General features: G+C 40.3%; 7 protein-coding genes across 8 annotated transcripts in view; 2 read left to right on the top strand and 5 right to left on the bottom strand.

Moving 5' to 3' along the window:
* Positions 1 to 5,141, top strand: part of NIM1K (NIM1 serine/threonine protein kinase) — a gene marked incomplete at both ends in the record, with an annotated part of 8,143 nt that extends 3,002 nt beyond the window's left edge. The window contains 2 exons of the mRNA XM_079548553.1: positions 2,127 to 2,395; positions 4,392 to 5,141. Coding sequence (XP_079404679.1) covers positions 2,127 to 2,395; positions 4,392 to 5,141 — 1,019 coding nt within the window. The remainder of the gene's footprint in view (positions 1 to 2,126; positions 2,396 to 4,391) is intronic.
* A 3,299-nt stretch (positions 5,142 to 8,440) lies between these two features.
* Positions 8,441 to 14,534, bottom strand: HMGCS1 (3-hydroxy-3-methylglutaryl-CoA synthase 1; the record flags this gene model as incomplete). Its single annotated transcript, XM_079548927.1, has 10 exons — positions 14,497 to 14,534; positions 12,967 to 13,424; positions 12,493 to 12,618; positions 11,819 to 11,983; positions 10,997 to 11,165; positions 10,702 to 10,872; positions 9,912 to 10,018; positions 9,456 to 9,581; positions 8,970 to 9,133; positions 8,441 to 8,533 (listed from the first exon to the last, which is right to left on the bottom strand). Exons 1-10 carry the CDS (start codon positions 14,511 to 14,513, stop codon positions 8,441 to 8,443), a joined length of 1,596 nt encoding a protein of 531 aa, XP_079405053.1. The 5' UTR covers positions 14,514 to 14,534.
* A 7,058-nt stretch (positions 14,535 to 21,592) lies between these two features.
* CCL28 (C-C motif chemokine ligand 28) lies at positions 21,593 to 31,901 on the bottom strand (the record flags this gene model as incomplete). Its single annotated transcript, XM_079548308.1, has 3 exons — positions 21,593 to 21,749; positions 22,505 to 22,631; positions 31,838 to 31,901. The coding sequence occupies 3 exons, from the start codon at positions 31,899 to 31,901 to the stop codon at positions 21,593 to 21,595; spliced, it is 348 nt and encodes a 115-aa protein (XP_079404434.1).
* Positions 31,902 to 48,034: 16,133 nt separating this feature from the next.
* Positions 48,035 to 55,435, bottom strand: TMEM267 (transmembrane protein 267; the record flags this gene model as incomplete). Its single annotated transcript, XM_079548455.1, has 2 exons — positions 48,035 to 48,370; positions 55,112 to 55,435. The coding sequence occupies 2 exons, from the start codon at positions 55,433 to 55,435 to the stop codon at positions 48,035 to 48,037; spliced, it is 660 nt and encodes a 219-aa protein (XP_079404581.1).
* Positions 55,436 to 59,940: 4,505 nt separating this feature from the next.
* LOC306956877 (uncharacterized protein C5orf34 homolog) lies at positions 59,941 to 72,215 on the bottom strand (the record flags this gene model as incomplete). The annotated part of the gene is made up of 12 exons (XM_079548210.1): positions 59,941 to 60,125; positions 60,834 to 60,874; positions 61,675 to 61,767; positions 62,529 to 62,617; positions 63,605 to 63,775; positions 64,067 to 64,136; positions 64,341 to 64,432; positions 66,019 to 66,142; positions 67,385 to 67,486; positions 68,439 to 69,082; positions 71,684 to 71,773; positions 72,021 to 72,215. The coding sequence occupies 12 exons, from the start codon at positions 72,213 to 72,215 to the stop codon at positions 59,941 to 59,943; spliced, it is 1,896 nt and encodes a 631-aa protein (XP_079404336.1).
* Positions 72,216 to 77,826: 5,611 nt separating this feature from the next.
* Positions 77,827 to 96,270, bottom strand: PAIP1 (poly(A) binding protein interacting protein 1; the record flags this gene model as incomplete). Of its 2 annotated transcripts, XM_079548436.1 has the most annotated exons (11): positions 77,827 to 77,920; positions 82,074 to 82,167; positions 82,793 to 82,847; positions 82,975 to 83,092; positions 84,149 to 84,255; positions 85,623 to 85,748; positions 87,006 to 87,117; positions 88,924 to 89,036; positions 91,570 to 91,758; positions 94,775 to 94,950; positions 96,027 to 96,270. In XM_079548436.1, the coding sequence occupies 11 exons, from the start codon at positions 96,250 to 96,252 to the stop codon at positions 77,827 to 77,829; spliced, it is 1,410 nt and encodes a 469-aa protein (XP_079404562.1). The 2 variants fall into 2 exon arrangements, with proteins under 2 accessions (XP_079404562.1, XP_079404561.1); XM_079548435.1 differs by lacking the exon at positions 96,027 to 96,270 and having other exon boundaries at positions 94,790 to 94,885.
* A 3,522-nt stretch (positions 96,271 to 99,792) lies between these two features.
* NNT (nicotinamide nucleotide transhydrogenase) lies at positions 99,793 to 141,807 on the top strand (the record flags this gene model as incomplete). The annotated part of the gene is made up of 21 exons (XM_079548689.1): positions 99,793 to 99,979; positions 106,698 to 106,927; positions 108,779 to 108,996; positions 109,374 to 109,461; positions 110,148 to 110,236; positions 114,130 to 114,317; positions 114,881 to 115,014; positions 116,644 to 116,835; positions 117,991 to 118,144; positions 119,035 to 119,196; positions 120,035 to 120,145; positions 120,534 to 120,679; positions 121,363 to 121,558; positions 123,164 to 123,397; positions 125,294 to 125,454; positions 125,878 to 126,057; positions 131,325 to 131,484; positions 132,278 to 132,359; positions 140,444 to 140,562; positions 140,745 to 140,860; positions 141,658 to 141,807. The coding sequence occupies exons 1-21, from the start codon at positions 99,829 to 99,831 to the stop codon at positions 141,805 to 141,807; spliced, it is 3,261 nt and encodes a 1,086-aa protein (XP_079404815.1). The 5' UTR covers positions 99,793 to 99,828.
* Positions 141,808 to 144,179: the final 2,372 nt, after the last annotated feature.

Below are 144,179 nucleotides of genomic sequence, written 5' to 3'. Positions count from 1 at the left end.
TTGTTGTTTTGCTTGTTTGAAGTCCAAATGCTCCCAACTTTTATCAATCAAGACGTAACAGTGCAATTACATAGCTAAGATTGCGAGAATTGTTTTCTCTGTGGCATCTAAACATCTAGCTGTGCAAATCTCCCCCAAGCTAGCACTCTTTATTCTTGGTTCAGGGGGTCAATGTACTACCAACGTGACAAGGGTTTTACAGTCTTTCACCTCTAGGTCAGCAGTCAGAGCTCTGCCAGGATCTGCCACGTGCTTTTTTTGCCACGTTCCCATTAAACAGCTCGTTCCCTTCTGATTCACCATGCCAGGTGTCTGTACTGTGCAGTAGGTGCAATCATTCCTAACAGCCTCAGTAGGCAGCAAAAAGCAGGGAAGTCTGCTCTCTCCTCATTTCAGACTTTGTCTGAAAGCAGAAGCATGGAAGGGATAAGTCAGCAGCTCTCAGAATCTCACTTCCCCAGAGTATCTGCTGCACTGTAGTAGGGGAATCAACTCATGCATTTATATTACTAAGAAATGTAAATATACCAAACATGGAGTTTTCGTCATCCGTACAGACATAAATGCATATACATCAATAACACTTCAGGAGTACTGAAACACAAAATTTGAGGAAAATAACTTTATAATAGTGTAAATGGAAGCACCTTGAAAGTTTTTCTACCAAATGTAAAATCATAATGGCCTTGTCATGCTTCCTTTAAAGTAACAGCTTTTATTTTTAGTAATTTAACTTTGTCTGCTAGAACATGAAGTTTTTCTTAGAAATAAAATGTTAAGAATGATGAATTGCTAGGACATCTGTGGAATTTTTTTTTTTTTTTCCCCCCAAGAATAAACAGTTGTTTTAACTGCCATGTTCCAGTTTAATTTTGCTGTCTTAGTAAGTTATACAAAGACACTGTAAGCCTATTTTAACCAGACTAATCCCTCCAATACCAGCTGTATTCAAGACAAATGCCATGACCTACCAGTTTTCATACAGAACCATAAGAACAATTCTCAATGAGCTTTTTGAGCTACCCTGTTGATACGGTGAAGCTATATATGTATACCAGCATTTCAAGGCCCTTAGCTTGAAATTATGCTACAGAAGCAAGCAGAACTTAACCACAGCTTTGCATTACCAGGACCGTATAAGACTGATTAGTTGTTTTACATGATCCCTGCAACTTATTCTATGTCGCTGTTTTATTTCCTTCCTTGGTATAAAATCTGTGGTGTGAATTCACCGCCCACTGTGGTGCAGATGTAAAATTGTACTTTTCCTGTATTCCGTGCAGTACCAAGAGCCACTCATGCATGAACACGTTGGAAAAACTGGCACAGCTATCCTGAGAAAGACAAACCTCTGCAACACTGATTTTGGTAACTGAGAATTTGTGGGGATATGGGATAAGCCATTAGGCAACATTTCTGTAAGTCACATACATGTAAACACATCTGCTATAAGCTTGCAGGGTTATTTTCAAAGTCCTTACACTACCTCCGTGTTAGTCCACCTGCTCTGGAATAAACTGCCTATATTCAAGCCTCCATTAGTCTGTAAGCACCAGGCTGTTGCGTGCAACTAATTCACAGCACTGAGCTAACAACAAAGGCACAGACTTCCTTTAAGAAACCTGAGCACACAGTCAGGTTGAAAAGTGGGAAAGGTCTGCAGCTCAGGCTTAGGGGCCTTGCAGGAACAGTCTTATCCTCAGAATGGAGCACAGCCTCCAGATTTTGTAATGCTGAGACTCTCATTTGCCCATTTCCTTCTCAACAACAGAGAGCAGGAACACTAGCTTCCACTCAGACAGCCAGATTTCTGTTTTGAAAGCTATAATGCCCAAGTTAGATACCTAACATAGATAATTGTTGCCATCAGATGTATACTGACATGCTTGACAGCCTGGGAACATGTTACATGATTTGATTAGTACTTGTAATACTCTGCCAGCCCTTAGCTGTATCAGCAGCAAGGAGGATGCTGGAGACAGTAGGGTGTGAAAGATGACAAGGCTTAGTAGGCTTCTCTAGCTTATCTTATATTCATCATTGCAGTTACGTAACCATGCGTTATACAGAAATAGTATTACTGTTTGTACTTACTGAATTAACATGGAAAAGTATTTTCTTTTCAGAGAAAGTAGCTATTAAGATTTTGGACAAGACAAAATTAGACCAGAAGACTCAACGTTTGCTATCTCGTGAAATATCAAGCATGGAAAAACTCCACCACCCAAATATCATCAGGCTGTATGAAGTGGTGGAGACACTCTCAAAACTGCACCTGGTAATGGAGTATGCAGGAGGAGGGGAACTCTTCACTAAAATCACTACAGAAGGAAAGCTAATAGAAACAGAATGCAAAATAATCTTCTCCCAGATTGTTTCTGCTGTGAAGCACATGGTAAGTTGCTCTTCCATGGGCATGTTTCTCCTCACTGCTTCAGCTGATTTTGAGGATGTATTTTGTTTTTCCAATTAGTAAGTTTACTGTTATCAGGATTTCAGGCACATATCTTTGAACAGTGAAACCAGCTTGAGAAATATCATCTTAAAGACACCTAAGAGTGCTTTCGCATCCATCTCAACTTACTGCCTCTCTGTTGACATGTTTGGGGAGGAGACTGAATTGAGAGCATGTGGTGAATGGAACCATCCATTCAGTAACAGTGTTCCTCCTGACTACTTGTTTTTGTATGGATCCGATAGTAAAGCTTCATTTCATCCCTCAGCTGTTTCAAAAGAGCATCACTCACTTTTCTGCTAGAAGAAAGCAGTCCCAAGAAGAGGCGTGTTGTGTATTGCAGACATCCAGCTCACTTACTAACAAATGTGGGAGACTAATACTTAAGACAGTTAATTCCTGTTCCTTCTTAGGTGATGTCAACACTTAGCAAGTCACTTCCTCTTTTCTAGTCCTCATAACTGCAACTAGACTTAGAATGATGCAATTCATAGAACCCAAAGCATTCTATAAAGGCAGAAATGAGTAATTAACCACTTCCAGTACAACCTCCTCTGAGTCTCGCTTAGTAACCACAGCTGCTTACAACTACATTACAAAACCCATGAGAAATCTGCTCTGCGTTTGACTTAACACTAGTTAAAGTTGGCCCAGAGTGCCCTCCGGTGGCTCATACTCTCCCGCCGTGTAACGGGCTCCAGTTCCAACAGGCAGGAAGATGCAAGCAAGTGTATTTCCAGGTCAGACATCTAGAAATGCATTGCAAACAACGTGTATGAAAAACATGTTAATGTATTTTGACAGAACAATCAGATGTCTATAAATGAATTAGCTTCAACATCTTTTCCACAGGACAAGTATTCAGGATCTACTGGATCTTAAAGATCATGTACATTTCTTAACATTAAAACCAGACCTCCAATCTCACCAGCCTCTTTACTCATACACTCAGTCTCCTGCAAAAATATTTTATTTTTGCCAATCTATTAAAAATCGGGCCACTTATATCCCATCTCACTGTTGTCAGCCCTCATGAGGACTAAAGATCCTTGCTTGTTATTGATGACAGGGTTTCTCTAGTGTCTCCATGTGCATCCTCTTACTTACAAGGGTAACAGCAGAGATGCTCAAACTCTTTCACTCTTCCTAGTCATTTCAAAGATGAAATTAAACCCTTACTTAATCAGTATAGTTAAATGTCTACTCAGCAGAGCACATCAGTACCTTCATTTCTGAGGTTAAAAAAAAAGGTACATGTTGCAGCATTTCACTTCAGATTTCTAAAAGTAGAAGACAATACTGAACGTCCTGCAAAGACATAAAATATCACCAGGCACAGCTTTGTGCACACCTCTTCTCTTGCCAATACTAGATATTAGGATATGGATCACAAACTAGGACAGTTGCTACAGTTCTCTTATCTGGTACCACATTCACTTAATGTTATCAATGAACTAGAAGATTTCAGTTCATAAGTCTGCATGTTCAGAACAAATGCAAAAATGGCTTTACATACTTAAAAAAATATTTCTGTTACATCGGTACAGAAATGTAGTCATTTCAAAAACTAGTGCTCTGAATCCTGAAAAAATACAAAATACTTAGCACGGGAAGGTACACAGTCATGTAGGATTATCCATAATGCCATCGCATCTGCTTAACACAAATACTAATTCCTAACTAATATTAATAAATACTAACAAGATGTTGCTATCCTTCAAAACATACATGTATATGTATATGCATTTCCGCTCCCCCTTGGTCATTTTCTTACCAGTAGAGAATTAAAAGGGACTTGTAACCTTCGGTTTCATAGCAAAGCTTATTTCTTTGTTTGAGATAAATAATTCCCTTTCCTAGGTATAATTAATCAATAAAAGATAAAGAGTAGTCACTTAAGTACTTGCTAATACCCAGTGTTCTTCCTCTTCTATAGCATGAGAATAATATCATTCATCGGGACTTGAAAGCAGAAAATGTTTTCTACAGCAGTAACACCTGCGTTAAGGTGGGAGACTTTGGATTCAGCACAATCAGTAAAAGAGATGAAACTTTAAACACTTTCTGTGGGTCTCCTCCTTATGCTGCCCCTGAACTCTTCCGAGATGAAAACTATGTTGGCGTTTATGTAGATATCTGGGCACTAGGAATATTGTTATACTTCATGATTACGGGGATCATGCCGTTTCGGGCAGATACGGTGGCCAAACTGAAGAAGTGCATTCTTGAAGGGACGTACAGCTTGCCTCCCTGCCTCTCGGAAGCTTGCCAGAAATTGATAAAAGGAGTCCTTCAGCCAGTACCAACAGAACGATATTCTGTCAAACTTATTATGAACAGTGAGTGGATGCAGGGGATACAGTACCCAAAACCTTTACAGCCTTTTAAACTGGATCCTAAGTATTTATCAGAGATCAACACACTCAAAGAGGAGGAAATAGAAGTGAAAAACACTCTGAAAGATCTGGGAATCACAGAAGAACACATTCAAAATAACCGGGGAAGAGATGCACGCAGCTCAATAACAGGTGTCTACAGAATTGTTTTACACAAAGTACAAAGGAAAAGGGCCCTTGAATGTGTCCCTATAATGTCCCATCCAGATCCCAAGGAACAAGACATAAAGAAAGGAATCAGCTCTCGTAACAGTGTAAAGCACACATCCAAGCTGTGTTCTATTTTGTAAACCACACTGCAAGCTTTATACTCAGCACACTTAACAAAGGGTTTTATTCACTTTTCACAGGTTTTGGTGTTGCATTTTTTCTAATTTTTAAATAAACCAAATTGCCTCATTTCCTTTGTATTTTTCAGCTCACATTTGAAGTGCTCAAATGCAGAGCCCTAATGTACTTGTTTGTCTCTTGCTCCAGAAACATGGTACAACTAGTGCAATAACTCAAGTAAAACAGAAAGAAATTATCAGTGGAAGTGATCTTTTAATAAAGATCAAATGGCATTGCATGTAACACACTTCGGAGATCTCTCAGTACAGCCACATAATGGTTAACTTCTTGACAAGTTTTACCTTAGCTTGACACAACTATACCACTGCAAACAGGACAGTTTTTGCAAAGAACTAAGTTCAAACAAAAAACTGACTGCAAATTCTTAAAAGCATCCTAAGCAAATTAAACTTGCTAAATTAAAAACAAAAACAACTCTAATTACATTTTAATTAAAGAAAGAACAGCGCTGCTGTTGACTACGGTTCTTGATTTGTCACAGTCCAAAGGCAAATTCAGATATGCTACTGTAGCCCTGCATGTATGGTTGCAGTTTTTAGTGCCTAAATGGCTGGGTTACAAACCATTAATCTCCTGACATCTTCCACAATTTGTATGATTCTCACAGTCTCTAAATGCTTGGATAAGAGCTGCACTCCAATAAAGAGACAGATGTAAGCATACTCTTAAACTCTGAAATTCTTGCTTTAGCAGTAGATAGCTGTAAGTAAATTGAGGGTTGCCAACACCAAAATCTAGTTACAAGCTGTATCAGCCTTCTGTCATACTATTTGGGCAAGAAGGCTAGTAGCAAAACTGATTTTTTATATTCTTGACCACTAGAAGTTAAAAGTTGGATACCGTGACAATTCCAATTTTTCTGAGTGTCACCAAGATGTTGCCATGTCCCACTCCATCTGTCAGGTAATTTATACTTCAATCAACCAGCCCAAATGCAGTAATGGGAAAGTGCAGTAGCTTTCCTCTGAACAGGCACAACTGAAATGCCTACGCTAAGGCAAAGTCTGAATGATTTTAGTTAAGCTAAGTACATTACTGAAAGGTTTAGAGATACATCTAGTGCTCTCAAATATAAAAGCAGAATGCCTTGTCTATTACAGGGACTGATGTTTCGTTGACCTTAATAAGAGTGAGTAATGTCAATAAGCAACAGGCTGACTTTGAAAAACCACTTGTGGGAAACGAGGTTCAACTAGACTCAGCTATGCAGAAAAGCAGGAACCAATCCCCTTTCACAGTTTTTGTGAGAAGGAGATAAAACAATACTACCTTTCAAAATACAGTAATGAGATTAATTTTATTTCATAGGCTGTTAATTTCTCCACTATAAACAGATGCCACCTGAAAACACTTATCTTGAAACAAAGCCTTGAAGTAATGATTTTCCACAAGCCTCAGCAACTCTTTCTTTCCATTTTTTTGTAATGAAATATTAAAGAGAATGATCCAGGAGATCCACAAAGACTGTGAACCCAGAACTTCAAGTTTTCATAAGGCCAGTTTCCTCTTTCTTGCCTGTTAAAGAAAAATTGCATCCTGAAAACCCAACAAGTCAGCACTACTCCAGCACGTTTCAAATATCTCAAACTTTATTTTAATAATGGATCTGCCTCACAGTGAGGTCCCTGTGGTTAACTTTTTGTGCCAGTAGCAGCTCAGTTCTTGGCTTGTCCACTGCCAGCAATGGACTTTTGTTCCATGGCATTTTTATTTTCTGGTGCCAGGACAAGTTTCATGAGGGCAAACTAAATCAAAATACTTGCAAACACTATTTTCATGCATCATTGCTCCATCACTTTCAGCAGAACAAACAGATTATTATCCATCGAATTATAAACATCAATTTTATCAAGGCTTGACTGTACAAATACAGCAAGTTACCAAACCCTAGTAAGTGACAGATATTACAAACACACTGTTACACAACAAAAGATTGTGATTTAAACAGATGAATATTTTTTGCTACTTTATGAGACGCGTAGCTCTGTAGAATTAGCAAAGAAATAAAGTTTAACAAAACTTCATTCTATACATTAGCTCAATTAAATATATATTACAAGCTTACAAGGCTCATGTCATAGTTTATTTCTAATCTGGGCTTTAAAAAGCTACCAGAATATAATCCCCATAAGTAATATGTATCTACTACTTGCAAGACGGATAGCTTCTAGCGTGCGTGTTCAGAAAAAAAAGAAAGAAAAGACACCACTTCTACGACATCCCCAATGGAGAGAAGAACTTCAAAGTACAATGCCAAATTCAAAGTTAGAAACTGTCTCTTAGAAATGTATTATACAAAGAATAGCAAGAGGTCAGAGTTCCAAGTTTGGGTCATCCAAACCGATCTTTTTTTCAGATTACCAATTAAAGCAACTCTAATGATATCTAGGAGCTTTATTTTAAAAGTCTGCTTCCTTAAATGTTTCTGTTACAGTTTAATAATCCTGAAAAAGTGCCGTATCAGTCAGTTCAAGAATTTCTTATGAAGAACAACTGTTTGTCTCCCTTGTAATTCCTCTTTCCCTGCAGGCTTCTATGATTTATAATGCAGGCATAGAACACACAAAATGGATGGTAGGTGGAATTACGAAGTAACTAATGTAGTCAGTTACAGAGTTTCTTAAGGGCGAAACTATCAGCCTTGTGTTCTTGAACCAGTCATTCTGATGGAGGGAAAGCATTTTTTTTCCAGTAATGTTATTTGGTTCTATACCTTTTCCAAAGCAACAGTGTGAGGAGAGGTAGACTGGGATAAGAAAGGGAAGGTAATAAAGGGAAAGAGAAGTGCAGTATTCAGAAGACTGACTAGTTACTGTCAAGGCACTGAGAACCCTAACATTAAAAGCTCAGACTTTTGCAAGTACAAGAAGAAGTTAACAGTGGAGGTTTCAAGTCATTTGACATGGGAAAAGCAAGCAGAAGATTCATTCTTTTCTATGTACAAAGACCTTGTAATAGACTACTACTACTCAGCAATTAAAAAATTCAGACACGTTAAGGAATCCACAAAGCCCCTAGCAAGTTGCTCTATCCCCAGTATATTAATGATTTTAGTGTTCTGAAAATACTATAAATATCAGCACGCAGTATTACGACAAATCCTTTCAAGGAGTTTAAACAGCTTTTTCATGCTCCAATTAAGTACTACTGTATAGTGAAACTCCAGTACTACTGTAATCTTTCCACTCTTTCATCCTACCCTCACACCTTTTTCCATTTCCCACCTCACAGAGGTATCTTAATGCTCCCCATTGGAAATGGCAACAGTAACGCCTTCAGATTCTGTTGTTGCAGGGATTCTTGGCACTTTCTTAGCAGGGCTTGGGATGTGCTAAGAGGAAGGGAAAAAAAGCATTAAATACAGGTTTCTAGTTCACATACATTCACACTTCATGGCTAGTCCAACTTCCGAAAAACATTCATGCTATGCTGGATGGCTTGGTCTTAAGTCATTCAAATCGGTCATGGCTCATGCAAATGAACGTGTCAAAAGAGTCTGTTTCTTCTTGTTTCGTTCTTGTGTGGTTTCATTCATTCATGTTAGGATGAAATGTGCTTTTTAAAATCCCATGCTTGATTTTTTTTTTTTTTTTTTTTTTTTTTTTTTTTTTTTTTACATTTCTGGTTTCTATGTTACATATTTTAACAAAGCATTTGAAAGAACTTTTAAAACCCCTTCCTCTTTTAACACATGTACACATGCTGTGACAAACATACAAACCGTTCAACCATTTATATCAAACTTTAAAAGAGCGCTCAGTGTTCACCTCATGAACAATGCCTGGGTGGACAACTTCAACTCCTGCCTCCAGGGGTCCATCAACCATAACTGGGCGCCGCGCGTATGTTCTTCTGTGTTTCTCATCCACACGCACAAGATACCATGTTCCCTCAAAGAGATCTTCTACTGAACACTGTGGAATATAGTTGGCTGTAAACAAAGAAAAAAAAGGCCAATGATGTACTGTCAGCTGGTTCCTGTTGAGCGTTTTATGCAACAGCAGCCATCAGATGCTGCAGTTTCAAGTAAAAAAAAAGCAGGAAAACCAAGTCTGCATTTTCACTGCAGTCACATGTCACATCAGGCCAATAAATACAAACTACTAAAAATATCTTTACAAGATATACAGGTGTAGGAAAAGTTGGATGTCTACTTCATTCTACACCCAAAACATTTAGTGACAGCCAGGCAAATTTTGTAGTAAGTATTTTGCTGTAGGATTAGTAATGTTTTATATTTACAACGTTCTTACCCAGGTGATGTGTCTCCTGTCTAATCTTCATGTTTTCAGCAAAGACATCAGGTGCAATGCATTTTCTTGAGTCAAGTCTTGCTTTAAGATCAGAAAGGCTGGCAGTAATTTTGTCCAGTGCAGAACCTACAACATAAAATTATAATGTAGGGTAGCACCAGTGCTAAGCACAGCACATCAGCACTGCATGACTGTTCAGGACATTTTCCATTATAGAAGCTGAACTTCTAGTTAGTTACAAATATTCCTAACAGCTTGAGCAAAACTCTTGTAGCATCTGAAAATGCAATCTATTTGCCTAAGGAGATACTTTAAAGGTGATCCTGCTCTAGGGAATACTTTATATGACTGTAATTAAGCACTGTTCAACAGGTTTACTTAAGCTGATGGGTAATACAACAAAGCAAACAAAGGTAAGCTATGCAAAGGAGTTAATTTCCATCTCCTTTTACTCACCAGGAGTGGCATCCTGTGTAACTCTGATGGAATACAGTGTAGCAGCAAAACCAGAGCCATAGGAGAACACACTAATTCTTTGTCCTGCAAGATGCTCTGGAGAGTATCTGTAAATCAAACAGTTGGTTAAAGTGAGAGTAAGGCCAAGGTGCAAGTTTTAAAATAACCAGAAAGTGCAGCTGACTTAGAAAAAGCTGCCAGCAGATTGTATCTGCTACAATAACAATTCAGGGTCTTACACGAAAGAGGATTTCAACACCATGATTTTCAAATCTGCCTAAGCAAAAAAGATCAAAGAAATGCTCTGCATATGATTATCTACAAAGCAGACGATTTTTGCAAGTGACAAATACCCTAAAAGGAACATTCACACCTTGGAATGCAAAGTAACAAAAAGAGAAAAGAGGATACAAGACTACTGGTTTAGAAAATAATGCTGCATGCAAACTAAGTTTTCAACATTTAAAAACAACAAAAAGCCGTAACATGGTACTGGGTTGTTTGGAGCAGTGTAGGAAGAAAGGCTAGTAGAAGGTATGGCACATTAAAATTTGAGATCCAGCTTTGAAAAGCAGTAAGCAGTGCTTTTGATCAGCTTCTGACACAGAAATTTTGATTATACTTGTCACTTGAACTAATTGTGTTTGTAGAATAATTTTGTAACAGTTTTTCTAATTAAGGCAACCTGATATGTAAACATTTGCTACATGTACTTTTACAGAGGGTTTTCCAAAAGAAAAATGCTTACATACAGAAAGTTATGACTTTGATTTTACAATTTTATGCTTACTGGGCTAGAAGAGAAGCAAGGCAACCGTAGACTGAAGGCGTGTACATGTTTCCATTCTGATTGGACACAAGTAAGGAAGCTTTGGTTTTCTGATTGAAGAGCTCTGCACTAGCTTTCATAAAAGCTTTTTCCACATCCCTGTCAAAATATGTATCTTCAAGCTTTACATCCCTATTTGGGAGGGGAAAAAAAAAAAAAAAAAACTATTATTAAAACAAACAACAGGAAGGAAAAACATCTCTGATGTTTACCAAGTTAATACCATCTGAATAAAGAAGACAGCAGCCATTCTCACCTGAAAGCTTCCAGACCACTGAAAACACCATTTGCTGTTTCTGCATTCTGGTCACTGAGAAAGTCATTCAGCAATAGCCTTGCCACAGACTTCTGTACCAGTTTACAGTAGGGAGAATGAAAGATCATGAATCCAAAGTCATTCAAGGTGAAACGTCTGTCTGTCCCCTCTGGAAGTGGCAGGAAACTTGTGTTAGAAATTATTTTTTGTATTCATCTATTAAAATAAAATAGTTGGATGGCATGATCCAGACATCTCTATGTCAACACACAAAATGCAAAAGTCTAACTCCTGCTGGCAGGTTCATTTAAAATGCTGCCAAAACTTCTGTTTAAAATTCTAATTCTTATAGATCTCATGCACCAACTAACATTTGCCCTGTTAGAAGAAAAAGCTATATGCTTTACAAAACTCAGAACTTCCACCAAGTATTTTGAAAGTAAGAAATACTCTGCTTCATCTATCTAATCCCAAACCTATGCTGCTTAGTATGGGTGAAGCAACTACGAAACACATTTGAATAAAAACAAAAAATATAATTACTTAATATTTATATATTAGCATCAGAAATGTTAAGAGGGCTGGGTAAAATAACATGCTCTTAAGCAAGTATTACAACAACAAAAGCCTGCAGAGACTATCTTTATTGCCTACTAAGCCCTCAAACATATCAGAACAGAAATAACAATTTCTTAAGGATGAAAAGCATGCATTCCAACCACTGCAGAACACACAAACAGGGGACTATACTAGTCAGACAGAATGCTAAGACTCGAAGACATTATCTACATAACTACAGTAACATCTTAAGAGGAGACTTACCTTTTTGCCACTGGGCATGGATCTTGTTGCGATAAACACTATAGCAGCGATCTAATGCACTGAGGTAGCACTGTATAGACAGTTTGCCATCAACTACAGGATATTCAGAGACCATATCTGGTTTATAGAAGTCATAAGCATGCTGCATGTGGGTTCCACGTAATCCTGACGGAGAGAATTTAACAAAGCCAGAAGTTACTTCATTAACCTTTGAGTCAGCTTGAATACATACTTTAACAAACATGGAAAGCAAGTAATATCTGGCCCTAAATAAATAGGTTTTCTTAGGACTTCAGGCCCTTCTAGGTAATATTTCAGAAACAGATTTCAGTTACCTGGTACTCAAGCACAGTACAATTGAGCATAACAAAAAGGTAACAAATAATTTCTTTTTGAAAATAGGGTGCTCTGTTACTCAGCTCTAGCCCATTCTTTGTCAATTTTAATCAGAGAATCTCCAAATTAAAAAACGGACAGAAGCACCTTTAATAGGTTCTTGCTGCTTCTTACATTAGGACTTGGCCAAGTGAGCAAAACCAAGAGACAAATGCGATTTCTGATGTTAATGGAGGTTAATCCAACTTCAAACACCCCAGGAAAAAAAAAAAAATGGACAAGCTTTAGAATGAACCTGTTATCTGGTGGAAAAGTGTTTATTTTCTCACAGGACTAACCTCTCTCAAAAATTAGAGGAGCATTTGGACCAACTAGCATAGCAACAGCACCAGCTCCACCTGTTGGCCTGGCATTTCCAGTGGCATACACGGCAATGTCTCCAGCAACAACAAGTGCATAGCGTCCTGTAAAAACACAGAAATAACAAAGACAAATAGCCATGAATCCATATTTTAACATCCAACAGTGATTTTTCAGCCTTTGGTTACAGAGGGTAAGACTCCAGGATTAAGGGTCACTTGAATCCCTTCCTCCCTTTCACTTTATTGGCAGGAAAAGTGAAGGAAAACTTAGAGGAAAAGATGATTATCTAGTGATTATCCATGTTGTTATCTCTTGTACATAATTAACTAGTGGCAAACATCCAGAACATTTAAGACTCTGATAGTTTGCCCTCCGGGTTTTATATGGTTAAGCAGACTAGTCAATGGTAGAGAATGATGCAACTCCTAAAGAAAATACCCTGAACTTACCATCCCAAGAACTGGACTCAATCCAATTAATAGCATTAAAAAGAGCAGCAGTGCCTCCATAGCACGCATTGGTTGTGTCAATTCCTTCTACATCTGTATTACCAGATTCTTCAAACAGCTGCATCAGGACAGTCTTCACCGATTTTGATTTATCAATTATTGTCTCCGTTCCAACTTCCAGTCTCCCAATGCAGTCGTAGGATAGGCTGTTCCTCTCCATAAGTTTCTGAACCACAGTCAAACAGAGGGAATTGATATCCTCTCGGTCAGAGCAGAAGCCCATCTTTGACTGGCCTAACCCAATGGTGTATTTGCCTGCATCCACACCGTCATACTTCTCCAGCTCTGTCTGGTCAACATACTGAGAGGGAAAATAGATTTCCAGTGCAACAATACCCACATCTTTGGGCCAGCAGGATTCAGTGTTGACTGGAAGAGACCCGGGCATCGTGGCAGATCTATAAGCAAAGAACAAACAAACAGCTCATTTACACACATACATCATCACCAACATATTTTATATGCTCCATCGTTCTGCAGGTTTACAGAAAAGATAAAGTTTCAGGGTAAAGTTTCAGGTATTCTGCAAATTTGTTTGCCAAAGGCAAACCTCAGAGATTCTTGGTCTGAATATACCGTAAATGTCATTATAAATTGTATAACATTTTATGTTAATAAGTTTGTTGTTTTTTTTTATTATTATTATTATTATTTTTATTTCAGCACCAGAGCTTGATGTACTTTGCCACTGCCATTTCATGGAGCGAAATACATGATGAAAGCATTTCAGAAACATCAGTCTACACACATGCTATTCTATTCCTGTACACAGCTCTCAGTTTTACACAAAAAAGCTACGCTGATTTTTTATTATTTATTATTTTTAAACGTTGCTGACCGAGAACGAGCACACGCAGGAGAGGTGAGCCTTGGAACGGGACAGAACGGTTCCGAACTGCCTTTATTTTCATGCAGAGCGATCCGTTTCGCTCACGCGCCAGGCAGCCGGGTTTTGCTTTTGCTTTCCCCAGCGCCGCTCGGCAGTCGGGGGGGCGCCGCAGCCACTGGGCCTGAGCGGCGCTGACCCGCGCAGCGCCGGGCTCCGCCACGTCCCCGTAACGCAAGAGACGAGCGCGGCGAGCACGGCGTCCCAGGAAGCTCACCGCGCTCCTTCCAGCGCCGTGCTCAGCCCGTACCGGAACGTGGCCCCTCCACCCAGAAACTACCGCACAAGACGCGCGCCGCAACCGCCGCAGGGAAAGCACCGAAGGCGCGCTCCCGCCCGCAGGCAGTGCAGTGGGGACGCGCCGCCCGGAGCCGTTCGCAGCCCGTCCGTCCGGACGCGGCGTCCTCAAGGTTACCGGGACCCGGGCGCGGGCAGAGGCCGCCGCCGGGCGGAGGGAGCCGCGCCCGCCCGCTCCGCTCTTCCCGCGTTCGGGCCGGGCCGGGCCGGGCCGTGCCCTGCCGCGCCGCGCCCCGCTCCCCCCAAGCCGAGCGCTCCCCGCGGAGCCGCGCAGCCCCGGTACCTACACGCTGCGGAAGCCCATGGCCGGCTGCCAGCGCGGGCGCATGCGCGGCTCCCGCCAGCCGGAGATGTGCGCACGCGCGGAGCTCCGACCGCGCGCCCCCTCCGATGCGCCGGGAGCGCGCCACGCGGGCACGGCGCGGCACCTGGGAGCCGGACCGAGGGCGGGGCCGCCCTCGGCTTTCAGCCGCCTTTTCGGGAGCCCTCCGAACGAGAGCTGCTCTGGAGGAGCAGAGCAGATATACGCTGCGTGCTGCGGCCGGAGCTGCGAGGGCGGTGTAACCCCACCCCGTGAGCGGAGCTCACGCGGAGCCTGGGGATGCTCGGTGGCCGCCCAGGACCGCTCGCTGCACGGAGCCTTCGGAAGGTTGGATTTATCGGGCTTGAACGTAGCCGGAGAGCCGAATGACTGCTGTCTCCATTGCCTGCTTTCAGCACATCTGCGCAGGCAGTGGTGAGGAGCCGCGAACAAACCGACACCGCAGACACGAGGTCTGTGCCGCCTGAGTGAGGCCGGACTGAGCTGCGTACCCAGAGCCAGCAGGAGCCTGTGTGCTTCCGTGCTCCCTTTCAGCTAGATGGGACCTTCTCAGATCGTTCCGTCCAGCTGCCTGACCAGCTCGGGGCTCACCCCAGGTAACAGCACGCCACTGAGCACTGCCCAAACGCCTCTTGAGCTTGCCCTTTGCAGACACTGGAGACAAGCAGCAGCATTTAATCCCGTATAGTTTCTGCAGTTCTCTCATCCAAAGGCTTTTTACAGAAGAAAAAAAAGAGGCAAGTGGTGCTGTGTCCTCACAGCAGCTCACCAAACACACCCGACAGAGCAACAGCCAGGGCTACCGGCTGTACCGCAGTGTGAACGCCTGGCTTTGTACGCTCACTCTGGGAAGAAAAGGCGTTCTCAGTCTAAGACGAACAAGGAGTAATGAGGCTGGTTGTGGTTTGTTTCGCATCCCATCACGATTACATAGGGAGCGAGCAGCACGAAAAGCTATAACTTTCTGCTGGGGTACCCAGATACAGAAACGCATCTTCCCACTGCAGTTAGTGGTTTTCGTTGTCTTTATTAGTAGTTTTTTTTTTCCCCTATAATTTAGCGTTAGCATTTCCTGACAGCTTTTTAAAAGGCAGGAAACGCTCGGCTGAAAGTTATAAAACCCAAAAGCAAGCCTGCTCCCCATCAGCCCCGTACCTGGCAGCCCTATCCTCTCCTCACCCCCCCGCCCCGGGCTCTGCCCCAGACGCGCCGCAGCCGGCGTAGAGCGCCCGCCCCAGCTACGCTGACCCCAGCCCGGCCCCGCTGAGGGACCGCCGCGCTGCCCAGCGGTTCTCACCTGCACAAGGCGATGGCTTCGGCTCCGCTATCGCTGGGCGCGCTCGCACAGACACACACAAGAGGACAAGCAGACACGGGCAGCCGGCACGCGGCGCCTTTAAACCGCCCCGCCGCCCGGGCTCCCGCCCACGACCTGAGCGGCTGCTCCTCCGACCAATCACGGCTGCCGACGCATAGGTCCCGCCCTCCGGCCGCCAGGCGGCCGCAAGAGAAGGCGGGGGGAATGGTGTGAGAAAGTGACGCGGCGTGGCCAGAGAGCAGCGCGCCAATGAGAACGCGGCAGAGGCAGCGGGCGCTCAATGGGAGCCGAGCGCAGCGCGCGGATAGCCAATGAGAGCGCGCTGCCGACCGCGGGTGAGAGTAGGACGTCTGCCGGTCCCCGGCGAGGCGAGGAGCCTGTTGCCTGGCAACGGGGCGAGGCCCGCCGGGCCCGGCGAGAGCGGCTCGCCCGCTCGTGTCGCGTCGTGTCACGCTTGTCGCGTGTGTCACTTGTGTCACCTGGGCCTGGCCCCGTGAGGCGGGAGCCGCAGAAAGGCCGCGAAGCTGGGTCTGGGGGCGGCCCCGGGCCGGCACGCCGCACCCCGGTTCCGGAGCGTGGAGAGTGCCGAGCCGCCCCTGAGGCTGCGGTCGCAGCCGGCCGGTGCGCGGGGCCGCGCGGGGGTTTCATTGCTGCCCCTCGCTGCGCAAGTCCCCGCAGGCCTCCTCCCTGCCGGCTCTGCGAGTACGAGTGTTGCAAATGGGAAATGGCTCGATAAAAGTCGCATACCGGTTTTAAGACCTGGACACGCTGGTTGTAAAACACCGAGGGAGTACACTCCCTTGGCAGCTGGTGATTGCTGCAACGAGCAGAAGGCAGTACCTGGCTCTCCTGACACGTCGCATCACCCGGCCCAGTGATTTCTGCCATCACACGGGCAGGTGGAAACTGTGTGAAAGCACGGGGAAAGATCTCATGGAGAGCCTTAGCGCCTGTCTTGTTTCTTTGGGTCTTGTAACTGTTCTGTAATCATCATGTAGAAACAGATTTGTCACAAATCTTCACAGTGCGAGAATTGAGAAATACTACTGAGAAACTGAGTTTTGTTTGCACTTCTTACTCTGCAGTTTTCTGACAAACTTGCGTCAGTTGGTGTACAATCCAGTACCATCTGCAAACCTGAAAGAACATGGTGACAAAATGCAAACTTGATGGGCCATGATGTAATTATGTCGTATGAACACACTGTACTTTCCATGCCCATAGACCAAACAGAAGTAGTGTCAGAAAGTTCAATGTTTCCTTGTTCAAAATGGGTTGCTAATGCCAGCCTATCATGTACCTCAGCGGCAGAATGTTTCCTCGCATGGTTCTTTGGAGCCATGGAGCAAGACATAGTGTTGAATTGGCAAGATTGTACGTCAGGACTGCAAGCACACCCGGGGGCTTTGCAAACCTTCCCCACCACCTTAGTTTAGCTGTCTGTGCAAGGCCAGCTCCAACAGCTCATACCCTTGTAAGGGACTGCCAAGAGAAGAGGTATGTGGCAGGAAGCTGTGAGAAGCCTTCTCACTCACCTTTCCCGTTCATTCCAGAGCTGCTACATCCCTTACTGCTTCTGAGCCCATGGCTTGACTTCTGAGCTGGCCCTTAAACCCATCCCACCACAGCAGACTCATCTGGAAATCTGGACTCCTGGCTGACCCACCTGCTGCCACTGGCTCTGCCCCGCTCTTCTGTTTGGGTGCTATGATAGTGTGCCTTTGCCAGCAAGGCCAGTGCCCCACTCTCCTTGTCACACTCAGCTCCTGGCCCTTCTGCCCTTTAAGGGCAGCCTTTCTGCACTGCTTCCTGACAGCTTAACTGTGCTTGCCTGCAAGCTTGTTGTTGCTTGGGTTTTTTTTTAGTTATCATTTTTTATTTGATAAAATTGTTGATAAATTGTTTTTGTGTGTTGTCAACAACATATGCAGATGTAAATAGCAATCTCGTGAATTTTATTAAATCTATACATATCTAATCAAGAAAAAGTGCCAAAATGACTACGTAGTTTGTTTAGATAATCCGTATTACTGCCTTCTTTTCCATGATGCAGGATTATGAATGACTTTCCACCATCTTTTGTATTTACTTTCCATGTTGTAGAAGACAGAATGACGTAGACATGCACAACATCATTACTATTGATCTAAAAGAATGTATTTGCAGCAAAAATAAAAAGATCAGCTACCTGAAGCCAACAGAATTATAACCATCTTCTCCTACTGTGACTGTAGAAAAGCACATTTCAAGATTACACCTTACAAACAATAAGAGAAAGCCAGTTGCTGGATTTTCAGAATTTTAAAACAGAATCTGTAGATGTAATTCAGTCCTACTTTTAAAAATAATTTTAAAAACATTAAATTTAGGGACCATGTTTAATCTATACTGGTAAAAGCAATGTATTTGTCTCCTAAGGATGTTTCTGGATCAAAGTGCAGATTTAAATTTACATCAAGTTCAGATGACCTCCTCTTGCAGACTGGTTTGATGACTAACTTAGTAGCTTTTGGCAGCATTTAATAGCCTAAGGTTTATTACTACTTCTAATTTAATCAGTACGATTTCTTCTATAATTGTTGTCAATAGTATTATTCTTTTTCTTCAGCTTTACGAGGCTTCAGATCTGATTATCCTATCATTGGGTGTATGTATGGTAATTCTTATAAAACACTGCTATTATCTCTGCGAGAAAGGATCTGCTCTATTATCGCAGTGGAATTGGCTACAGTCATTTTATATGAATTTCTCAAAGAGATTGCAGTAAGAATAGTAAAGTTGGTGGAACTTGTTCTAGATCTCTTAGGTAATTAATTATACTCATCTACCAATTTATTCTCCAGACATGTGATTGCCACCGTTTTCACCCCTGCTGGTGAGAACGCAAGTCATTCTCCTTTTATGACCGAAGAAACAGTGATATTTTCAATAGAGACTGTAATAGAGACTGCTTTTGGTATGTTCGGAGTAACACGCCAGAATGAATGCTGCACATTGTCATAGTAGCCACAGAATGGGAAACCTAACAAACGAGGAGTCATTTAGTAAAGATGCTATTACCAAAGAAACCTACAATGACTCAGAAGAACCATGTAGCAGCAACATGCAAGGATGTTGGCAGGGAGAGGACAAACGCTTCCTTTTCCTCCCATTCATCATTCGAGTGTATTTTGACAGGAGTTTGGAGTTGAGTCTCTCTTACCATTTTTCACTTATGCAGAAGTAGGACCTCCCAAGGAAGGAAGCATGTGTGTTCTCTGATGATTCTCCTCCTGGTTTTAAGTCAGTGTATCAAATTTAGGGTTCTGGTTTTGTCTCAAAAGCTGTCTCCCAACAACTTCTTTACTTCTGTTACTTCTGGAAATTCTTAGGCAGTCATTCCTGTGGTAGCTTTTTTTCTTAAGCTTCCTAGAGAGACAGCCTATTATGTTAGTTTAATTACTTAAAATAAATGAACAGCCAGATACTAAGGATGTTTCTTAAAACTTGGAATTTCCAAGAATTTTAAATGAATCATAAGCCCATTTTGAATGGAATTCAATGGAAACCAGACTTCTAAGTCACTAAAATATTCAGTGCATTCAGAAGCAACTGGCTGCATCTTTGGGTACCTAAATTAATTGAAAAGATAGCTTAAACTAGCATTTTTTGGGAAGACAAAGTCATGTGTTGTAGTGACATGTTCTGCAAAACACAACGTTGAGATGACTTTACTGGAAAAAAAAAAATTGATTTTATTTTGTTGCCAAGTACAAAATAGCAAAGGTCAAAAATAACACTCAAGTACAAAGGGTGTGACATCTCCTAACTGAAGGTTTGCTAGCTGGATGGTTCTTTGTCATATTTGTGTGTCAGGGTTCAGGAATAAACCTACTCTACCAGAGAGTGGATCTTTAAAGTGTTGCCTTGATATTTTATATACCAATGTTATGGAAAGCTTTTTACATTGAATGATTTGTAGAAATTATTCCTAATTTCAGTTTCCAAAAGAATGCAAAGGAACCCAGCCAAAATACACTTGTCAGCTTGGAGATGACTTCTACCTTCTCGTAATCTCTCTATTTGATCTAAAGTATCCATAAGAGCCTTATATGAGATAATGAACACTCCATAGAACTGAAAGATATAAACAAAACTATCAAAGTCTGTCTTTTAAAGTAGCTTGATAAAGGCAAGAATTGTAATTGCATTTAAGTTGCATATCTCTCTGGGTCTTAAAATATCTGTGGCACTGCAGCAATTTCAGTTATCAAAAACTACAGAACTACAGTTATTCCCAATTTGCTGTTTTTCTGAATATGCTGAATATCTATGATAGAACAGTCACGGAAATTAGAGTACAGACAGTACTTTAGTCCATACTTAGGTAAAGCCCACATGCACTAAAACCTCTGGTTGTGTTGATGGAAAGAATATGAGGAGCTGAGACATCGTCATCAGCCCTCCTGGAAATCTGTTACTCAAGAGAGAAGAATGAAGGTAAAATTTGGAATCATTAGAGCACAAGGAAGAAAAGAAATTGACAAAACAGTGTAATATGTTTGCAGCAATTTAGTATTCATGACAGTCTGCTGACCTGGCCCCATTAGGTTTGGATTCTAATACACATGTGCTGTGTACATATGACATGCACTTAGAGCAGCATCAGGATAGAAATGAAATGGCTAAATCAAGCATCATTTCAGTTTGTATCATCCAGGCCACCCCATCGTGCAGCACAAGGCAGTGGGGACGAAGAACTCCTGTGTATGATCAGAATGTTCTCCTACTCCTGGCAGCAGGGTGGAGCTGTGCCAGTACACAGTATTCCCCAGAAACTGAAAGAAGAGTTGCCTCATCTCTGTTAGGACACTGTTGGCTCATCAGAAATTATAATTATGCTTCTTGTTTTCTTCTATCTGTTTTGGAAAGAGTTCCTTTCATCAGATATGTATCTGTGGACATATGCTATTCATTCTCTAGTAACCTTGATATAGATGTTCATCTTTACTTTATTTAGAGGATTTACAGATTGTTCTATCTTCTGTCATTTGCCAAGCATTCTCCCATGTTTGCAGTATGAAGTTAGACATAAAATGAAAAAAACCAAATACTAGAGATAACTCTGAGGAACTAATTTATCAAATGCAGTAAAGAAGAGGGAATGAAATGAACAAAAGCAATAGGGATTATCTTTACTGCATTGCTTTGGATAGTGTTTCCAGTGATAACAATGCTGAGAGCAGGAAGTGTTTGGAATAGGCAAAGAATGTGTAGGCCATCATAGAGTGGTATCTGGAAAGGTATCTGTAAGACTAGTTAAGAAAAAAAATCATAGTTAACAACTGAAAGAGTAGAAAAAAAAGAGGCAACAGCACAAAGGTATTGCAGAAAAAGAAAGATGCCAGTAGGAACAAAAAAGGAGCTTAGATGAATGGAGCACTGAGAAGGAATATTGGCACGTCAAGTAAAAATCAAGGGAGGTAGCAATGAGAACAGAGTTGGAGAGGGGAGGATTTAAGTGCATCCATAGATTTGGAGGGACAGCAGAGCACTTGCTACAAGACACTTTCAGGAACACCATTTTGCTGTTTTGTTTGTAGGTGGCCCAACATTATTCTTGTTTACAGGTGATGGTTTGTCTAGCACATAGATATTTGAAAGGTCATTTTAATGGTGTAATCATTCATCCTTGATGCAGTCTGGTAACTTTGTTCACAGTTCTGTATGCCACAGGTACCTTCATTATGGGGCTTGCTTCTTGTTACTGTTTATTCTCTTCTTTTTTCAATGTTTTGGTTCTTCTCTGTTTTCTTCCATGATGTCTTTTTCTGGGGATCTTGTGTTTATTCTTCTTCATCCATTTTTTAAGTCTTTTAATCCGTGGGCTTACACAGAACTTTCTGCCTTCTATATGGAGGCTGACAGAGCAAAAATCAGTTAGAGGAAAAGCGTAAACAAAACAAAACAACAAAAATCTATTATATTTATCATTCAAATATAAAATCATCATCAAAATGCTTAATCTTATCATCACTTTGGTTCTGTCTGGTGTCAGATACAGTAAATGTTGGTATCTAAGGTTTTCATAATTATAGTATCTTTCAAAATCTGAAAAAAGAATGTTCCCATTTCAGTGGCTCTGAAGAGAACCACAGTGCAAACCAGTACATTTTCATTGCCAAAAAATAAGTAGAAGACTTTACTATTACTACTGTGATGATTATCCAGCAAATGTAAATGTCTAGAAATAAATATGTCCGGGATGTGTTTCAAATTTATCATTTTTGCATAAACACTGTGATACTGTACTAGCAAAAAAAAAAAGTAAATTAATTATAAACAGCTTATGTGTAAATCTGAGGTAATTAATATAATCAAGAATTGGAAAAATAAAATGGAGAATGAAAATACATAGTTCTTTTTCAGTTCTATAAGTAAAGCAAGTGTCAAAGTTATCACAGACTGAATAGTAATATTATTGTTGAAATGGAAATTGAATGTTAGCAGTCTTGAATTCAAATAGCACAAGGGAGGGCAAATCTTAAACCACTCACAATCTTGTTTTTCATTAAATTTTTGCTATCCATCAAAGATTCTACTGGTTTTGATGATGTCTAATAGCTTTAACTTCATAGTACCCCTTTCACAGTGAAGCACACAAAGCAACTCTTACATAACAGCATGTAGGTGGCACAGGCCATCATGTTTCTGGACTTCAAATCTCTCCACTCTTCGGAGAATTCCTTTAGGAATTTCTTCTGAGATTTTCGTGCAACAGTTGAAGGCCTCAGGAAATAAAGCTAGAAAGTAATAACAAAGTTAGAAATTGCATAGATATGAAGGGACAACTCATATCTGGACTGTATCACAGAATAGTTGAAGTTGTAAGGGATCTCTTGAGGTCATCTAGCCCAACTTCCCTGCTCAAGCAGCAACAACTAAGGCAAATTGCCCAGGACTGTACCCAGTTGTTTTGAGTATCTCCACAGGTAGGAGACTCCACAGTTTCTCTGAAAACCTGTTCCAGTCTTTGACTGTCCTCACAGTAATAAAATGATTTATTTTGTTCAGATTGAATTTCATGTGTTTTAATTTGTAACCATCGCCTCTTGTTTTGACTTGGAAAAACTTGGCTCCTTTGCCTTCTTTCCCTCTCGTCAGGCATTCATGCACACTGCTGAGATCCTCCTTACAGAAGTACTTTCCTGGAAGACTTTTTCCATCCCTTTCCGAGGGACTGAGGTGACTTTGACCAGCCTGTAATTCCCTGGATCATCATTCTTGACCTTCTTGAAGAAAGGAAAGATATTTTCTCTCTTTCAGTGTTCAAGAACTTCTCCTAGTCATTATGACTGTTCAAAGACAATTGACAGTGTCCTTGCACTGCTATGAGCCAACTCCCTCAGCACTCACCAGTGACGCACCCTGTCAGTCCACAAGGCCTCACGTCCGTTTGTTTTAAGTGGGCTCTCTATCCTGATACTCCTCCACTGAGGATAACTCTTCAGTACTCCTGTGTTTCCCTCTGGTTGCAGAAGCCTGGATTTCTGAAGGCCAGTTTGATCATAAAAAATGAGGAAAAGAAGGTACTGGGTATCTTGGTCTTTTCCATGTCATTTAACATCTATAGCCCTGCCCTCGTTCAGTAGTAGGCCCATGTTTTCCTTTATCTTCATTTTGCTATTTAAGTACTTTTGAATTCTTTCTTGTTGCATGTTATAACCCTTGTTAGAGTTAGACCCAGGCCAGCACTGGTCTTTGGTCCCTATTCCTGCATGATTCTCTTCTCCTTCCTCATCATTTGCCCCTGATTCCTCCCCTTGTACACATCCTTTTTATACCTGTGCTCCTTTACACTGTGCTCATCCTTATAGGCCTCTGCTTGGCTTTTGGTTTATTGGGATGGACCTTCTTTCAGCCTGGAGGGGGTGATTCTTGAATATCAATCAGCTCACCTCAACCACTTTTCTCTCTCAGATCATGTTCTGTGGGATTCTTTCAAGCAGGTCTCTGTAGAAGAGGATATCTCATCTCCTGAAATCTAGGAGTATCGTTCTTCTTGTCTCCTCCTCTCCTCCTAGTATTCTGAACCTTACCATCTCATATCAGTGCAGTCTGCCTCCAGTTTTTCTGTCTTTGGTGAGTTCTTTTTTTTTTGTAAATACCTGGTATAGCTGAGTTCCTTAGAAATTGTCATCAATGCACTCAGATTACACTGATTTCTTATAGGTTGCTTGAGCACCTCTGTCTTATCTTTCCGGCAGGTATCAGGAATGGTTAAAGACCTCCATCTAGAAAAGGGCCTGTGAACCTGAGGCTTTTTCCAGTTGTTTGAAGAAGACCTCATCTACTTCTTGCTGACTGGGAGGTCTACAACAGGTATTCATTACAGTGTAACCCATGTTGGCCTCCCACTAATCCAAAGCATAAGCTCTCTGTTGGCTTATCATCTATTCTTAGACAGAGCTCTGCGCATTCCTCCTGCTCTCTCACAGGAAGAGCAACTCCTCCTCCCTACTTTCTGGGAATGGAAGATCACTGGCACATGAAGTTTTCGGGAATGTAGCTTAAAAGCTCTGCCTTGTAAAGTGGAATCATCCCCATTATCTTATGTCTTAGAAATTATTAATGCTGTTACTGGTTTTTTGTTTATTTCTCCACCCCTTCAGCCCCTCCAGGACTTGTGGGTTCATGACTAAATGCGTCTCTGCTAGAGAGTGATTTGCAGTTTTCCTGCTTTATAAATACCAGTGTAAAAAAAATAATTTCCAAGTCACATCCATAACTCGAGAATCTTTGGTGACAAGTAGTAATGTTTTGGTGTTTGATTTTTTTTTCTGCACTAGGGATTTGTCTAGGTTGTGATAGTCTTGTGATCAAACCCATGCTTCAAGGTGAGCACAAGGACTTCTCTGTCCCAGTCAACAAATCAACAGTGTGGGTGCAGTGGGGAGTTGGAATTTTTTTTTCTTGGCCTGTAAATCATGCTGTTCTTAAGTAACCATTTACCACTGGAGTGCAAGAGTGATGGAGCAAGGCAAGAATAAGCAGGAAAATATATTTTGAGTTGTTCCTGTAAGCAGGAGATTAAAAATCTCCTCAAAACATTTCTTGTAATAAAGAAGATTGTATGCACTTGTTCTTATAGAACTCTGGATGAGAGCTGGGATAACAGAAGATGCCAGCAGAGGCGCAACACTGGGCTGGAGCAGCTGGCAGTGTAGCAGGAGTCACCAAAGACCAGCCATGCTATGTGCCACAGCTTTCAGGAGGTTTTGTACCCGGTGTGGTAGATGACAGCCCAGGGAGTCACAGAGGAGAGTGAAGCAGTTGCCTTTTCAGCAACCTGCAGAGAAGGACTGTACATAATCATGTGGTATAGAAGAATGAATTAAATTTTGTGTTACCTCTATTATTTCCCTGATGTCCCTTTCTCTTCTTGCTTTAATAGCACACTGTGTGTCTAGCCAGTTAATTTGTATTTGCAGATGGAAATTCAGTTCACTGAACACCACCACATTTAAATTTTTTGTGGGTGATTGAGGTGTGAACATTTGTTGTTGCCAGTGCTTGCAAAAGGATTATAGGAAAAAAGCTCAGGAAAGGATAATTGTATCCTGAACACTCTCTGAGCTCTACTCCTCTGCTTCTGTGGGGTCTGGCAAATTGAGTCCCTCGGCAAGGCCAGCACTGACAGCTGCTTACAGTGTGTGGGGCACTACGGAAGGTCTGAGGGTGAGCCAGCTATCTCCTGGCCTCATGTTCAGCTGTTTTCTCTGCTTCATGGCCATCATCTCTTGTCCACATTTGTATACTTTGTGTACTTAGAAGTATCACTTGTTTTGTTCCACAGATCGGGACTGTATTGCACTGGCCTTTGCACACTGTGTAACTGAAAATTAAGAAATTATTTTTATATTAATTTAAATCTATATTAATTTTATTATATTAATTTTATATCTATGTAAACTTGTATGAAAAAAATTAAAGCAAAGTTCTTGATGTCTTCAGATGAGCTTGTGAATATCTCCCTGTCCATGACATCACCCTTTTACAAGACACTTGAAAACTGCAGAAAGGTGTTTGTATTGCATCTTTAACAATCACTTATGTAACCAGAGTAGCAATTTCAGAATGAACTCAATTACCCGATGCTCAGTCAATCTTTGAACTGGAGCATTAAATCCCTCCAACTAATGCAACTATGCAAAAAAAACCTGTACCTTTAAATGTGAAAGCACACAACAGACTGCATGTGAAGCTGATGAATACATCACCAGGAAGCAGAATGAAATTGTATTGTAAAATATGAATGAGGGAGTGCTTATGTCCACCTCTCACAGAGGCTACAAACATGTCAGTTAACTTTCTGTGGAGGTATGTGCTTAGGATTTGTATGGGTGCTTGCCTTGAGAAATTCCAGTTTGCACTAACTTGTTTCTTTGACTGAAAAATAAGATTTAATTTTAAATAAAATATTATACATTTATTGTTGTTGTTCTGTGGATGATCTGCAGTTACAATATGCCAAATAGACACTAAGTATCCATCTCTGAATTGCAGATAAATACACATTATCAGAGCTTTTCCATCAGACATGTAAACGTCATCTGCAATCTCGTGCTGGCAGAGACACGATGACTTCGAAAATGAGTCATTCTGAATCAGGGTACGTTTACCTTCTGCTAAACAGGAAGAACGCTCAGGGCAGCGGCTCAGGGAATTCCCCGGCACCCGAGAAGCAGGGACATCCTCTCCCGCAGTGCTGGCTGCACTACAGCTCCGCTGCCTGGTCCATTATTACTGTAACTGTGCTATGAGCCTGTAAGTGGGTGGGAACGAGGTGATAATAAATAAAGCTAATGAATTCAGCCCAACACAATACCAGAAATATGTGTGGGCATTAGCAATTAGATCAGGCTTGTTAGCTGGTCTTCACAGTGGTTAGAAGCAAAGAACTGCAGTTTTCCACCTGGAAGCTGGCCTGGCCTTTTATTTGCCCTTCCAACTCCATAGAGATTTTTCCCAGTGCTGCCCATTTCACTTGTCTCTATGCCTAGGCAACACAATCAGAAATCCACAGCTGCTTACCAGAACTGTATAGACCTGCTATCTGGTATAGAGCCTTCTTACTCAGACATCTAAAGGAGCTTTCTGTGTTGCTGGATGGCAAGACCAAGATCAGTGATGAATCTTGAGACAGGTCCGTGCAGGGATCGCTCTGCTGCTATTCAGCAGCTTTGGTGTTTGTTCCTCAGCAACACTCACCAGGAAAAAAAATTATTGCTTTTAAAATATTTTGTTTCCTATTTTCAGCAGCATCTCAATCCTTTGATCTTGCAGAAATGTCCACTGGAGCGAGTTAAGCACCACAACTGAGGGCAAGCACAAGTAACTGGAAAAAACACCTTCGCTCACCCCAGTTTCTCTCTTAAAGATGCCTAGGTATGATGTCCTTTTCAGATGGGTATCCTGTCACTGTGCCTTATGGCATACATTATCACTCATCTTTACATTATACTGGATTTATTTAATATGCTGTGTATAGCTTTTCCAATTTCAGATGAAGTGGAAAAAAAGGAAAGCTTTGCCTTTCGAGTGAAAATAAAGTGTTTAGCACCTTTGAATAGAGGGAAAAAAAACCACCTTGATTTTTCCTTAAAATAAAAAAGAAAATAAGAGAGAAAATGTCTGAAATTCTGAATTACTTTGAAAAAGTCCTTGCTTTTCAGAGAATGCAGCATGAAAACTTAATTTCAGCTTTCCACAGTGGTCTGTTTTCTTTCAAACCTATCAGACTTGGTAGCACTATAGTCACTTTCTTAAGGCTGAAAGGATCAAAAGCAGTTGGCAACTACAGATGACTGCTTTCACCTGCTCTTTTAGAGAAGTGTTTCTCCTAAATGGAAGAGATCCTCAAAGTCTGTGATATTCAGTGGGTTTTAACTGAATTGCTGTTGATTGCTAGAGAATGAACCACAGAGAATATGATGGTGGCTTTGATGGAACAAGGCCTTCGTTTTATCTGTCTTTACTCTTCTGTTCATCAGAATCAAGTCTTTGCTGAAGCTTCCTTCCTTCCTTCCTTTCTTCTGTCCCTCCTTCCCTCCCATTTATGGAAGATGCCTGATGAAAAGCCCTCTTACTAATCCTGTAGGGGTAGCAAATGGTTATTCTGCTGACCCCTGGCTGTAGCTTTTTTAGGCAAATAGATTAATATTTCAATGTGTGTAGACACTGTGAAGGAGAAACATAGCAGTCATTGTCTCAAATAGACTTGTCCTGCAGAACACAGCAGAACATGTATTTGCCATATATTTTAGCTGAGGGGAATCAGCTGGAGAAAAAAAAAAGAGAGGAAATCAGCTGGAAATAGAGTGATGGAGTCAGTACATTCCCCAACCCTGTACTTTGTCGCAAATTTGCTTGATTTCACTTTTGCTTCCTTTAATCAAGTACAACAGGAAAATCAAAGGGCTGTAGGTGGGAACAGTAAGAAAATCATTTCTGGTCTCTGCTCCTGTATCCAACCTACCCACTTTAGACCTTTTGCAATTCTCCTCCTGGTAGGTTTCATGCCAGCAGTTAGTATTTTGACCAAGCCTTTGTTCAGCCCTGAATCCTGCTGGCAGCATGGATGAGCCCACCAGTGCTGCTGGCAGAGCCCTTGATTGTGAGCTGTGCAGTAACCCATGGGCTGCTGAGTGAGAAGACATGTGAAGATTTTCTCCTGTGTAACTAAACAGAAGGTAGGTAGTTCTTAAATTTAGGAGTGGACTAAAAGAGTGCAGCAAAGATACTTATAGGTATTAAGCAGCATGGATTCTTTCAGCATACCATGTGGTCAGACAGATAGCTTGTCTTGCATGGTGAAATCCATAAACCAGGGGCACTTTCTGTATCTATGCTGAATCTGCTGCTAATATGCCTCAAATTTGTTGTGAATTGATGTAGCTTTGCATCGATTGCACAATTCCTGGAATTATTAGTAGCAGTCATTATTGTATCCTAAGGGAATTCTTTTGTGTTTGCAAAGTAGGCTTTATATATCCACAAAACAAACAAACAAACAAACAAACAAACAAACAAAAAAGAACAACCACAAAACAAAACAAAACAAAAAAAAACAGACAAAAAAAAACCCCAAAAAACCCCTCACACTGATTATCTGGATTAAAGCCTTGCTTAGTCAGAGCATGATAGGTATGAGAATGCTATAGTGCCTTTAAAGACATTTCTGTAGATAACTTCATAAATTCACATAATCATTAAGGTTGGAAAAGACCTTTAAAATCATCCAGTCCAACCATCAACCCATCAACCGTTGCCCACTAAACCATGTCCCTAAGTGCCGCATCTACATTTCCTGAACACCTCCAGACCCCTTACCACTGCCACAGGGATACTACTCATGTGATACTTTGCTTCCCCCACTTCTTTCTTTCTCCCAACCTCCTCCTTCAGCCTGGCCTTGTACACAAGGTCTTTCACAGGAAGACAACAAGCAACAGTAGCGATAACACTCTATAAAACAGATTAACAACCACAAATCTGTCTAAAACTGGAGAACTTTAAGAAGGGATAGAATACACCCAGTTCAACAGCTGAATGCCTATCGAGCATGCACCTAAAAACAAAGTATGAATATTAGTCAGTCATCCTACCCATCAACTACTGAGAAGCCCAAGAGCTCCTTGAGCTCTTCTGCATGGCACTGGGCTGCATGACAGGATCTCTCCTCAAGCAGGGACACATCTCAATGTTAACGCATGAGGGCTGGCAGTGAGAGTGGTGCAGGGCAAGGAGGCTACTAATGTATGCCATCCTGATCTCTGTGCTGGCTGGCTGCTTCCTCATGCTCCTGCTCCAGCTCCTACTCTTCTGCAGGAAGATGCTGGAGACCCCTGGCATGGCCAGAATTGATGACAGCCTCTTTCATACCCACATCACATCCAGACATAGTACTACAGTAGTACCATCCATACAGTACTATTTCCATGGCACCAAGCCAGCAGGCAGCTAGGTGGCACCAAAGCTGGTCCTGGGAATACAATAACAGCTTCCATTTGGCCATTGAATTGGACCTGGTCCTGGTGTAAGTCAAGGTTTAACCAAAGGTAAGGCAGATCTTTTAGTGCTTGTTTCTTCATGAAGCTACCAGAAAAAGTTTCCCTCATCTCAAGCAAACGTTGGGCTGTTTCAAGAGTTCAGTACCTCAAATAAGGTCTTTTCAGCTTAACCCAAAGCACATCAGTACCTCCTTTGCTATGGAGATGGCTCTGATCCTGGCTGACAGGTGAACAAGACAGGATGCTAGAACCCTTGGCAAACGTAGCATTGTCCTCTGTGAAAATGTGGAGGTTGCTTAACAGCTGGAAGTGAGATAAAATATGCTTTAACATACCCTTATTCTATTCTGACAGCACAGGAATGCACAAAGATAACTCACACAACTGCAAACGAGACAAGGAAGAGGGAAAGCAGAATCTTTAAAATGTAATTAAATTACATTAATAAAATAAAAATTTTGCCACAATCCTAATAAAAATCCTGCCACAATTCTACAAAAGAATCAGTGCCACTCATTCTGGCACTGCCTGGCAGGGCCACAGTTCTATCCATGGCAGGTGTGATTGGCCTCCAGGTAGCCTTCCTGGCCTCAGTTCAACAGCTATTACTGCACAGCCGTGAACTATTGACAATGAACCACGAACAACTATTCCAGGTCTGTATGCATCACCCAAAATGTTTGTGTACCTGCACCACGCCACTGAAATAAATAGAATGCATGCGAAGCAGCCTCAGCAGCCTGATCCATCTGCCAACTCCAAGTGAGAAAATGAGCCTGGGCCCATACACATGCAGCTCTGCCTGTTTTTATTGCAGGTTCCACTGTTGTATGTTGCTGTTAAGCACGGAGCATGTTTGCATATACAGAAAACTAGAGGATGAAGGAATTTTCCCTGTGCCAGATAGTGAAGGAACATGCTCCAAGAAAACCCTTCCTTTGACCTGTGTATGTGCACTCCGTTGCTGTTGTGCAAGACCTGGCTGAGTGTCCAGATCATAAAATGAATGGAAAAAACTCATGCAGCCTGTGCAGGCCAGCAGGTACTGTGGCCATTTTAAAGGATTAAAAAATTAAGGTAGATCTTGTCCATGCATTGTGAACTCAGTAATTCCTGCTCCTAGTGCAGCCAGTGAGAATTGAGAAAGGTGCACTGCAAAGACTGAGTCCTCCAGAATGTGAGTTATCTTTTCCAACAACATACCTTATTTTACCACGGAAAATTACAAACAAAAGGACTCAAACACAAAATTGCATAACTGTTTTGAAATGTATTTCAATAGAAATACAAGAAAACAAAAGCAAGCAGTATGAGATCTCATGAACCCTCAAGACGCACAGTGAATGCAAAGTTGTGAAAACCCTCTTCTGAGTATGAGAAATAGGTTACATGGAGTTTGTCATATTGAGATCTTTGTCATCTGTGACAATCAAACTTTAGAAAGAAAGGATCGAGTTTTTTTATAACACATTCCCTCTCAAGAAGTTTGGAAAGGACTGCAGCTGAACTGGAGAGATCCCTTTAAACAAACAGAAAATCTTTGTTAAGTGTTCCCTGGAAATCACTGCTCCAAGGTACTACACCTTCAGCAATTAAAGCTCTCAGCTGCAGCGTTCCTGACTGTATTCCCTGACAAATCACCCACATGGCTTTTCCTTCTTAAGCCATTATACAGAATCACAGAGTTCCTGTACTTTTAGGGAAACATGAAGGAAACACTCAGGTGAAACTGATACCGGCGGCTCTCTGTGGGTGGGAGAGCCGAGTTTCGCTTTTAGAACTTCTCATGCCACAGACCTCTAAGCTAACAGCTCTGATCCCAGACAGAGCTGCAAAGACTGAAGCAGACACAGCTCCAGGCAGACACCCCTTGGGAATACCCTCGTCCTCTTTTAGGAAATTAAATCACAGAAGTAGGTAAGTGCAATGGTACTTACTTGGGGATGTAAGGCTCACTGCAGCCGCCAGCACAGCCAACGCAGTGACAAAGCTCACATCCATTCCTCCCGGGGCCATGGGTACACTGCAGGCAGGTGCAGGTGTTTCAGGAAATGTCCTGTGGCTCCTGTCTGCCAGGGAGTGTGGCTGCCAGGGCCCCACCCTGCAGCAGCTCGATGCTGGCCCTGCTGTGCAGCAGCACTACCTACTACCTGTATCCCTGCTGTCTGTAGCCTCATGCTTGCCTTGGGCCCTCCATGCTCCCCTTGCTAGGGTTGTTCTCCAGCAGCAGAGGATGGAAACGTCTCCAGAACAAACACTTGCAGAATTAAAAAACAAAACAGAACAAAAAAACACAAAACAAGAAAGCACCTTTGCTGTTAGATACTGTGTCTGTGTAACAGCTGTGTGTGCAGCACTGTGGACAGCTGGCTGCAGCAGAAACAAGCTTAAAAGGTGGGCCGATGTGAATCTGATGAGGTTCAACACAGCCAAGTGCAAGGTGCTGCACCTGGGTCAGGACAGTCCCAGATATATGTACAGAGTGGGAGAACCCATTGAGAGCAATCTGCAGAGGATTCTGGAGTCCTGGTGGATGAAAAGCTGGAGTCACACTGAGCCAGCAGTGTGCTTATGGCTGGAAGGCCAATTGTACCGTGGGCTGAGCAGAAGCAGGGTGGCCAGCAAGGAGATGAAGGTGATCATCCCTTATGCTCTGCCCTCATGAGGTCCCCCTTGCAGTACCGCGTACAGGGGCCCCCAGAGCAAGAAAGACGTGGAGGTGTTAGATCAGGTTCAGAGAAGGCCACAGAGGTACTCAAAGACCTGGAACAATTCTCTTGTGAAGGACGGTGAGGGAGTTGGGCTTGTTTAGCTTGGAGAAGAGAAGGCTCCAGGATGGCCTTCCAGAACTTAAAGGGAGTGTATAAACATGAAGGAAGTCAACGTTCTACACAGTCTGATAGTGATAGGACAAGGGGGAATGGTTTTAAACAAAGAGAAGGGAGATTCACTTGAGATGTTGGGAGTAAATTTTTTACTCAGGGCGGTGGGCCCTGGCATAGGTTGCACAGAAAAGTCTGATCCCTGGAGGCATTCAAAGCCAGGTTGGATGGGAGCGTGGGCAGCCTGAGCTGGTGGTTGGCAGCCCTGCCTGTGGCAGAGAGGTGGAAATAGGTGTTCTTTAAGGTCCCTTCCAACATAACCATTTTGTGATTCAGAGAGGCGCAACCTGGAGAAGCCTTGTGCCAGGCTTGAGTTGCACAGCTGTGCCTTCAGTGTGTGCATTCCTGGGGTTGCACTGTCTGTGCCCTAGTCCTTCTGACTCACTGGGGTTCTGGAGTAGTTTGGGGAAAGACAGCAAGAAAGGAACTGCACCTGGTGTACATCCTCCATTCTTTCCCAATTTTTATCTCTGCAGCCCATTTCAGTAATTTTCCATGCCTCAGTCTGACCTTCCGTGGGCATGGCTTTCCGTGGGGAAAAATAAAACAGTGCTTGGGGGTGCTTCTGTGAGCAGTGTCAAGAAATACTTTTCCTGGATCATGCAGGCAACGGGAAAGTCGGGGAAAGTTTTCTGCTCCGCTTGACACAGTTCACAGGTTCCAATCTTCCAGTGCCCGCCTCCAAACGGGGGGCTGTAACCACTGCAGCCACACTGCACCACTACCACTGCGACTTCCTTGGGCTGAACAGCAAAACTAGCCCAGGAGGCCCTAGGCTCCCAGGCTCACCTTTGCTCCGTCTCACCACAGCACAGCAGTGCTTACTGCAGCGGTTCTTAGCTTCCGAAATCCCAGATCACAAGGTATAAGGAACTGCCAGCCTCAGAGACTTTAATCTGCACTTGAAACTTCCCAACACCAGTTTCACAATTCAGCCTAATAATAAATTAATATGGTGCAATCAAACTGATGGGCTATCATGGTTTAACTTTGTCGCTCTTGGTTCCTTCTTGATGCTCTTATCTACGGGGGCAAGAGAGCAAGGCGCCTGCAGAGCACTGTGCATTCAGATGAGAGCCAGCTATGTCAAGAGGGGAAGATTACATGCGCTACTTGGAGCATAATTTCAAGGAAGTCATTTGCATTGAAATCAACAGGCTGACTCATTGTCAGTAATTAATTACAATGAAAAATCTGTTAAAAAACTCAACTGCCACTGCAGAAGCTAAAGTAGCCCACGGTTCATTCATACCTGAGCTTAGGTAATGATGAGACTGTTAACAGCATTAATGCACTTCAAGGTAGCATGAAGAGGAACAAGCTGAATAAAAAGAAACACAATGAGACAGGTGTTACTGAGGCAATATGTTAAATAAACAGCCTCAGTCAGTACGTATCAGCTTCTGTGTTCCAGCTGCTTGGTGCTGCAGCACTGGGTTACATATCCTCAAGGACAGCCAAGGCATTCACTCTGACACATGCTCTGCATGGGATCTCCAGATGCAGCTTTAAAAGGCAGGTGCAGGTTCACAGAATCTTAGAATCATGTAATTGCTTGCATTGGAAAGATCCCAGAGATAACCTGGTTCCAGTGCTTGCTCTGGGCAGGGCTACCACCTGTCTGCTCAGGCTGCCCAGGGCCCCATCCAGCCTGACCTTAAATATAGCCAGGGATGGGATATCCACAGCTTCTCTGGGCAGCAGTGCCAGTGCCTCACTGCCCTTTCAGTGAAAAATTTCCCTGACATCTAACCCAAATCTACCTTTTTTAGTTTAAAGCCATTTCACTGTGTCCTGTCACCTGCAATGAGTTCTCTCCAGAGCCTTTTCCCGGTTGAACAAGCCCAGCTGCAGTATCCTCAATAAAGCTTTCCTCTGCAGTCACATCGCACAACTTTAGCTCGTGTTTTACAACTTTATGTGCCACTTTATGTGCCAGTAATTTACAATATGAAACCTAGTAGAAAAAAGGCAAAAGGTAAGCTGAAGAAACAACTCCATTTTATGACATCGGGAAATTCAAAATAATAATAATAAAGCCAGAAAACAATAGCAAATATTTTGCTATGATTCCACTTACACAGACAACCATCCAGCACACAAATAAGTACCAGGTTAGACCTGGTAGAAAATCTTTTCCCAGAATTGCACTGACATAGTTGACAGTGGCATTAGCTGCAATTATAGCTAAAGTAAAGTGGAGGGGTTTATTGACATATTGGCCTGGATTGAATTCAAAGCTGAAATGAAAGTGCTAACCTGGAGGCAGAAGGCAGTCATTCTTCTGCCTTGAGAAATAAAGCTAATTCTTGGTTTGGTCACTTCTTAGGTTCTAACTTGTACTTGTGAGCGAAGCGTAATGTCTTTCACCTTTCTCCAGTCACTCAAGCAATCTGCCCTTTCTAGCCCACTCTTTGCCCCCTCAGCCTCCATCACAGTAGTGATGGTGTGGCACAGGAAGCAGCACCTCGTGCCTTGCCCCACCAACACAGCCCAACTCCAAATCCCAAGCCCTCTGCAACACTGGAGGGAAAACCAGGACTCAGCAGCGTTCAGTCTGCTGCTGAACTCTCAGCAGAGGGGCTGAGATCTGATGAAGAGTAAAGCCAGTAACTCAGTTTGTGAAATTGGGATAAATCATGTTAAAACAACTTTGGACTGCAGCTATGTTCAGTAAGATGTAATTCAAACCTTTGTTTTTGGCTTACTGATAGATCCTGTGGGCTTCTCTCTAACTTTAGAACATTTTTTTGATTCTGTGTTCCTCAAACCTGCACACAGTGCTCAAGGCGAGGCCAGACCAACGCAGTGCAGACTGGGACAACCCCTTTCCTCACCTAGCAGCCATATATCTTGCTCCAGGTAAATGTCCCTGATGGTAATGCTGCCCTGGCCCTGGTCCTCCTTTCTGTGCAGAGCTGAGGTATCCCAGCCTCTGCTGTGGGCTGGCACTTGGGGCTCTGGCACTATTAGGCATTATATCTGGAAGTGTCTCTACTGAACTTTGCTTTGTTTTTGTAATTTTCATCCTAGGTCCAGGTCAGTGCCGGGCACCTGCCTGTGGAAAAGACTGTGATCCCCCTCCCTCCTGACCAAGCCCCCTGCCTGTCAGTGTGGCTGCTGAAGTCATTGCTGACCATGAACAGTTGAACCCTGATCTCTTTCAGCCACTGTTTGTTCTGGGAAATTAAATTTTCCCTTGTACATCATCAAAACCTAATGAGTTCAACAAGGCCAAGTACAGGGTGCTGCAATTGGGTCAAGGCAATCCCAGATATTTATACAAACTGATCTCCTTGAGAGCAGCCCTGAGGAGGACTTGGGAGTCCTGGTGGATGAGAAGCTGGACATAAGCAGTGTGCGCTCGGAGCCCAGAAGGCCAACTGTGTTCTGGGCTGCATTAAAAAAAAAAAGGGTGGCCAGCAGGGAGAGGGAGGTGATTGGCCCCCTCTACTCAGCTCTTGTGAGGCCCCATCTGCAGTACTGCGTCCAGGCCTGGGGCCCCCAGTACAAGAAAGACAAGGAGGTCTTGGAACAAGTCCAGAGGAGGGCCATTAAGATGATCAGAGGGATGGAGCACCTCTCCTGCAAGGAAAGGTTGAGGGAACTGGGCTTGTTTAGCTTGGAGAAGAAAAGGCTCCAGGGTGCCTTTTCCTCATTGTGGCCTTCCAGTACTTGAAGGGAGTGTATAAACAGGATGGGGAAGGACTGTTTACATGGGTGGATTGTGATAGGACAAGGGGGATTGGTCTTAAACTGAGTCAGGGAAAGTTTAGTTTATATATGAGGAGGAAGTTTTTCACAGAGGGTGGTGATGCACTGGAACAGGTTGCCCAAGGAGATTGTGGATGCCCCATCCCTGGAGGCATTCAAGGCCAGGCTGGATGTGGCTCTGGGCAGCCTGGTCTGGTGATTGGTGACCCTGCACATAACAGGGAATTGATCTTTGTGGTCCTTTTCAACCCAGGCCATTCTATGATTCTGTGATCATCGTGCTCTGTGTTACCTCTCCAGCATACAGCTAGCACTGGGACCTTCCTGCTGCCGTGGTGAACTCGTGCCCATGGTCACTAGCCCCCTTCTCTGAGGAGAGCTCATCCAAAACATATCCTCCCCACACCTTTCTGACTTTCCATTCCTTCTTTCTAAAAGGACACAAAAAAAATTCAGGATGAAACTCAACAATGTGTTATACAGGAATGCATGGGCAGAACTGTAGCAGGGTTTGTGTTGTGATATCAGCTGTCTGCTTCACTGGGAATAGAATCACAGAATCATAGCATCAAAGAATCACAGAATTGTTTGAGTTGGAAGGGAGCCTTAACGGTCATCTAGTCCAGCTGCAATGAACAGGGACACCTACAGCTAGATCGGGGTGATCAGAGCCCCATTCAGCCTGACCTTTAATGTTTCCAGGGACATGGCATCCACCATCTCTGGCAACCTGTTCCAATGCCTCATCACCCTTATTGTAATAAACTTCTTCCTTAAATCCAATCTAAATCTTCCTTCTTTTAGTTTGAAACCATTTCTCCTTGTCCTGTCACAGCACACCCTGCTACAGTGTCTGCTCCTTCCTTCTTACAGACCTTTAAATACTGACAGGCTGCTCTCAGGTCTTCTCTCAAGAGAATTGTCCTCTTCTCCATACTGAACAGCCTGTCCTCATAGGAGAACTACTTCATCCCTTGGATCATTTTTGTGGATCTGATAAATGTTTATAAATATCTAAAGGGAGGTAGGAGGCAAATAGATGAGGCCAGGCTCTTCTCAGCAGTGCATAGAGATAGGACAAGGAGTAATAACCTAAAACTTGAACATAGATAGGAAGTTCTGTACTGACATGCGGAAGAACTGCTTTACGGTAAGGGTGATGAAGCACTTGAGAAAGTTGCCCAGAGAGGTGGAGTCTCCTATAGAGATACTGAAGACCCAGTTGGACCTACCTCTGTGACATACTGTAGGGTACCTGCTTTAGCAGGAGCTTTGGACTCAGTATCTCCTGAGGTCTCTTCCACCCACTGAAATTCTGTGATTCTTACGTCACCCAGCTTCTACCAACAGTGGGGGTTGCCGTGACCCTGGAGCAAGACTTTGCTTTTGTTGAACGTCATGAGGGTCACCTGGGCCCACTGCTCAGCCTCTCTTTTACAAAGATGAATACTTCATCAAATGATGGAAGGCAGACAGACCAAAATTCTGGGCAGTGAAAAGATGTATGAGCTAGGTACTGAGCTAGGTACTGAGCTATCCTTGTCCACAACACCATGATCTGTGTGGGGCAATTTTTGGCAACTCATTCTGTAAGATCTGATAAAATTAAAGAATCATAGAATCATTAAGGTTGGAAAAGACCTATAAGATCATCTAGTCCAACTGTCAGCCCATCACCACCATGCCCACTAACCATGTCACTCAGTGCCTTGGACATCTCCAGGGACAGTGACTCCATCACCTCCCTGGGCAGCTTCTTCCATGAGTTCCATGAGTTTCACAAGTCCAAGGAGAATGGGAATTACCAAAATTTTTTGGGGAAAAAAAAGTCCTGTAGGCCTGTTTCTTAAACAAGACAATAAATAAATAATTTTGTAGAATCACAGAATGGCCTGCATTGAAAAAAACCACAATGATCATCGAGCTTCAACCCCCTGCTATGTGCAGGGTCGCCAACCACCAGACCAGGCTGCCCAGAGCCACATCCAGCCTGGCCTCGAATGCCTCCAAGGATGGGGCATCCACAACTGGATCAGTACTGACATGGGGCATCAGTACTGCAGATGGGGCCTCACAAGAGCTGAGTAGAGGGCGACAATCACCTCCCTCTCCCTGCTGGCCACCCCTTTTTTAATGCAGCCCAGAACACAGTTGGCCTTCCGGACTGCAAGCGCACACTGCTGGCTCATGTCCAGCTTCTCATCCACCAGGACCCCCAAGTCCTTCTCCACAGGGCTGCTCTCAAGGAGATCAGTTTGTATAAATACCTGGGATTGCCCCTACCCAAGTGCAGCACCCTGTACTTGGCTTACTGAACTTTATTAAGTTTTAATGGGCCCACTTCTTCAGCCTGTCCAGGTCCCTCTGGGTGGCTTCCCTTCCTTCCAATGTATTGATTGCACCACTCAGCTTGGTGTCATCTGCAAACCTGCTGAGGGTGCACTTGATGCCATTGTCTGTCACTGATGAAGATGTTGAAATGTTACTTGTTACCTACCAGATGTAGAACAGACTGTATAGTTGGTGAGATCACCTGGTAAGGGGCTGTGTTATTTGTAATTGTTACACAACAGCCCACACATGTGATTGGAATCTTCCTGCTCTACATAATAATGCACCTGCAGCTCTTATTCACTTATACCAGGAAGAGTTTTGTTTGCTGAGTTTGGTTTGATTTTTTCAAGATTTTTATTTATTTATATATATATATGTATGTAAAAAATTCCACTAAAAGGAATGCAATCAGCACATATTCCTTGTTTGTGCTCCATCCAGTCCTCCCTCAGACACGCTGCTGCAAGTTGCATGCTGGGGATGGGCACCCTAACACGTTCCCCAGGTGGATATGCAGCTGACTGCTCTCCAGAGGACATCTCTCACCCCCACTGTCATCACCTCTGTCACTGCCTGCCCTCACACTGTCCAGCGGTTCCTGTCCACTGGGTACCTGGATGGGACAACACTATCACACATTTGTATTTACCAATGTGGGGCAGCAAGGACATTTACTTTGGCAAGTGAATTTATTACCTTAGTTCCTGGCATTACCTGTTTCCTGGCTCTGGAAAACTGTTTGCAATAGCAGCTCTCTTTTTGTAGCTCTTAAGCCCTGGACTGTTTCATCATTTTGGGCCAGCTAGCAGGAAGTGAGTGATTGACCATTTAACCATGCAATTCCCTGCCTGGAAACACTGAGTTTGAAATGAGCTCCTCTCTAGAACCATGTTTTTTCTTAGAAAACTGCATTTCATCCCAGCTTTCCCCATCTAGCTCTACTTCTTCCACTTTGAAGATTTTATCTTTGAGCACACTTACCTGGCCCATTTTCTCTCTCTCTTTTTTTTTTTAAGCAATACTACACCTTTTAATGTATGTTTCAATTGTTATTTATTTATTTATTTATTTATTTCTCTGAAGATTAAGTAAGCACCTAGTGAGATTACTAACGCATGTAAAGCATTGGAAGATCAGGGTAGCTGAGCTAAGTGCAGATGACTCATGGAAACAGGAATCGAGAGAGAAAAGAGCACGTGTCGGGAAGAAGTTTTACTCTCAGTTTTACTGTGATAAATTAAGAAGGTATGCAACTTCTGATAGCATTAAAATGTTCTTAATGCACATCCCAGGACACTTCTGTTCAGCTGTTTGTATTTGGAGAGCAAGCAGTACCTAACAGAGGAGGTCTGACTAACACCGTGAGCCACTGTCACACACGCCCTCAAAAGAAGTGGCTGTCAGGCAGCAGACAGATTGGTAATGCATTTTCTCCTGTATACAAACATGGAAAATTTTATTGGAAACTGTTCTCATTACACAGGGAAAATCTCTATTTGTTGCTTTTCCAAATGTAATTACGTCAGTGCGCCAGATCAGCTAGAACCTGAACTGAAAGCTCAAGCTTTCATCTTCATCAATAAGGTCACTTCTGCCAGGGAAACTGGCATGCTGTCCTTGCACGAGTAAACTCCTTTCGTGCCAGAGAAACAGCACTCCCTACCTCAATCAGTGCTGCTCCTTCTGAGATGTGTCCCCGCACCGCATGGTGCAGCAGCAGCAGCAGCAAGAGGTCACTAGCAGGACACTCTGCTATCATCGCCTCACTCACCTTCACCTATGCACTTGAAACCTTTCATCCTTCATGGGAGCACTGTGTGTACACTATCTGGCAATGCAAACACTCTCTAAAGGGCAGTCCTCAGCAAGCCAGAGAGGTAGAACAGACGGGTATAAGAAAAGTACACAAGGTGACTCTGTCCTTGATATTTTGGATTTTTTTTTATATATCCTGTTCCATCATGTCACTGTCTTCCATGGGAGATGCACCTATGGTCTTCTGCATAGTCACTTTGGGCAGATTCTCATTGAATACTCAGTAGGTGCTGAGTTTGAGGCATTTTCTACCTTCAACAAAATACCTTTTGTACACAACTGATAGCACGTTTGTAAACAGCTGCTGAAGACAAAAAAACATTGTTCAACTTTTTTTGCAGCCATTTGTTCATTGGAAGGAGAGGGAATGCCAGTTTTCTTGATGACTACAAAGACACTGCATTTTTTTGCCAACCCAGACATCAGGGAACCAAAGAAATGTGCCAACATTAATCTTCTTGAAATAAAGCAGTGAGAGTGTCATTTCCTTTAAACTGAGTCACAGTCAGACTGGTTTTCTTATCTGAGATGAAATCACAGGGATATCATGCCTCATAGGGAATCTTCTCCTTTTTTCCAGAGGACAGAATTTTCTGTATAGCAGATGACAGTTTTTGCACTCAGGAAGTGCTGAAGTACATAACCCCACACCACATACCAAAGCCAGGGTTCCCCTTTGTTAATGCTGCCCGCTCCTTCTGTGCACTGCGTGCGCAGGGACAGCAGCTGCACATCCTGCATACATCTTGAGAATAGGCAGAGTGAGTCTGCTGAAGTAAAGGACAGAGTGACCCCGACCTTCATGGATGTTATAAATAACTGACGGCCTTGTTATGTCAGCTGCCTTGGTCTTCTTTCTTTCGCAATGCTCCTCTATCAGAACTCTCAGCCACTAACCTTTTGGGTTCTCTTTGAGATTTGTTGTGAAGGAACAGAGAGGAGATCTAAGAAACCACCCTGTGAAACATACCTGTTCAGGAATCTCTGCTGAATGCTTTGCAGTTCCTAGGGGGAAAAATGACTAAAACTGAAATAAGATCACAACCTTGGCAGCATGAGGAATGCCCCAGGTACACTGACAACATTTATTGGGCAAAGAAACAGTGTCTGTGATGTAAATAGCAGCAGAGCGTATAGTCTGACTTACAGAAGCAGGCTGCTTATGCAGATCTACTGCTACAGATGTTTTCTGCCAGTTGGTTTTGGTTAAACATATCTATTTTTGCAAACAAATAGATTTAAAACTTTTGTTGACAGGAATATAGCATCATTTATTTTAATTAGTTCTCAATATTCTGAACATTTCCTTAAAATTGGATTAAACGTTTTGCTAAGTAGTAGTATAACATACAAATGCAAGCACTGCTTATCTTTAATGTTACAAGGTATAAGCAAAATAAAGCAATTCTACAGTGCAACATTCCAATTTACAACTCAGTGTAGATAACACGGAATTTGAGGAATTATAAGATCCAAAGGTACAATTTCAATATTTTGAGGAAAATCTTACTCCTGTTTTCTTCTTTTTTCTTTTTTTTCTTTTTGTAATAAATACTACTCTCACAGTACTTCCTTTGTTCCAGCACAAGGTCTGCCTGCAGCAGAAAACAAAACTCAACCTGTGGGCTTGAATTACTGCTGATCAAAGCCTGTGTTATGACACAGTCTCACATATACTCACAGTACCAGATTTCTTCCGCTGTGGCTAAATTTATGTAACTGACATAATTTAGATCAGTTGAACTAGTTAACATGAAATGTACTCTTCAAATGTATTTCATCACCTACTTCAATTTTGATAGCAGCTGATGTAGCACATCCACGTATACATTCAAAATTAACAGCATGCTAACATTTTGGAATGCTGTGTCCAGATGCGGAGTCTTCAGTACAGTAGGAGAGACATGGACCTGTTGGAGTGTGTCCAGAGGAGGGCAACAGAAATGATCTGAGGGATGGAAGACTCTCCCTTACGAGGACAGGCTGAGAGAGCTGTGGCTGTTCAGCCTGGAGAAGAGAAGGATGCAAGGTGACCTGAGAGTGGCCTTTCAGAATCTAAAGAGCGGGGCAGAAGAAGGAAGGGGAAAGCAGGGTCTGTTGTGATAGGATGAGCAAACTAAAAGAGGGATGGCTTAAATTGGATGTAAGAAAGAGGTTTACTTCAATAAGGGTGGTGAGATGCTGGAACAGGTTGCCCAGGGAGATGGTAGACACCCTGTCCCTGGTGACATTCAAGATCAGGCTAGACAGGGCTCTGAGCACCCCGATCTAGCTGTAGATGTCCCTGTTCATTGCAGTTGGACTAGATGACCGTTAAAGCTCCCTTTCAACTCAAACAATTCTGTGATTGTTATTTCCTTCAGATTGAATTTTAGCCCCTTTCCCTCCATGTCTCTTTCTCGGACTTTATTTCCATCTGCATTTTCCATTTTCCATCCTCAAATAAATAAATAAATAAATAAATAAATGTTTTGATTTAATTTGAACATTCCTTGGAGCATGGCATCTATGATGAAGAATTCACTTATCAGTAACTGATTGAAGGTACATGGTCATTAATACAACATACTTTACTGCAGAAAAACTGTATCAGCAGTTCTGTGTAAATAAAGATTAGATTTTCAACCAGAATGTAGCCTGATAAGAAACATGTTCATTTTGTCTGAGAAGGCCACCAGGAAATTAAGAGCCATCTTGTTTCTGGGGCACTGGGGAGAAGAAACATTCAAACATTTTAAACTTGGCATTGGTTCGTACCTACTTTTTGTGATAGATACTCAGTAGAGCAGGAAAAGAAATCAGCACCACCGCTTTATTAAACTTTAAAAGTACAACTTCCTAACATGTGGAAATAGTTCAGATTAGTGCAACAAATGAACAATAATTTAGTGATATGTAATGCATATCGCAAATGAAATTACTACCTTGAGTTTGGTAAGAACTTTTTGGTATAATTCACATAATTTTTGTACTTCATTTATACTGTATGCGGTCAAAAAGAAATTCATTAGGATGCATTCTTAGAGCTGATTTGTTTTTGCCATAGTTTTGCTACATTTGGTGGTTATTGGTGTTGAGCTGAGAAATCAGTACAGCTGAAATGCAAAATACGTAAAAAAACGCAGAAATTCATTTGTAGTAAGGAGGTGCCCTAGGGACTGAAACAAATATTTAATTTCTCTTTCCTGCTCAAATCTGGCTGCCCACAAACTACAAGTCAGCTCACCTTAACAAGCTGTCCATGGCCTGAGATAAAGGCAGGAGACTGACTTGTCTGTTTAGAGCAGAGGGAAAGAGGTCACACGTGACAAGTGCTCTGTACTGTCCTGAACTCATTTCTCTATGTGGCACTCATGTATTGCTGCAGTTGAAATGGTGTAAGAGCACGATTAGAAAAACTGTTTTGGAATGCAGCTGAAAATAATTGTTAAAAAATCTGCTAGAAATTCAGAAAAGCAAAACATGCACTTTTAAATCACTTAAGATCTACATGTCATCAGCTCTTTCAGCATAGCAAGAATGATAAATCATTTCAAGTGAGAATCAAGCATCTCACAGTACAGCCATCAGTCAGTATAGCTGTAATTTAGAAATGAGAAAGTGTAATTCTCTACTTTATGCCTATATACATTTCACTTTGCAGCAAACATGGATAAACCACAAATAAGACCAGGAATCAGGAACACGTATGTTTGTTCTACAGCATTGAAATGATCACTTCTGGCAGAAAAGATACTCATTACTTGTGTTTCACAGCCTGAAGTTTAAAATGGAAAATGGAGTTCAGAAGTAAATGAGCATGCAGCACTCCTCCTCCACTAAATCACCACACCTTTGGATAAAGGACAGATATTCAGTTCCTGCTTTGAGAGCTGTAATGCCAGACACTGCTGACACTGTTTCTGGGAAACTTTCACACACTAAGCAGTACAGAGATCCACAGTGACAATAATCCCTTAAAGGTTGTCCTGCTTTTGCATTCTTCCTTCCAAGAAACAAACAAACAACAAACAAACAAAAAGCCCACCATCTTTATTAATTGCAGAACAGAGGCTAATCAGGTCTACTGTACAGTCACACAAATTTCTGTAAGCATAGATTTCCAGCTTGAGAAAAACAAACAGGGCAGCAACTGCTCTTCTTGAAGGAAGGCACATTTTAAAATGGTGTAACACTTTCCATACAAAGCTGAGTGCGCTCCAGAGAGCCTTTAGAACTCTGTAGTCTTACAAGGTCTCTGGTAGCTAGCCATCAGTTCTTTCTTCTCTTTTTTTTTTTTCTTTAATTTTTAGTACTTTGTCCTAATATAAACCCAGTGTAAGTTAAGTAATGCTAAACATAAACGCATCACCTGATCATTGTACCCTTTGGTAAGTTCAGCACATGCCAGCCCACCTGAGCTCTTCCATAAGAATATTCCCTTACACCACCTGTTGATCACTAACCTAATTATAATAATTAAGACCCATCTCCTTAGTGGGCAATGAAGTTCAGTGAAAACCAAACTAAACCCACTTTTAATAGACATTTCTGGAATCATAGAATGACAGACTAGTTTGGGTTGGAAGGGACCTTAAAGCCCTTTTCAAACTCCTGCCATGAGCAGGGCTGCCCCCCACCAGCTCAGGATTCCCTAGGGCCCCAGGCACCCCGACCTCGAGCACCTCCAGGGATGGGGCACCCACAGCTCTCTGGGCAGCTGAGCCAGCACCACAACGCCCATGTAGCAGAAGATCTCTTCCTTGTTTCTAGTCTAAATTTACCTTCTTTCAGCTAAAAGCCCTTACTCCTTGTTCTATCATTACACTCGCTGGCAAGTCTCTCCCCAACTTTTCTGTACTCCCTTTCAGTACTGAAGGCCTCAATGAGGACAGCAGTTCCCCGAAGGGGCACAGAGGGCATGGTGTGGCAGTTCACGCAGGAAGTGTGGCCACAGCCCAGCAGGCAGCCCGCTCCCTGTCTCATCTGCGAGCAGCAGGGAGCTGCGCTCCGTTGAAACAAACGTGGTGACCACCTGCCACAGTGGTTGAGCTCAGGCAGAAGCACAGGCTGGAGGGCCACAGCTTCTCTGGGCTGACGCGTGGACCCAGACAGAGCTCCAAGGAAAGACAGAGCTGCACAGACTTCCAGCTGTGGCAAACTCCAGAATCCAGAGTCCTTCTAGAGCCTGAGGGAAGGAAATGTCACGGCTGCAAGTGTGCCCAGCTCGATGAACTTTCTGAGCTTTCAGGTTGTGTGAGGAAATCACCAGGCAGCATAGTTTCTGTGAATCAGAGACAGACTGATGTGTGGTGTTGTTCAGTGACACAGACAACCCTGTCTTAAGTCCCTGCAAGAGGAAGGTAAGCTGGCTTCCAACTTTAAGGAGACAAACATGCATGAGAAAGGAAACTGGAACCTCCTGTCTGCTGGGAGCAGGAGTCATTGTCTCCCTCTTGTCCCCCCGGTGTCCCTTATGCAACAAAGCTCTGGGGATGGAAAGATGAGAGGTGATGGTTCAGAACTGGAAAAGGACAATCCTGTAAAGTTGGTGCAATCAAATACCCAAGTCAAAACCAGTGACACCAAAGAACAGACCTCCTTCTGGCCTTCCAGTACTTAAAGGGATCCTATAGACAGGAGGTAAATTGACTTTTAACACAGGCAGATAGTGATAACCAAGGGGGAATGGTTTTAACTAAAATAAGGTATATTTAGATCAGATGTTAGGGCAAAACTCTTTACTCAGCGGGTGGTGAAGCACTGGCATGGGCTGCACAGAGAAGCCCCAACCCTGCGGAGGCATGGAAGGCCAAGGTGGATGGGGGGCTGGGCAGCTTGATCTGGTGGGTGGCAACCCTCCCCACAGCAGGGACTGGAACTGCATGATCTTTGAGGTCCCTTCTAATCCAAGCCATTCTATACTTCTATGATTGAGGCCTCCAAGAGCCCTGTCTTCTCCAAGCTAAACAAGCACAGCTCCCTCAGCCTTTCTTCATAGGAAGTGTTTAGCCCCCTGATCATCTCTGTGACCTCGCCCAGGACCTGCTCCAACAGCTCCAAATCTCTCTTCTGGATGCCCCAGACTACATGAAGTACTCCAGGTGAGGCCTCTCCAGAGCAGAGCTGGGGGGGGGGGGGAGGGAATCACCTTCCTGTCCCTGCTGTCCACCCCTCTTTTGAAGCAGCCCAGAGTCTGACTGCTGGCCATCTGGGTAGCAAGGACACACTGCTGATTCATGTTCAGCTTTTCATCCACCAGGGCTCCCAGTTCCTTCCAAACAACCTTCTACTTTGAGACATTTTCTGAAAAATTCTGTTAGAAAAACACTTTTACTTGGAATAGCTCACAGTGTCAACTTATGACCCTGCTGCATAACCACAGCTACTGTTACCAATCTGCAACATACTCATATTTTTCTTTAAGAAACTTATTTATGAGGAAAGTTCTATTTTGCTGTAACAATAATGCATTTTACTTTGCAGTAAGGTTGATACTGCACCTAAGGGAAAATGCAGTATATTAGTAAAGCAGTAAAGTCTTTAGTCAAAATTTGAAGCGATTTTTATTTTCTTGCAACTTCCAGAATTTTCCTTAAAGCTTACGTTTTACTATAATAAGCAAATTTCCCCTACATACGCCTTAAATATTTACTTAAATTCCCTACCTCCAATTTAAGTATTCATAATTAATATATTTTAAATTAAGCACTTCAGTTGACACATATAATAATGTAACCACTGTCCTCTCCCTTTCTAATTATTAGCAGCCAGTAACTGTCTGCAAACTGGGTCAAGTAACAACAGTGGAACAGAATTTATTATAAACATTGTATTATAATAGTGTTCAAATTGATGTAGACCCACAGCTTCATGTTCTGAAATACAAATAGCATTTCTTTTAAAACTGCTGAATACCAGAGCCCAGCAGGAAAACAAATAACTTACTTCAAAAGCCTAATGGTGTTTTTCAGAAGTGTGATAAACTACCAAATTCAAGTACTTAGCATCTATATATAACTTTTCATTTTTAAAGTACAATACAAATGCTACCTAGATGAAAAGTAGGCAAACTCCAAATCCAGAATGTATGGTGATCAAATGAATGGCATCAGCAAAATAGAATGTAATTACTACAGTGATATTAAGTACTTCATTAATCAGTACTTCATTAGAAGCTAGCTATATATGGATAGTAATGGAAGACCAGATAATTTACAAGGGGAATGTACAGATACGAAATGTTAATGCCACCTATGGAACAAGTTACTGTGATCACAAGGAACTGACATAGGAGCTCTACTGGCTTCAAATGCCTGACTTGGAACTTGCAGGAAACATAAGGAAACCATTCCAGTGACAAGCATGGCCTGTTTCAAGTGTGTTACAGAAGACTAAGATACATCATCCTTATACATCAATGTGGATTCCATGTTTTATAGACATTAATTCTCTAGTTCCCGTTAAATACATAATAAATGAGCATAGATGAGGTAAAGATGCTGTAATTGCCACATAGAGCCAGTATGGCAAAGGAGGAGTTTTTCCAAATGGGCAGATCCAGAGGCCGTGACGAATCCCATCACGGATGTGATGAGAAGTCCAGGATATAAACAACATCCAAGGAAGAAAGCACCATGAGTCCTTAAGCCTAAAAAGGTGCATAATAAGCTTTAATGTCAAAGCCACAACAGGAATCACAGTAGAACAATGAAGGAATGGTCTCCGGGGAAGACTCAGAGCAGCCTGCAGAAAAGAAGAATGTAATTGCAATGGCTACAGTCATGACAAGAAAGATTTCACGTGCGTTTACATGTGTAATGCCATATGGCTAAGTGGAAGTGCAAAGAAAAACGTATCATTCCTTTCCACTGTGGTTGATCAAAATCAACAACATGAACAGTCAAGCAAGCAGCAGGGCTGAAGGTGCTGGGCCAAGCTTTTCTCTGTTGTCTGGATCACACATCCTGCTAAGCAATATACTAATGGAAACAGGAAGGGAGAGGTATAAAATATGCTATTTGTCATTTAGTCACAGGGCATACTGGAACCTATATAGTAGGCTGCACTGTACTGATTATATATACTTAAGATAATAAAAAGGAAGACAACCATACAATGTGCTTGAAATATTTAATGTGATCTATTGGTATTTATTTTCAAAAACACATCCTGTATTACATTTAATTTACTACCTGTAAAGTTCTAGTTTGACTATATCTAATAGAGACACAGTTTCCAATATAATAAAAAATACTGAAGTTATATGTATTTCATTTGCCTTGACGTAGCATTCTTCATAAGCAGAGAAATGGAACAATCAGAATCTATTATGTGAATCATTTCTGATTTTAATTAACAGTTTGTTTAATGTTAATTCAGGAGAAAGCCTGATTTGGGGTTTTAATTAAGATGATGTCCAGCTAGTGAGATAACACACTACTGAAGATATCAGATTTAAGAAATGATAGTTATCAATTAAAAACGTATCCGAGAAAACACTATGGATGTACTTATTAGCAACAGTTATAATCACTTCCACAAACTCAAAGGACACAAAAAAATTCTGTATTTCAGAAACGAGTAAGTTGATTCATTGTGCAAGTACAAGGGAAATGATAACATTTTACTGAAAGACTGATGACAGGACTAAAAACTTCACAAATACAAAGCAGAACAACAACAAAAAACATCTCAACCTTTTAATTATAAGGGTGTAGGCCCAAATTCTTTAAGTTGGTACAATGGGTATGTTTTCTACAGATTTATTTTTGTTTCATGCAAGCAGACCGCTAGGGGATTAAAGTGCAACAATCTTGTGATGGGGAAACTGTCATCTATCCTATAAAGACAGTCAGATTTTTGTTACTGACTAAAAACCCCTATTTTGTAATTGCAGTACAGTCTTTAGGCTCCCAAAATGCTGTAGCTGAAATTCTCAGAGAAGAACAGTCCGTTATCTCTTTCGTTCTTCTTCTCCTATGAAGAAAGGCTGAGGGAGCTGAGAGGGAGCTGAACTTATTGAGCTTGGAGAAGGCCCTGGGGTGACCTCACTGCAGCCCTCCAACACTTAAAGGGAGCTTCAAGGCAGGAGGAAGACTGACTTTTTCCATAGGCAGATAGTGAGAGGACAAGGCGAAACATTTTTTAACTGAAAGAGATTCAGGTTAGATGTGAAGAGGAAACTTTGCTCAGAAGGATGTGAGGCATAGGCTGCCCACAGAAGCTGTACATGTCCCAACTCTGGAGATGTTCAAAGACAAGTTGGATGGAGTCCTGGGCAGCCAGAGCTGGTAGGTGGCAGCCATGCCCATGGAAGGGGGCTGGAACTGGATTTTTTTTAAGGTCCATTCCAACCCAACCCATTCCCTTTTGTGATTCTATGATTTTACATTAATGCCCTTAACTTGCTAGGCCCAGGAGAGAGAGAAATGTTCTCTTTGGCAATATAAGCTACTATACTTTTTCTCCTACCGGTCAATTTAGTTGGCCAGATTGAGACAGTTGTTTGCCATGAGAGAGACTGGGCTGCAGTTGCAAATAGGATCTATTCATAACATAAATGACCTTTTTCATATATCTAACGTTCAGCTAGTTGCAAAATCTTCCTTGAAGTCCGGCTCCCCCAGTCCCTCTCACAACCACAGTGAGGTGAAGACAGGAGACTCAAAGCACATGTGGAACAACTCAACGAAACTCTACTTTAATGCTCATGAGGATAGCAATGAATTTATCTAACGACATGGGCTTCAGCACTCATATTCTGTGATTCTTCAGAAGCCCGAGGTCATTAGTATCGAGTCCATATTTGTAAATTCAATCTAAAATTGTGTGTGTGCAAAGCTTATTCTCCAGAAATGCTCCACTGCAGCCTGGACTGAGTCAGCAGTGGCTTAATAAACATCTGTTATGCATGTTTGCCAGTACAAAAGCCTGTGTGTCACTAGCTGCATCTTCTACACTTTCACAAGCTGGTAATTTTTAATTAGCAAGCTAGCAATTTCCACACATCTATTCTGCAACATGAGTATTTGAACTACAGGACTGGTGGAGACTTCTCATGCACGTCATGCCTGTACCACATTTAACCCATAATGTCACCCTAGTTTACCAGCAAAGCTGAACACGATGGCAGGTTCAGTAATTCTCAGACTTCTGTACCTTTGTGTGCGATTATAGAGTGAAAACTACCTGGAATATGCTGGAGTACAAATTCTAGGAAGTCTTTGTAGGCTTCACACTTATTACCAAAGACAATGTGGGCAAAAGGTCATACCAAATGTTACTTGGTACACAAGTATTTATCAGTGTATTGAGTATAAATCATATAAATCCACAGGTGATTGTCTACCCTAAGTACTCCAGAAAAAATGATGAAACAATAGCCAAACAGATCACCCAACAAGCAGTGTCAGCAGGAACAAGAGGAGGAAGCTGATGGTAGCAACTCACAGTAGATGCTAATACTGCCTTGTGCTGCTTACAAGAATCACTTAAAAAAAGTAACCAATCATCAGATTTAATTATGATGATTAAGAGCTTTAAAATAAATGGCGTATAACAACGTAAAAGATATTACTGTTATAAATCAGTAATAGTGGTGTGGTTACTTAACTAGATTTGTTAATTTATTAGTTCCTTGCTTATGTGTTGCTTAAGCAATAAATGCTGTAGTCTCATAAATCAGTTGCTCTCGATCCAGAAATATGAGGAGGGAGAGTGGGACTGGAACTAACACTCAAATAGTAAAAAGGCGTTCCATGAAATAATGAGCTGCACAGGCAACAGTCTGAATTACAACACAAAACAGAAAGTAGTATGATATTAAGCTGCAGAAGGAAAAATCACATATTAAAAATCAAGTTTAGCTGGTCAGGCAGAAAAGTTTATGAGGATGACATCAGATCACTAACTAAAAAGACTGCTGGATGTGTAAGAAGACTTCAAACTTGTAACAGATTTTTTATTTTTAAAAAGACAGAACTGCAAGTGATAGTAAAAAGAATTAATCTAGACTACCTGACTCAAATCTAAGCTGTTTTTGGAAAATTCTGTATATAGTTTGGGACAGGATCCTTTAAAGATAATTTAGGCAGACAATTTAGCAATTCAAAGGAGGCCAAATAAAAGGCAGAAGACTTAGAAAATCTGGGTGCATTAGCTTTGTTTTGTGAGTTGCTTAGTTAAGAAACCCGCTGCAAAGTGCAAATGTTTTTGAAGCTGTAAGATCAACGCTGTTACTGTAAGGAGACTTTAGACAGGGTATAGCTTATAGGTAAAGCATCCCTTATTAGCCCAATTAATCTATGCAGGAAGAGAGAGCTAAGTGTGCAAGTGATTATGACAAGGCCTTTGGTCATCTTGCTTTCTTACTTTCAGCTATGCAACTGTGGCTACTCAAGGGCTATCCTTCTGCCTGCAGTGCTTGTTTTTGTAATTTAAAAAAAAATTCAGAAAGAGCAAAGCAACCAGACATCTTTCCCAAAAAGGCCTTAAAAAAAAAAAAAAACAGCAAGATATAACCATCCAATGTTGGTAATTTAAGCTGAATAAAAAAGCTCTAATAAAAAAAAATCTAGCTGTTTGGAAATTTCTTCCTATATTTTTTCAATTAACTCATAAGATTTCACTAATTTACTCTGGGATACATAAATATTCTCCATCACAGTAAGTGTGAACAGATTTCCACTCGCCTCACTGAAGGCAGTAATAAAACAGGTTACCTCTCCATTCCATGATATGATTCTGTTTTCTAAACCATCACTGGTGGAGAGTGTCACCTAGTGGTCATTAGTAAAAAATATTAGTGCTAATCTCAACTACCAGAAAAAGCAGCATGAATATTTTAAAAAATATTTCTTAATAATTAGTCTAAAATCACACATTACTTGTGTTTATTGACTTTAAAATAAGAAATACACATGAGAATAATTCAAATGAACTTTCCTTTTTTCCTCTTTACATTTTTAAAATTTTGTGGTATTTCCAGATACAAAAAGCACAGAAAAGAGGAGAATCAGTGACTACCTAAGAAAGACCAACACCGTGCAGCAGTATATGCTGAGGGCCAACAATGCAGACAGCAGCTATGCAGAAAAGGGCCTGGGGTCCTTGTAGATGCTGCATTGAACACCAGCAAGCAGTTTGTCCTCATCGCAAAGAAAGCTCATGGTGTCTTGGGCTGCAGAAGGAGGAGCATTCCCAGCACATCAAGGGAGGTGATGCTTCCCCTCTCTTCAGTGCTGCTAAGGCCACCTCTGGAGTTACTGTATCCAGCTCTGGGCTCCCTGGTACAAGGGAAAGATGGAGCTACAGAGACTGTGAAAGGCCATAAGGGTAATAAAAGAAGAAACTCCCTCTGAGATGAGGAAAGGCTGAGAGAGCTGGGACTGTTCAGTCTGGAGAAGAAGAGGTTGATGGGAGGCAGATCTCAACAAGTTCTGCAACTATCTGAAAGAAGGACACAAGAAGGATGGAGCCAGTGTCTTTTCAGTGGTGTTCAGTGACAGGACAAGAGGCAACAGGCGCAAAATGGAACACAGGGAGGTTCCATCAGCATATCAGGAAGCACTTCTTTGATGTGGTGGTGACAGATCACTGGCACAAACTGCCCAGAGGCCATGCAGTCTCTTCCTTGGAGATCTTCAAAAGCCACCTGAACACTGTCTTGGGAACTTGATCTGGAATGGCCCTGATAGAGCAGGGAACCAGCTCAGAGATGGCCACACAGACCCAAGGGCAGCTTACCACCTCAGTCATTCTGGAATTCTGTGAAAACCCCTTCTTCGTCAAAGAGAAAGGGAAAACTGATCACATTAAAACATCTACCAAACTCACCAACAAGAAAAAGTCTTAAAACAAATACTGATACTGTATGCAAACAAAAAAAAAAAACAACACTGTTTTTCCAGTAGAAGTCTAATTTTTACATCCCAACTATAACCAACAGTGCTTCTTGCATACACGTGTCTTCTGCACATTAAAAAGAAGAAAAGGTAAACCATTTCAGACTTTTGTTCTCTAATTAAGGGATTAAAAAGAACAGCAGTCTTTCTTCCATCCCTTTCCTTCCTCTTCTGCCTCTACTTGCTGCGTGTTATTTCCTCTGTCATCCATAAGAATAATTAAATTCTACTCCAAGCTAAGAAGAAGAAAAAAAAGAAGGCGAGACAGTCAAACAACCTTTCCACTGGCTGACTGGAAAAGTGTTTAGACTCCTGTGCAAAGTAACATGTACCAATACCCATGCTAGAAACATCAGCTCAGGGTAAGGACTTGTGCTGCTGAGCACAATCAATTCCTTATAACAAGTAGCAGAGTGGCAAGGCTTCATCCACAGGGAATATGAGCCTGCTGTGGGCAAGCAGTGTCTGGCTGCGCTAGGAGATCCAGAGGGCAGTGCTGAAAGGTGTGGTCAGAGCAGGAGCTGCTGGAGATGTTGGGCTGTGCCAGCATTCAGAGAACATGCAGATCAGACTGATGTTTTCTCAAAAAGCTGGGAATACATGCCTGAAGCACATAAGATCAGGGAATAGAACAGGACACAAAACGCTGGAGAACAACTGGAAAATTTGGTAATGCACACCTGAGAATACTAATTCTGTTGAGAAACTGTGTCCTAAAAGGCAGTTCTCCAAATGAATGAAGGTCACACATACTCACTAGCAGGAATCAATTCATTTTTCTCCCTTTTATTAACAAGTTTGACACTTGCTTGATTCTCTTTTACAATCAACTATATTTAAGGCTAAACTCAGTGCACTGTTGGAGATGGGAAAAATGTTTAGAGATGACTAAAACCAAATACACCACTTCTCAGTGTGACTAGTTGAATGAAACAGAACATAGAATCATAGAATCATTTTTGGAAGGGACTTTTAAAGGTCATCTAGGCCAACTCCCCTGCAATGCACAGAGACATCCTCAACTAGACTGGTTTACTGAGAGCCGTGTCCTGCACGGCCTTGGATGTCTCCAGGGACAGGGCACTCTCCACCTCCTTAGGCAACCTGCTCCAGCATTTCATAACCCTCACTGAGTAACATTTTCAGAAGATTCAGAACAAGATGCACACTGAAAGCTCCTATTCCACAGCTGGTAAAGGACAGCTTAGCAGATGGACAACCTACTTTCCAGATTTCTACTTCTTACTGTAAAATGAAATGGAATAATCCACTTTACACACAGAGCATGTATGGCAGCACTTACCTGCTTAACTCAGATAACAAAACACCTATGTGACACCAATAGGATACTGTCTTAAAGAGGCTTTCAGAACTTCTTTTTTTCAGAGGCTTTTAAAGGGCAGAACTTGGCGTTTCTTTGTTCTAAAATCAGCATCAATTATATAAAAATAAAAATTCCCATATATCTTTTAAAAGATTACCAGACTGTATCATCACTGAAGGCTTTTTTGTTCAGGATGCAGTAGAACAGTAAAGTAAACAGCAATAAAGAAAATATGCATTCACCAAGCCACTCACTCACCTTCAACGACAGGGAGCCAGCAAGTAAGAAGTGGTCCACGTCAATGACAGAGGCAAGGAAGCCGGCCAGCGTAACTTCAGTGACGTCACTTTTCTTCCTGAGTCCAATCACTATGGCCCAGGACCACATGCCCAGTATGCCGTGCACTGCATTATCCGAGAAGGCTCGGAGCCAGTCATTCTGCTGAATGAAGGAAACCTGCAGAAGTCTGTCTGCTGCAAAGCAGAATACTCCCAAACCTAGACTAGAAATAACTGAAGCTGCGCTGAAAGTCTGGAGAAGAGCATGGGCCTTTTCAGTCTCAGATGCCATGGCAAAAAACATGTGACAGCATGCAAAATGTCACCAGGGTATACACTGTGCATTGTCCTATGTATCTTCAGTTCTGTAAATGTCAGAAAAAACACAGTATTAAAGAGAAAAAAAAAGCCAATAGCACAAAGCATTTGCCACCTCAGCTAAAATGAGCATAAGAAAACAAATTCCATGTTCATGTTCAACATTTCTAGAGAACCTTTGGTTTCTGTTAACTCAATCTATGTAACAGATCTAAATTAAAATGCTTGTCCTGTTCCACTCAGAACATGCAGCTTGGTAACAGAGGTAGCTCTAACTGCTTTCTGAAATCTTCAGTTTCACAAAATAATTTGAGTCATGTCTATGATATGACAATGAATATATTTCAAGATTCCTCCTGCTCTTACATTCAAAGTTACTCATCAAATTGAATACCTTCCATTATAGCAACAGAGAAGAAGATTCAGTTTTCAGGATTCCTAATACTGATGCTCAACAATCTCTAATCCCTCCATGCCACAGGTGTTAAAACTGACTTTCTGAACTAGTATCCTAAACCACTATTTTCATTTATATATTCTGTAAAGATACTTATTATCACCACAATGCCCTTTTCTGAGCTAGTTCTTCTTTGTCTTGGACACTGGCAATTAGAAAAAGCATTAAGAAAACCAGAATAACTAAAATAACTTAACAAAAAAAAAAACCAAACAAACAAACTAATAATAACTATCATAAGCACAAAGGCAGCACTATTCAATCAACCTGAGGTAACCCAAGTTGACCTCTTACAAAACAAAACTACATATGCTTTTCACAACAGCTGTTACTTCCAGGCATCAGCTACAATTTCCTGCATTAACTTTATATCAGTTCTTTAAATAGAAAAAATAAAAATAAAAAGCAAACTAATCCCAGTAATGTTATTTTTCAAAAGCTGACCATTCTAATGTGAAAACACAGGCACTGCTTGTAGTAATAATAATCATTCAAAAGTCCTTAAATAATATTTATGCTCTGTAATTCTTATGAAACTCTGTTTTGAATTGCACAAGGCGATTTCTCAAAAGTCCCTGACCTTAAATGACTTCTTGACGCCTCACAAGAAATTTAAGGGGATTCCAAGGTCCAAAAGACCCCTACCTGCAAAGACATGAGTACAAGATACCTGGATAATAAAAACAGAGTACTTATTTCTGTGAGAATATTAAAAAAAGCAAGCACTTGGAAAAAAAATTATCGTCCCATAAAACATACACTCTGTAGCTTTGCTGTGTTAAAAAAGCAGCAAAAGGAGACTTTAGAGCACAGCATCAATTCCAAACATTTATTATGCTCTTCTGTATTTCTGGGCAGCCCTGGAGACTGAGCACAGCTTCAAAGCACACATCCTAATAGGCTGCTATTTCTCAGAGACACATGGAATCTTGCTCATCTTATTGCTACACCAGGTGAATTTTTATTCTAAAAAGGCTTCTCCTGAAGGCATCAGACCTTTAAAAATGATTTTAAAAATGCATATTTCTAACAATGTTAAAATGCAGTGTTTTATGATTTTAAACACATTATCAGTCATAAGCCCCAGAAAATGTTAAACATTTTTTCTGGCTTATTTACATGCGTGTTTATTGTAGAATTATTCATAAGGCATGACTGACATTGATCTCCACAGAAAAAAAGCACACCAAGCCATTTATTTGGAAAAGGTTAAAAAAAGCAAAGGACATATGAATAATACATGGACTTTGCATAACATGTAAAAAAGCAGGTGGAGCTTAGAGCTTGTTAACCATGACTGTGCTGTGCCTCTTCTGAATAAACATGCAGACACAAAATATTTCCTCAAACACTGGAACTGCCATTTTTTGGAGAGGGATTTATAATATTCTGTACATTTCTGTATAAATTCCATTTGAAGAAACAAAGAGCAATACCTAAAAAAGTTCATTTTACATAGCCATCATGTCAAACTGGATTATCACTGTCACGAAACTTCTCTAGGAAACCAGTTTGGGAAGAACTGTTGCAGCAACATATCCATAAAGATCATGTCAGTATTGAGAACCAAACTCACCTGGGGCCTAGGAGAACACATTGTTGCAGTTGCTTATTTCAGTAGAATATGTGGTCTGTGCAGTCAGTAGGGATGAGTTGCTGTATCCAGCTGTGTCCAGTGCAGTTAAGACCACTTTCTTCCATGCCTAAGTAAAAGAAACCAGGCACTAAAAGCATCAATGCTGCACAAAGCATTGCAAACTCTATAATAGAACAACAGTCAAAAATACAAAACAAGCTTTCCCTTCAGATTACCCATAGCCAAGTATGTCTGTAGCAAAACTTTCGTAACAGTCTCTGCCACCTCTTACAAACGAAAACGACTGCTCCCCATGGAAAAAAAATCAAGCCACATCCTAGGTACAGAAGTATAAATATTCTGCAGGCCAGCAGCAAGATCTAACTGGAAAAAGCAAAATTCTGTTCAATCAAAATTATCTCCGAAATTATATATCTAATATTTAACTAGAAATCTCTTTTGCCTGAAGACAGAATGGTTTTTGGACTTCACAAAACATGGCAATAAAAATCTTATGTTCTGTAAATTTCAGAAAGCACAGTTATGGAGTGTACGCACTTCTTAAAGCAGAAAGTGGGAAATGGAGGTACATCACCAGAATACTTAGGAAGCTAACTTCCCAGCTGAAGGCTGGGGATGCTCAGCAGTTAGCATGCTGGAAGCAGGCTGCGTCTGCATAAAGCCCATGCACAGCTGTTACACAATGTTGTTCAGAGCTGTCACTTCTCACTCTCTTACAGGCGATAAAGCATTCATCATAACCTCTGCCTATTCAGCCAAAATGAGATACTGACTGTAAATTTAATTTCATTTAAGGAAATTACAAAAGAAAATAATAAATGCATTGCTATCACTGTAAGTTACCGACAGAAGTAGATATTCACACTAAAGCTGCAAAAGATGCATCTGGGGAAAAATCTGACTCAAAGATGCCTTTCAGCTCACGCTATAAAAGCAAAATAATCCAATGGCCAAAAGCAGCATTTGGAAATACTATCACCCTCCAAAATTTCTGCTCTGATTTAGCAAGACGTTGCTGGATACATGGATAGGTACGCACGACAGGAATGAATAGAACTCTACTGTTTCTTTTATACAAGAAGTCAGAAGGCCACTTTTAATACTACAGTCTGCCTGAAAACACGATTTGACGCTAATTTGTACGAAAAGCTTCACGACATATAATTACCGTTGAAGACAGGAGCTGAGCCGTGCTGTCCCGCAGAAGCAGCTGTGAGCACCCAGCCGCCCGCTAGGGCACAACAGTCCGCTCCTCCGACGCACGCCGGGCTCCCAGGCTGGAGGAGGCCGAAGAGAAAAGCGGACAAAGCGTCAGCACACCTCTTGAATTAAAACCACCACAGAAACAACACAAACAACAGCACTCCGCGCTTCGGCATCGCGCCCCGCGCCTCGCCCTCCGCCACCCAGAGGTACGCATGCAGCCGTCCGGCGGGCAACAGCAGAACAGACGCCAAGAGGAACGCGGCGCGCCCGCCTTCAGTCGCGGTCCGGTCCCGGCGGCGGAACCCGGCCCTCACCCGGCTCCCGTCCGAACGCTACGGTCGCAGCCCCGCCCTCCGCCGCCGCATCCGCGACACCGGGCTGCGGGCCCCCTTCCGCACGGGGCGCAGCGAGCCCCGGCCCCGCGGCGTGCGGCGAGGGAAGGAAGTCCGACGTGCCGCGGAGCCGGCGGCCGGCGCGGCGTGGCTCGTGGCTCCGCGCGCAGCGAGGGACGCCCGGTCCCGGCCGCCTCCGGCACCCACCTGAGCAGCGGCGGGCGCCGCGGCTCGTACCGCCCCCACTCGCCTCCGCCGCGCGAAGAGGCGCGGAGCGAGGAGGCATGCGTGGCCGCGGAGCACGCCGGGAGCGCGGTTCGAGAGCGGCCGCTCCCCGCCTGCAGCTCAAGTTCCGCGGCGGCACGGACGGCGTTGCGTTCTCAATTCCAGCTGAGGATAGTACAGCGCCGCACGACGGAACTACGGTGACCGGCTGATGCTTTATCACTTGGGACGGGTGGCCGCGCACAAAGACGGGCTGAGCACTTTTTGGATACGTATTTTATTAGAAAACAATAAATAGGAACCGTTTGGACAACTTTTTACTCTATTCAATCCTTAACTACTTGGTACAAACTTCTGAACAAAAGCATGCTTTTACTGTGAAAACTGCCCTTCCTCGCCCACCATCATTTGAGCAACTTGAAACAAGTCGGTCCCACAGTGAAGATAGACGACTCCAGTGGTCATTCAGTACACTCCTACAACTAAAACTAGCGCTGCCAGACCAGCCCTGCCGCATTTACTGTGCCCCATCGCTCAGCCCATTCTCACCTATCCACATCATATCACACAGGTCAGGCCATACTGTAATCTGCCACAGCCCGTCCTTCCCCTCACACACCCAGGCCTGTTGGGACAGCTGGGACAGTGCCTGCATAGGCACACAACAAAGGCCTTCACTTTCCAGCACTAGCAAGAAGAGATTCAATATCTTGAATTATTCTAGAGGTATTTTGCAGAGCCTCCAAAACGTATCCTTCGCTGATTTCCTCAGGATCACTCCCACTTTCTGTTCTTTTGACAGACAGATTGCTTGTTGCAGCAGATGTCCCTTCCAGAACATTGCTATTATCCAATAAAACTAGCAGTAGTTAAGAAAAATAGTCTTCCACCAATACTGACAAAAAATGCTTCTCTGTATTTTAACCATCATTCTGCATTAGAGAGGCTCACATTTTATACCACAGTAATTAGACAAAACTAAAAAATTAAAACATCTACAACAATTCTAGAGAAGACCATTATCTAAGGCCTCTGTTTACCTGAGTTGCTTTAAAAATAAAACTTTTGATGTCAGAATGGAGTTTCACAGGATTAACTTTCACGGTAGTAAAGTAAACCACTGCCATAAAGAGAAGTACACAATGGCTTTCAGCAAATTAACCACTGCATGCTTTTTTGGCTGCCTGGGCAATTCTCCGGTAGCTGATAAACAGGATGACACCTCACTGCAGCACACCAAGAGGCAAATGCATCATTGATCCCCCAGGAACAGATTAGCAGATGATTTTATCCAAATGGATGTAATAGCCATTACTGGATTTTTGGTTAACGCTTTTGTTTTTTACTTTCATGTACTGTGTTACTATTTTTGTTTCCAGTGCTGTTGTACAAAAATTGGTCAAGATAAATGAGAAATGCAACTTCAAAAGGTAATTTTAGGAAGCAAGTAAAGCAATAAAAGCAGGCGAGAACAGAACAGAGAGCCTCTGATGCTCTAAAAAGGCAGCTCTGAATATAGAGATGAATTTCGTATGAGTATGAATGTTCATAGCTTTCAAAAGGATACAGTTGAATCTCTGTATTTTTTCAAGCTCAGCATCGGCAGACCTGTCCAAGAAAAGAAAGGTTATTATTTACAATATTATCTAAAAAGCTTCTCAACCATGTTTTTGTACATCAGATCTGAGTAGTTTCTCAGAAATATTGAAAAAATAGAGAATTTCAAGTGGAAAAAAACCAAAAAACCTCACATTTTTTAATTCGTATCAATCATTAATACTAATCATTAATTCCAAAAATCAGGGCTCAGTTCAGTAAACAGCCTCCTTCCTGTATGTATGTACAAACATATATATAGATATACACACTTATTTTATCAGCTACTTTATCTGCTCTAATAAGCATAACAAGTGTTTCAGTTATCACATTTGTAATTACACGAATATTGTTGCATATTATGCCAGTAGTCCTTTGGCCATTAGCATATATTGTAAAGGACAAATATGTTTGCAAAAGATCCAGATGTCTTATAAAAGTTCTATATCTTACTTCGGACAGCTCAGTGTTCTGTTAAAAGAACTGCCCTTCTCAGTCTGGAATCTCATTTTCACTTTGTAAGATATTATTTTGATAACATGATTCTTTCTTTGGCAGAGCAATCACCATTCTGACTTTTAAGTAAGGCAGGAAGAAACACCACGGAACTCTATCTACTTCTGTCTAGAACTCAACTTTCTGTACATTTTAAATATTGAATGAAAAATATGAAACTACACAAAATAAATGGATTTACAGTTTTCATTTCTGGTTCTTAGGAAATGCAGTCTATAAAATTCAGCGTTTGTAGTCTTATTGAGTTTTATTCTTAGTGTTATTTATAGTCATTTATTTAGCATAAAAATGAGTACCAATTTTCTTCAGTTACAGTGTGTGTGGTAAATTCAAGAGTCTCCTTGCTTTCATTCAAGCTGCTGCACCATCCTATTACTGTTCTGATGTACCTGTTAACATGAAATTTGGCAAAAAGTAGTTATTTAGATGAGAAATGCAAACTCTCCTAGTTCAAGCTACATCCCCCCACCATGTAAAAAGTGCAAAGAAATAAATCTGTGTTTGAAAGAAAAAGCCATGACTGAAAAAATCTAGCTTTTTCTCTGATTCTTTGCCTTTTTTTAATTTCCTTTTTTTTTTTCTGCCAAGAATATCCTTAACATTTAAATCTGTGCAGTTATAGAAAATTATAACAAAGCCATCTGATTTGTAATGAACAGTATACAAGCGTTAATTTGTGTGTGGTTATCAGCTTGCTAAAATGCAGTGCAGTAAGGTTCTGATGATTCCCATAATGAGGCTGTGAATAGAGCAAGTGGATTAGAAAAAGGACCATGCGGGTGGAGCTCAGTATCAGTAATAAAGCAAAAACTGGGTAAAGCACTACTCCAGCTCTATATGCCAGCTTCATACAGCACAAAGATTTTTTAATTTTGCTTACCCTCTGATTTAAGTGCCAAGCTGCAGCTCTAGCTTAAGGCTTCCTTTTTTTAAGACATTACACTTCTATAGCAATTATACTGGAATGACCATATACAGTAATCCTGAGTCATACAAGTCTCAAATCTCTGCCAGCTATGCGTTATCTATCATGACATATTTGGGCATGTCTTCCCCCCCATGTACTTCCAGTAACTACCATTTCGTTATATAAAAGGGTTTGCTTAAAACTTTTTAGTATTTCACTTCAAATTGTTTAAATTACTTATACCTTTCATAGATTCCAGGATGCCTTATTTGGATTAGCTGCTGTGCCCCATCAGGAGTAGTTAATTTACACCAGCCTACATCTTCATTTACCTTAGGAAAGAAAATGATTTTGCTGCTGTCTGAGTAAGTAAAGGACAGTAATAGCATTTGCTGTTTTAGTAATAAACTATATGTGAACACTTTAAACATTTGAAGTGTGCTTTTTGAGAAGGATACAACTTCTTACAGTCTGTTATCACAAACATAGGGGAAGGTGGAAGAAAAACCTGCCATGATCTGACACTGTTTTTTGTGCTGTTTTAGAGTTATTTATTTCTAAATGTCTGCAGGAACGTTTCCAGGTCTGTACTGTTTTCTTTTCTTCCTACTTTCATCACAACTGAGTGTAAAGACTTCAGCTCAATCACATCATACAGCTATTACTCTTTTGGCAAGCTGAGTATTTTATTTATTTTGTTTATATCCTCAGGCACTTTAACAGCTTTTTTTGTGGTTAGTCATCTCAGAGAAAAAGAAAAGACATGGAAGCCAAAAGTCTTAGCAGCCAACTTTGAATTTTACTGTGACATAATTTTCTCTGTAGTGCCATTTTATATTTCAGCACTCGGTAGTGCACAAGTCAACATAATCTTTTTACTGCAATACTAAATAAATCTAAAATTTTAAGAAAAAATATTTAGACTCATATCCACAAAGTATTTTTTCACTATCTATTTATGCAATCATAAATAATCTGAAATAACAACAACAAAGGAAAAAAATACCACTCCCTTCTTTCACCAATTTGAGCAACTTCTCAAAAGATAAAGTTTCACTTATTTCTTAGGCGTGAGCCGTGCCCTAAAATATTTTTCCTCCTCAGTATCTGAGTAATGTGCCTACAATACATGGCGGCATCTCCACAGTGTCTGTATCAGCTTGAGAGTAAGCCATAGTAGAAAACTGTGTGGAATTATGACTCTGAAAAGACCCCAGCTTGTATTGCATTCACATCACATCTTTTTTCTTCTTTCTTTTTTTTTTTTCTCATTTGTTTCATAATTACCATTTTTATTATTTCTCTATCCCTTGACTTACCTGAATCTTTGTATAGCAAGAGCTGAAATCCCAGACCATATTCAAGGAGGCACCATCCCAGAAAACAGCATGGACTTTATGGTCTGAATATACAAGAAGTCTTCCTATGCCAGGAATAACCTTCTCATCCAGCAAAACTGGCAGAGTTTCTCGTCCATCTGTCTCAGGTACCTCGAGCCAAACAAAAACATTAAAAATAATGAGGAAGGGTCACTTACATCATTAAAGCTGTTTGTATCTTTCTGAGATTTTCATGTTTTACTAGACAACGTGCATCTCTCTTTGTCAGTTAATTTCTTTCTGCTTCACCAACACAAATCAACACTGCATGCTTCTGTTCCCAAATCTCTTCAGCTTTCTTTGTAGGATCTGATCACCACCATTCCCTCTAGACTAGGTCCTGTACCCCATATAGTCATCTTTGTAACACAGAAAGATTTTTATACATCTTCAGCTACGTACCATTTTCCAGCAGCAGAGATGATAGTTATGAATTAATGATAGTTTAGTCTTGTAGCAGTACTGAAGCATTCTGAGAAAGAAAAAGTCAACGTAAAATATTAAGCCTTTTGTTCTTACTGTAGTATGTCCTCCACATTCTGTAAGTTACAGATGTTTTCTTTGCTACTATGAATCTGTTTAATTACTTAAGTACATAATACATGTAATTTTAATTACTGTCCTCTCAAAGTCAGAGGAATTAATGTATCAAAAATAAACGAGAAAAATAACTTACTTGGTTGCTTCAGTAATAATGGAAGATATAGAGTACTGACTTCCTGGTACATCAGGAGGTAGACTATTTACCCAATACATCTTTTCTTCTCTCTGCATTAAAGAGCAGAAGGAACATTTCTTATTTATAAAGGCACTGTAGCATGGAAAGAGTATTTATAAGCTTGAAAGATAAAAAAAGACTGCAAACCAGCAGGATCCTTTAAGTCTAGTTCTGTAAAAAGACACATCCACAGTTTCCATGCACTCAGTAGGGACTAAGGACTTCTTTTATCAGAGAAGAAGCAGACTATAATTACTATTAATTGCTAAGTAACTAAGTTTTACTACAAGTTAGAGGCTAGCTTCAAATAATTCAACATTAATCCTTAATGTTGCTTTAAAAATACAAATACCCGAGCCTAAAGACAGAAGAAAAAAAAATTAAACATGCGTTTATATTTAATAAACAGAGGAAAAAAATGATAAAGTTAAGAAAGAGAAGTGGAATAAAAGCCATGCTAAAGAAATTTATCACTGAAAACACTGAAAGATTTCTGCTACTATGCTTATAGAAATTTTTTGGTCATACATAACATACTACTCAACACTCTATTTTTTTTTTTTTTCTGTTTCCCTTTCACCTAATCTAAGAATGCCATACCAGTAAGCACGGCTATTACTGGACAGCAGATATTATGTTATGGATCAGAAGAGATTAAAGGATTGTTGCATCTCCTTCTCAATTTTCAAATGTTTTCTGACCCTACTAGAAAGAGGACCACATGCCACCACACGTAGACGGATTTACAGGCATCTTCTTCCGTGAAGGGCCACAGTTCTCTCTTATTTTCAAAGAATTCTCCTTAGTGTGATGCTCAGATTTGGATATTGCTCTTAAAATATATGTATTTTTTCCAAATAAATCTAACTGCAGGATTGTAACATTTCAGGATGGTAGAATGTTAAACCTGTGCCTTCATAAAGATACAGCCTCACCATGCAGACTGCTTCATTTGCCCAAACATCCATTAGAATATCTCAGCTGCTGACTGGATTTAAGTACTACCCGTTTTTCTCCAGCACAGGAATTCCAATATGAAAACAGCAGTTTAGTACATTTCTAAGTATCTTTGCAGCTATGTGCAATAAATTACATCAAGAATTGCGTAAGTACCTCAGAGCACCTACTCTGGAAAACTTAACAACAGATAATCAGGACAAACCATAGAGAGGCAAAATCATTTCTCCAGCATGGAACAGCTGGTCTTTGGCAAGGACTGAACAGAACCAAAAAGTGTATGACTCCAAATAGTACACTACTGCAAGAAAGAACATGCTTAAAATATTTTAATTTTAAAAAGATTAAACTCTAATCAATATTAGGTTAAAAAGCAAACTCACTGATATTAGTGAAAAGTAGATATTATAGAATCTCATTACAATACTTACTTGAGCTTGTGAAATAAATATTACAATGTTAGATATTTTTCTTATTCTGCCTACAACCTATGGAAAATACATTCTGTAACAGAAGGAATAATCTAATTATTTTCATGACAGATTGCTTGATCCATTTATACAGCAATCATCCGAACAACAATGCAGTTTTCACTACAGACTGCATATCCAAACGTCTTAAAGCAAAGATGCTAAATTGAAGGAATTCAGAACATATTTTTGAACGGTTTTATTTCTACCTTTTTTATTCCTTTCTGAATTGTATAATGTACAAAGTAGTTTCCCAAAAAATCTCCTTCTGACTTGAAAAGTGATTCATCGCCAGGATAAATTTCTGTGATGTTTCTTCTGCCATGGACCAATCTAAAAGAGAGAAACTAGGCTTTTAGCAAGTTCTTAAAATACTCCATCAACAGAAGTTATAGGTTAGTAAACTTCAAAAACATTAGAACATTTTTCTATTCTTTCCCAAACAGTAAAGTTGTATTAGACAGGTGATGAGCATTACCAGGCTCTATTTTCATGGGCTGGAGGTTGGTGCAGGATTAGTGTGTTCGAAAAACTAAACAGAGCTTTTTGGATTGAGGTATCTCACAGGAGTTGTTCAGTGTCCATGCCACTGGCCCAAGAATATAGCAATGCTGAAGAGAGAAGGAATGTTCTTTCTGTTGGACATGTTCTAACTAGCGTACGCAGGAAAAAAAACTGTGTGACCAAATGCTTTCCAAACGGCCTGAAATCTTCATTTACATTGCACCTATTTTTTTTTTTTTTTTTTACTAAGATCACCTGTCTTTTTCTTGTGATTATATGATATTCTGGAGCCTTAATACTCATTTAATGATTCAGTTAACAGTGTGGTCATATGCCTGGATTGGAATGGAAGCATTAAAGGGAGATGTAAGACTTACAAGGAAATGAATTAACGTACTGAAAAAGCTGATAAACAACTTTTTTTTGATGAGATCAAAATTGAGGAATTAAAATGAGGGAAAAAAAGGGCATGGGGAGAAAGATCAAAGCTTTGAAGACTTCTAAATTTTGATAGTAACTATAGCATTTTAAAGTTTGTAGAGCAGATTTTAAAAGCTTATTTTACAAAAATTCTTATTTAAAAAACAAACAACAAAATCAAAACCACACGGACAAACTCATTTATAGGAAAATGTAGAACTCAGTAGAATTCAGCTCTCTACAACACAGGAGTTGCACAGTCACCAAAACAACAGTTTGTAAAATGTGAAGATTTCAGCTTTGAGATGAGTGCTGTAATTTGCACAGAAATCAAGCACTGCAATTGCCAGTGAAGCCTGTGGCAGTTACAGCTGTCCATTTAAGCCTCTAAGAAATTAGATCACTTCTTTAGAAGCCACAAACATTATTTCAAACTCTTCGTTTTAGGCACACCTACTTTCAGACCTGGAACTATACTGTACTAGGAAATGCGAAGCAAATTTGAAGCCCAGTGTACAAACAGCAGAAATGAACAGAACCTTACATAAAGACAGCACACCATTTATCACAAAATTGCAAAGGAATGAAGTATGACGTCCTAAAGTTTAATTCCCATACAAGTGAGGATGAGAAGGAGGACTCCCTTCTTACCTATAAAAAACACCCTTGCACCACACAATTTGAATTAGCTGAGGGTATGAAAACTTTTCAGAATCTTGAGTGTTTTGTAGAAAGAAGTCACAGAAACTCCACCTGTAAAAAATACAGTAAAAACTGCAGTAAAATTCAACTTTTTTTTTTTTTTTTTCTGGTAATAATTTCTGTATCCTAAATAGGAACATATTTCTAGATCAAAACAGATATGTGTGCATCTATTCAGAAGAAAATAGGTCACATACTTTAAATGCCTTCTAGTTCCTAGTTATGCATGTTAGCTACTGAATTCAATTTCTTGAGCCTACAATGAAATTTTCAATTATTTTTAGCAGTGCTGACAGAGAATGTATTTCACTGGCTTACTTTAGAAGAATTACCTTCTCAAAAATGAGAAAAAGCAAACAAGCAAAAAACCTTAAACAATATGGTGCTGTTTTCAGTACTCTCATTTTCATTTACAAAGCAGGTCAGAAAATGTATTTTTCCCTCTGGACTAATTACTCTTTAGTCATTACTGAAGGATAAGAATGTTGGTTTGACAGATACCATATTTTGAGAAGTTCCTAAAAAAAACACAGTACAGTGCTGTATTTTTTATTTCTTATAGCTAGAAATCAGTTGTTTTGCTAAAGGTTGAAGTCCATACTTGTAGAATTGGAAACGTATGTATATACGTAATATAGTTAAGACAAACAGTAAAAGTCAGTGTATGGGAACTCTTGGATCACGGCCTGAACCTCAAATTGATCACCTTTGGCAAGCACTGAGTCAGCCAGGGAGCACAGACGAAGGCAGTTCAGCTGTGTGACCGGAAGAGGTGCAGCCTGGCTGCACCTCTCCTGGACCCCATGTAAGGGCTAACTGCCACTGAGGAAGGATCTCTCTCTGGAGATTGTTCCTCTTGGAGACTTCTTCTGTGAGCCCAGGAGATGGAACAGCTTTTCCATTCATTTCTGATTATCCCTTTCCAACATGATAATCTTTCCAGCTATACGCTCTCTAAAAGATCAGCCTAACTTCTCTGTATACTTGTTGATTATACAGTTACCTATGTAAATGTGGTGCTCTGCAGCTGATCGGCAAAGCTGCAGGCAGACGAGATACTGCTTCGTATGTTTTGGGGTCCTGTGAAACATCTGCTCCTGTAGATGTGTGGTTTTTTTCCTCGCATGTCTTTAATGCGTTCTTAACAGTATGTAAGCTGTAGCACATCAATGCCAATGACAGAGGGTATTTCCATTCTTCTGGGCATGAGGAAACTGACCAACGCTGTGTAACCCATGTGTATTCAGAAGAACAATTTGTATAAAACAAAGGAACTCCATCTCTGTCCCTCTGGCTGTTTGATTTGGTTGCTTCTCTGTGTTTATCTCCAGCATGACCGTCTTCATTGTTTTTATTATCAAGTCTTATTTGTTTTGATGACACTTCTGGAACAGAATTTTTTGATTTTCCATACTGATCTTTGGTTTTATAGTTGCTGTTCTTTGGAGAGAAGTGTGAGGATGCTGCAAATGGTTGGCTGACTTTACATAAGAACTCCACAGTAAATTCTTGCTGCAATTCAGGCAGATAAAGGTGGGCATAACCGTCTACTGACGAGATCTTCACACTGCCATTCCTTATGCATCTTGTCAGATCAGCAGTAACAGGGTCGGGCCATCTAACTTCCGAGATATCACTGAAAATAATCTAAGATAAAGGACTGGAATGAGCTGTAAGGTACAGTGACATTACTTGCCAGAAATTACAGTGGAAGAATTATCCAGTCCTTCTGCAAGTTAATGTTTGGCAATAAATTTTACTCTGTATTTATTTGTACATATGAACTCAGAATATCTGTACTTCGTATCATCTTCTGCTGTTTCAACAGGATACTATCTAACAAAAAGCTTGTAATTTAATATCTATTCATGCAAACTATGAAAATTAATGACTGACTGACCAGGTACAACTACCCACTGACAGCAGGTATTTCTATTTCAAAGAAACAGAAATGCTCTTAAGAAAATAAGACATCTTAAGACATGCTTCTTAAGAAATACTGAAGTTACGACACAGTTACTGTTGAGATGTGGATAGGATGTACTTCTGAACAAGTACTTGAAATATAATGAAGGTTCTAGAATCTTTCAATACAGCATTTGAGAAGCCTAAAAAATATTCTCATCTTACTCCAGTGATATCCTAGTGCAGCTTGCTGCCTCAGTTAGTAGTTTTGTACAAAATAAATGTGAAACATTTTCACAGTATATGTCCTTGTGCTATACATGTATATATGTATATTAGATACAATTTAGAAAATACAGTAATTACATTCTGAAAACAGAAAATTCTGTCCAGAGTACTTTTCATATGCAGGCTATCCCCTAAAAGGACCCATTTTCCTTTGTGTTGTCTTTACAACTGATCACTGCACAGAAAACATCCAGCCCGATTTTATTTGTTAAAGTACAGGCTCCTAAACTAAAAAAGAAGCAGAGACTCGCTCAAATAAATTCAGAAAAATACTTCAGCGGAAGAATATTCATGCTCCTAATCATATGTTTTATTCCAATTTAATTAGCTTTGCCTCACTTCACCATCCTGGTTTTGGCTGGGATAGAGCTAACTTTTTTTCCCAGTAGCTGGTGTGGTGTTGTGTTTTGGATTTAGGATAAGAATACAGCTGATCACACCTGAGTGTGTTGCTGTTGAACAGTGCTTATACAGAGCCAACAATGTTTCAGCTTCTCACATTGTCTGGCTAGCGAGGGGTTAGGGGTGTAAAAGGAGCTGGGAGGGAGCCAGAGACAGGGCCCTCTGCTTGGGGGCTGGTGGGCATCAGTCAGCAGGTAGCCATTAACTGCATTATGCACCATTTGCTTTGTGCATTTTTTAATTCCCTGTAACCGTTTTCTTTCCTATCAAGCTGTCTTTATCTCTAATAGTGAGTTTTACCTTTCCCCCTCCCTCATCCTCATTCTGGAGAGCAGCCAGTAAATGGCTGCATGGTGCTGAGCTGCCAGCAGGGTTAAGCCTCAATACTCAAATCATGTCAGGAGCATACATCAGCCCAGCACTGGAAAAGTACAGAATCCATTAAACATGAAACATGGCAACATGAGCGTACTAGCAAGGTGACAAAGTACACTGAAGGTATTTTGGATGCTAATGATGAAAACTGGTTGAAAAGAACTGCAAAAGGATCTGCCCTCAGAAAATCAGGAAACTGCTCAATAAGGCTGCAGGAAAAAATTCTTTGGAGCTAAGTGTAATGTAGTATAAATGAGAAAGAAATCCTAATTTTACATACAAAACCATGGCCTAACTGAGCTATACTGTTTTGAATTTAAGCACAAGTGAAGTAAAACAAAGTAACTGTGGATGCAGCCTAGTGAAAATAGTACTGTCCATAAAAGCCACAGGCCTTTAGCCAGCTACTTCATGCTCACTCTCACAAGACCTCAGCTGGCCGATGTAGGTAACTCCTTGTTATGAGATTTTGCTGTGAGTATGTGGCAGCTGGTAAATGCTATCTCTTATTATTCTGTACAGCCCAAGTGTGGGAAACAGCAAAGGCCTTGAAGACATGCACTGGTTGAACAGTACATGTTCAATACAGAACAGTAACTGATGATAAATCAGTGGTCTCATTCTGAGGAAGGGCTATCTCACGAACTACAAAAATACTACTCTTGCCTGAAGAAAAACAGCAGAAACTAAACCAAAAGAAAAAAAGCACAGCAACAAATAAGGCAGATGTGGCTCTGGGAAGCTATCCTCTGCATCCTGAAGCAGGAGTAATTAGAAACTCAGTGGAAAGTCACCCATCTTCTACGAGAAGCTGAGCCTGGGGAAGGTGGGAGGTCACCCATTGCTGCACACCATGGAGCATCAGTATGAGCACAGCGCATCTGGAAGGAGAGGTAAGGACTGACAGGGAATTGTGATAGGATGGTACAGCTCACAGCCCTTCAGAAAATGGTATTTCAGTGGATTTAACCTGGGCAATTTTTCATGAAAGGAAAGTTAACAATATGTAAGATAGTTCATGAAATATTTGGGGTTTTAGAGCAATTAAAATCTGTGCTGTTCAGCTATAAAAGATATGCAGGACTATGGGCAAAGGATCAACTAAAATTTACATCTGTAACTTAAAACGTCTGTATTGCAACCAAGTCAGCAAGGCAAGGCGCAGCCTGCACTGACGCAGTGGACGCCCGCACCCACAGGGGCGTACGGAGCCGCGCCGGCGCCGCTCGTCGCAGCTGGGGAAGGTCCGTGTGCAGGCGTCATATGCGCAGAACTTACTCTTTTTCTTTCTGGAGATATAATACGAGAGGGTAAATACGGCCGAGAAGAAAACGTGTTCCGGAAGTCGAGAGCTCGCAGAATTTGCTCCTAGTTAAACAAGGAAACAAAAATAAAACCGTAGCATCACACGCTTTCCTAGGCAGCCAAAGCCGTTCAGCGGGGCGCGGGCGCGGGAGCAGAGTTCGAAGCGGCGCTCGCAGGGCCGGCAGGGTTCGCACCGCAGGAACGTGGGCTCCTCGGCAGGCACTCGCTGCCTCGGCCTCGCCGCCGGCGGACTTCTTTTTTTACCCGCCCAGCCCTCCCCGAGGTCCGCAGGCCCCCGGCCGCCACGTACCCTGTAGGCGCTGAGGACGAAGGCGACCCGCTGGCGGGTGCTCTCCGCCGGCTGCAGGGGGTGGGCGGCGGCAGGCAGCGCCTCTTCGTACAGGTACTCGGAGCCGCAGGGGGACAGCAGCAGGCGGGCCCCGTCCGCGTAGTGCACCTCCACGGAGTCGTCCTCGTACAGCACCATCAGCCGTTCCGCGGCCATGGCCCAGGAGGCGAGCGGCGAGGCGGGTCGCCGAGCAGGGCCCTGCCTGCCCCCCCCCGGCGCGTCCTGCGGCATGGCGGGCTGCTGCCACGGCGGCTCCGGTGTGCGGAGTGAAAAGGTCCTTGTGACTTTTGTTTGTATTTTCTCACGATTTGATGGTGCGCCGCGTCTGCTGCAGTCTCCCTGCTCGTGTCTGCACTCAGGCTGCGCAGGACAGACATCACTAAGTAATGATTCCTTCATACTTGAGTGAGAAGTGCTCAGGAGTGGCGTGAATGAAAACAGCTCCTGAAAAGGAAGTTACTGCCGTGTAAAGCAGTGGCTTCTGGTTAAAATACAGAAATAAAAATGGATGCCCAGCCTACGTGGGAGTACAGGAGAGTCATGGGCCTGTTGGAGTGCATGCAGAGGGGGGTCACAACAATATCCAAGGCATGGAACAGCTCCCCTGTAAGGATGGGCTGAGAGCTGGAGCTGTTCAGACTGGAGAAAAGGCTGTGAGGTGACCTGAGAGTGGCCTTTCAGTATCTAAGGAGGAGCTATGGGAAAGAAGGGGACAGACTGTTGGTCTGTTATTAACTGGAGATGTCCCGGCGGACTGGTGACTGGCAAATGTGACGTCCATCTCCACAAAGGGCCATAAAGGCAATCCTGGTAGCTGCAGACCTATCAGTTTCACGTTGGTGGCCGGGAAGGTTATGGAATGGATAATCTTGAAAGCCATCGTGGACCAATTAAAGGTCAACCAGGGGATCAGACCCAGTCAGCATGGGTTTACAAATGGTAGATCTTGTCTGACAAACCTGATTGCGTTTTATGTACTTAGTGGATGAAGGTAAGGCTGTCAGTGTGGTCTACCTGGACTTCAGTAAAGCCTTTGACACTGTCCCCCACAGTATCCTCATGGAGAAGCTGGTTGCCCATAGTTTGGATGGGCGTACCCTCTGCTGGGTGAAACACTGGCTGGATGGCCAGGCCCAAAGAGCTGTGGTCAATGGAGTTAAATCCAGCTGGCGGCCGGTTATGAGCGGCATCCTCCAGGTGCTCGGTACTGGGGCCACTTCTATTTAACATCTTTGTTAATGATCTTGATGAGGGCATTGAGTGCACCCTCAGTAAATTTGCAGACAACACCAAGTTGGGAGGCAGTGTTGGTCTGCCTGAGGGTGGAAAGGCACTACAGAGGGACTTGGATAGACTGGATCGATGGGCCACGGTTAACTGTATGAGTTTCAGTAGGGCCAAGTTTTGGTCCTGCAATTTGGTCACAACAACCCCAGGCTTGGGGAGGAGTGGCTGGAAAGGTGCCTGATGGAAAAGGACCTTGGTGTACTGATGGACAGTCGGCTGAATATGAGCCAGCAGTGTGCCCACGTGGCCAAGAAGGCCAATGGCATCCTGGCTTGTATCAGGAGTGGTGTGGTGAGCAGGACTAGGGAACTAGTAGGACTACTCAGCAGTACTTCAGGTGAGGCCTCACCTCGAGTACTGTGTTCAGTTTGGGGCACCTCAGTACAGAAGGGACACTGAAGTGCTGGAGCAGGTCCAAAGAAGAGCAACAAGGCTTGTGAAGGGCTTGGAAAATATGGCCTACGAGGAGAGACTGAAGGAACTGGGGCTGTTCAGTGTGGGGATAAGGAGGCTGAGGGGAGACCTTATTGCTCTCTTCTAATACCTGAAAGGAGCTTACAGCAAGAGCGAGGTTGGTCTCTTCTCACTGGTGACAGGTGACAGGATGAGGGGAAATGGCCTCAAGTTGCACCAGGGTAAGTTTAGGTTGGATATCAGGAAACACTTCTTTACAGAAAGGGTTGTTAAGCACTGGAATGGGCTCCGAGGGAGGTGGTTGAATCACCATCCCTGGATGTGTTTAAAAGCCATTTGGATGTGGTGCTCAAGATATGATTTAGCAGAGGGTTGTTAGTTAGGGTAATATGGTGAGGTCATGGCTGGAATCAATCTTTAAAGTCTTTTCCAACATGAGTGATTCTATGATTCTATGACAGGACAAGGGGAATAGTTTCAAACTAAACGTGGGAAGATAGCTGATTTAAAGCAAACAAGTGTAAAACTTGATAGAACTGGATTATAGTTCAGAAATGCATATTCTAGTTTTGGTTAGTCTTTATTCAGGTTTTATCTGTTAAAAATACAAATAATGGTACATCTCTTATATTTTAAAATATTGGAGAATTTATGCTGGCGTAGTTTTTTGCTGGCAACTACAGTGCTAGGGTCACAACTCAAAACTTGGTAGCTGTGGAAGTGCATCAAGCAGACTGAAGTAGGTAGACATGGCATCAGCAATTCAGGAAGTACAAATATGCAGTATCATTCTTGATTTTTGGCTGGAACATCATTTTTGAATATCTATATCAACTGGTAGGATCTATGACTGAGATTATTTGAACTATAATTGTGTCAAAGAGAAGCAAAGTTGCAAATTTGAGTTATTACTAATTCAGTAAGTGAGTTCTGTGTAGGAAGGAGAGAAAGGCAGAACATGATGATATAGAAATACCAGTCCCAAGAGAAATAAAAATAACTAACAATGCAGAACAAGTGACAGTGAAGCTCAGTGCCACAATGGATGTCACTTGAAAATAATCCTAACTGTGCATAATCATAGGCACCTGTCCTACATGATCCAGACTTCTTTCTATAGCACTACAATTACTCTTAAAAGCAAAATTCAAAAGCTTAGTGATATTTTCCCAATTAAAGAAAAGTAGACCAATAGCAAAAGTTCTTAGCAGAAAGAAATTGCTGAGAAAGTTTCTGAATATGAAACTTATTCACAGCAGATGGCATGCAAAGCAACGTGTCCTGCAGCCCTGCGTTAAATGACTTTAAGCAATGTGAGATCTAGTACTAAACGCTTCCACTCAATCACAAAAATCACTCTTTGCCAAGAGTGTCAAATATTGTGCATACTTTCTGTGGCGTGAAGTTAATCAGTTGGTCACAAGAACAATTCAGATTCCATGAACATTTCTTGTTGGAACTGTACGTAAAAAGTTGGCTTTGCTTCTCTCTTCAAGTTTCCATGCTACCATTAACTTCGTTGGCTTAGCACTGTGCCACAAAGAAAGCATCTCTTTAAAGAATTGTTCACCTGCAAGTTGATGTTTAGAAGCTTATAGATAAAAAGCACTTTTACACAGTACACTACTAATTTGTAAACGTTGAAGCATAGGTGAAATCATCCTTAAACATCTGGAGGCTCACCTCTATGATACATAGAAGAGCTACTGGCTGTTAAAAACTGGTCAGATAAGCAGCAAATGGTGACTGTTGCAAAGCAAAGCCCGCTTCCTTCTTCTGCACCCTTACATCTCATTCCATTGTCAGTAATTTGTATTAGACTCCTGTGAGATTTAGGATAAGCAGGAAAGACTGTTGTATTCTTATGGTAAACACAATATTGTCTTCCTTACTGAGTAAAGGAGACTTAAAGCCAGTTTTTCCTTATTGTAGTAAAGCTGTTCTAAAGCTCTCACAAACCTTGTGTACGTAGAATCTCCACTACCTTGAATGAAAGTCCCAATATTCAGCTCTCATTATTTTTCCTGGAAAAACAGAAAAAGCCTATTTTGTAAGTATTGATCTGGATTGCCTAAAATATACAGTTCCTAATTCACATTTTTGTACAAGATGACTTAGGGTATTTTCTTAATTACATGTGAGACACGTACATCAGCTTGTACAGATAGTGTATGTATCCTGGTTTTCATAAAAACATGCTGCTCAAGAGGTGCACATTTAAACACGTAAGGCAGAGTCCCCTGAAGAAACTCTTAATTTACTGTAATGAATTTTGCAAATCCTTCTTCCTTTGTCATGCTACTGAGAATTTCCATTTTCAGAAATATGTTTTCCACAAGAAATCTGCTTGTAAAGTCGTAAGAAGACTGACCTACATGTGAATTGAAATTTTTAAAGAAAATTACGCACAATCTAATGTCAGAGAATGCACGTGTTAAGTATCTTCATCTGAAAATAATTTAATTTACACGTTTCTGCTTCTTGGGTTTTCATCTAGAGACTCTGAAATGTTAATACAGATCTGCTGAACGCTACTATCCTTCTATAAATTTTGCATCCTCTCTGCAGCTGCTACTTTAAAGAAAAAAAGGACTTTTGCAGGTAGGAGAAATACAGAAGAATCAAAAAATTTTTTTCTTTTTATAAGCAAAAAGGCAAAACAGTGAAAATATAACAAAGGAAACAAAGCTACTTAAATTTTATTTTCCAAAACTCCAACCTAAATGAATGTTCAATAAACACCCAGAAAACAGTGCTCACTGTATTAGCAGACGCACAAGTCATTTAACCAAACGTATTACAGTGAAATATTAACAGAATTATTTACATGCATATTTACAACAACATGTTCTTTACAGTAGCTACTGTTTAGGATTTTTTTTTTTTTTTTTTTTTTTTTGTGTGTGTATTTGTGTAGTAAGGGATTCTACTTAGTCTAACCAGAAACAGATAACAAGAAACAGTACAACTGAGTTTGGCAACAACAGCAACAATGGAATTTATAGACTAACATGATTATATTGAGTCAAAAAAGAGCAGTCAGTTTCAGAACGTTAACATTTATGAAATACATGAACATACTCAAACTACAAAATTAAGACAACTTATATAAAATAATTAGAAGGATGGAGAAAATTACAAGTGTTGCCAGAAGGTTAGACATGTTAGATACATTCAAAAATATATCGAGCACTGCACATACTCTTGAGGAGCACTGGTTCAACCATAACTATATTCATGTAGTCTTGAAGAACACGGCAAATTTAAAGGATATTTAAAGGATAGTTTTTGCTCGTAAAAGTTAGAAATAAGCTTATCTGAACCACAGATCTTGAAAGCACCTGACTTATAAAATACAGCTTAGTTTTTCACAATATCCCCATATTTCATGTTAATGTGTCCAGACTTCACACAAAAGGGTAGAGGAAAGAGGGAAGAAACAAAGCAAAAAAAAAAAAAAAAAGTGTGTATATATATATATGATTATATATAGATATCCCCACAAAACAACCCACAAGACACAAAATCTTCACAAACTACTTCTCATGATTCCATGATTGAAATCTACAGAGATAATCTGTATTTGGATCATACTCTCCTTAGCAATAAAAAAAGCAACAAAACAAACAACAACAACAAAAAAAGGATAGCTTGCATGTGATAAAAAAGATGGGAGAGTTCTACTGCATATTAGAAGCAAGCAATTAAAAGATCAAATTGTTCTTTCCTTTCTCCCACAAGAGAAATTTAATGGGACAGTTCCGCTTTAGTTAAAATTTAATTTCCATTACGATATTTTTAAGTTGAATTTTTATTGCAGCCAAAACATTGTCCGTATACCTGTACATAAAATAAACTATGATATATACACAACATTTTAAGATACAGGGCATGTGATTACAATTTTTGGCAGATTCTGTTTAACAAAAGGGAAACTGTATCTTCAATTGTTGGAGAAACTTAACTTCCTTATTTTGGTACAAATGTTTCAATTTATGCATCCCCTTACACTCTAACCATACCTAAACTGCTTTAGCAAACATATTTAATATTTATGTGTAACTTCTCACTGTTTTCTCCCATGTTCAGATTCTAGACAGAATTTTTCATACGCTTCTTCAATTTCTGGATCCATCTCATCATCAATGTCATCAAAGTATCTATAAAAAAAACACAACACCAAAAGTAAACTTAAGTATACAGTTTCAGCAACAGTATGTTGGTGAAATATTCATATAGACGTCAAGAACAAAACAGACCTTTACAGTAGTTGTTAACTGTAACATTAATTAAAAGGGGATGAAGAGGAAAAAAAGCAATGGCATGGAGAGTAAAAACCTCTAAGCAGCACAGGTACAAATCATTACAGTGTTTGACACCATTTTAGATCATATCATGTTGCCTACTAGGTTAAAGAAGTATCTTGGATGACAGACAAGTGGATAATACAATGTAAAACAACTTCCTTCCAAAATTTCACAATGAATTTGTGCTAATCTTTTTGAAAAAAGGTTAATTAGCATCACCTTCAGTTAGTCAACGCCCTAGTTCAAACACTGCATCAACTATCATGTTTGCACATGAGCTGGAAGAAGTTATTATATGGACAACCTATACTCCAAATTGCTAATACACATAAGAAGGCACTCAATTCATCTCTTTTGTATTTGTATTATAGTACCTTTTATTAAATCATATCCTGCCCGTTTTTTTTTCTTCTTCAGGAAAGACCTGTTATACTTAGGTCAGAGAAAGACTGGATTCCGTTAATAGTAATAAGTATTGCAGAGAGTGAAGGCTACCACAGAGTTTTGAAACAGCACTGAAAACTGATGGGGTTCACTTAACAGCTTTCTACTCCCCACAGCTAGCAGAAAGACCATGGAACACAGTCTCCTGGAAGATACGTGAAGGTACATGTGAGCTGAGGAGGTGACCTGAGACAGCCAGCACAGCTTCACCAAGGGCAGATCATGCCTGATCAATGTGGTGGCCTTCTATAATCACAGCATCAGCTGACAAAGCAAGGGCAACTGACATTGCCTCCCTAGACTTCTGTAAGGCATTTGACATGGTACAAGATACCCTTATCTCTAAATTGGGAAGAGATGGATTTGAAGGGTAGGCTATCCAGTGGAAAATGAACTGATGGGACGGTCATAGTCAGAAGGCTGTGCTCAATGGCTCTCCAGGTGGAGGCCAGAAATGAGTGGTTTCCCTCAGGAATCTCCTTGGGAGTGGTGCTCTTCAGCATCTTGATCAGTTACACACACAGTGGGTTTCTGTGCGAGTCTGCAGATGAATCACAGAATCACAGAAACACCAAGGTTGGAAAAGACCTACGCGATCATGCAGTCCAACCATCCACCTATCACCAGTAGTACTCACTACACCATATCCCTCAACACAACATCCAAATGTTCCTTAAGGAATAGCTGTCATTCAAAAGGACCTTGACAAGCTTGAGAAGTAGAGTTCAATGCAGCCGAGTGCCAAGCGTTGCACTTGGGTCAGGGCAATCCCAGACATGTACAGCCTGGAAGAAGAACTAACTGATAGTAGCCCTGCAGAGACAGGCTTGGGGGTTCTAGAGGACAGAAAAAGGGATACAAGCCAGCACTGCACGCTTGCAGCTGGAAAGCCAGCTGTATCCTGAGCTGCATTGAGGAGCTTGAGTGAGCCCTCAGGTAATTTGCAGATAACACCAAGTTGTAAGGAAGTGTTAATGTGCCTGCACGTACAAAGACCTACAGAGGGATCTTGAAAGGCTGGACTGATGAGCTGAGGCCAACTGTGTGAGGTTCAACAAGATCAATTGCCAGGTCCTACTCTTTGGTCACAACAATACCATGCATGACAACAGGCTCAGAGCAGAGTGGCTGGAAGACTGCAGAGGAAAAGGTCCTGGGGGTATTAATCAGCAGACAGCAGAACACGAGCCGGCAGTGTGCCCAGGTGGCCAATGGCATCCTCTCTGCAATACTGATTATTATGAATGGAAATACAGTAGTCAGGAGTAAGGAGGTGATCATTTCTCCGTACTTGGCAATAGTGAGGCTACACCTTGAGTACTGCATTCAGTTTTGGGCTCCTAACTACAAGAAAGATATTAGGGCCTGGGAATGTGTCCAAAGAAAGAATTCTTCTGAGTGCTCAGGCAGTGGAACAGGCTTCCCAGGAAGTCTTCCCAACTTTCTGCTGTCCCTGGAGGTTTTCAAAAGCAGGGTAGCTGTTGCCACTGAGGGACATGTTTTAACAGGCATGATGGTGAGGGAATGATTATTGGACTAGATGATCTTAGTGGTCTTTTCCAACCTCAGTGGTTCTATGAAAAAGATTCTGTGAAAAGAGAGGTCAGCAGAGGGAGGTGATTATTCCCTTCCAGTCTGCCCTTGTGAGGCCCCACCCACAGTACTATGTTCAGGCCTGGGGCCCTCAGAACAAGAAGTATGTGGAGCTGTTGGAGCACATCCAGAGGAGGCCATAAAGATGATCAGATGGCTGGAGTACCTGTCCTATGAAAAAAGTTAAGGCAGGTGGACTTGTTCAGCTTGAAGGATAGGCAGCTTCAGGGAGACCATATTGCTCAAAAGGGAGCATAAAAACAGGAGGAAGACCAACTTTTTACAAGCTTTGATAGTGGCAGAACAAGAGGAGATGGTTTTAAACTAAAATGATAGAGATTTACATTAGACAGTACGAGAAAATTCTTTACTTGGAGGTTGGTTAGGCCCTGGAACAGGCTGCCAGAGAAGTTTTGAATGCTCCATCCCTGGAGGAGTTAACGGCCAGGTTGGTTGGGACCCTGGGCAGCTGGAGGTACTGGATGGCAACCCTGCCTAAGGCAGAGGAATTGGAACTAGTTTATCTTTAAGGTCCCTTCCGACCCAAGTCATTCTGTGTATGATAGAATGGGAATGTAATTCTTAAAAAGTCAGCAGCTAATGACTCTCAGTAAGTGTGCAATTGTTTGAAGTTATCATCTTCTGTGCATGAATTCCAACGAAGGCAATCACATATCCTCCTAGAATCATAGAATGGCCTGAGTTGAAAAGGAATCACAAAGATCATCTAGTTTCAACCCCCTGCTGGTTGGTTGGCGAAACCACCAGACCAGGCTGCCCAGAGCCACATCCAGCCTGGCCTCTTATCTGTACTGGGGCCAGAAATGTTAGGTTTCACACAAAATCATGGTAACTGTCAGGGAAATATATAAAAAAATAATTACTTGAGCACTGCCTTAAATAATCAGTCCTCTTTCTCTTGTAGTGCAGATGCACAGAGACCCCATTTACTGCATGAAAGCTGCAAGAAATGGCTGACAGAAGATCAATACTATACAATTGCATAAGCTTTTCTTAAGCTTTCAGCAAAGAATGTTCTGAAGCCAGTTCTCATAAAGGCTGAGACAGTCTTCCACATTCAGATACACTTTTTTTTTTAAAGTGCTATCTGTCTTCATTTTGCATTTAATTTGATCTTACAAGCACAATCAGTTCAAATAGATATTTTTACTTCAATATTAGCCTGTTGATTTCTGATGGCATCTCTAATTTATGTTCACCCATAATTTCTGCAAGTACCCTTAGCTAGCTTCCATCCAAGTCTTCTAATTTACTAAGAAAAATATTGATCTAGGCCAGAGCTCTTATCAAACATGAAGCCAGCACTGACAATACTTTCTAGATTCAAATTTCTTTCAACAATATGATTACAAAGCTCAACCTTTAGACCCTGTTCTCTAAACTCTATTTTAGACCCTGTTCTTTCTAGTGGCTTCCAATTAGGTTCTTATAAACCAATATCAGAAAATCAGACTATATTCTCATCTACTGCTTCCTCCTTTGCTATGAGGTTGCTTTTTGTGTTTTACAAAAATACTTAACAGCCATGTGACTGGGGAATACAATTTATGCTTAAGAGAAAAACCTAGCAACCTACCCTGTGAAAGGCTGACTGTTGTCATAATCTCTGGCTATGACATACACACAACTCAGTATATGCCAACTCAGGCTGCCTCACAATGCTTGAAGCTCAGGTGCTTCACTTTTTTTAATGCTGAAAAAAACACAAACTTTGCACCTGTTCAGAAATAACTGAAACTTCATTACAATATTCAGAAGGATAAATATTTGTTTTGAACTTGTGTGATTATAATCCAACATATACCATAACAAATATTTAACTTCTACTGTAGGTTTGAGCAATAGTTATTATTTAATTTTTGTCAAGATGGCATTCTTAAGTTTGCAGTAAGAACAACTAGTATCTAGAAAGTTATCTTTAAGGAAGTTATTCTAGAAGTATACATACAGATCTCCAGCTCCTGATAAATCTGTTCCATTCTCTTCATAATCTGGGAACCAATCCTCTCTTTCAAGCAGCTCTTGGTATTCTTCTTGGTAATCTGACATAGTAAAAAACCAGATGGAGATATATACAGTGAGATTAGTCCCCTAAATTAACAATTATCTACACAGTTTGAAAGTAGGTTATTTAATGAAACCATAAATGGAATGAAACAGTAGGAAAAAAAAAAATAGTACAGCGTTTTTTCAAGACATCAACCAAACTCCGAGAATAATATCCATCATCCCACAGAACTGTAAAGGTAGTCACAGATACCTTCATCTCAAATGACACCATACTATGCTGCATCCAGATGTTAGAAAACAAATGCTAGGCAGTAAGGGTCATATTTTAGTGAACTGATGATCTAGAAGATCTTTTCCAATCCAGCAATGATTCCATGATTCTAACAGTGTATAAAACTAAGTTTCCTGGTCTTGAAAAGAGACCAAGTGCTGAGGAATACTTTGAACTAAAATACATATCCTTAATTTCAAATATCTTCATTTTCTAAATCCTGAGTAAGGGATGTTTTGCACAATTCAAAGCCAGAAATTCATACATAATTTTGTCTTCTAAATTTCAAGAGTTTCAGATGTTTTACAAAGAACTTCACGTGTACTTAGGCAAGATTACAATTAATTACAACTTATTAAAGAAAGTATATGTTAAACAGGATGTACCTGGATCTGCTGCAGTGAAAGGAATGCCATCAGAAGTGTAAAATGTTGGCTCATTCTAAGGATAAAGTTATAGAGAAAATCACATACATTCAAAGAAGCAGTTGTTTCAAGTTTTTAGTGATACAGATGTCTATAAATCAAATTAAATTCATATAAATTAAGGAACTGAAGTACATTCTTACCATAAAATAGTTTGGGTCATTTTCAGGGGTAGCTTCTGTATGTGAAGAAGTTCCAAGAACTCTACCCCAGTTACTTGATCGCAGTTCTACTAGTTTCAGAAGCATATGTTTCACATCTCTGGTAATACCAAACAGGAACACCATAGAAGTTAGAATGTTCTCTTGCTAAGCAAGGAAATTGGCATCTGTTATCCTACGAATGCTAGATGGATACCTCACAGAATAAGCTCCGAAAATAACCAAAAATTTGTTCCAACCTACAGGTAACTTTGAGTCTTTCCCCCATTCCCCGCTCCGCCTCCCCTGGCAAATCTAAATGCTCTGTGTGTCAATTAAGAGATACTCACTCTCTCCACTTCCTCTGTGTTGATGTAGGGAGTCCATGTTATATAGAAACTGCTACAGTTTTTCTCAATATAACAAATCTGCAGCACAACTAGAGTAACACATCTTCTTGTAAAAGGTTAGTATAGTAGGGAGAACAGAGAGGAGTGTGGGTGAACGATATTCAAACATCCAGTTTATGCTTCTGAATTTAGCTCCCTACTTCAAACTGAAATTCTGTACTCAATGGGGCAAAATTAAGGTCTTCAATATATTGAGTATCACCTCTCCTTACTTCCCTAAAATAAAAGAAGTTGCTTTCTTCTTTGAAGAAATTTCACGGAGAAGAGTTCTTACTGAGAGAGGAAAGAAAGTATCTTCAGTTGTTTCCTCTACTTTCTGCAGCGTATAGTAATACCTTGCCAAAAAGGTATGTTCAAAAAAGAAAAAAAACCCCAATACAATTGTATTCCATTTTGCACCTTCAATTACAGTGATTTAAATACCATATTTAAGGCTTAAATTCTGGTTTAAAAGTATGAACAAGGAGATATCATCATCATTACATTGATACTTGCTTTTAAAGCCTAAAGCACTTAAGAGAGATTTCAAGGCAGAAATGTTGTTAACCACATCTATTCAGATAGAGAATAAAAACAAAAAAAATCCCAAGACTATCAGTTGAAAAATACTACATACTAGATAAAAAGTTACCCAAAATGACCTCAATTTTAGTGAACAAAAGTTTTTTAGTGAAGGCATGTTTTGGACATGTTCAGTACTCCTGAGGATTTTCAAGCTTTTCTGTTTAGTGAAGCAAACAGAACAAGGAACAAATTTATCTTTTCACCTGCTACAGTTTGCATCCAATACAACATTTTCAATTCTCTGAATCACTTCAGTCATATCATCCTTTCCTTTTTCTTTCCAAGCATCTTCTAAAACTGAGCCTGTCAACTAAAGACAAGGGATGAGTACAACTTTTTAAAAGGCAAATTACAGAAAACTTTAAGAAACTGTCAATATAATAGGTTCTGTAACATTCAGATAATAAAGTAGGATTTGATATATGATAGAACATTTTGCTGAAAAAAGTAAACAAAAAAACCCCCCCAAGAAAACGAAAGTGTTAGATCTTCTCAGTATTTTTAAAACAGAAAGCATGCCCCAAACCCTACAATTTATTGAAATTGATTACTGTTTTCTCCCACAACAAAAGTGGCAAAAGACCTCAAGGGATTGCTTACCCTTTTGCTTCAATTCTATTGCTCTTGTATACGGTCCTGCATTTTAATACTTTTGAATAGTATATAGCTTTCTTTTATTTGCTCAAGTTCATAATGGTATTAATGAAAAAAGTACACTCCACGTTACTGACAATGTAAGCCATAAAAGCCCATACAGATTTCCTCTCATTTTATGTAACTGACAATGTAAGGCATAAAAGCCCGTACACATTTCCTCTATTGCAGTTTTGTTTCCCTCATCACTCTCAAAGCTGAGATACATCTATTATCTCAGAAATAAAATGCTTTAAGCAAACATTTCCTTATCTATCAGGGATTTTAAAAGTAATATTCTTCCACTTATCCAAAACCACTCCATTTTCTCTTCCCAACCTTCAAGCACTTAAAAAAAGGAAGCAAAGACTTCCATAAAACATGCTGCATTCACTCTATGCATTACAGAAACTCAATCCACTGACTTCATGCAATGCTCATTTCTCTTTTGAGGCATTCAGCTCAAGCATTCACAGGGCATGGAAAAACATCACAGGAAGGATACCCAAAAACTACAGTTGCTCAACTCCACTGATGTTTATGCTGAATAGGAAACTAACCTTCTCCTTTCATCCAACCAATTCTGAACTTCTACTTACCCATGATTATAAATCTCTCTATATCACATCACTGGTCTGTAAAACAAACTGTGATATGATACTTCTGCTAGCCTAGATCTCAAATCTGTTACCAAGGAATACATTTGGCCTCTGGCATGAAGAAATAGGTTTTCTCTTGACTTTTCTTTCACTTTCCCTGTTTTTTTTTTTTCTCCTATCTTTTCTCCTCTCTCCACTCCAGCCCCCACTTGGATTCAGCAGCAGGAACCATAGATGACCAGATGTCATTCTCTTTGCCTCCCATTATATGTACTGATGTACTCTATTTTTTACTTACCCCAGATGAAGAAAAATCAAAGCATTCTAATATTTGTATTTCAACTACAGTATGATGCACACACAGTTACATAAAGAAACAGTGCCGATGAATTTTGTCCTCACTTGTGAAATTCCTTTTCTTTTTTTCATTTAAAACTACCCTCACCTTCAGCAGCTTCACAGCACATATCAAATTACTGTCCACAGGATTAGAGAAAAGCGCATTTAGTAATTCTCGAAGGCCTTCTTGAAGAATTTCTGCTCGTGTTACCTGTCCCTTTGTTCCCTTAATCTGCAAGACATTAATAACATACTTAAAAAACTTAAGCTTCAGAAATTAATTTAGTTATATTTTCTCTCCTAAATGCTGCGTGATTAACATAGTTAATTACTTGGTAATTAATTGCCGTTTAACTCTTCAGCTGGAAGAATTCACCAACTAGCGCAACTATTTTAGAACACAGGCTGAAAGATAGTCTTACAAATCTAACCTAAGCATAAGAATGCATTTCTAGCTTTCTCTTTTTTGTTACTAAATTGCTGAGAAAAACTGCAAGATGCCTGGCAAATAGTCTGTATCATCCCAAACTCTTGGAATCTCAGGTTCTTCCTACAGCTGTAATAACTTACTTCTGTAAGGCATTCTTCATGTATTTTAAAATTACAGAAAACTGTTTGAAATTAAGAGGGGTAACTCCACAAAACTGGACAGCTTCTTCTTCCCTCATACTTCCTGTAAAGATTCCTTTTTTACTTCCAGAAACCAAAAAGTGCATTTCAAAGCCCATTTATGTACAAAAATGGAAGAGTTGGAGAATTGCTTTCTTTTTTCATGACAGAAGAACATTTTTATCTCATTAGATTATATCTTTGAAATACTCCAGTAAAAAAAACCACAAAACTGTCAAGCATATTACAGAAGTTGGTGACTTTGCTGAACTCACAGGTATAAGAGTCAAGTAAGGTTATCTTGTACAAAAAAATAGAATGTATGCACTACAGATAGAAAAAACGGGTCTAAAGAAAAGACTAGGTGTTTCATGTATAAGCCAAGGATTCAAACCTTAAGAAGAAATCCCACTAAAGGTCTCAATTTCTAATTGCTTATTTTGAAATCTCCCACCCCTTCTTCAAGCATCTAGTAGCTCCAGCTAGTGGCCAAATCTGCTTTTGATAGATTTTAACATCTGAGGGTTTTGCAAGAGGAAGGAAAATATCAAAAATCATCACTCCAAATTTTCCAAAAAAAAGTGGGTATGCCCAGGCAAGTTTTAGGAAAGGTAGTCTATCGTTGGTTCTTTTAATGAACTCTTATGCTTTTTTTAAAAAAGGCATCTTTATACGCTTTTTTCTTTTAATGATCCTGTCCATTTTTGCTTGTTTCTTCGTCACATAAAATGTTCTAAATGTTTTGGCTTATTCACTTCTACATAAAGAAGCAACAAAAGCCAACACAAACCATACCTCAAATGATATCTTTCATTTCAGTATTTGCTTAGACACAACAAAAATTAATGAAGAACCATGTGAAAAATAACTTTCTTCCTACCTCTAGGTTAAGGTAAAGTTCACCTAAGAACAATACAAAGGCATGAAATTGTTTTTGAGTAGCTTCATCTCCTTTTGCAGCTTCATCTCTATTTTCAAACTCTGCTCGACACCTGAAAACATTAAACAAAATCATATAGCTGTTGTCTGTAAGCATCCCAACACATACAATATGCTACTGATCTAGTACAGTGATAAGAACTTATGAATTGTGTTAAAACTGTTCCATGTTGAATCTTGGAAAGCATGATCTGTGAAGGAAATGAGAGAACTTCACAAAGGCAAAGTGCTTTTTGTCCTCAGTAAATAAATATGATGACGTGACTGCGGTTTCAAACACTGAGATATTGAAGACAAAAATACACCTAGTACAATATGAATGCAAGTTTAACACAGGTATCTAAATGTTAACAGAAATACAGGAGGTACTGAAATGCTTCTTCCCATTTTAGGTGGTGCTCACATCGCCACGTATGTCTTTACACTTGATAAATTCTTTATGCCACAATTTTAAATGACAGCTACGCATAACTTAGTTATAACTGGCGGTGTAAGCTGAATACATTTAACAGCATTTATAACTAGAGGTAATATGGCAGTGACACCGTATTTTAGTCTTCAACCAGCGTGTCAAGGGTTGCGCTAGTTTACACAGCAGTTTGAAACCAGTTCAGAATGAAAAGAAAACAAGACAATCTCAAACGCATTCTCAATATCTACACACTGAGATTAAGAAATGGACTGGGAAATGTTTGAGAAATCCAAACAATTTTAGGAGTTAAGATATCACATCTTACGTACAAATTTGGACTGAGAAAATGTATTCATGTAGTTAGCCTTTTTATCCTCACTCCATCCCAATTTCATCCATAGTAGATGCAAAAGCATAAGCAACCTCAAATTTGCATTTTTAGGATGCTAATTTTATCGCTGGGTTGGTTTTAAAACCAATAATCACTATTACTAGGGATTTCTTGAATGAATGAAGGAAAGAATTCCAACTGTTCAATTAAAAGACAAGATAAAAATGATGATTTGTAGTGTCACTACAAAGGAGAAAAGCTTATTTCCTTTGCAACAAGGACAACAACAGAGTATTTTCAGCTTTTCCATAAGGTACTGTTTCCGATTTCAAAAATTCATTTTGATGATCTTTTAAGCTTACCATGCTTTTGCTTGTAAGTATCCACTTACTAAGTGAAACTTTTAAAGTAAGCCTTATGCTTAAAAAGCCAAAAGTCCTTAAAGAAAAAAGGATTATTTTTGAACACTCCTGAAGTAAAATGTATTAATCCTTCAAATGTCATATGCTAAGACTTTAAAGGAGACACAATCATTTAAAAGATGTTGCATCATGTGATCTACGAAGTCTAATCACTGAACTGTAATCCCCCACATTTCTGAAAATTGTGGATCATTCTGCATTTTATGCATCTATTTGGTGTGATAAAGTGATTTGGCTGATCAATGAACACAGCAAAAGCAACTTAGACGATCAGTGAAAAATCTTTACACAGCAAGTCCAGCCAGATAAGTAATTCAAGAAAAAAAAAAACAAGTCCCAGTAAGAGTCAAAGAACAAGAAAAAAGAAAAAAGGACAAAGAAAGTCAGTATACTATGTAAATTTTTAGGATACTTTTGAAGTTGACTAGCTTTCAAATTCACTCTATAATTTGGTACTGAGTTCAGAAGAGACTATAGAGCCTGAACTGAATCCTGTTTTTGTATTAAAACAATAAAATGTGCATATATTCAATATCCAGTATGCACCTCTGCCTTAATAGCTCTCAATTTAAAATCCTTCTGTTTTGAATACATACTTCTTTGGATGCTAATTTAACAGTTACATACAAAAGATGACGACACACAATCCAGCCACAGGAAGTAATAGATGTTAAAAGGACACACTGATGCTCACCTTTTAAGTAACAACTGTCGGAAGTTCCCACTTTGTGGACTAATGGTTAGACAGTGAGATAAATAGTTACATAACCTTGCTCCCATGTAGGAAAAGTTTGGGACAGATGTGGCCTTTCAAAATAAAAGTGAATAAACAATTATTTGTACAGGTAATGATTAGGTTGTGAGGAAATACCTTTAAAATAATTTTAGAAAAAGCTGTTTAACAACAGTTGATTGGACCACTGAGAAGTAGAAGATTAATTATTATTTGGCACATTAATTTTCAACACTCTGCTACGCGTATTTCAGAACACAAATATTCACTATAGGTGATTCTGCAGCTTTTTGCCTTGAGTATTCAACTCTACTTTTCCACTGTAACCTATCCCAAAGAGTGTCTAAAACTTACTTACAAACTGTTTATAAAAAAATGTAAAATAAATCCAAAGAGTGCATTAAGACTTCTTCAGGGACATGCACTTTTTCAAAGAGCAAGGACTTATTAAACAAAAATAATCCCACACAGATGCAGTTTCAGAGCTATCTGTTCCAGAATCTACATTTGGCAGTTGAGTATGCCTGGGGAAAGAGTACAACATGACAAAGAATGTTATATACGTAAATGAATTAGGAAGAACAGAGGGAAGTAGATGATTAATCTTTATAGATTGCGAGATACCTGACCTTCAAAAGAAGGGAGAACTGCACAGGATTTCTTTGTTTTTTTCCTCCTCCTTCATTTTAGCCTTTTCCTTAAATAGACCTACTATCTACAGATCTTCTCAACTGGATTTAATTTAGTATCACTGAAGCAGATACTTACAAACGCACTTTGGCAATGTAGTAAGAATTTTGTGATAAGCTGGACTAGTATCGAAACATACAATAAAAAAACACTGAGATGAATTTCACTTCCCGCATAAACTTCTGTTTCAGATTGTTACGCTCAGCAATTTTCAGCTGACGAAGCAACAGCCAACTACAATACCAGGCCTCTTAAACTAGGAGATGAGGTGACAAAATTAAAGGTTTGCATTAAATGTGAGTCAGTTTATTTAATGTATACAAATGTTTGCTATTTAGATGAATTCTGTTTTTCTTTTTTTTCTTTCAGTAAAATTATACTGAATACTTCTGTTGTTTATTCACTGTCCTCCAGGTACTCAAATAAAGGATGAGAAAAAGACACTGCCAAACACAGCACTCATTTGGCAGTTGTATAATAAGAAACTGTATGATAGTAAGAAACTCAAGACTGAGTCCTGTATGAGAACCAACCAGTCATGCAGCCTCTACGTAGTCCATAGTATTTCAGAAAAAAATTCTGCAAGTATCTGCACTTAGATGAGGAATATAAGAGTTGCTCATGTTCTTCAAGTGTTTGAAAGCAATCAACTCAGCAAGGTGGGAGACATCCAGTGTAATTAATAGCAAGCCCAAGTGTGACTGCATTCTCTGTAGCAAGCCCAAATGACAAGAACAACAGTTCATTTGATTGGATTCAACTGATTCAACTGTTCTCTCCAATGGCTTCCCCAATTAGTGCAGAGTTCAGTTTAAGGTCTGTGTCCTCATTTCCATGGCCATTATGGGACTGGACCTAGTTAATAGATCAACAGTGAAACCAAAGCCTGTGAGTAAAAGTATATTTCCTGAAGGGTGATATATACAGAGGTGACTAGTTAGTTAAAATTTCAAGGAATTAAAAGTATCTAAGCATTATGAACAATATTAACTGTCCCCCTCTACTCAGCTCTTGTGAGGCCTCATCTGCAGTACTGCATACAGGCTTGGGGCCCCCAGTACAGGAAAGACGTGGAGCTCTTGGAGCGAGTCCAGAGGAGGGCCACTAAGATGATCAGAGGGATGGAGCAGCTCTCCTGTGAGGAAAGGCTGAGGGAACTGGGCTTGTTTAACTTGGAGAAGGCTGCAGGGAGAACTCATTGTGCATTCCAGTACTTGAAGGGAGCGTATAAACAGAGGGGGAATGACTGTTGATATGGATTGACAGTGATATGAAAAGGGGGAATGCTTTTAAACTGGAGATGGGAGATCTAGGTTAGATATTAGAATGAAATTTTTCAGACAGTGATGACACACTGGAACAGGTTGCCCAAGGAGGTTGTGAATGCCTCATCCCTGGAGGCATTCAAGGCCAGGCTGGATGTGGCTCTGGCAGCCTGGTCTGGTGGTTGGCAACCCACATTAGCACATAACAGGGGGGCTGAAACTAGATGATCTTTGTGGTCCTTTTCGACCCAGACCATTCTACAATTCTATGAATATGTTCTGCAGGAAAGAATCAAAACACGTTACTCAGACATGGCTTAAGAGTTACTTTGATACCTGCTATGCAAATACAGCAAAGATGACTCCTTTAATTAAGTGCCGCAACTGCAATTTAGCATGTAACCTGGAAGATTAGGATACACCATAAAGGCAACTGACAAACTGTAAATTTATCAATGAGTCAAACATCCTACACTTGAGCTATCATTACAGCATATTCAGCAAAATCTTGCACTGCATGTTGCAGGCCAAAGAGAGACTGAAAACCATTAAAATGCTACAGATACAATTACATAACAAATTTATGTATATCTTGGACACTAAGTAACAAAAGGCATCCAATCCATGATATCAAGTAGAACACACAGGCTACCTGCTGATAGATGAGATCAACAAGCTCTTGCAAAGCTTCATCTGTAACGACCCAGCCATTCAGCGTTTCAGCAAACTGTTCTATTTCAGTTTCAAAACAACCTGGTTGCTCAGTGAGATGGTTTAGGAAGCCTTGTACATATTCTGCCAAAGTCAGATAGCCACCATATCCATCTTCAAAGGAAGAATCCTATAGCAATGAAAAAACATAATATTTAATATGAACCTAGAGTTGTTACACTTGCCAACTCCAGAAGCAACCATACAGCCCTTAGTTACCAGTAACTCCTGATGCTGGGCATGAGTGATAGCAATTCTTACTACCTGGTTCAACAAACATTTTTAGAGAGTATAAACCTCAGTACTTCAGAAAGCTTCAGTAGTGCTATGAGAAGAACTAAGTAACATGCTTTTACAGAGACTAGGGTCTCTCAGACAAGCATGCCAATAGACTAAAAAAGAGAAATAAGGAATAACACAAAACAAAGAACAACCAAATTACACGGTTTGCTATAATGGATGTAAGATCAACAAGCTAACGAGTAAGTATACCTTCTAAGCATAGAAATTACCTAATTGAGACTCAAAACCTTTCTTCCTGTGTATACATACTGTGCTGCAGATAAATGAACTGTAGAAGGAAAAGTAACTGGAAATTGGAAACAAAATATTTTGCACTTACAGAGAGTGCCACTGTGCTCCAAAATAAGCAAGAGAGGGAGAAAATGCAGAAATATAATAAATACAGTAAAGTATTCCTATGCATAAACTTAGGCCAGGAAAACTGATTTTCTAAAGCTAGTGAAGCTGCATTTTTTTTGGCAGCGGATCAAAGATAAATAGTTCTGTTTCATGTCTTCTTAAGTGGTATTGCATTAATTTGCAGTTACTGAGTTAAAAAGCAGACAGTAAACACACCTGCTCCCTAAAGAAAGAAGGAGCAAGCACAATAATACTTAACCAATGTTTATGCTCTCAGTGATGAAACAGAAGACTGCTAATTTTGTTCACTAAAAAATGAATGCAGCATTTTAATACAGTTACGGATGATTACAGTGCAAGTACATGAGAGGAATAGCATAGGAAGAATGTATTTTGTGATGTAACTCACTAGTAATAACATATACTTTAAAAACTGAACAGATTTAGTTCAGTAACTTCTAGATGTAAGTCACATTTCTTACTGGCAGACTTTAAGGTTTAACAGAGAATACAGCACCACATACTATATCAACTAAATGAAAATAAAGCAAATTCCTCTTGGTTATTTTTAAATAGCAGGCAAACAGAAGGCTGTACACTTATTTACACATTCATTACAAATTTATGCTTCAAAGCCCTGAAAGTCAAATAGAAGCTTTCCATTAATTTCAGTGATTTCTCAGTCTAATTCCTTCCCTTTATGTTATTATTCACAATGAAAAAGGATGCGCAACTAATCCAAAAATCAGCAGTTTGCCTCTCTTCTGTTAGGAGTCAGTTCATAAACTTAAAGAACTAACAATGCACAGGCTAGGCAGACGGCAAATAACCCTCTGATTTACATAACTTTAAAAATCAGGAAGTCTATAGGGAAGATCCATTAGCCAAACCTGCTCTCAGGCTGTTTCAACTAGTAGGCCAAATGCCATTTTCCCATACCTAAGATGTATTCACAACATTTCCATTCAGACAATTACAATTTATCATTGTTTTGATTTCTCTTCAGACTTTTTAGGAATAAGCCTTTTCTCCTTCAGATTATATACATATATCAAGCTTACAACAAAGTTAGTGAAAAATTAAGTATAAGAAATGTTGCATGTACAAGGTCGCATATTTGAGTTGTTTGTATGAGGTGAAGGGGCACAGAAGCATCACCTAACTGGAGACAAACAGAATGACTGAATTTTATATAGACACACATAGCTATTACCATAATTCACTAAAACACAAGAAATCAACAGATTATTCTTAAGTTAACGTATAATAGCAAAAGCACTGTGTACTTTATAAGAGGAATGTGAATTTTCAGGTCTAGAAACTCCTGGGAACATTACAAAGGCGATTTGTCATTTGAATTGTATTAATTCTAGTTCAAAGAAATCAAAGTTTCTCAAAACTCTGTGTTGATTTCAATTTTAAAACTTGAGTGTAAAACCTGCGCAGAAACAAGGTGCTCTAAACTTACATGTTATTGCAGATTAACTCAGTTTATGAAGTTAATTCAGTACTAAAGATCACTATTCCATGCACACTATACACTGATTAGGATTCCTGCAACATATCAAACATATTCAAATAAACAGTCTAGGTTCTGCTACGATTTTGAAGTTATTTTTATTAAAAGCTGGATCACTTATAATATATTCCCACAACACAGCAATGAGGAGCTCCCACATGCCTACATGCTTTTGCAGAATAGCTAAAAAGCAACACTGCCGGCCCCAGGAGTTTGCAATTATACACATGCAAATGCATGACAATCTAAATGGCATTTATTTTTGGGTCCTGAAACTGAAATGTAGTATTCACAGAAAACATGCAATGTACTGGGGCAATGTAATACTCTTTCCCTTGTCTCAGCCATTAAGTGAAGAGCGCTGTGTTGGCTTTTTGCTTACAGTTGTATATTGGCCATAAGCTTGTACTATCCAGGAGAGCTACTTTATTCAGTAAGCTGGCAAACCAGGTAATATCAAGCAACATGATTTTGCTCATAAGAAAAAAAAGAATTGAAAACACCTAACTCCATGCTTAGTATCCAACGTAAGTTTTTTTTTTCCTATTAGTTACTCAAAATCTAGTCTCAGTGTAGTTGCTTATTATCACGTCACTGTTTTCGTATATTTTTAAAGTTTAAATTAAGCCTTCATCTCTGCTTCAAACACTTGAGAAATCTGCATAAAAGCACAAGCAAGCTTTTACTTAAAAAACACTTGTAGACATAAATGCAACGCAGACTCCACAAAGATAGCTTATTCAGATGTTTCTGGAGTCAATGTCTGGTGTTATCAACAAGGAATGTGGTTATCTACTGCAAACTTCAGAAAAACACCCCACACTAACTCATGTACACCACAATACCCACCATCACTATCACTACCTTGACTCCGGAGGTTATCATCTGAATTTCTGGAATTTTTTTAGGCAAATGTAGCCTTGAAGATATCAAGAAGGCATAGAAGTAAATTGCAATAAGCTAAGAACAGAAGATTAACACTTACTGCCAAGTTCTGATTGAAGTTTGGGTTGTATCCTGATGGATAAAACTCAGGTGCTTTAACTGACAACTTTGACATTGCCACAGGAGTCACAGCCACCTGAGGTTTTGCCATTTCTGGTCCAGCAGTAGGAACTGAAACTCGTGATCCAGATGGGATTCTTGTCTGTTGCAGGTGCTCTGGAAAGGTTTCATTAACAGCTTCTCTCAGACATTGCTCGATTGCTATGTGCTCCCACATAATATGCAACTTTTTCAACCTTGAATATACTTAGAGTACGTATTTGCAAGCATACTTAATCTTACTTAGATATTTTTATTGCTTTTTTGAAATATAGGTTAAGTTTTCAATTTTGGAAACTGATGCCTTTTCACATTACACTCTGATTTCACGTGACAGTGACAAAAAAAGAAAAGCAAATAAAAAGAGGGACGACCCCCTTCCTCACAAACACATTTTCTGAGTGCTAACGAGAAACCAGTAAATCTACTTCTGGTATGTCTGCTTTCCTAGTGGATTTTTCAAAGCTTCTAAATGCAAAAGAAAGATTTCAAAGATCAATAAACAGCAGACAACACTAATTTTTAACACATTCCTCAAAGCTATTATGTCCTTCTAATAAATAATTTGCAAAAACAAAACAAAACAAATGCATAAAAATCATATTTTTTAAAACCATATTTTTGCACATTTCCAGATGTGCAAATTAGAATAGCTCCCAGGTTTATTGAAAAGGAAATCTGATATCTGGACCTTAAAAGTTAACCAATCAACAATGCCTCGGGCTGCATTTGCCTTGGGTTTATGTTTTCTCAAACCTGTAGGCCGGAGTTGAGACTTCTTCGATGCAAGGATGAGACCATCTGCGGTCGGATTAATAGACGGATAACACGCACGCACAGATGTGCGCGCACAAAAGGGGGGCAGGGGGCGTCGTGCAGAGGCTACGATGCAGCATTACGCCTTTCCCCGGGTGCAGGCCCACAACCCAGAAACGCGACAAGGGCCGAGAGGTGCAGGGACAGGCCCCCTCCCGGCCCGGACTCGCCAGGAGCACGGGCCGCGGAAAGCAGGCCCTCAGCTCAGGCCGCGCCGTTCTGCTGGCCGAGCCGGGCCGAGCAGCGGGGCGGGGGAAGCCCCGGTCTCGGCGGGACGGGGAAGAGGGGCGAGCGCGGCCCGCCAGGGCTTGGCTCCCGGCTCCCGCGGCGCCGAGGTCGGGGGCGGGGGCCCGTCGCGCGGCGCGGCGGCCCGGTACCTGCGCTTCCAGTGCCCAGCGGCGCCGTCCTCGGAGGCCGCAGGGGCTCCTGCTGGGGGAGGAAGCCGCTCGTTTTGTTCTGCTGCTGATCGACCGCGCCGGGGCCGTGCGAACCACCGCCTCCGGGGCAGGCCCCGCCGCCGCTCTCCGACGCGCCGGCGAGAACGCTACCTCCGCGGCCCCGACCTCGACCGGCACCGGGAGCTCGGTCGAAATTCTCGGCCATACTCGGCCCGGGACGCTCAAGCGCTTCGAACGGGGCGGGGATGCGAGCCGGAGCGGCGCGGCGCCGGGTCCCGCCTAGCCGCGGCCCGAGCCCTCCACTTTCAGTTTCACCCCGCCCGCAGCGCCCTCTGCCGGCCGCCAGCAGGCCGCACGTCGCCATAGCGACCCCAGCGCCGCCGCGGCACCGCCCCGCAGCAAGCAGCAGCGCGCCGAGAATAGCGCCGCCTGGCGGCCGGCCGCCTCGCCCGGCACAGCGCTCTGGCGTGGGGCGGGCACCCGGCCAGCGCGAGGCTGACCGCCGCCGGCCGACAAGAGCGGGTTTACCGTCGTAGCGGCCCGCACGGGGCGCTCCAGCAGCGCTTCGGAAATCTCGATTCAGAAATTATCGATTTCTATGACAGCGCAGCGGGAGGCAGTACGATAGCAAACCGCACCTGCAGGCGCCTCATTTGAAGCGTCACACCACCACCTGCACAGATGGCTGTTTTCCTCGAAAATTGCGGCGTGAGGAAAAGCTGCAGGCTGAACTGGAAGGTAAAATTTAGCCAACAGTTAGGCCTCCAGTGTGACAATAAAACCGTGTTGGTGAATGGTGAATGTCTGTGTATAATTTCTACATCAGATGTGACAACAAACAAGTTTAGTTTTACAGCCTTCAATGCCAGCAAGAACTCACTCTACAAGACAGGCTATGTAATGCATTTTTTTTATATTATCTCACTAACTGCAAATGATTCAATTCACACACCCCTTTGCAACTTAATTCACCTATTTTTGTTCAGAGTCCTGCTGTGTTTGCTCTGTGATTTTTGCACTCGGAGAGAGCAGTTGCACTGGGCTGTCCAGCACATGCCACCGCTGGCAGCCCAGCAGTGTTTGTAGTTTGGTTCCCAGAACAGCCTGACCCTGACCTTCCCACCTGGTGTTTCCAAAGCCCAAACCAAAGGTTCACGTGCTGGTTCCAGCTCAGGTGATGATTCATAAAGATGGAAAATATGTGAGCCTGTATGAAAACCTGTAGGAAATCAAAATAGCACTGTCCCGTTTTCAAAATATAATTACTGTGACATCTCAGACAGTACGTCCCTGTTTATTGTTACACCTTACTATTTTGAATGTAGGTTATAGAGTATAAAGCACAGTTAAGATATGTTATTTCCCCAAGGTATGTACTGGACTGATTTTTGTCAAGACAAACTTGGCCAGATAATGAAGGTGACACATTTACAATTAATTGGGTACATGGAAAAACAGACCCTATGCAACTACTGCTGAAAGTGAAGTCTGACAAAGAAATCAATCTAAACTGAACAACTGAAACCAGAACAAGTATTGGAAGTTTTGATTTTTCAAAGCATTAGACTTCACTTTTGTAAATAACTGACAAAAGCAGACGTGAGCAGAATTGCCAAACCTTTCAAGAAAAAAAAAAAAAAAGCTACTAAAATAACTAAGTTTATTCAGTGCTTTTTTTTTGTTGTTTGTTTGTTTTGTTTTCTTTTTTGTTTTCTTTTTCTGTTTGTTTTTCAGTCCTAGTTTTAAGGTCTGTGTGTGACTTCTAGTCACAGTTGGAAATCTGGGAAGAGAGAAAAGCTTAGATCAATGTGAAAAGAGAAGTCAGACTCTCAATCTTTGGTTTCAGAATGCAGAGGCTTTAAGAAACATAATAGTACAGGCACCACCACTGTTCAATGCACCCATCTTTCAGTAAAGCAAATCTCATGAATTAAGATGTGTATCCATGAGGAATTAAGCTCCTTGGGTTATCATTACTATGCCGGACAACTTTTTACCTTTGGTCACAAACGTGAGTTCTTTTCACTTAACAGACATTCCCTTCACTTTACTATAAGGAGTGTTTGACAGCTACTTACACTGCAGAGCAAAATGTGATCTCAGATTCATCTTTCCTTTACAGACACAACCAAAATCTGCATCAGAGTGAGCGGGAATCCAAGTTTTCGTCCCAAAGCAGGAATCTTAAAAAAAACCCAAAAAACTAAAAAACAAAACTGATAATAATGAAAGCCAAAACTGTAATTCCCAGATACTACCCGTAATCGTCAGCCTCTTTAAGCAGTGCCCGCAGTTCCACCTGCGTGTCTCAGGCTGGGCACACCAACCGCATTGCAACTCCCGCTCCAGAAGCGCCCAGCCGCGCCCTGGCAGCCTCACACGGAGCTTCGCAGGCCTGCACGGACCTGCTACTGTTTCTTTTTTTTTTTTTTTTTTTTTTTTTACGTTATTTCTAATTAGGGAGAAGATGGGGCAATCGCTCTTTGGTTTTAAAGAAGGACTGGCTTCAAGAACTGACACGACAGTGATCCCCAGGAAGTGACACCCGTGAGGTACCTCGCCGCCGCGGTCAGCAGGGCCCAAGACACAGAGGGCGCAGCAGCACGTAAGATGAGCTCTAAAAGGATTTTTTTCACAGAAACGTGTTTATAAACAGCCGGCCCCACGGCCGCCCCGGTGCCACCGCCACGTCCTGCAGGCTTCTCCTCAGCGCCGGGCGGGGCGGGGCGCGCGCGCCCTGGAACACCTCACCACCGCCCCGCGCCCGACTTCAGCGCGGTCACGTGACACACGCCCCGTCCGCGCACGAGGCCGGGGCCGCCGCGTGACTGGCTCCCGCGCTCCCCCCGCTCCTTCCGGGTCGTCCCCCCGACCCCCGCTCCACCCCCGCTCCGCCTTCTCCGGGCCCGCCGCGCCGCCTCACCCCAAGGTCGGTCAGTGCCGCGGCGGGGCCGGCGCCGGCGGCACGGCCGGTGGGTGCGGAGCGGAGGAGCTGGGGCCGGGAACGGCGCCGCGAGACCTCCGCTTCGTTCCCGCGAGGAGCGTGGGCGGGGTGGGAGGAGGCGGTGCGCTCCCGTAGTCGCGGAAGGGCAGCGGGAGCGGGAGGAGATCGGGAGGAAGGCGGTGACTGGCGGGCTGGGGGCGCGCCCTGCGCGGGAGCCGGGACTGCGGCGAGGAGCGAGCGGCTGGGCCGAGGTCAGCCGGGGGCCGCCGGGTATAAAATGTCGGCGGGAGGTGCCACTGAGGCGGCGGGACGCTGACTTGGCTGCTTTGCTGCCTTTGCAAGGGCGCGCGGTGGGTCTAGGAGTGAAGCGCCGTTCACGGCCCTGTCCGGGTCGGGCGCGGCTCCTGCGCGGGGGTCTGGCGGCCCTTCGGGGGCTCGGGCGGCGGCACGGCTCGGTCTGGGTCCCGGGGGCGGTCGGAGCTCCTTCTTTAGAGCGATGGTCTGAAGAGAATGCGGTCCTAAGCCGCGGCATGCCAACGTGTGGGTCAGCTTGCAAGGTCAGTTCTGTCGTGTCCTTGTTTAGCTCGATAGTTTTACTCGCTTCCTCCTCCCCAGCGTTACTCTGTTACCTCACTTCGAAAAAGTTGATTTTGTGTTCCAGCTGGCAAGAAAAGGTAGAGAAAAATGACTGCTTTATGGCGGGCGGCGGTCCTCCGGACTTCAGCTGCTGAGTTTACATACCTTCTGCCTCCTGTCATTATTAACTGTCGCTTTGTTTCCCCATGCGCGGCAGTGATTCCATACGTGGCAAGGAGTCGGCTGGGAGGTCGGGGCGACATGGCGAGCCTTCTGCGCGTTGCTGTCACTGGGTGCTCAGTGCCTGCCCTTGGTGCTGTGCTTCCACCCAAGGTACACTCCACAAAGATGCCGTGTTTGCGAATGTTTGGAACCCACCAGGCACTCTGGTCCCAGGCAGCCCTGAAGCCAGGTAAATGGCTGTTGCAAATAATCCCTTGTCTTAAAATTCATTTAGATATGTTAGCACAGAAAAACCTTAATAAGGACACACTTAAGCCATGCCAGTGGCTGGCAGTTCAATTTTATGCTAGTTTACAAGGCTTTATATCCAAGGTATTTGTCTTTATTTTGAGTGCAGTGGATTCAAATACTCTTCAGAGGTAGGTGGTCAGAGCTTCTGCTGACACAATGTTTCTCTCAAGCACAATTAAACGAATGTATTTCTTTATTACCAGCCTGAGTTCCCCATGAGTTTTGGTAGTGTGGCTCTTTGTGTGAATGTAGGGGGAAACACATCCCTCACAAAGGGAGCATCTGAAAGCATAGCTGCATGCAGATATAATGTCTTAAGAAAAATCATGGCTTGTTTTTTCCATGAAATTGCTTTATGTTGCAGCACTCTGAGGAATTTCTGGACTGCATCTTTATGGTTAGGGTTTGTTGGTATGTTTAAATAGATTAAATAAATTCAACTTAGTGTTGGTAATGGACAAGTTCAGATGTTCTCAGAAAAAGAAAAGAAGGAGGGTAGGATTGGGGAGTCCTTGGTTCTAGTTTTTGACGTGAGCATGGTGTATGAAAGTCTATTTCTTCTTCTTTTTTTTCTTCTCTGTCCTATCCTATATGTAGTCTGACAAGCAGAAGACTGGAGGTTATGTAAGACAGCTTTAATGGTATTTTTGACCATTATCTTGTACAGGTCATGTATCCCTGAAAGACAGTGGGGACCTTTCTTCAGTGCTAGTCCAGGGTCCTCAGTCTGAAGCAGATAAGGTGGAGAGCTAGGCTGATTGTGCATGCAGTGCACCATAGGTGCTGCATTATCAGGTATTTTGGAGGCACAGAAAAGTAGAGATGTTTTCTGTTTTGACAACGAAGGCTGTAAGAACCATACCATAGATCTCATACCATAGAACTCAGGTATCTGCCAATTCTGACAGTGGGTGTTGTGTTTGGAGTCCTTTCAAATAAGTGACATGGTGTTTGGGGCTTCTGAAAAAAATGTGTTAAGAGAAGATTGTTTGTTTATTCTGTCAGCTCCTGATAGTCAGTATTGCATACCTTTTTATTAAAGTTGTGTGGTAATTTTTTTTTCCATCTGACTGACAGTGTAGCAATCTGGAATCTATCAAAAATGATCAGAACATAGGATTATATCCCATTAATGTGTGATGCTTCTTCCACACCCCTCTTCTTCCAATTCAGTATTTAAATGTGAGAGGTGTCTGTCCATCTTATCATTGTAAATTGTCTCTTGGTTGAGCATATTAACCTGGGATGTAGGGAATGAAGTTCAGAGTTCTTTCTCAAATGTCCCAGGAAGGAGCTCTTGTTTTGTGATGGCTTTAACAACAAATTTGATTGTGAAATTGAATTATCTCTTCAGTTTTTTTGAGTGTGTCTATGGGGTTATTCTCTAGTTTTTAGGAATTGATTTCACAAAATGGAGTGAGAAATCTGATGGTGTAATATCTTCAAACACTCAGTGCTGTCATTTTTGACCTCTTGTAGAAGCTTCATTGTGTACAGTTTATAATATTTCAATGCAGTTGTTCAATGCTGAAAATTATGAGGGTTGATAAGTCTTCTGGTTGATAATTAAGCTGTCCTTATGTTTCATTTTGGTAACATGAGATTTGTCATTCAGTAGAGGGCAAATCAAGGATAAAACAGTAATTGAATGACAAATGACTAGCAGTAATGTAGCCTGTGTAAACTTCTTCATGCTTTTGAAACAAACTCCAATAACATATGAAGTAGCTGCATTTTTTCTTAATTTTAGAAATTACGTTTGCTTAAACTGACACTTGGGAAAATTGATGTAATATTAAGTAGGTTAATTTCTTGTAAAAGAATAGCACACTGTAATTCTTGTTGAGCCTGTAGCTATTCATTCCAGTTTCTTAGGTATGCTTTCATTTTGTGCCTGATATCTTATGTACAGGAGTAACAGCTGCCTTTGCAATGAGGAGATATGGAGTCAGTTGAATAGTAGTCTTTGGAGCATGGATATGTCTCGTTATTATTTACTTTGCTACTATTTTCTTTCTTTCTCGGAAACATAGGGATTTTAATGCAGGAGTAAGCAAGTATTCCAGTTGCCAGCATCAGATGCTTCAGAAACAGATGCAGAACTTTTCCAAACCCTGGTAATAGGTGCTTATGGAGTAATTGGCTCTCATATTTCTTGCACTTCCAGATTGATTTGTCCACAAATCTGTAACTTTCACTCTATCTATCTTGGGATTATTGATGTCCTTTCAATTTTGATGTTTCCTTCTTAAAATTTTCTATTTTTTTCTAAGTCTTGAGTGTCTTTTTAACCACAACAGTTCATTATTAATTCTATAGATAAGGTACACTTTGTTCATAAACCACATACATTCTCCTAACATTTTTTAAAAAATCTCGATACTTGTGTAAGAACAGGGCTCAAGTGTTTGTTTAATCTTCTGTATCATTCTTCTTTTTTTTTTTTTTTTTTTTTGCCTACATCATATTGCTGTTCTTCGGAATTTGTCCTCGTCTTCAGAACAGGTGAGATGGTTTGTTTAAAGCTGACGGGGGAATAAATTTAGCATTTAGGCAGGTTTCATTTTACTATCTCAGAAAATGTAGCTTATTTCTCCTTTCTCTTTTCTCTGGGACAGTCTCTGGTATTTTTTGATCCTGTTTTCTTACATGCTACTTCCTGAAATCAGGTTATGGAGATAAAAAAAAAAAAAAAAAAAAAAAGGATTTTTCTTTCATTTTCTTCACAAAATATTCTGAACTTTCTTGATAGTTTTAATTTAGGATCTTCTTTTAACACTTGATTTGGATATGGAATAATCTAAGTGGAGAAGATTCTTTTATAATTCATCTTAATTGTTTACCTTTTGAAACTTGGAGATCTAGATTTCTTTTACCCAAAGTTGAATCTGTGCTTTGCACCTCTTCTCTTTACTCAATGGAGATTATATTGAGAGGATGAGAAGGTATAGTAATAAGAGCAACTTACTTAAAATTGCTTTATTCTTGTTGATTTTCTTAAATTCCAATACATATATGGGATACTAAGTTTCTAAGGCCTGTGAAAGTTAATGATGCTACTTTTGCAATTGGCAACATCCTTTTTGCATAGATTCTTCTTATCGGAAAAAGTGTGTGCATCTCTTATTCAATTAACAACAAATTCATAATTTTCATACAACTCAAAAATTGGTCAAGGAATCTGTAACTCCATTTGCCTATGGAAAATGTTATGGGTGTCATAAAGCAATAAGTTATTAAAACATATTTTAAATGGCTCTTAAAAAGGTTATCTCATGTAGAGGCCTGGAAACTTGGAAGCTTCATTCATTCAGCTTTAATCCGCAACAAAGATAACAGATGTAATTTCCTGAGGTGAAAACTAAATCAAGATCCTAAGTTTATAAATTGCAGATTTCAGCCTTTTGGAACTGATGACTTAAATGAAACTGCTAAATTCAAATCTGTGTTTTGTGTTGATAGTTGAGATTCCTTCAGATACTTTATTCATCATACCCTCACCTGAAGTTTTAGCACAGATCTTTGCTTTGCAGTTGTAGATGACTGCTCCTTTTTGTTGTTCAATGATGTAGTACATCAGAGGAATCTCCTTGAAAAGTATCCTATTCCTTTTCTAGATAAAGCAAACTGACATCTGGTTGGTTCATTGTTCTGGTTGCTAGATATTTGGTAGTGAGACAGAGTAGAAAATAGGACAGAAGAATGGCACTTATTAAATGTTTGTCTCTGAAAGGCCTGGAGGAGGATGTAGTCTTCAGTGCTGGTCTGTGGTTGTTCTTCTTAATGGAGAGGGTGCAAATGTGAAAAATCTTTACCTGTGTTTATTGGATGCAACACATCATAATGTTAAAGAAGGAAATGAGGAAACACATTTGTCTCATAGTATGTATTTGTGTCCCATTCTTCTGAGCCATTTGCTTTTCTGCTTTCTGCTATTCCACACAAAAGCAAGTGAACAAAAATAGAATGTAAGTATCACTTCTCATTCAGCCTTGGGTCTTAGCAGCTAAGACAATATGTACACACATTTTTGAGAAGTGTATAAGCTTTTACTAAATGTTTGTGTGTCTTTAAATTTATAACCATCCTTCTGTTCTCTGTATGCTGTTATTTATTTCTTCCTCCATGTGTATTTGTTCACTGCAAAACTTAAAACAGGTGAACAGGAAGGTAGCATTTTAATTCATATATTCTCAGTGCTTCATGAAAAGCTTTTTGCCTTTAGTCCTGGAGCTATTTATTTTCTGAAATCATTATTTTTTTGTTATTTCAGCAAATTCCAGTAGTTTCACTTCTGCTTTTAAAAGACAAGAGTTTACTTTCATTGAGATGATTTAGTGAAAATCATGAGCAGGGCTTTTAATTGTTGAATACTGAGGAAAAGAGATGAGGGAAAAGCTCTCTTCAGAGGCAAGAATAATTTCACAGAATCACAGAATCACAGAATTGTAGGGGTTGGAAGGGACCTCCAGAGATCATCGAGTCCAACCCCCCTGCCAAAGCAGGTTCCCTACACCAGGTCGCACAGGTAGGCATCCAGGCAGGTCTTGAACATCTCCAGAGAAGGAGACTCCACCACCTCCCTGGGCAGCCTGTTCCAGTGCTCCGTCACCTCACTGTAAAGAAGTTCTTGCGCACGTTTGTGCGGAACTTCCTATGCTGCAGTTTCCAGCCGTTTCCCCTTGTCCTGTCTCCACTCACCACTGAAAACAGTCTGGCCTTGCCATTCTGCCCCCCACACCTTAGATATTTATAGACCTGGATCAGGTCCCCTCTCAGTCTTCTCTTCTCAAGGCTGAACAGACCCAGTTCACTCAGGCTTTCTTCATAGGAGAGATGCTCCAGGCCCTTCACCATCTTCGTGGCCCTCCGCTGGACTCTTTCCAAGAGATCCCTGTCTTTTTTGTACTGGGGAGCCCAGAACTGGACGCAGTACTCCAGATGAGGCCTCACCAGGGCAGAGTAGAGGGGGAGGATCACCTCCCTCGACCTGCTGGACACGCTCTTTTTAATGCACCCCAGTAAGCCATTGGCCTTTTTGGCTGCAAGGGCACACTGCTGGCTGGCTGGCTGTTGCTGTCATTCATACAGTTTGTATGAATGACAGCAACAGTTACTGTATCTTTCAAGTGGCCAGTGAGGCAGTTATTGGTTAAAAAAAAAAAAAAAAAAAAAATAGGAAGTAAAGCAGGTTGTTGTATGGTTGTCTTCCATGGTGTAGTCTTATTGATTATATTGATTTGTTAACTTTCTTTTTCCTAATGGATGAGAAGTACAGATAATTGCTAAAAATTCTTGCTTAGATCACTTAGTATTTTCAAAATGTTACGAACTGTACTATCTCGAGGATTTTTAATAACTGAAATTTTTATATTACACTTTCAGCCTTTGCAGTCCTAATTATATGTCACTGATGGGTTTAGAATCAGAAACATCAAAATAATTAATTTCCTCAATGTTCTCATAGTATGAAGTGGTTTTGATTTTGTTTTGATTGTTTCAATCTCAAACAAAAAAGCAAAAAGCAGGCCTTACTAAAACTTGCAACATGTTACTTACAACTGATGTGATAACATGCAGAGTATTGGTGGCCAATTTAAAAGTGTATTTGTGATTTGAGTCTTGCACGTTTGACTTCTAGTATGAGTGCCCACTTAGGTTGCTGGAGCTACTTTTCATTAATGCGCATTCACTGTAGGCCTGTTTTATATAAATCTAGATTTAAATTCTCTGAGATATTTGTGAAAGCTGTTACAAACAGGACCTGGGTGCATACTATCTAACACAAACATGGCAGTGTGATATCTGATTATCCTGCCTGAGACTGTAGTTATGAATAATGTATATAAGCCATGTAAACCACGATGGGAATCTGAAGAGTTTAACTGTCAGGCGGGGGAGTACAGATTGTTCATGAACAAAGTTAGATGTTTGCAGTTTGAAACCTTAAGCTAGAAGCAACAGATTGAAGCTTCTGCAATTTTCTGATCATATTTAGTAAAACTTGCAAGAGCATTAAAGGAGGAGATAACATTGAAGAGAAGTGCAGTTGAACAAACCAGTTGGCTGTTATTCCATGGTTCTTAAGCTAGTGCTAAATTCACATTTTTAATTTTCTGTAGCAACTTTTAGAGTTGTACATCAGCCTTTCAATGATCTTTTGTGTTATGTTTGTCACATTTGTAAATAATGACTGAAGACAACTGAAAGATGGTTTTGGTATACGTTTAAAAAAAGTTCAATTAGAATACATTTCAGCTGCTTTAACTCATTTATTTACCTCTTCACAGTGAAGTTAGAAACCCTCTAAAGCCCTCTGTAGTCACATTGTCTTAGCCCGGTTAGAATGAATGATCACTGGGATACCACATGTTCTGTAACTGTAGAACTGCATGAAGTCTGATGGTTTTGAACCACTGTTGTTAGCACTGGGTGGATTGTACTTGCTGGTGCCTGAAATAAAAAGGATGTCTAGAGAGTCAGTCTTATTTGAGGAAATGTAAACTGCACCACTCTTTTTTGCCATCCCTGAGGAGATGGACTACATGTGATGTGTCTGCATGTCTCTGTACAATAGTGAAGAATGCCATTAATAGCTATTCAGTTATTTTCTGTGCAGCTGACGCTATCTTATCTTATCCTATCCACTCTCAAAGGAATCCCTTACAAACAGCTGACTGTAGGTGTACCCAAGGAAATTTTTGAGAATGAGAAGAGAGTGGCTCTATCGCCGGCTGGAGTTCAAGCCTTGATTAAGCAGGGCTTCAATGTTGTGGTGGAGTCTGGTGCTGGAGAAGCCTCCAAATTTTCTGATGATCATTACAGAGAAGTTGGAGCAAAAATCCAGGGGACCAAGGAAGTCTTGGCCTCTGATGTGATTGTAAAAGTAAGTGCTTTGTTTATATATTTCTTGCATTTGTATTCTGAAACTCACAGGTCAAACCTTTCTAATGGACTTCTGAAAGCTCAATATATAAATTCCTTCAAAGTCTTTTCATTTTATTTATTTATTTATTCTAATTTAATTCTGCCTCTATATCTTGCTTGTACAGTTACGATACAAAATTGGTAAACAGCAGCACTGAAAAATTTCTTACCAAGTTTTAACTTGGGGAATTTGTGTTTTATAGAGAAAGGTTTACTAGTTCAAGATACTAATCAGACAATATCCGTGCTCTAAAATACTTCTGCACTGAGATTATCAACATATAACTCCAAATTAGTCTTCAAAGAGAGTTGCTTAGAATTTTGAAGATGCGGGTGTCTAAGTCCAACAATCACTCAGAAGCAGTGTATTTTAGAAGCATTTCTAACTAGAGTGTCAAGGAGGACTGCTACAAGTAAAGTTGCTTCAGATGTGCTAGGCTTTGCAGAGTCCTGAGAGAAAAAATAGATCATAATCACATTGAGGCTTCCTTTAAAGTTGTATTTGAAGTTGTACTGTCAGGAGTGAATATGGTGTTTCTCACAGTTTGTGAACAGCTATCTTAAGTAGGTTTGTTTATAAGAAAAGTGGTAAATTAAACATAAGTGGTAAATTAAACATAAGTGGTAATTAAATATAAACAGATCAAGGTAATTATCTGCTGGACTTCATGCTTGAAATTTCCTGTATCTGATATGTTAGTGACCAGCTCAGAATAGCCGGTTGAGCTTAATTAAAACCTGTATTTAGACATTTTGTTTGAAAATGGCTGTTTTTATAACAGCTGCATGTAATTGCTGGTTAGAAGCCATGGGTGCATTGGTTTTTGAAAGTATGTCCTGACTATTGTTGCTCTATCATCCATTTGCCTGGAGCTAATTCTAATAAGTCATAGAATGGCTTAGGTTGGGGGGATCTTCAAGGTCATCTAGTTCCAACCCCCTGCCACAGGCAGGGCTGCCACTCACCAGATCAGGTTGCCCAGGGCCGCAGCCTGGCCTTGAACTCCACATATGGGGCACACACAGCTTCTCTGGGCAACCAGTTTAGCACCTCATCACCCTCTGAGTAAAAAATGTCTTCCTAACATCTAATCTAAGTCTCTCCTCTTTTAGTTTATAGCCATTTTTCATTGTCTCGTTACTATCAGACTGTGTGGAAAAATCAGTCCGCTCCTGCTTGTAAACTCCCCTCAAGTGCTGTAAGGTTGCAGTGAGGTCTCCCTGGAGCCTTCTCTTCTCTAAGCTCAACATGCCCAACTCCATCAACCTGTCTTTGTAGGAGAGATGCTCCAGCCCTCTGATCATGTTCGTGGGCTCTCCTCTGGACCCACTCTAACTGCTCTGCATCGTTCCTATACTGTGGGTCTGAGAATTGGATGCAGGACTTCAGATGGAGCCTCACAAGAACAGAGCAGAAGGAGGGTTGGGCAGCTGTCTCTGCTGCCCATCCCTCCTTTGATTCTGCCCAGAAGGCCTACTGTATCCATGCCTACAAGAGCACAGTGCTGGCTCATGTCCAGCTTTGAGTTCATTAGGACCTGCAAGTCCTTCTCTGCAGTGCTGTAGTCAGTGAGTTCTCCCAGTTGGTACTCATATTTGGGATTGCCTTGTCAAACCTCATTAAATTCTAATGTTCCCACTAAATGTACTGCAGTTAATAAGTACAGTTACTCAGATTAGTTGTGTGAACAGTCTTTGATATACTTCCCTCCTTGTGTACATTGTGGACAGGGATGAACAAACTGCAAGCTAGAAGAAAAGAAGTGAATTGTGCACTGGTTAGTTTGGAAACTTCTCTGTTTTTTTTTAGGTGAGAGCTCCTATGCATAATCCAGCCTTAGGTGTACATGAGGCAGACCTTTTTAAGACAGCACCTACCCTGATTAGTTTTATCTACCCAGCACAAAATCCAGACCTCCTGAAAAAACTTGCAGAAAAAAGAACTACTGTCTTGGCTATGGATCAAGTTCCACGGGTCACCATTGCTCAGGGATATGATGCACTTAGCTCCATGGCGAACATTGCTGGGTATGAAACGTTTTATTTTGTTGTTGTTGTTACTGTTGTTAATAGAAGACATAATTGCAGAATGATGTGTATTTTCAGGTAACTCTGCTGATGTTAACTTGGTGTCCAGTCACCCATTCCAGGACGGATATAAAAGCAGATGTGATGAAAGAAATAGCAAGGTTAAGCACTTTGCACTGAGCTGTGTATATCCAAAGAGTTAGATTATCTTTTTTCTGAATGTGTGCTTGCTTGCTTAAGTGAGCTTTCTGCAAAGTAGTAAATTTTCTTCATTCTGTGCATGCTGTAGGCACATGTGTGTCCTTTTGATGGCTGTTGTGAATGGAACTGTAGTTAGCCTGAGAAAATACTGAAATGTGTTCTTCCTTATTCAACAGTTACAAAGCTGTTGTATTGGCAGCAAATCACTTTGGTCGGTTTTTTACGGGTCAGATCACAGCTGCTGGTAAAGTTCCTCCAGCCAAGGTATGTGCAGATGCTGTACCAGTATGATAAGTATGTTTGTGAACACAGTTAACCACTGCTGAAAAATGTGAGAGTCTTTTTTCTTTCGTTGAGAATAACTGTAGAAATTTCAGAAAACCTGTGTTACTATTTCCATGTAGGTTTTTGCTGATTGATTATAGTGCGTTTTTTGTGGGGAAAGAATAGAATAATTCAAATTTTATTCATGTTTGCTTAGTTTTGAACTTCAGACTAGATATACTTTTTTTTTTTTTTTTTTTGACAGATTGGAAAAGGCAAGTATGCAGGTAGGAGTAATCAGAGATGCTGAGATATTTGGTGTGCTGAAGTCTTTGCTCAAATTCCAGTTTCATTGGAATTGTAGGTAGTCTGTGGGATGAAGATACATTAAATTAAAAAACTTAAAGAGGAGGAATGGGGGAAACCTGTATCTAGTTACATGAATTATTAGCCACAAATGAGTTGACTCCCAGATAGGTGAAGCTAGGAGTTAAATCTTTTAAACTTAACATTTACAGGGCAACTTTACTGAAGCAATTCTTGGTTCTATGTCTTAAGGTAAATCCTTGAAATGACTGCGTATAATGGAGTTTATCTGCTGTTATGAAAGTGGCACATTGTTGCTTCTTTTCTAACCAGTCCTACTTCTAGCTTTTGCTTTAATCTGGATAATGTTGTCATTTTAGGTCTTGATCATTGGAGGAGGAGTTGCTGGCTTGGCTTCTGCAGGAGCAGCTAAATCAATGGGTGCAGTGGTTCGTGGTTTTGATACCAGGTGGGTTTGTGAGAAAAGTAACAGTAATCTAAAATTATTCTAAGTTAAAGCATTTTGAAGCAGTATTAAGTGGAAGCAGTTGTTCTGCATTGAATGACAATTCTTCTCCTAACATTTTTTATTCCTACATTGTTTATTAATCTTTTTATTCCTCCAAAGAGCAAAACTTTCAAAGATCTCATTAAATCATTCAGTGCTTTATGAATCAAAAGTTGTTGCTTTATGGAAACGATAAGGCTATCATGTAATGTAACATAAATTACAGTTGTACAGGATAACTCTTAAAAACAATTTTCCCTATGAAAAACAGACTTTTTGGTATTTTCCCCTTCACAGATTAAATACAGAGTCATGAGCTATGGAATGTGCATACCTATCTTTCAGAAAGCACAAGCGATGAATAATTGGCTCGGAGGCTGGTGTCGAGCCAGAGAGTTTGGTTTCTTTGATCATGGGGCAGTTTACTTGGCCCCTGGCCTGTTGTCTGTCTATGGAACCCACCTATCTCAAAGGGGGCAACGAATACTAGCACAGGAACTAGCGGGGCGTATTGAAAGAGCTTTAAACTAGCTATGAAGGGGGAAGGGCCCTCAAAACAGGCCTCTCAAGAGATGAGCCTCTCTAGGGGAATGAGCATTCTAGGGGAACGATACTTGAGCTGGGCTGAAGCAGATGACTCGTCTGAAATGTTTATACCAGTACACGCAACATGAGCAACAAGCAGTAAGAGTTGGAAGCGATTGCAAGTCAGGCTAATTGTGACCTTGTTGTTATTTCTGAAACATGGTGGGACCACTGCCATGACTGGAGTGCTGTGATAGATGGCTACAAGCTCTTCAGAAGGGATAGAGGAAGAAAGGAGGGTGGTGGTGTGGCCCTTTATATTAAAGACTGTTTCGAGGTTGAAGAGGTTGGGGTTGGGAATGATAGAGTGGAGTGTCTATGGGTAAAGATCAGGGGGAAGGCCTGTAGGGGCGGCATCTTGGGGGTCTGTTATAGACTGCCTAATCAGGACGAAGAGTTGGATGAGGCATTCTATGAGCAGCTCGCAGAAGTCATGCAATCGCCAGCACTTGTTCTCATGGGAGACTTCAACTTCCCTGATACATGTTGGAAATATAATATAGCTCAGAGGAAGCAGTCCAGGAGGTTTCTAGACTGCATGGAAGATTGCTTCCTTACATAACTGGTAGGAGAACCTATCGGGGCGGTGCCCTGCTGGACCTGGTCTTTGCTAACAGGGAATGACTGGTGGGAGAAGTGAAAGTTGGGGACCATCTTGGGCAGAGTGACCACAGAATTGTAGAATTCTCCATTCTTGGGAAGAAAGAGTGGTCAAAAGAGTGACCAGCAAACCTACCTTCTTGAACTTTCAGAAGGCGGACTTTGATCTCTTCAGGGCACTTGTAGCACAGGTCCCTTGGGAGTCGCTTCTCAAGGGTAAAGGGGCCCAGGAAGCCTGGACGCTCCTCAAGATGGAAATCTTAAAGGCACAAGAACAAACTGCCCCTGAGTGCCCTAAGGCGAGCCATAGGGGAAGATGACTGGTGTGGATGAGCCGGGAATTACTGTTGAGACTCAGGGAGAAAAAGGGTCTATGTCTTCTGGAAGAAGGGACAGGCTACTTGGGGAGATTACAAAGAAGTAGCTAAGGTATGCAGGGAGGAAGTTAGGAAGGCGAAAGCCCAACTTGAACTCAGGTTGGCCACTGCAGTAAAAGACATAAAAAATCCTTTTATAAATATATCAATGGCAAAAGAAGAACCAAAGATAATTCTCATCCTATACTTGATGCAGCAAGGAATGTGGCCACTGAGGACAAGGAGAGGGCTGAGGTCCTCAATGCCTTCTTCATGTCTGCCTTTAATAGCCAGATCAGTTATCCTCTGGGCTTTTTATGCCCCAATCTGGAAGTCTGGGATGCTGCTCAGAATATGCCCCCAGCAATTGAGGTGGAGACAGTCAGAGAGCTCCTCCTCCATCTGGACTGTCAAAAGTCCATGGGACCGGATGGGCTGCACCCTGGTGTGCTGAGGGAGCTGGCGGGGGTGATTGCCGAGCCGCTCTCGGCCATCTATCAGCGCTCCTGGTTAACTGGTGAGGTCCCAGAGCATTGGAGGCTCGCTGATGCGACTCCCATCTTCAAGAAGGGCTGTAAGAAGGATCCAGGGAACTATAGGCCTGTTAGCCTGACCACAGTACCAGGAGAAGTTATGGAGCAAATCATCTTGGATGAGATTGCACATCATGTGCATGGTGTCCAGGGGATCAGACCCAGCCAGCACGGGTTCGTGAAAGGCAGGTCGTGCTTGACCAACCTTGTCTCCTTCTATGACTGGGTGACCAGTCTGGTAGATGAGGGAAGGGCTGTTGATGTGGTCCACCTAGACTTCATCAAAACCTTTGACACGGTCTCTCACAGGCTTCTTCTGGGGAAACTGTCTGCCCGTGGTCTGAACAGGTATACATTCCTTTGGGTAAGGAACTGGCTAGAAGGCTGTGCCCAACGGGTCGTGGTGAATGGAGTTAAGTCCAGCTGGCAACCCGTTTCAAGTAGTGTCCCCCAGGGGTCGGTACTGGGGTCCATCTTGTTTAATATCTTTATTGATGACCTAGATGAGGGATTGAGTGCACCCTCAGCAAGTTTGCAGATGACACCAAGCTGGGAGGTGGTGTTGATCTGCCTGAGGGTAGGGAAGCCCTTCAGAGGGATTTAGACAAGCTAGATTGCTGGGCTGAGGTGAATGGGATGAGGTTCAACAAGGCCAAGTGCTGGGTCCTGCACTTTGGGCACAACAACCCCCTGCAGCATTGTAGGCTTGGGGACAAGTGGCTGGATGAGTGTGAAGAGGAAAGGGACCTGAGGTGTTGGTGGATGCTCAGCTGAACATAAGCTGACAATGTGCCCAGGTGGCTAAGAGGGCCAATGTCATCCTGGCCTGCATTATAAATAGTGTGGCCAGCAGGAGCAGGGAGGTGATCATCCCCCTGTACTCAGCACTGGTGAGGCCGCACCTCAAGTATTGTGTTCAGTTTTGAGCACCTCACTACGAAAAAGACATTGAGGCCCTGGAGCGTTTCCAGAGAAGGGCAACAAAAGTGGTGAGGGAACTGGAGCACAAATCTTATAAGGAGCGGCTGAGGGAGCTGGGATTGTTCAGTCTGGAGGAGGCTCAGGGGAGACCTCATTGCACTCTGCAACTTCCTGAAGGGAGGCTGTGATGAGGAGGGGTTTGGCCTCTTCTACCAGGCAACAAACAGGATCCGAGGAAAGGGCCACAAGTTGTATCAGAGGAGGTTTAGGTTAGACATAAAGAAGAACTTTTTCTCTCAGAGAGTGGTCAGGCACTGGAATGGCTGCCCGGGGAGGTGGTGGAGTCGCTGTCTCCCTGTGTTCAAGAGGCGTCTGGATGACGTGCTGCATGACATGGTTGAGTGCTTGTGGTGGCAATGGTGATGAGGAGACGGTTGGACTGGATGATCTTATTGGTCATTTCCAACCTTGTGATTCTATGATTCTATCTTACACACCTAACTTTGGGCTATAAGCTAGTACAATTGAGGCAAGAGAAATGAGTGAACAGATGCAGTCAACAGTTAAGTTCCCAGCTCTGATTCTATTTTTGGAGAACTCTGCTGGTAGTACAGAAAGCCTGCCTGTTTGACTGCCTTCATTCCTCAACCAAGAGTCGTCATTAGGGAATCTAAATTTACTGATGCAAATTACCTGGAATAAGCTTTAGATTTCTTGTCTGAACTGTACTACTGCTTCTGTGCACTGAAACAGATCAGAAATGTCGTGGTGGATTGAGCTACTTCTAAAAATGGATTTCCATTTTTGTGTTTTATATATATGCATTTTTTTTTTTCCCCTCTCAATTTTTTCTTCTTAGGGCTGCAGCTCTGGAACAGTTTAAGTCTCTTGGTGCTGAGCCCTTGGAAGTAGACATAAAGGAATCTGGAGAGGGTCAGGGTGGTTATGCAAAAGAAATGTCTAAGGAGTTTATTGAAGCTGAAATGAAACTCTTTGCCAAACAGTGCCAAGATGTTGATATTATCATCACTACAGCACTTATTCCAGGTATGGAAGACTTACATATTCTCTATGTGAACGTACCTTTTCTCTGATGAATACCTGTGTTTAAAGAAACTATCTTTTTCTCACAAACTGTCAGTCTTTGGCTCAACAACATCATGTTTTCTTATTTGTAGGGAGTAGATAGTAATAATGTAAATAGATAAAACTCTCTTGTTTACTACATCTCACCTGCTTCTGTGCACTGAAACAAGTCCAGTTGAAGCAGCAGTGTCTTTTATGATTAAAATGCGGTGAGACAGTGCTTAGGTTTCAATGCTCTACTTTATGTAATGTCAGTCTTTTAATAGCTTATGATGTGTTATTTCCTCCCCTCCCTCTCCACCCTCTGACTTGAATTGTAGGATTAAATGTTGTCTGTTTACTGAGAACTTACTTTATTTATATGCTGGGGAGCAAGATATTTATATAAACAAATCTTCTGACATTTCATCGTAGGTATTAATTAAAAATGTTGTTTCAAGTTTATAGAGATAGCACAGGAGAACCTGCTCCTGAGCTTTACAAATAAAAGCTGTATTTTTTTTATTGTCATCCTGTCTCATCAGGTAAAAAAGCTCCTGTCTTGTTTAAGAAAGATATGATTGAATCTATGAAAGAAGGTTCAGTTGTTGTGGATTTAGCTGCAGAAGCTGGGGGAAACATTGAGACAACAAAGCCTGGAGAACTGTATGTTCATAAGGTGAGCATCATGTGTGCATCATTCTCTGTTGTGTGAATTCACATTTGTCCTATTTGATGAAGTGTATGCTGAAAATGAGTAGCTGCTGTCTAGACTTAAGTAGTCCTTTATGCTTGCATTTGATAGTGAGTCATCTATTTCTTTAATAACTTGAAGATTTTTAAAGAAACAAATGCAGTTGCGTAGTAGTAATTAGGCTGGTAAGTAAAGAGGAGTTAGTTTTCCAAGACCAATGGTTTGTCTCTGCTTATCTGAGAGTGTGGTCAATTATCTTTGTCTTCATCTACCTAGAGACAGCAGTAGCAATAGCTTTTTTCACTTGTTCATTACTTTCTATAACTAGAGGTTGTAACTGGTACAGCTAAACAGATTTGGACTTTGTCAGTGTTTATATCAATGCAGTCTCTGGCTTAGCTTAACATAATTTAAACTTCAGGAAGTCTTACTAGCATGAATGTATCTCTCTTAGAGTATCCGAACGACTTGCTACCCAAACAAAAGTAGCATTAAATTAATTAATTTTGACCTAAACTGAATTAACTACTTTTTTTTTGGTTTAGCTCCAATGTTCTTTGCCTCTGAGTGCATGTTTTCTATTCATATGTTTTTTTCCGTTTTGTTGTTTAGTACATGCGAGAAATCTACTTACAGATACGTGTGTTAAAGCTTAAAGTAGCACGCTTCCAAGTTTGTTATTTGTTAATATAAAGGCATAATACTGTTGTGCTGTATCTGTACAGGCCTGTATGGGTATAACATGAATAATACATTGTATTTGGCTTTTGATTTTTCTATGACTTTTGAAGTTGTTGCTTAAGAAGTGAACTTATAGTGTGTAGGATAGAAATAAAAAGATACTTGCATGAAGAATTTATATGGGGCACTTTTAATCAGAAGTACAGTACGCTAGCACTGAGCTGTGGAAAAGAGCAGCAGTGCAGAACTACAAGCAATGTGCAGAGCATTGCATCAAGGGCTAGAGTTCTTGGAAGTATGGATCTTAGCTGTAGCTTGCACAAGTAGTATTTTAAGCACGAGGGATTTATGCTAGCTTCCATTCTCCATGTCTTCCAAAAGCTCAAGAGCCTGACAGCCAAATATACTCAAGTTTGCTCTTGAATGGTTGTGGATACACTGCACAATTACATAAATGCAAACTTAAGCATATTTCCTGTGCAGTTTAGTAGCTCTTAGAAAGCTCCTTTTGCTTCTTTGTTAGCTATAAACATGCCTCCAGTATCCTTCAAGAAGGACTGAGATAATGCCAAACGTTGGGTAGGATTAATCTGTTATCAGGTTGATCTAAGAGGCAAAGAGTGGTAGGAGTAGGAGAAGATAAACTCTTTTACCAGTATGTCCTCCTCTCTTTGAAGGCTTGTTGCTAATAGCATTTAATGTGTTGGATTTAATCTCATTGAATTGCCTAAGTAACTTTCGTTAAACTAATTATGTTAGATTTGCAAATAATACAGAAGAAATGGAACTATGGGTATGTGAAATGAACTATGAACTAATGAACTATGGATATGGAAGTGAAAATATGGATATTTCCAGAAGGCTGTGTTGGAAGAGATACTGCTGCTTTAGAGACTGAACTAGTGCTTAGTATTTTACTTGAATCTCTTTCAGGGTGTTACACACATTGGCTACACAGACTTACCGAGCAGAATGGCTACTCAGGCCAGTACTCTGTATTCCAATAATATTATCAAACTTCTAAAGGCTATTAGTCCTGACAAAGAGAACTTCTACTTTGATCCAAAAGATCAGTTTGATTATGGTACTCTGGATCATGTAATTAGAGGCACTGTAGTAATGAAGGTAAGTCAGTAAACGTTCCCATTTTAGCTTGTGAATATGTATTTTTGTTTATGTGTCCTGTTTCCTTAGAATGCATTCAGAGATAATGCATACCGATAGCCTTCAGAGGTGGTTTGCTGGACAGCATAGGTAGCATGTTTGTATTCAGTTGAATATTCCTCTTGTATTTTTTTGTGAACGGAAACCTCTTTGCTTCTTTTCTTGTTAAAGCAGATACCTAACTAATCTACTGTTGGAAAATAGGAAAACTGTTACATTTGTTTTCATGTGGTTAAAAAAAAAACAACAAAAAAAAAATTATTTAAAACATTTTTTGTAATATTACTACATAACCAGAAGACTTTTTTTTTTCTTAAATACGTGTATTTTCTTCATATAACTTCAGAATTAAAAGAACAAAAACACATCAGGAGAACCTCAGTAGAGGTTGAACTAGGGGAGGAACTAGAATATTCAGAATACTTTCAGGTCAATTAGGAAATAATAAAAACTGCACATGGGCTAGTACGGGCTCTCCTTATGGTATGCAGAGCACATTAAGCTCTGTTAGGTGGGTAAGAGGTATCCATTTCTGTTGAGCTTTTCTATATAAGATTACCAAGATTTTGCCTTGCATATAAATATCTGCTTTAGAAGAAGCTTATGTTGCTGTCAACTCTCAGACCATTGAGGGGATGTGTAGAACTTTTAGATCTGACAGCTTCAATAATTGCTCTTCCAAGGACCTGAGAACAGGAAGAAATGTAAGACATATGTATGTGACCTTCCTGAGCTCTAGGCAGATTGTGATTACAGTCCTGATCTGTAGCAGAATTTGCTAGACTCCATTTTATTTTGGTTAAGAGTCTTCCATTTAAGGAGCTTTCCCTCTTTATTTTGGTTACTGCTTTCAAGACATAAGCTTTGTGTCCATCTGGCATCCATGGACGCCATTACTAAAGCATGTTGAAAAATATTTGAACCAGCGTGGTTAATTTAGTCAGGATGTGCTATTCCTTCAGCTTTGTAAACTTCTAATGTGGAAAATGGAAAATATTTCCGTGTCATGGCTCTGAGTCGTTAAGCCTTCACAGAGTTACAGAATTAAGAGCAGTAGACTCTTCTATCTATAGAGCATCTAGTATGTTAGAGTTAAATGTAAATATCTGTTACCAGGATGGCAAGGTGATTTTTCCAGCACCTCCACCAAATAACATTCCCCAAGGAGCCCCTGTGAAGCCGAAGACTGTAGCGGAGCTGGAAGCAGAAAAAGCAGCTACTATTACACCTTTCAGAAAAACTATGACTAGTGCGTCTGTATACACAACAGGTAGGCAATTTCTGGAGTTGGAGAATCACTGTAGAGTACATTGTAGAGTAGATTTGGCTAATATTTTTAAGTGGCTCATGACCTTACTCATTGAATTTAATAATTGACTCAGAGAGCATTTTGGTTGGCTGGTGTATCTAGTGGAAAGTTAGTAATGTGTGATTATCTTTTTTGAGAGGAGAATAACATTCTAGAAACTTAACCAGAAGTATTAACACTTCAAACAACACTGACTTCATGCTGTGTGCGTGTGTGTTGCTTTCTTATTTAAATATCAGTGAAGCAGTTAAATTTCTGAAGGTCTCTTGCTTGGGGTTATATATATATATATTTTTTTTTCAGCAGAATAAACTTTAGTGTCATTATTTTCTTTAGTCTATAATGTATTGTGTAAATCTTCAATATCAACAGTCTTCCATTAAATATTGGGCATAGGACACTGTCTTGACAGGCAAATATTAGCTGTTCCTGTCATTAAGTATCTTTATCTTGTGCTCATCGGAATTTCTATGTAAGGTAATTAATGAATTGATTATTCTTAAATTTTACCTCTGTTCTTCATGTTTTGTGCCTAATGAGTAGTAATGCTCTCAGCATGATTATTACTATTTTTGTGTGAAACAGTGGATAAACAAGAGTGTTAAGGTAGAACCTTATCCCAGCATCCTCATCTGCATTCATAACACAAACATCCATGTTATGTTTGTTATTTTCTCTTTCAGAAGAAAGCTGAAGAGTCTTGTCGAAGATAATCCAGCATATACTGAATGAAGTCTGTGCACAGAACTTCATTTTGCTTTTAGCTAAAGACTGGACTCCTGTTGTGCAGCGTTTACGCGTAGGAAACCATTTGAAAGTTATTGAAAAGTTTTACTGTGCTTCTCTTCTAGGTCTGGCTAGCATGTTAGGACTTGGTATTGTTTCTCCTAATAATGCTTTCACTCAAATGGTGACAACATTTGGCCTAGCTGGAATAGTGGGATACCATACAGTATGGGGTGTGACTCCTGCTCTTCACTCTCCACTCATGTCAGTGACTAATGCCATCTCAGGTAAGTAGCAGTCATACAGCTACTCGTTCTCTATTTGAAATAGGAACAACTCCTTTGTAAACTTCAGACAGAAGTGTGTTGATTTGCCTTTTGAAATGCCAAAGAGTATAGTACTGCTTTGCATCTCTTTACTTATATGAATTGCAAGGATGACTGAAATATACAATTCCCAAAAATACTTATTTTTTTTCTTTCTCAAAAGAAAAACAAATGTCATGTTCTAGTGCTTTTTTTTTTTTTTTGTTGTTGTTGTTGTTGTAACAAACTTTTAATTCTTAAGCCATCTTGGGGTGCTGCAATCTCCCCTTCCATGTAACATTTCTTTTCCTTCTTTATCTCCATAGTGTTGCCCTGAAAATAACTTATCTTTCTTATTTTCTGCTTTTCTTCATTTCCTCTTCTCAAAATATGTACTTTAGATCTGAATGAAAATTTCTAATGGGGATCTGTAGGATTGGTGACGTTATAAATATTTCAGATAAGGAGAGGGAGAGAAGCTGTCTGTGTCTTCGTGACAGACCCCAAATCTGATCTACTTCGACCTTTGAAAGCAGTTTCTTTATTGAACCCATACTCAGAAGCTGACTGTACACTTGTCTCACTGTACCTCAAAACTACGTTCACATGCTAAATATTTTTTTTAGAAATATGTTTGTATTTGTTAATAGAAGATCATTGTGAATTTAAGATCATTGTTTAATTTAAAGATTTAAATGCTAATATGTAGAATAAGGGTTAGAATTTCAGTTCATTGGCATATGACAGCCGAAGGGAAGCTTTCTATAGATATAGAATCTTATAAATTTCAGTAAAGTTTTTTTTTTCCTCTTTTGAACAGGACTAACTGCAGTTGGTGGGCTGGTATTGATGGGAGGAACCTATCTCCCTGAAAATGCTCCACAAAGTCTAGCAGTTCTTTCAGCCTTTATCTCTTCAGTCAATATTGCAGGTATGAGTTATAGCCTTTTTTTTTTTAAGGATAACTTGCAGCACTCCTGTAATTCTTCTGTTTCTTTTTACCTTTAAGTGGGTAACCTTGGGATGGAAATGTAAGCTAGACTGTATGCTATCGTCAGCATGGAGTATGAAGACAGAGCAAGTCCTCCAAGCTTTCAGACTTCTTTTTTTATGAATTCCCTCCAAACATTAAAAAAGACGACAGCATCTAACCCTCATTGCACCTTTATTTCCAGTTTACTTACTTTCGGAAATCAATAGCTTTGTGTGGTAATATGATTTAACCAAGTACTTCTCTTGTAGCTTGGCACATACTGAGAGTCAGATTCAATTTTTTTTTTTTTTTTTTTTTTTAAATTGTTGATTTCTTTTTTGGCTAGGTGGGTTTCTAGTTACACAGAGAATGCTGGATATGTTCAAACGTCCCACAGATCCTCCTGAGTACAATTACTTGTACCTACTTCCTGGTGGTGTATTTGTAGGAGGCTATGCAGCTGCTCTCAGTGGTGGCTATAGCATTGAACAGGTAAGAAGATTACCTGAGGCTCAGCTCGCTGTTCCCAGTGTGATATCTTCTTTAGTACTTACTCTGTAGAGATATAAATTGGAAATTAGTTATCAGATTTTTACCAGTTCCATATTTTCAGAAGGCCCATCTGAAGTTGATTAACTTTTAATTATTGATTCTACTGATTTTAAAGGCTTATTATTTTCTCAGGAGCTGCAAGTAACTTTTTATTCATTGGGTGACTACAGAAATCTACTCTGTGCTCTAGCATTGAGTACAGTTCTGAGCACTATACTGCAAGGACGTAAAACTATTAAAGAGCATCCAATGGAGGAATATGAAGATGGTGAGGAGTCTGGAGGGCAAGGTGTGAGAGGAGGGGCTGAGGTCTCTTGCTTTGTTCAGCCCAGAGAAGAGCAAAATGAGTGGAGATCTCATGGTGGCCTCCAGCTTCCTCATGAGGGAAGCAGAGGGGCACATAAACTTGTAAGACTCAGAGAAAATTTTAATAAATAACACATTTTAATTGGTCAAAATCACATCTCTTCAACACATTTTCAGTCAAGACTTTCAGTTAGGCACAAGCCATCTGATGTTCTATAGAAAACTGCCATGCCTTATAGTAATAAGAAAGTTCCTGATAATGTTATACACTTTGTGCCTCTACTTGATGCATGCATATCAATGTTCTTATTTTAAAGATGATGTATCTGGGCTCAGGCTTATGCTGTGTTGGTGCTCTGGCTGGTCTGTCCACCCAAGGAACAGCTCGTCTTGGAAATGCTTTGGGAATGATTGGTGTTGCAGGAGGTTTAGCAGCAACTCTAGGAGGCCTTAAACCCTCACCTGAATTGTTGGCTCAGATGTCAGGTGCAATGGCACTTGGTGGCACCATAGGTACGTATGTTATTCTAATGAATATATGTACAGTACTTGCCATTCACATGAGCTCCATATATAACGTACTTTGTGTAGGTCAGGTGAATTGATTGATTGTGGTTGTTTCACTTTCATGGATAGCTGAGCTCCACCACAGGGCTCTCTTACGCCTCCTCAAAAGAACAGGAGAAGGAAATACACTGGAGGACTCAAGCACTGAGATAAGGACAGAGATCACTCACCCGTTATTGTCACAGGCAAAACAGATGCAGCACAGAGATATTAATGTAATTTATTGCCTATTGCTAGCAGACCAGTGAGAACTAAAACTAAAACACTCCACTTCTCCTCCTGAGTGCTACAGGGAATGGGGGCTGCAATCAGCCCATAACACTTCATTTCTGCTATTCCCCCATGGTCACTCTTTGTTCCTGCTGCAAGCAGTCTCCCTCCCACTGGATGTCACCCATCCGGAACAGAACCTCATGGGCTTCCCACAAACTGCAGCTCTCCAAGCACTGCCCCACTTTGGCTCCATATCTTAGGGCCTATCCATTAGGCCCTGCTCCAGCATGGCAATGCACAGTGGCAGCTCCCCCAGCCCACCTGCTCTGCTGCAAGCTGCAGCTCTGGCCTGGGGCTACTCCTTTGTGGGCTCTTCACGGGCTGTGGTCTCCTTCAGGCTACATCTGCTGCTGCACTGTGGCTGCAGTTGGAGATTTGCTCCGTGTGATGCCTGTGGGGCACGGGGCCATGCTGCTCCACTGGAGGCCTCTTTTGGCTAGAGGGATGTACGGCTCCGTGCCTGAAGTACTTCCTGCCCTCCTTCTGCACTGACCTGGTATCTGCAGGGCTGCTTCTCTCAGCTACTCTCCCAGCTGCTGATGCATAGTAGTTTTTCCCTTTGCTACAGTTGTTCTCCAAGATCAAACCCAGTGTTGTTCTTGGCTTGGCTCTGTCTAGTGTGGGGAGGAGACAGCTTTAGCAGGAGGATTGGATGTACATGGTCTTTGGAGGTCTCTTCCAACACCTGTGATTCTGTGGCTCTGATCTGACATGAGGCAGCTGTGAGCGTGTACCTGTAGAACACTGCTGGCTAAACATTGCTACATAAGTCCAATTCACTATCTTACATCTATTACTTGCTCATGTTATTTTGCAATTATTTGAATAGAAAATTACAAGTCCCAGGGCATTTATTAATGCAGAGATATGATAAAGAATGGGGAGACTTGTGGAAAGCAGAGGAGTGTCATTTGTATTAGGGAATGTGAGCATGCAGTAAGTAGTGGGTGAACAGTCAGTTGCTGACTGAATGCTGCCAGATTACCTTTTTCAAACTGAGCTTTTTTCAGAAAATACCGAGTTTCAGAAAATATTGAGTTTCTCAATACTTAATGAAGCATCTAGAACATGTGATTTAATCATTTTCCAGCTTACACAGTGTACTTACTCTGCAGTGTAAATGCGTACAGCTTTCAACTGTCACACTCAGCAGTAGTTTTTGTCACGATAACAAATGTGTATTTACTGTGTATTTATTGCACACTGCAGTGATGCATCAACTTCTAACTTCACAGATTGTGTTCTTAAGAGTTCCCTTATGTTTTTAACTCTCAATAGGTTTGACAATTGCTAAACGCATCCAGATTTCAGATCTGCCTCAGCTGGTAGCTGCTTTTCATAGTTTGGTTGGTTTGGCTGCTGTGCTCACCTGTGTAGCAGAATACATGATTGAGTATCCTCACTTTGCTACGGATCCAGCTGCAAACCTTACCAAGATTGTGGCGTACCTTGGAACGTACATTGGAGGAGTGACTTTCAGTGGCTCTCTTATTGCTTATGGAAAGCTGCAAGGTGAGACTCTCCATTCAGAGCGAAGTATTTGTTAAAGGTTTTTTTTTTTTTTTTTTTTTCCCCATCTGAGTTTAGCTTTGACATAGATCAGTATGTAACTGGAAAGAAAGCTTGTTTATTTATGTTGGATGTGCTGTTTTCTTTTTAATTCAATTGTTGCTTGTTTACAACTTTATTTATGAATGGTTTCCTTTCAGTGCTTGGGCATGTTACCTGTATTAATTTCCAGTTCTTACAAGCTTTCATCACTTCATCTTGTCTGGAAACAAAGTGTTACTTCAGAGTGTTAAAACAACTGTACCTGAAATAATTTGTTGTTCTCTTGAAGTTCTCTTTTCAATCCAGAATGGCCTGGATTGAAAATGAGCCTCAAAGATCATTAAAAATGTTATATAATCACAACTTTGCCTTTCTGCATGAATAATTTAATTTTATGTTTCTTGATTTAGGATGCAATTGTAATATTTATGAAATTTTGTTCTTAGCATTGCAGTCTTCATTTAGGTAGCCAGTTTTGCAATGTAAGACTTCACTATTTATCTACCATGCCAATTCCATACTCCATGCCTTTTAATGTTTTAGTGTTTTAAATTAAACACACACTAACTTCTGATTCTTGTGCATGTGTGTGGTGTTTGTTATATTTATTTTTTGGTTTTATAAAGACACAGCTTTTGAGAGATGGATAATTGTACCTAAAAGCTTCCAGCCAAGAGCTTCCTATTGCTAATCCTTTTGCTGCCTTGCAGTAGTTTCTTTGGGAAACATCTGTTTACTTTCTTCAGTGTTTGAGACCAGCCAATAAAGGAGGAAGCATGTCATGGATGAAAAGCTGTCATCTCTAATAATCTTTTGAAAGATTTGTTAATAGCATGGATTCTGCTGAATACTTACTAATTTATTCTGAATTCTTCCTCTTCTCCATCTCTGTCCCCTGTCTTCACATGCTCCCACTGATGGTACATATGTCCTTGGTGACTTTACTGCCTTTTTTTTTTTTTTTTTTTTGCCTTCTATTTTCAAGCTGAATAAATCAACATCATCACAATAAGCTTTTCTGTACAACTAAAGTAGGTGTCATAGGTCATACTCTGTGCTTCCAAGTCCTGAACGTGTCAGTTCTTTTTTTCTTGAGACATTTGGTAAGTAATTATGGAAAGCAGAAGTAACTTGCGTTATTTTTAGTCTTTTCTTTGGTATTTAAAAAAAAGGAAAAAAAAAAAAAGTCACAAAAACAGCAACTAAAAAACAACTGAGAAACAAAACACAAACTATGGTAAAAATAAGGATATGTTTGTCATTTTGAACTGAATCACAGAAATACCCCAGCCTTTTTTCCTTTCAAGTCTCTGTCAGCATGGGAAGCTGTGGGAAGTCTATGTAGCTGAGGATATTGGTGAATTTAAAGCAATTGAAAGCAGGATTATGTGTGGTCATTTGTTTGTAAGCACACAGTTCTGGAGAGACTGATTATACCTGTAGTAAGAAATTTTAGGTAGGAGCTTCCTGCGAAGCTCTGTAATGTATGGCATGCACAGGCTTGGGGCTAGAAAGAGATCAAAGCCACAGAATAAAGTATTTTTGAGAGGAAAATATATCTTAAGATTAAATTGTTTTTTTTTTTTTTTTTTTCTGAAACAATAAAGAAAGGATAGGAAACACAGCAAGAGTTTAAACAGGAGTATTTGAGAATCTACAATAAGCCTGAATGTGTTGTGATACTGAGTCAGCACAGGGTCTGAGTTTCAGCTTTTCTTTTCCCCAGTTTATCTTTCCACTTCCTCTGCACCCTCCACTCCCTTATTTTATTTTTGTTGAGCTGTTCAGGCTTCTCTGAGGCAAGAGACAAGACTGCCACATGTGTTTGTTGATCTCTGCGCATTAATCTGATTGCAGGTATCCTGAATTCTGCGCCTCTGCTCTTGCCTGGTCGACATGCACTGAATGCAGGTTTACTGGCTGCCAGCTTTGGCGGAATGATTCCATACATGATTGATCCTAGCTACACTACAGGGATTACTTGTCTCGGTTCTGTGTCAGCTCTCTCAGCCATAATGGTAAGCTGGGGAATTACAGAAAGTAGAACAGATAAAACAAGCAGTTTGTTGTTTAGCTTTGCAGGTTTCTGTGTAATGATTGTATTTTACCATCCTGAGTCACTGTTGTCTTACGTAGTGCCTGTGTGTTAACTTCCAGTAGTAAATAGTAGCATATGACTCATATGACAAACTGGTATTTTAAAATACTTTCAGAATGTTCATCTTTAAAAATCCATGGAACTGAAGCATTGAGTTTGCAAGCAAAGATATCTGAATAAACACAGATAAGGACAGTGGAGCTCCAGCATAAGCTAGATGTCTTCTATATTGAAAATACATGAATTCATTATTAAGTACCTTCATATTTATTTTTTTGAAAGCTGGAGGCAGACTCTCCTTTCTGCATGTTCTCTTTAGTCTTAGTTTGTTTTTCTTTTCCAGGGTGTCACTTTAACAGCAGCTATTGGAGGTGCTGACATGCCTGTAGTTATTACAGTTCTGAACAGTTATTCTGGATGGGCCTTGTGTGCTGAGGGCTTCCTACTGAACAACAACTTGCTGACCATTGTTGGTGCACTCATTGGATCCTCTGGGGCCATCCTCTCTTACATCATGTGTGTGGTAAGCAGTGAGCAGAAACTCTGCTTTTTTCCAGGTAGTGAAAAACCTAATTCAGAATGTTTACTAGAAAGATAAGTAATTGGAAGAGAGGGGTGCTAAATACTTAGAAGTAATACCCCCTTGGTCTGGAGAAAGTCCTAATTCAAATCCTAAAAAGGAAAGCCATTGCGTTAACTTGGGCATCTGCAATTTGAATCTAAACTTACATAGGTATGATTACTTGTTTTCTTATCTTTGTAGTTGTGTCACTTTACAGTGTTGTTAAAATTAAATTTAAGTTTATCTGCAGAAGGTATTTTGCATAGTGCCTTCTTAAAAAAAAAAAAAAAAAAGTGGTTAGAGAGTGATTTAAAGTTTGTTTTCTGGAGTGTGGGACAGTGTACTTTCTTCAGAAAACAGTTACTTTGAAGTAGCACTGGGTGGCAGCAAGCTTATGCTCATTTGTTGTGAATACTAACATGTGTGTCAGAGCAAACTTGAACTCTCATTTTTGGTGTAATCATGATGTGTTATTATTAATAGACTTTTTTTTTCTGAATAATTTACACACAGATCCTTTTTCTCTACTTGTATTTTTTTCCCTTGGGTTTTTCAAGACAGAGCAAGGAAACTGCAGCAGCCACCAATCTTCTGATTCTTTTTTTAAAATTTGTTTCAATTCTTTTGCGTTCCTGTGTGATAATTGTTGCTGTTGTGCTGTCCTAAAGCTTTCTGATGGTCAGTCCTGGCCATTTTCTTTTACTACTGTCTCTTCCAGTAAAACAATACTGTTATCGTGTTAAGGGTGAGGAATAGTTTCAGAAGAGCTTATAAAATATTATTTGTGCAACTTCGTGGAGGAGAGATCAAGTAGACAGTCCCAGATATGAATTTTAAAGAAGCTTGCTTTCCTAAATGTTTTGTATCTACTTATCAAAAGGAAATAAAATTATGTGGCTCATGGAACATCTGTTTAAATTTAAATACCTGCATTCAGTCAACAGTTTAGATCATATCAATTGAAAGATATTGCTTACAGGGCAACACAGATTTGAAAAGTATGTTCTTTAAAGTAAATATGAGATTTTTATAAGTCCTGGTGAAAACAGGATCTACTGGAGACGTATTTTCCCCCAGGTGTGGTCGTTTTATAACAATATTTTTTCTCTTCCGTCTTTTATTGCTAGCAGAGAGTTTTGTCATATTTCCCTAGGAAACCCAGGGATTTAATTAAAAAAAAAAAAAAAAAATTCAGTGACAGAGGGCTTTTTCTCTGTGTATTTCTCAACCTTTGGGAAATTCAGTTTTTGAGATAACATTCTAGATGTCTTGTGCTGCTTCACCCAGGCTTAGACAACCAAAGTTGATTAGCTGGTAAAAATTAAAATCACTTTGTATGACTTTGCACAATAAACAGAATAATTTGTTTATCTCCAGCATTTTTATTTTGTGTTTTGCTTCCTTTAAAGGAAGTCATAACTTTTAAAGGCATCGTTACAATCAAGGAATTCAGTAATACTGCCTTCCGTAAGCTGTATTCCAGAAGGAAAATATGTTTCAGAATTCCAATAGTTCCAATAAAGGTTTCTGCTTTAGGCTATTGTAACCTGTGCTGATGAAGCAATGAAGTGAGACTCACCTAGTGCAAGTGAGAAGGCTTTTGCAGAAACATCTTAATAGCTGAAAGCTTCTTCTTACAACTCTTCCGGTTGCTTTTTGTTTGTTTTTATAAAGGAAAAACAAAACAAAACAAACAAACAAAAAAAAACACAAGAAAAAACCAAACTGTTCATTAATCCCAAACTTGTTCAGATAATCTCTTATGACTGAGTTGGTAAAACTCACCAAATCTATTCCTATAATCCTTTAAAATCTTTGCACTTATATCTTACTGATCGATTTTTCTGGCCATTCCCCCTTTGTACATATATTTAGGATGAGTTAAAAAAGACAAAGAATTCAGCTTTTGAATAAGAAAGCAAAGGCTTTGCTCCTCTTTTTGTGGATTCTGACCACTTTTTAAATGCTAGTGCAAACATGCCTTTTTTCACAACAGTTGTTTCAGTTAACCTTTCTCCCCATTTTTGTTGTGAATAGTTGGTGCTTATGCTTACGGATAGAAGAGGAACCATTAATTGGGGTTGAAACAGAGCAAGACAAGGGACAGACTGTTAATTTTACACACTGTGTGCTGCACCTCTATGCATTCCAGCTCTGCTCTTTATGTGGGTACAGTTTGATGTGGAAGAACTTGCAGTTTTCAGAGATCTCAAGGGCTTGGTTTTTCTTGGTGGGGAAGCTCTGAGCAGTATTATCTGCTTTGTTTGCAGCACATAGGGCTTTTTTTGCTGGTAGTTCTGTTATCTGTGAATAACTGCAGTGTTGAAGCCCATGCTTTGTTACTATATGTGTGTGATCTGTGGTGGTAAAGAATGTGAATAAGGCTACTGAAGACTTAAAACGCTGTTCCTGTGCTGAGTAGGTCTTTGCTACTTTGGTTAATTGTTGCTTAATGAGGTCTTGGCTCACTTCGAAGCCTTCTGTGGTTCAGAGCCAAGCAAGGGTGCATTGATTTCATGCCTGCTTTATGTGATTTCTCAGACTTCTAATAATATTTGAACTTTTTTTTTTTAATTGGAACGGCACTGCTGTGGCCTTTTAGTTTACATAAGAATTGAAAGTGCTTTTGTTCTTGTAAGTTTGGTGTGCAACATCTGAAAAGCGTATTCTTCTGCCTTAACAGTCTTACCAGTTAAAACTGCTATAGTACACTAGTCTGTTTTCCTGCTTAAAAGTTTAATATTGTGATACGCATCAAAGGTGTTCTTAAAGGATATGAACTGCTGCCAACTGCAGCCAGTACAAAATGCTAATTTCACAAAGCCTGTGTTTGGGCCCTGTTGTGCATCATTGTTGCAATAGCTGGAACAGTGATAATGTGTAAAAATAAACAGAAGCTCTTCTAGCATCTTTCTTGTGCTTATTTGCTGGATGCTGCATTTCAAAGAATGGAATATTTCTCAGGCTATAGCAAAAATCCGTGGGGTTGCATGATTTTATCTGTCAGTGGAAGCATACTTTTGTGTGAGGTTTTTCCTCTTGCTTATATGTGTGTCTCCCTAGATCCGTTCTTAAATTTTGCTGTGGTTTATGAGCTAGTGCAGCAAGTGTACAACACACGTTTAATTAAAGAAGCAATTTATGCCTGTTCCATTCTTGCATCTAAACTATTGTTTACTGTAGTTACAAGTTTTGCCTACTTCCAGATATGTATTTGGGACCGCAATCACGAAGAGGCATGCCAGTGAAAGCATACAGCCAGTGTCTTTTCCTGGCTGTGTATCTTCAGAGATGAGTTTTCAGGATGTATTCTCTTAAAGCTCCTATTTTAAGATCTCTTGTTCCCCCATTGGTGCTCTGTGAGTAAGTTTAATGGCCCTTCAGCTCACTAAAGTTTGTTTTGAGTTAGCATTTGGTTAGTTTTGTGTGGCTACTTAGCTTTGTTCTGTTGTGATTTGCTTCTGTACTGCCTGCAAGAGTCATATGGTTTACATGGAATTCTGTGCTTGCATCTTGAATTGCTTAAGAACTTTAAAAAAAAATCTCAAAAAAAAGAAAAAAAAGTGGTGTGTGTATATCTGAGAGCTGCTCCAAAAGTAATGCCTCCTGTTTGGTTATGTTGGCCCACGACACTAGAGAAGCAGATACAGGTGGTACGGCAGTAGAAGCTGAACCTTACCACCAGTGTTCCATTTGCATTTTGTTGCTGTGTGACAGATGGCAGCAGAGGGGCAGTTTGACAAAATGGCGTCTGACATGGAGGAGCATATAACACAAAGGTGTGTCACTGAATTCCTCTGTACGGAAAAAATTACGGCATCCATTGACATTCATTGATACCTGCTGAACGTTGACAAAAACCAAACAGTGGATGCAAGCACAGAGAGGTGGTGGATGGTGCGTTTCAGTGGTGGTAACAGTGACGTGAAAGAACCCATGCTCCAGGTCGTGCTGCACAGCTGTCACACTACTAAAGGAAGAGCATCTTGATCAAATCCTCCACATAATCAGTGGGTTACGACCAGGGAGCTGTGTATGGTGCTGCATATTGGCTTCAGTGCATTGGAAATGGTGGTGGTATGTGTTGAAATGTCACTTAAATTGTGCCAAGTGGATCCCATGAATGCTCACACAGGAACAGAAAGAATACTGTATGCATGTTTGTCAGGACCTATTGAATTGATATGAGAAAGTGACAGTTTCCTGGATCCCATTGTTTCTGATGCAATGTAGTGTCACTGCTCTGAGCTGGAGTCGAAGCAGCAGTCCGCTATAGCAATATGTAAATTCTCCATAAAAGAAAAAGATGCAGCATTTAGCAGGTAAAGTGATGTGTACTGTCCTGAGGGATAGGAAAAAGGTGGTAATAGATTTTCTGTAACCTGGACAAACCATCAACTCTGACAAACTGAAGGCTCACTCTTCTAGAGTGAGGCCAGAGAAGAAGGCAGCCTTTGCATGATGATGCTGTCAGGCTCAATATGCTCTGAAGATTGTGGAGCAAACTGACAGTCTTGGCTGGACTGTCCTACTACACCCACTGTGGAGTCCAGATTTGGTGCCTTATGACTTCCATCTGTTTGGGCTGGTGAAACATGGACTGACCGTGTGGGCAACATTTTCCTAGCAACAGTGCTATAATAACAGCTGTGAAACTGTGGGTCACCTCCCCTGATTCTGATTTTTTATGAGCATGGCCTGCAGGCTCTTGTTCATCCCTGGTGAAAATGCATAGCTATTGCTGGTGACTGTTTTGAAAAATAGTATTTTGTAGCTGAGATTTTTCTCAATGAAATATTGCTATTGTGCTTTGTGTAATGTGTTTTATTTTCCATGCAAATATATAAGAGGCATTACTTTTGGAGGAACCTCTCTATATGTGTGTGTATAAAAATTCTGTCGTAAATATGTATCCTTTTATATCTATCAACTTCAAGAACAGAAAGAGTTCTGTTGTTTTGTTTTTTGCCATAGTGAAATGCTGATTATCTGTCATTATCTGTGTAGTATTACATGCTAAAAACAGATGTTTGGCTAATTTTGATTTAATTTGGATGCCAATTTTAAGGAGCTTACTGTAAGTTTTGAGATGTCAGCAAGCAAAACCAGCACATAAAGGCTATTGTCAGGAAAGCTTTAGTAATTCTAGACATTTCCTTTGTGGATGTCTTCTCTGTTTTTGTTTTTGGGTTTCATCTTTAGCTGATCAAAAACCTCTTGTATTTCAGGCTATGAATCGTTCCCTTGCAAATGTGATTCTGGGGGGCTATGGCACCACGTCGACAGCTGGTGGAAAGCCTATGGAAATAACTGGAACCCACACAGAAATTAATGTGGACAATGCAATTGAAATGATAAAAGAAGCAAACAGCATTATTATTACTCCAGGTAGGACATTCTTGATTCATACCAGAAGCTGTATTGTTAAAACAAATACCTTAAAACAAAACCAAAACACCCTGTTGTCTTGAAAATAAGTATCTATCACTTAAGTTACTGACAGTGTTTTTTATGCCTTACTTGCTCAACTCTGTATTGCAATTGTTGAAAAAACTGAAAACAAGCATCTAAATCTAAGTTGTATCCAATAAATACTGGAATTAAAGTAAAAAAAAAAAAATGCCTGAGTTCTGTGTAACTCCTGCGTAGGTCATAGATGCATATGATTCAGTGGTACTTTTCCTGTTAGGAGTTGTCAGGGATGTCAGGTGAGTAGTAAGTAGTTCAAGACATGCTTTCTTCAGCTGAGTGGCGACAGCTATGATGTTAAATTATATTTTAGCACTGGAATGATAAGAATGCTAGAAATAAAGCTTTCTTTTCTGTTTGAGCAAAGAATGTTTCTGTGAAGCTGAAAGAACTTACTACGTAATGTGGCTGGCCTAGCTGTTGTACTGTTAATGGTCAGTACCCCAAAAAGAAGAGATAAATCGTAGTGCTCAGACTGCAGATTTCCTTGAGAATGTATTTTAAATACACACACACACACACATACACACACTCACTCACATATATATAGGTATGTATATGTATGTGTGTGTGTGTGTATTTTTTTTTTTTCATATGCATTATATATAAAATTTTAATTATGATAGCCGTTTTTGTGTGGAAAGTATACTTACTGTAAATTTCTTTCTACACTGAAATGACAAATTAGCTTAAAACTTTGGAATTCTTTCAGGCTATGGTTTGTGTGCAGCAAAAGCTCAGTACCCCATAGCTGATCTAGTGAAGATGTTGAGAGAACAAGGGAAAAATGTTAGGTAAGTACTTTTCTATATGAAAACTATTAAGGTTTTCCATTTCTTCAAAATAATCTGCAAGCGTATGCATTGTTTTTTTTTTCTTTTCTTTCATCAGTTATTCTTAAGCTAGTCTAAGAGTGAATTCCTTCAGGAAGTTATCTCCTCTGACTGTTACGTTGTCGGGGATTAGCTGAAGAGCTGTAGTGGGGATGGTAAGGGATCCTTGGCAGGAAATACAGACCTTTTGCAATATGGAGAAGATGTTTGCTTCAGCCAGTCTCGTGTAAAGTAGAAAAGTATATCAGGTAGCAAGCTACCTTTGCACCAAGAATGTAGGACTTTATTTCCTGGGATAACTTATTTGCAATTCTTACTACTACAGAGCAGCAATAGCAAACTACATGGATGTAAAAAAAAAAAAAAAAAAAAATCAATTTGTACTGGAATGTTTATGTAGACTCCTTTCTGAGGTTAAAAAAAAAAAATCCAGTCTAACTTGTCTCTGTTTTCTTGTCTTCCACTGCCAGTTGTCTGTGCTCTGAAATAGCTAATGATTCAGTCATTACTGATGAGGGCTGTCATGCAGATGCTCAAGAGTGGCACCTGTATTTGGAGTAGGATGTGTTGCAAACAGTCCCCCTGTTAAAAGTAGATAGCTACCCTGTTATGTTCTTCCAGAATCCTCAAGGATCAATCCGGGTTATCTTTTGCGGCAGAACTTCCAAAGGATGTACTGCTTGATTTCCCTTGACTTTTTCCAAGCATTAGGGCTGTGGTGTCTAATTTCACACACATCTGAGATTTCTACAGTCTAATTGGTTTAGGAGGCAGCCAGTGGAGATAGAAATGTCTGTAAACATCTATCACTATTTTAATGTAATGTAATTTTTCACAGAATCGCTGTGTTAAAGTGATGGCCTCAAAAGCATTCTCTTCTCCAGGCTAAGGAATCCCATCTTGCTCAGTGTTTTTGTCATGACAGATATCTCAGATCCATAAGCATCTCAGACTTACTTTTACTGGGTTTTTGTTATTGCAAATCAGACTAATCAGTCTTTGATTATAGCATAGAAGGATTTTTGAAGTGGCTGTGGCCATTGCCATGGATTTATTTATTCTGCTGATGTGTGGCTCCAAAAAGCAGAGAGCATTTTTAGGTAATGGTATTGGCCACAAGTTCTTTGCTTCTTCAAATTCTCATGCATCTTAGAGTATTGAAAATATGGGAAAGCTAGTGTTATGCCTGCCTTGCTATGTGTCTGGTAAAATATTCTCTAATTATAGTAATTCAATATTTTTAAATTAGTTAAAGCTCAGCTTTCACTTGAAACAATATATTTTGATGCATGCTGGTTAGAGAAAAACTCATTCTCTGATTTGCATGTGTTAATTTCAATTAACTGGTGACTCCTTTGGAGTCAGTACTTGAGTAAATATTGTTTTTTTTGCGTTTTTTTTTTTTTCTTTCACTGTTTTTTCCAAGCTCATTGAAAACATTTGTATAGGTTGTCACAGTATTTTACAGCACTTCTTGTGGAGAATAAGAACAAAGCTGTCGTAGAGTTTAGCAACAACTCTGTAGGTGTTTATCCAGATTGCTGCAATTCTGCATGTAGCATAGCTTTAAAGAAGTACTTGCACATCTATTCATGAAAAGTAAGGGTCCATGCTGATCTGTCTGCTTCTTACAGGAGTTACTTTTAATTCCTTATGTTTCTAGGTTTAGCAAAAACTGTGTGTCCAAACTGCATTAAATTTTTTAAAGACCTGTTAACGGTGCACAAAAAGAACCTAGAAAAACCTTTTTGGCTAGCACAGTGGTGGTGTCGTATGCTTTTGGCTTTCCTTTCTGAGCTTCTGTGTGGGCTAGCTTTTTTTTTTTTTTTTTTTTTTTTTTAATTAATCTTGGTGATATAGAAAATTGTTGATTTTTTTTGCCTTCTTATGTTGGCCTTGCAAGGGAGAAGCAAGAATGAATCCTTGAATTAACCAGCTTATACTTGAAATGAGTCAGTTTCAGGAAAGGATCATTGTAGTGGTTACCTAGTATTTTAATGAAATAAATCTGTATTTATAGTTTGTGGTAATTTAGGCCTTTCATCACTTTGTGGAGCTCCCACGGTGTTCATTGAGTGCAGCTGCTGTCCCTCTGGTTGCAATAGGGTTGAAGTGCCTCGGGACCCCAGTACACTCACCATCCAGATGCAGTGACACTCTCACATATCCGCTGTGGAAAGGTGCCAGCGTGGACATACGATTGTCATCAATTTGCAGTGCCCGTACTGTGCCAAGAAAAACTGCATCTGTCATATGGTCTTTTTTTGCATCATGGCTCACAATTGGTCCAGACGCACTGTTGTTTTCATTTACTATGCATATGTCCACAACATACTCGGTGAAGAGTGCAGATTATATAATATGATGCAAACACTTTTATGACTGGGGTTTAAATTTAGAAATACAGGAGAGCTTGGAAACCTCAGATGGTTCTAGTCATTACATTGCATAGCTAATATCATTGCTTACTTGATATGATCTTGCAGTAGATCACATCTTTAATGCATTAATACGTAGGATCACATTGAAAATCGGTGAGCCTTCAGTATAGGTTTTCCTTGCTATGGATGGGCAAAACAACAAAACTTTTCATAGGCTAAGTTCATTGAACTTAGAGAGAAAATGCTTGTTCTATAACTGGTTCTGTTTCCACTAAATTGCAACTGAGTAAATTGTGGAAAGCTCCCACCATAGCATGTTTCTTTGACTACATGCTATGTGTATAGGTTCCTACTTGTGAAATTCTGGGTTTTTTTTTAATATAACATTCTTAATAATTTGTTATTAGTATATAAATAAATTATATTCTATAAAAACATTCCTATGCAGACTATTTAATTTTTTAAAATTTCTTAATTTTTTTTCATTAAAATATGCTTAAAAAATTGTACACATTCTGAAAAGCTTAGCTTTTTCCTCAGCATTGCATCCTTAAGAATTTTTCTATAAATGTATTTTAACTTCCTGAATATAGAGCTTCTGAAAAGAATCAAATTTCAGAGTGAAAGAATTCTTAAAATTGTTTTGTGTGGTCTTTCTAAGACTAATTCATAATTAAGGTTTTTTTTTTTTTTTTTTTTTTTTTTTTTTTTTAAACTTTAATAGTTGTTGGGAAATGCAGATGACTTCTTTATCACCCTTTAGGGCTAGCTGTTAAAATACTGTTTTTTCTTTTTTTTTTTTAACCTTTTTATAAGTAGATTTTACTTTTTATAAGTAGATGTTTTGCAGAGCTTCAGTTTCTGTTTTGTGATGCTGGAGAATCTGATTTTTTTAAACACATGGAAATACTTATGGGTTTCTTACTTATTTAAAAATGTGTCAGGATGGATTTAGCATTGAATCTGCATTTTTGAATTTTTATTGTAACGTCTGTTGCTGATCTCTAGTCAGATATATATTTTTCCTCAATGATGCTGTATGTTTCTGAGTAATAAAATGTTGATGGGTACGACTTGCACATTTCTATTTATAACAATCGACTGATAAACAAAAATCATTTAATTTCAAGTTGCCGTTCTTTTGTTCCTTTGCAAGAAAAACTGGTGGAATTGTAAAGACTGAGCAGTGAACATGCTGTCTTAAACAGACTTTACATATTGCATAACTCTGGTATACGTGAAATAGAAACTGCTTCCATGGTGCTGAATGGCAATTTAAGAACAGTGTGTGCTGACTCAAATTTCTTGGAAGCAGAAATAGTCTTATTAGGAAGACCCTGGGTAGGTTATGTGTCAGTTCTCAGTCTGTATCTTAGACATATTAACCAGGCACGTTCTGAATTATTAATACTGCTGATGAAGGGACAAACAAAGTCTGTCTAGTACATCTGTTATCACAAATAATGTATTTGTGTAGCTAGAGAGAACCATCAAACCTTGCTGTATGATCTGCTTCTGCAAGGATGTAGCTGTAGCTGCATGCTTCTTTAGGTATGTTTTAGGTATGCCAATGGATCAGCTCAGCTTGAAGGCACTTTCCTAAGTCAGTCTGTGAGGCTTTTTGGAGATATGTTCATTATTTCCTACTGTTGGGTTCTTGGCGGGTCTGTTTCACTAACGGATGTCTGTGCCATGTATTTGGATCTTGCCCTTGCTGTGTTAAACAACTTTCAGCATTAGTGGCTGAAAATACAAAGCTAGCACTAGCTTTCACTTAAGTATGCTAAATACAGCTTCTGTTTAGCAAACCTGACTCCATCAGAGTCTCTGAGTTTGTCCATTCTCAAGTACTGTTTGTGGGGATATCCTGTAGCCGAGGTATATAATCTTTACTTGAGCTAGTAGTGTACTTTGATGCTAGTAATCTCCATAGTCATCTGTGATGTGGGATGGGAGAATCATATCTTGGTACTTAAAACCCGTGCTGCACTGAAGATGGTAATATATATCAAGATTCAAACTGTGGAATATCTGAATGGTGATGACAGGAATCCTGACTTCACGTAGCTGAAACACTTCTGCGTTGGTTTAGGTACATTTGCCCTTTCAGTATTAGTTACAATAATATTATCTGGTCACTTTCACTGTAGAAAATTGTGTTTTCATCTTGAGGTTTTTCAGTAATTTGAATGTAATAGTTTTGATTTGAAATGCTTTCTGTGCTAGGAAGGGCTTGTATCAGGAATGGTGTGGTGAGCAGGACTAGGGAAGTCATCCTGCTCCTGTACTCGGCATTGGTGAGGCCTCACCTCAAGTACTGTGTTCAGTTTGGGGCAGCTCAGTACAGAAAGGACATGGAGGTGCTGGAGCAGGTCCAAAGAAGGGCAGCAAGGCTTGTGAAGGGCTTGGAGAACATGCCCTATGAGGAGAGACTGAAGGAACTGGGGCTGTTCAGTCTGGGGGAAAGGAGTCTGAGGGGAGACCTGTTGCTCTCTTTCAATATCTGAAAGGAGCTTATAGCGAGAGTGGGGTTGGTCTCTTCTCACTGGTGACAGGATGAGGGGAAATGGCTTCAAGTTGAGCCAGGGTAAGTTTAGGTTGGATATCAGGAAACACTTCTTTACAGAAAGGGTTGTTAAGCACTGGTATAGGCTCCCCGAGGAGGTGGTTGAGTCACCATCCCTGGATGTGTTTAAAAGCCATTTGGATGTGGTGCTCAGGACATAATTTAGCAGAGGGTTGTTAGGGTAGTATGGTGATATTGTGGTTGGACTTGATGATCTTGAAGGTCTTTTCCCAGCTGAGTGATTCTGATTCCGTGATTCTAAATATGCCATGCATGTGAGAAGTTTTAGATCTTTAGTCTAAGTAAAAGGAAATATAAGAAAAGCTTCAAAGTATATATTTGTGTTCAATGTGATGTGTTGTTTTTATGAAGCTGAAGACTCTGAAAGAAGCTGAAAAAAGGCTATATATCCTTATTTGGTACTCATACTGCTAGGTGTGAAATCGATCACTGTTATGTGTGTGCTAACTTCAGTTTATCTGACAGCGGGAGTGGTAAGTAAACCCCTCAGTCAAGGCTGAGACTGAAAATTCACAGTAGATCTGTGCTTCGGTGAGCTACCAGAACACTGTTTGAAGTCAGACACAGCAGGATTTTGCATCTTTGTTCTGGGTAAAGTAAATGTAGACTGGAATCTTAATGTCAGATAAACAGAAGTCAAGAATGTAAAAAAAAAAAAAAAAAAAAAAAGAAAAAATAGCTAAGGGAATTATTGTGTCACTGATAATAGAAACACGAAAGAAATTCAGTGATTTTTCACCATGCAATGTACCTCTTTATAAAGTCATTAATGTTTTAAACTTTTAAATACAATAAGGTTCATATTTTCAATGTCGAAAAGAGCATATGTGACAATGTTTTTGCCATAGAGCATGTAGCTTTGAAGAACTGCTGATCCTGTGAGTCAGAAGCAAGATATGCAGCTTTTGTTAGACGTTCTGCAGCACATTAGGGGTTTTAGCTCTCTTTTCCATCCTTCCCTAAATTCTACTTATGATGGGACTGGCTAATTTTTTTCCTCTGTGTCTGTATATCTTGTCTTTTGATGTTATAAAACCGTAAGATAAGGATATATTTCTAATGAAACTTTTTGACACGCTTGCATGTCCAGTTTCAAGAGGTACTGGCAGAGTACTGTCTCTATTTGGTTAGCAGGCCTTCAGAACAGGCTTATGGGAATAATTTCAATATTTGTCCGGAAAGCATTTGTATGAGTGGCTTTCTCAAACTTCATGAATACACAGTGTGTGGTTTTACACAGGGTCTGTCAGAAGTCTTTTAACTGCTGATCGTTCATGCCATAACTTCCTGAGCGAAGATCATTTGTCCCTTGCTGTTTTTTTTCTCTGCCTCTTGCCAGGAATGGTAAAGTCAAAGGTGAAATTCATTCTCTTGGCAGCTTAAATTTTGGCTTTCTAGCCTTTGAAATAAGATTGTATATGTATATAGTACTTAATAGAAACCTCACGGATATTTTGTTTAGTGTATTGCCAAAGCAGTTTTCTTCACAAAGAAGCTCAAATCATTTTATTAGAAACAAAAGAGAATTTTGTTGGAAAATTGCTTTTCACTGCCAAAGAAGTGATAGCTTTTTTTTTTTTTTTTTTTTTTTTGTTAGAGTGTACTTCAAAATAAGAGTTCTACTGTATTGCAAGTGATTGAATTATTTTTAGTGTAGGACTGATTGCAGTAACTACATGTGGCTTATATTACTGAGTGATTGGTGCAAAGCTTTAATTGTGTCTTATCCAGTGTATGTCTTCTCCTTTTTCTGATTCTAGGTATTATCCTTTGCATCAGGAATCATAATGTTTATCAGCTGAATTGCAGTCTATTCTCTTTCTTTAAATAAAATGTTCATTTTAAGCTAGCTGCTGTCCTTCTTTTTGACTGCTTAAAATTGAGTGTATTTAGTGTTATGTGGATTAATCATATGTCCTTAATTTTGTTTCTGGATTTCTAATTGTCTCATCTTTACACTGTGTTAATGTTGTGATGGAGCACTCAGTTGTCCTTTTAAGGATATATTTGTACTGTGACTAGTGGACCCCCAGTCATGTATTATCCATCTCAGTCACAGTGAAGCTGAAAACAAAAATGAGTGGCAGTCCTTCAGACATGGGAAGCTGATTTATCAGTCTCATATTTTTCTGAAGATATCTGTCTGTATTATTGCATTCCTGACTCTCTTAGATTTCTGCTCAGAAATATATCTTCAGAAATCCAAGGGTTTACTATTTCCAATGCTTTTATTTCAGGAGGGCTTACAGTCTTTTAGCCTGTTCATGAAGGGTGTTTATATTGTGGCCTGTTCACTTTGCAGTATGTTCACTTTTCAGTGATGTGAGGGACCTGGGAAGCATATTAATGCGAGGGTTGGATTTGCCCCAAATAAACTTATTCATTAAGAATAAAAGATGCCAGTTGCAAGATAAATGTGTTACTACTTGATAGGTGAATGCAAGTGCTTGCTGTGTGCAGTGCGGCTCAGGATGGTGGCTGTAGCCAGAAAAAAAGAGGTAAAGTAGACCTGTTATTTTAGAAGCAGTTGAAGAAAACCCACCAAGTTTGTTTTTTTTATAAGCTACTGCTTGGTGGAAAACTTAAATTGTTGTTCCATCCTGCAGCAATGTTTCTTGATATTTGTGGCCACTGGATCCTTCTGTGTTGTTTTTAGAAATGTGTGTGCTGTTGCTATTGTGGCCGGCTCTCCAAAGAGAGCTGTTCTTGCAGCTGTGGTAGATTTCTAAGAGAGTCTTATGACGAAAAGATTAAAAATGTTCTCCTAGTCTCTTCAGTTTTACTGGAAATTCAGTGTAATTTTTTTCTTTGCCTAGCTGTTGTGTCAGTCATGTTTCCTGAAAAGGAGCAACTGCTGTCTAGGTAAAGAGTCAGATCAGATGACCTTGTTGCTTTTCCCACCACTCAGTTCCCTGCTCCACTGGAAGATGAAATGCTTTTAACCATTTCCTTCTATTGATTCACGTATGCTTACACTTTAAGGATTCATTGGCCTTTGAGGTCACAGGTGATAATTTCAGTATATAAAACTGAGTGGCCAATCTTTGTTAATGGGTCTGGGCTTACTTTCCTTTTAGATTTGGCATTCACCCTGTGGCAGGTCGTATGCCTGGACAGCTTAATGTACTCCTAGCAGAAGCTGGTGTTCCCTATGATATTGTTCTGGAAATGGATGAGATCAATGAAGACTTCCCAGGTTAGTATGCAAGCTATAAGTTTCTAGTAGATTGCAAATTTTTATTTGATTTTGTTTTTACATTGTACAAGCTTTTTAAAATCAAAATCTCAGTGAAGCCATACAGTTTCTCAGGACGTACATCAACCTCAGTGTTCAACTTTCAGGTAATTTTATTCGCTTTTTTTTTTTTCTGGCTGCAGACACTGACTTGGTCCTTGTAATTGGTGCAAATGATACAGTTAATTCAGCAGCTCAGGAAGATCCAAACTCCATCATAGCTGGAATGCCAGTTCTTGAAGTCTGGAAGTCCAAACAGGTGAGATTTAACCATGTTATGTCAGCACCTTCCTACCTATAGATTCATTAAAAAAAAAAAATTGTTTATATGAGAAGCTAACGAGATTTTATTACTGTTGTGATTTCTGTATTTTTTTTCTGCAATTTTTGTTGGTTTTGTCCAACGAATGTCAGTACTCTGCAATTATGATGCAGTGTTCATGATTTTATGATCAGTGAATGCTTTAGTGAGATTCTGTGACTTCAGTTAGAAAGACCAATGAGTGTACTTCTGCCCACAGGATGTGGTTGGAATGAATGATATTCTGCTCACATATGCAGCCGTGAGGTGTTTCTGTAAAGTTTACATGAAATTTGATGGCAATTTCAGTACTGATACAAATACGAATAAGAATGGCTGGGTTGAGTAGACAACTTAGTCTGTTAAGATTGATCTAACAGTTACTTCACCAATTTTGCCCAGTCTCATCCGACCTCACATATTCTTAAATACAAAGTACTCATTGTCAGAGACATAGATTAGTCTATGTTTTGTCCATAGCTATGTGTTGCAATTTGAGACCTAAACTGTAAATGTTAAGTTGATACAGGTTCATTGTTTTTCCTGAAAGTGCAGTGATTTACTGATTTGACATTTCATAGCTAAAACTTTTTTAGAATTTTTTTTTATAAAGTATATGTGAATTAATCTGGAGTCGTACTCCGGAAAAGTAGCAGAGATCATCGTATCAAGTATATTGGTTTTGTGTTTCCTGCATTTGAGGGGAGAGTGATGGATGTTTTTTGCTACGTCAAACGTGATCTCCTTATATGCAGGTCATTGTTATGAAGAGATCTTTGGGAGTTGGATATGCAGCTGTGGACAATCCAATCTTCTACAAACCTAATACTGCCATGCTGTTGGGAGATGCTAAGAAGACTTGTGATGCCTTGCAAGCCAAAGCCAGGGAATCATATCAAAGCTAAATACCAGTTTCTGTTCAAGTCACAATAATGACTACATTTTTGTCACAGAAGTCATGGAAAACAAGATTTGGAAGTGTCTCTTACTGTCATAATGCAGCCAATGTTTGCAGAAGACAGCATTGACTCCTAGGAGATATAGTTGAGTGAGAGATGCAGGTCCTTATGAAAGGAGGGTATATCAGCCCATCAAACTAAATCTCCTATGAGACAATGCATTTGAATGAAAATATGCTTTCTAAGGTTAACACTGAGCTGTTGGAAGCAGAAGGTAATTTCTTTTTATTATCCTTAAGTGGTTATTGGCTTCTTTCTGCTATCTATACTTCTGTCATGGAAATTCACTGAAAATTACTGTGCCAAGATTCATTCTGTCTTATCATTAAAGCTGTCTTTTGGCCAGTATGAACAAAAATAGCTATTTATTTCATCAAAACATAAGGTAAAATTACAGCCAGATGTGAACAGATGCAAATAAATGCTTACATAATTTGAGATTCCAATCTTAATATTATGTTAAATTGCTATAAAGAGATGAACTGTTCCTTTTGTGGATTGTATGGATGCTGTGAATCAGGAGCATAGAATAGTTACTCTTCTTTAAGAATAAAACTGGGATTTCAGGGACCTACCGAGTGATCTTCAATCCTGACAAGGAAGTATACACCTACACTGCTTAACTATTTGCAGCAGCTCTTAGATTCTCCATCTTTTCCAGTTGTTGCCTTTTTAAATCTTAGGAGAATACACGGTCCTGTTCTGTACAGCCAAAACAGATTGCATATCCAGACTGTTAACAGAATCTGGACTGCACTGTTTCAGTTTTTATTCACTTAGATATTTAAATGTATTTACTGTTTTAAAATTTAGTAATGCTTCCTTAATCAATATTTTTGTGATGCTGAAGAAGGCACTTTTAAACATATTTAAGATGCTGGAGTTTATTAGATTTTTTTTTTTAATAAGCTATTGTTTGGACAGCACAGAAACGTACCAAACTTAAAATCCAGTGTTTTGATTATTTGACTTCTCCTTAATCCAATTTAAAGCACTGTTTAAATTCCCACAATAAATTCAGCAAAGAATTAAATTATGACATAGATTGCTGTTTTATTTTTATTATGCTAAGTGTACTTGAGTGGAACTCAAATATTTGCTTAATGAAATGCATTTATCATGTTTGCATAATGATGTAGCAACTGTCCATGGCGACAAAGGCTAAATAGAAATAGTTTTACTTGTGTAGAAAGCATTATTATTTGGGGATAATAACTTACGATCAAGTAAGTCTTGAAATTAGTCCATCTGTACTGACAGAACAAACATCTTTGTATTATGCCATGTATTGAGACCTCATATAAAATATAGTATTTCCACGTAGCTACCTCTATTTTTGTGTGAAGATCACTTAAAACACAGACTTTAAACAGGTAATATAGGAAGAAATGTAACAGTATGTAAAAGCTACCCTTTTGCAAATCTTTTTTGTATAATTTGAAAATAAAAATTATCACATAGGCATTAACATGTTGTACACTGCAGGAAAGTACTTGTAATTAAATTATAACTTAAAACATTGCAGCAGCTTTGTTTGAATGTAGAGTGTGATATCTTAATATCATTATATTCAACTTTCCTTTAAGGTATGCAAAAAAAAAAAAAAAAAGGAGAGAAGGGGGGAATAATAAGAAACGATCCTCTGTCTCTTTCACAGTTAAGGAAAAAAGAATTTGAAGAGTTTTAGCATCTTAAGGCATTGGGTTTTTTTTGTCTTGCTAAACTTCAGGTATCTAACTGTAGTATGCAACATGTCTTTGCTTATAACTATTTAATACAAGATTCAGCTTTTGTATTAAAACAAAAAAGTGGGGAGATGGAGAAAATTCTCTTTTCCTTTTTATTTGAAGACAAAAATGTACAGTTGGATTAGAGGTACAAGTCTGATCATTAAAACTGTGCTTTAACATGGAAAGTCAGGTAGTTGTTGAAGTACTAATAAAAAATCAGTTATTTTTCTGTTGATCACTGTTTCATTTCTGTCCCATTGTGTTCCCTGAAGTAGGTAGTCTGAAGATCAAAAATGTAGTGTAATGTGTGTATATATATACGTCTATAGAGATGCATATGTATATTTCCCTTTAAATCTGGATGATTCTTAAAATATTTATATGAAGTATGGATGATATCACTTGACCTTATAAACTTGTCTTTAACCTATTCTAGTAAATGTAGAAGTTTAGACAACCTACAGCAGTTGATATCAGTTGTTAGTTTAACAAGGCAATCAAGGTGGTTGTGCTGGTTTCAGTATCTAGCTTTGAAATTAATTATAAATGAGTAATGTTAATAGAATTATGGAGTGGCTTGGGTCCTTC

The sequence above is a fragment of the Tetrao urogallus genome (genome assembly GCF_951394365.1).
Source record: "Tetrao urogallus genome assembly, chromosome: Z".
NCBI classification, from domain to species: Eukaryota; Metazoa; Chordata; class Aves; order Galliformes; family Phasianidae; genus Tetrao; species Tetrao urogallus.
This window is presented reverse-complemented; position numbering and strand designations above follow the sequence as displayed.